General features: G+C 38.7%; 2 protein-coding genes across 6 annotated transcripts; both read right to left on the bottom strand.

The window, feature by feature from the left end:
- Positions 1–32,248: 32,248 nt before the first annotated feature.
- On the bottom strand, positions 32,249–102,903 carry COMMD10 (COMM domain containing 10). Of its 5 annotated transcripts, none has more exons than XR_014174298.1 (8): positions 102,699–102,902; positions 100,572–100,662; positions 98,512–98,622; positions 97,243–97,398; positions 88,986–89,096; positions 86,854–86,975; positions 35,009–35,068; positions 32,249–34,387 (listed from the first exon to the last, which is right to left on the bottom strand). XR_014174298.1 is itself a non-coding variant. In XM_081940665.1 (7 exons), the coding sequence occupies exons 1-7, from the start codon at positions 102,731–102,733 to the stop codon at positions 34,349–34,351; spliced, it is 603 nt and encodes a 200-aa protein (XP_081796791.1). In that variant the 5' UTR covers positions 102,734–102,894; the 3' UTR covers positions 32,249–34,348. The 5 variants fall into 5 exon arrangements, 3 of the variants coding, with proteins under 3 accessions (XP_081796791.1, XP_081796792.1, XP_081796793.1); XR_014174299.1 differs by lacking the exon at positions 86,854–86,975 and adding an exon at positions 40,734–40,870 and having other exon boundaries at positions 102,699–102,899; XM_081940665.1 differs by lacking the exon at positions 86,854–86,975 and having other exon boundaries at positions 102,699–102,894.
- Positions 102,904–111,117: 8,214 nt separating this feature from the next.
- Positions 111,118–125,693, bottom strand: ARL14EPL (ARF like GTPase 14 effector protein like; the record flags this gene model as incomplete). The annotated part of the gene is made up of 3 exons (XM_081943824.1): positions 111,118–111,334; positions 116,145–116,287; positions 125,535–125,693. The coding sequence occupies 3 exons, from the start codon at positions 125,691–125,693 to the stop codon at positions 111,118–111,120; spliced, it is 519 nt and encodes a 172-aa protein (XP_081799950.1).
- Positions 125,694–134,831: the final 9,138 nt, after the last annotated feature.

The following is a 134,831-nucleotide window of genomic DNA, read 5'->3' as shown; positions in this document are numbered from 1 at the left end:
TGAGACATTTGTTAAGTGAGTTTTGCCCCACCTTTCTTGCCACAGTTTTTAAGTTAGTAACCTGGTTCTTAAATGAATCTGGCTTCCCCAGTGACTTTGCTTGTCACAAGGTTGCAAAAGGTGATCACATGACCTTGGGGCACAGCAAAAGTCATAAGTATGAACCAGTTCATAAGTATGAAGCATCTGAATTTTGATCACAGGATCACGGGGATGCTGCAAAGATCGTAGCTGTGAAAAACAGTCATGCCACTTCTTTCAGTACCGTTGTAACTTTGAACATCACCAAATAAACTGTTGTAAATCGAGGATTACTGTAATTAATGAAGGTGAAGTGTGAATTAAATCAGCAGATTTTGTAATGAATCTATTCAAAACAAAATATAAATGTCTAAACCCCAAACTATAGATTAATTTGATTACCTTTACAAACTATAGATTATTTTAAGGTGATATACATTATCAGCTAAATGTACAGTATATTTTCATTGTTCCTTCACATGAACCAAATTCAATAATTTTAGCTAGGTGGCTGAGGACTGAAGAAACCCTGCCTTGCTTTTCCATATGAAGCTTAAGCTTTATAATAGGTGTACGTTTTTCCTAAAGTAGAATATTTCTTCATTAAATAAATCTTAAATTAATTAGGAATCTAATTTACTCTTTTAAAAAACCATACAGAAAGAAAAAATGGGCATCAGCCTTTTATCTCTGATAAATATAGGCAACCTGAGAGGTTCATATGAGCGAGGTACTATCACTGGTCACTCACAGGCAGCTTGTGGTAGGGACATAAATCTTTTTTCTCCAAAGAAAATCCATGTTCTTGGTTTATCATTATTTTAATTCTTCACATTAATGGGCTATTGATCTCGTATATATGAATAAGATCATGGATTTAAGATCTTCTAAATCAAGTATTGACTAAGACACCCAATTATACGTTTCTGTCACAAGCAATTGAGAGTCCAAAATAAAAATGTGTGTGTTCAGTCTTGTGCTAGATCTTCGTGGGCAGATAATGTACTGAGAATCCATCCAAGCTCAATGAACTTAACAACAGCAAATATAAATCCACCACACTGTGGGCTGCTTCATATAGCTTGAAGGCTTCATATAGCTTGAAGGGTTGGGGTGGGCAAAATGAAATGAGAATTCTTAATTCATCCTGATAACTTTTATGTAGCCTTTGTGCCAGCAGTGGGATTCACTTACCTTCCCTACTGGTTCGCAAATGTGAGTGCACACGCCATGTCTGTGCATGCACAGTGCTTGTGCATTACATCGGGGTGGGTGGGCGGAGCCTCCCGCAGCTGCTGCTACCAGTTCTCCCAAACAGGAGAGAACCGGCTGAATACCACGTCTGCTTTGTGTCTTTGAATCACTGTTGACTCTTGGCAACTCCTTGGACTAGTCCCTGCAGTGATCTTGACAAAGTTTTTGAGAAGTGGTTTGCTATTTAGCCTCCTTCCTGGATCTGAGAAAGAGTGGTTTCCCCAAGATCACCAGCTGGCAGAAGATAGTGTCACTATCTCACAGTCTCTCAGTTTCTAGCCTGGTACTTTAGCCACTACACCTAGCTGGCTTAATAACCTTTTGGTGCACCTACATATATAATAAATGTACTAATTGTAGACTAAGGAACGTATATAGTCTGCAGGGTTCGAGGGGTTACTTCTTTTATATTGGTAGTGGTATAACATTTTATATATAGTAGTAGAATAATGCAAAACAATAGTGACCTAGTACATTAAGTGAAGCAGCAATTGTGAATTCCTTGGTGCTTTCTGTACTTAATTGTTTTAGTAGATGTTCACCACAAAACTGGTAAACATCATCAGGGCTAGTGAGTGTGGGATTTGTTCCCTGTTTATATACAGTAGCTTGCTCTGCCAGTATTACTCAGGATCTGATGGACAGATTCAAAGTATGGCAGAGTCTCTCAAAAAATGGCAGGGAATTTCTGGAAATTTGGCATTGAGACAAATCAATCATTAATAGACAGCTAGAGATAAACTACATGTGTACACCATTCAAAAAAAACCCAATAAAAAACTATAGGAAAAAAAAAACAGAGCTCATTCTGTTCAGCAGCCTATACCAGATAAGCAGGAATTAATACCAGACAAACAATCAAGTAGAAAAACAATACGCTAATCAAGGAATTGTTAAGGAGAAAACTGTACCCTACCAATTCTGGGAGGGCAAGGTACTGAAGATAAACAAGGAACATTCACTCACTGGTACTGATGATGTTACCTAACTGGTTAATAATGTAAAAGTACCTAGAAACTATTGAATTGCATACAGACACATAACCAAGGAATACGTTTTATTGAACTTAAATTCACAATGGAAATTAAGCAAGTTTAATTTTTTCAAAAAAAACATTTACACACTAAGAAAAGGAATCAAAAAATTGTATTCAAAGGAAAACATGAAGAAACCTGTGGCCACAATGCTTGTATATATCTGATCCTTCCCTTGAACCATTTTATACAGAAGCAGCAAGCAATTAAGGCATACCCAGATGTCTGCAGATATTAAAAAGTGTAGCTAAATAAGCTATCAAAAATGATTAAATTGCTGCAGATAATAGTTTTGTAAGAGAAAAGCAAATTTGAAATAAAACCTGTTCTTGTCTCCATCTTTCTTGGGCCTCTAGTTCATTTTTTAAAATGTTTTATCAAACATCTTTTACATTTATTTGAATAAGATGCAATGATTGTATAATAGAAATGTGCGAGTTCATTAACTTTTCATAACCCTAGATGTGTCAGTCCATAATATCCATAATCCCAGCAAGCACCATTGATAGTCTTGTATATAGGAGCCCTGATGATGCAGTGGTTAGGATGTAGTATTGCAGGCTAACTCTGCCCACAGCCTGGAGTTTGATCCCGACTGGCTCAAGGTTGACTCAGCTTTCCATCTTTCAGAGATCAGTAAAATGAGGATTCAGATTGTTGGGGACAAGATGTTGACTCTGTAAAAAAGTGCTGTAAAGTGCTATAAGATGGTATACAAGTCTAAGTGCTATTGCTATTGTTGTATCATGAGCAGCAAAAACATTTTCTTAAGAGCCACTTTTATCCTTTAAAGCAACTATCTTTACCAGTTCTAATGAATCTTTTGCAAGCTCAAATAGCAGCTTATTCAGCATGTGCCATTATTATACTTCATCCCTGACCTGAAAAGAAATAAGCAGACCATTAAAAAGCACTAACTGAATCCAAAGGATATGATTAAGTGTTGGTTTCAAATGTTCTAGAAAATGCTGTGCAATAGTTTGCCCTCAGCTCATTTCTACTCACATATAGCCTAGTACGGTCGGCCCGCAGATCAGATGCGTCACTTGCAGGCCACACCCACCCCACCTCCACAAAGGGGGGGAAGCCATTGTGAAACATGACAGCAACGTGATAGCAACGTGACACTGCAAGTTTGACACCAATGACCTAGTACAACACAGCTCCGCAGCACAAATTCCTAAGCACAATCGATGTTGTAGATCCCCGTCTCTTGGTCCAACAACTACATGAAAAAGATGGAAGCCAGAATTCAGATAAGAATTTACAACCTGATTTCAGGTTTTATACAAATCAAGTGGATTAGCTGAGTGGGTAATGATACAGAGTTCCTGAAGCGGAATTGCAATTATGAAAAAAAACAGAGCTTATGCAAATTGCTGAAGGAACATACAGGATACTTAATGGTAGGAACAATTTATAAAGACAAAGGAAATTTCTCTTTTATAACTAGACTAGTAGTCATTGGCTGGATTGCCTTAGGAAACTGGATGTTGCAAATCCTACATATGAAACAAAGATCACAAAAGTAGATTCATGGAAGATACTTCTTAGTTATCTTTTGTTCTAATGACTGAGTGGCTGATCCAATGAATTGGGATCATTGCTAATTTGAATGCTAATTTATCACATTGAATGAGTGATCTAGTACTAATTTATTCAAATGCCAGCTGAAAAGGTTTCTGGTCCACTGGTGATTCCTGGTTTAGGATAATGTCTTGTGCTGAAGAAAATCCCTGTGGCATAATCCAACAGCTGCAGCATGGCACAAGTCCCACTGGTCTTACATCTCTTATATGCATACATACATAATAGCAGACAGGGGGCAGAAAGATGACAAAATTGTTTACTGAAGAGGAACACCGCTATCACCCAGTTTTTATTTCATTGTTTGCTAATTTCCAATTAGTAACATATGTAAAGCAGGCTCCTGCCTAAAGCTTCGCATTCTCTAAGGTTTCCTCGGGAAGTTGAGACCAGGGAGGAAAAAGGAGAGAGAGAATAGGGTGGAGTGATGTTCGTCTTGCTCCTATTTCCCAATTCAATTCAATTACCTTGACTCCCTGCACAAAAGCTAATGCAATGTCAGGAGCTAACTGTGATCAAGAATGACACAAACTGCACTGGCGTCACTAGGCCATAAATACGCCGGCAATGAATTAGGAGAAGTTGAACATTTATTCCCTTCAGCACACAGGCAACGTCTGGGAAACAGCAAGTTCTGAAAGTGCAACTGTTAGGAAAATGAGGCTTTTGAAGGAGACAGAGAATTGTGGCTTAGAGGCTGCCTTTTACAGAGAAAACAGCAGCATGAAAGGCCAGGAGGCCCTGTGGCTGGGGAATGAAGGTGAAAAGGGGATTAATGAGGAAATGTCAATGCCGACCCTGCCATTAGACAGACTGAGGCAACTGCCGCAGGCCATTGACTTTGGGTGTCATGAAAAGGCAGCAAATTGTTGATTATGAATTTATTATAGTTAAAGTAGGCCAACTTTGATGGCAGTTTACTTAAGCTCTGTATTTAACCAATTCAACCAACTGAACTTCTTCTGCTGGAAGGTGAGAAGAGGTGCTTATGAGAATTTATGCCTCAGATACCAAAATACATTAGTTGGGTGTCTGTCCTATGTACTAATGTGGGCAGAGAAGGACAGGGCAAGAAGAATGCCATTTACTGGTGTGCTTCATGCAGTAAATTGTCCTGAGATGGCCCCTGGGAAAATACGTTAAATTGTAGTAGATGATGCAATTGATGGGCAGTCTTGCTTTAATTTTTTTCTGGAAAGAAATTATTTTTGTAGAAAAAAGTAGTATAAAACATAACAGATTTATTTTCAGATGTTTCATTTTCATCTGTGTAAATAGGAGAAGAAAGCTGAAAGAGTGAAGTTTGAGCAGATTGATCTTTTTGGATCAATAATATTGTAAAACAGAAGCTGAGGGTTTACGCCCACACAGGGGGACAGGTGCAGTGAGGTACTTCAGGATTCTGTCTTGGGCCCAATACTCTTGAACATCTTCATAAATGACTAAGAGGAGGGAATAGAAGATGTGCAGATGACACATTTTATTTATTTATTTATTTATTTGATTTGATTTGTCAATTGTTTACAAGATAATAGGTATAAGAATAAACATGAGTATTAATGAAATGGGCACGAATAAGTGGGGATAATAGGACAGGGACAGTAGGCACAATGGAGCACAATTTAGCACAGTAGGCTAAAGAGAGACATGATAGCAGTCTTCCAATACATGAAAGTATGCCACAGGACAGTGTGTGTGGATTTATTCTCCACAACTCCTGAGGGTAAGTTCAAAAACCAATGAGAACATCAGAGAAAGATTCAAACTTGAAATAAGAAGGAATTTTCTGAGTATGAGAGTTTTTAAGAATGTAATTGTCTATCTCCTGAAATCATGAGTGCTCCATCACTGGAGGTTTTCAAGAAAAAAAATATTTCTATTTCTGCTGTGGATCAAGAAATCCTGGGCAGAGGAGTGGACTTGGGTACCTTCCAACCTATGACTAGATAATTCTATGAAATAAAGAAGCTGAAAGCAAAGCACTTTCTCTTGCAACCAATCTAACATCTTCTGTGGATTGATACAAGTTTCAAGAATACAGTGAAGATGTGGATCTTGATACGTCCTGAATAACTTTTTAAAAACTTATCAATAAAGTAGAACCTTTGGTCATGAACACTTCTTACCATGACCAAATCAGGTTCTGACCAAAAAATGCACAATTTTTTTTCACGGTCGTTTTTCCCTCCCACACCATTTTTTTTGTAAGCGCCAAATTTCCAAAATTAGATTTGAGTCACAACCAAATCGGTTTGTGATCAAAGTTATGGAACGAATTATGGTCATGATCAGAGGTTCTACTGTACTGCAAAGTTGGGGAAATCAACATATGGAGATCTTGATTCCATTCTGTCAATGACTTAAAAATATTTAGACAACTCTCTGATACTTAAGATCATGGTGAAGTCCTAGCTAAGACTGACACCAGAAAATTCTTGAAGAATACTTGCCTGATTTCTATCAGACCTTTGTCACAAAATGAAAATGGCATCTAAACTATAATGGAGCCAATGCAAATATGGAAGTCATTGAACTGAGGCAACTTGAATGATTTCTGGTACAACTAACTGACCAGCAATATGATCAACAGCCCATGTCTATGGGGAAGGCAAAGGGGGTGGCCTAGAAACTGGAAAGATATCACCCCAGGGGACTTTTAAAGTAGGAGGAAACCTGGCAGAAGTAACCAGGGGATGTTTCACAGCAAGCTCTATATAGTTCCATTACCAAGGAGATGCATTCTAACATAAGACAATCAAATGCAATACATGCATCAGGTCTCAAAAATGCTCCAGAAAAGTTGTTGTCAACTTCTTCCAGAAGCAGACAATATTAGAGCTAGACAAACCTCCAATGGGAAGCCATTCTAGAGGACTGACCCCATTGTCAAAAAATCAAAAACCTTCTGAGTTTTAACCTCCCAAACATCCCAGAAATTGGGATAACTGCTTTCCCTGGCCTGACTGAAGTAGTTGGGTTATCTCTAGTAGTGACATGTAGTCTTCAAGTAACTTGACACTAGCCCATAAAAAAGTATCAGCTCCTTTGCTCTTACTATTTTGACATTTTTTCTTAGCATTCAACTGGAATCTGCCTTGCTCTAACTTAAATTCATTATTTCATGTCCTGCTTGACCTTCTTCAAGTGTTACTTCCTTTTAATGTTTTAAGAGTGTTATTATATTATCACATTGTCTCTGTCTTCTCAAAGCTAAATATTCCCAACTATTTCAGTTTCTCTTCATAAGACTTTTCCTTTTCCTTTGATCATGTTGCTGCCCTGCTCTGAACTTTTCACAATTTCTCTGAATCCTTTGTAAAGTGTGGTGCCCAGAGAAGCATTCATTTCACAAGGTGGGATAAGGCCACATAATTATTTCCTATAATTTGGAAACTATAATTCAATGGAAAGTATTTTGATATGAACAGATATAGAAATCAGATACATTTGTCAAAATTAATGGGTAACCCAGTGCTAGACCACATTCTATAGCCCCCTGTTAATACAGCATTTATCCCTGGCAGAGATTAATGGTTCTTGGAATAGCACATCTTTTGGTGTTAAATGTTTCAGACAGTTCAACAATGTGCTCGATAAAAAGAAAAAGAAAAAACACTCTGACCCCTTTTTAAAAGAAGTGTGTTTTCTTGCATGATGGCGGCAAAACTTTGCAATTTCAGCAGAGAGGTTTAAGAAAAACTGCAGGAAAGTGTTTTTGCAAATTGAAAATGAGCATTTATAAGTTAAGGCAAAAAAATGTAGTTTAAAAGATTGAGCTAAACAAAGAAGAGGTCAGGGTGGGTGATACATTCTCAATTAAAGCCAATATAATTTACTGAAGGAATCTGGTGTAGGCTTTCACAACTAGTATCTGTTGGGCTGAATTGACAACCAATTTTTTGATGTGTTGTTGACCACCCTGGCTGGCATCTTTAGAAGTAAGATGGTCTGATATATGGACCACAAGCAACTGAGATGGATGTCTGGGCTCCTGCCATCCTCCTGGGATGTCTAGGCAGATAGATGGTCTGATTACTAATTGGTCTTAAACTGAGTTGAGCTGCAATTGGTGTAGGAACCAGCCATCACCAATCTATACTCAGAAAGCAGGCTACCCGGCCTCTGAAGTTGCCAGGAAATCCGAAAGTTTGAAGCCCAACATTGCCCAATAGGGAATCTTATTGCCTTTTAAAAAGGCATACAGAACTAAATCAAGAGTGCAGACCAGATTAAATCCCTTCATTTCTCCCAATGGGCCAGATGAAAGAGAGTAGAATGTAGCCAAAGTAGAGTAACACACATTTTGAGCTTTTTGAATCAGAAGGATTATAGGACATTTGTTTAAAAGACAGGCAAACTGCTTCATGTTTCTTTTCTGCAGGAATATATCACAGGCATTTGTCAATGTTAGATGTAATCAAATCACAACTAGGCAACCAGAGACTCAAGAAGAAATAGTTGATAAGGCATTTTTGCAAAGATTTACACAGAATAAAGTATATGTAATTTGATTGTGGATATACAGGATTAAAGTTGAAGGAATTACTCACTGATGATAAAGTGCCTATTGACTTCTTCTATAATCATGCCCACCTGTTGTCAATTGTGCAAATTTTATAATATACAAGAATCAAACAATGGCTCAGAGTTATCCATCTATGTTTTTCCTCAACCAAAAATCAAGTATTGACAGTAACTTGGACAGTTATCAGTGTAAAAGCTTTATGTTACATCAGACTTTTAAATATATTTTAAATTCATGCAGAATGGTTGAAGAAAGTCTGTCAGAACATTTGTACACTGACTGCTTTGTGTATTTCATTAAATTTTGAAAAGTTATAATACAGTATAAAATATTATACATTCTATTATTATACAGTACAAATACAATAGTCCTCCATTATTTATTTGTTTGTTTGTTTGTTCAATTTCCATTGGCCATCCATCTCAGCTATCACTTGCATTATGGGATGCAAGTGGGATATTAGAAAAGTTTTTTAAAAAATAATAATCAGTGCATATATATTTGAAGTGCATTGTAAGGTAAAGTTAAAGATACATGCTAGTCTTTCCCGACTCTAGGGGGCAGTGCTCATCTCTATTTCAAAGCCAAAGAGCCAGCGCTGTCCGAAGACGTGGTCATGTGGCCGGCATGAATAAACGCCAAAGGTGCACGGAATGCTGTAATGTCCCCACCAAAGATGGTTGCTATTTTTCTACTTGCATTTTTAAAAATATATTTTTATTATTTTTACATTTAAAACAATGCAGTACCGCGAAGTCGAAGTGACCATACATTCACATTATATACAGCTAGTTTCAACCATTAACAATTAGCCTGCTTAATACATTGTCTATCCTTCTGTCCAATCACAATATATACATTTTGTTCCAGTCTTGTTACCTTGTCTTATACCAATCTGTTCCATATTTCAAAATATTCTGATTCCCCTTTATTTTTAAGTTCAAGAGTGAGCCTATCTGCTTCCGCACAGGCCAACACTTTTCTGATTATATCTAGCTCAGATGGTGCGTTTTCTTTTTTCCAATATTGTGCATAAGTTATGCGCGCCGCAGTTAGTACATGTATAATTAGATAAAGTGTATCTTTCTTAAAACCCTCCGGTATTATACCTAGGAGAAAAATTTCTGGTTTAAACAAGATTTGGTCTCCCACCATTTGTTCCAACCATGATTGAATCATTTTCCAATATTTTTTTGCCTCATTGCACGTCCACCACATATGATAAAAAGTGCCTGGTTTTTTACACTTCCAACAATTTGGGGCCAGATTTTTAAACATTTTGGAGAGCCGTGCTGGGGGAGATGCCATCTATAGAACATCTTATAAAGATTTTCTTTATACACCATAGCCATTGTTAGTTTCTGATTAAGTATCCAAAGTTTTTCCCACTTAGCCAATTCCACATTATAACCAAAATTTTTCGCCCAGGCGGCCATAGTTTCTTTGACATGTTCCTCCTCTATCTTATATTCCAACAAAAATCTATACAACACTTTGATCAGCCTGTATCAAAAGTTTATCTAATATTGTGTAATCTTTGGCAATACCTTCCTTCTTCCTATCCTGTGCAGGATAGGGCCTTCTTAGTTCTCTGATTCTCCTCGGTACCTGTTTTAGGACTGTTAGTTGTCATTGATTGTGCATTATCGGATTGTCTCTTGTTCCATTCAGCACCTCATTGCGTATTGATTTTTTAACGAACTTTACATGGACTTCCCTCAGGAGATTGTTCTTTTTTGCGTAGTTTGTCTGGATTCTATATGTCTCATCGATCTCACTTGCCATCTCATCCTTTCCTATTACCAAAGTCTTTGCCATAAGGTCTGCGATCATGTCTGATAAATCCTCGCCTTTTTCTTCATTTACATTCTGAAACTGTAGAAATTGGGCCGCTTTCTCCAATTCTAACGTGAGGACTGTTAACTCAAGTTCTTTGTTTGCCTGGATCACCCTAGAACTCAGCTCCTGCATTTTTCCCTCATTCTCCAACCTTCCTTCTATTACATTTATTCTTTGTTTGTGTTTATTGATCTGTTCCTGGAACTTCTCAAATTTATCATCCATCTTCTGCATTCTCTCCTTTAGTTTTCCAGTATCATTTCTTATTTCTTTAATATCCTTTTTTAGTTCTTCGTGATTTTTAGCCATTGCATCTTGTATAGTCTGTAATATCATCTGAAGCTCCTTAGTTGAATTGGATCTTTCTCTCTGGAGCATATCCTCCGAAGATCTTTGGTTTGAAGGGCTGGCAGCCGCTAGAGACAGCTGGGATGCTGGCTTCCTCCCCGTGACAATTTTTGTTAGATTTGTAGCGCTTGTCATTTTTTGGAAGAATTTGATCCCTAATTTAATTATTTTCCAGAACTCCCACTTTCTTCTCTCTCTCTCGTAACTTTCTCCAGTCTTTCTTTCTTTCTTTCTTTCTTCCTTTCTTCCTTTCTGCCTTCTTTCCTTTCCCTCTCCTCCCTTTCCCTCTCCTTTTCCCTCTTCCTCTACTCAGTAATCAATTCTAAGGAGTATTAAGGGGTGGTATACTCTATATATCAATAGATTCGTATATTATATGAAAACAACTATCATAGGATAGAAAGAGAATAATATATACATACATATATATATATTGGGCTTTTTGGGAGGGAGCCAGGACAGAGTCTGGAGTTACAGGACGATGGCCGGGGGTGGTCCAGAACAGCAGAAGCTACCGGAAGATCGGGCCTTGGAGGCTGGAGTGGTGCCTGGATCAAGCAGGCCTAGGCTAAGAACGCCCCCCCCCCACCCACTGAGGACCCTAGACTTCTGTCCATGAGCTCATGCTCACCGGGGACCATCTTATGCCCACTTGGGACCATATAGGGCTTTCACCCACTTTTGTCATCTTTTGTCATCTTTTATCATCGTTTATCATCGTTTATCATCTTTGCCACCTCTATTCTGCCTGCACCATCTGGACATTTGGACTTCTATCTGCCCCCCCTCTATCCTCATCCAAATACGAACAGGATTCTGCCTCTTACCCCCCCCCTACTGACTTTGTTACCATCTGCAGCACCTTAACCCCACTGGATTTTTATATCAATTTACCTGAGGTCAGAACTGCTCCGCCTGCGGGAGGCCCCTCTCTCGCAGGCTTGGCCCTTGGCTCTTTCAAGGGCCCGCCTCGAGGACGGGTTCGTGGACCCCGAGAGGTGCAGGAACCGGAAGCTAAGGGGATTTTTAGTAAAATGTTTTTTATCTTTTTTAGGGGGTTCCAGGGTGGGGGGGGGCTAATCAAACCGGGAGGAGAGCCAGTGCCGGACAGACAGGTGAGTCCAGGAAGGACGGGGATGCGGTGGAGGGGGGGAATATAAAGGTCACTAAAGCAGAGGGTTGTCCTATTATAACGGTCGCGGGGAGGAGGGGATGCGAGGACAGGATAAGATCCAAAGGTCGGTTGGGAGGCCGCGGCTGCTGGTTACGCCCGGTCGCTTGTACCAACCCCTGCAGTCTAGGTGGACAGGTGCTACAGAGCCAGGGCCTGCGGCTGATGCTTTGCAATGCAAGGTCTGTCACCAACAAGGCCCCCCTCATTAATGAGTTGATCTCAGAGGGGGAGCTAGACCTTGCAGGGATAACGGAGACCTGGTTGGGCCACGAGGGTGGTTTACCCCTCGTGGAAATGTGCCCACCGGGTTTTCGTGCATTTCATCAGCCTCGGGCCCTGGGCAAGGGTGGTGGGGTGGCGGTGGTTATGCGGGAATGTTTAGAGCCGAGGGAGTTCACTGTCCCTCAGATACCCGGGTGTGAGTCCCTTGGTGTGAGTTGGGGCCCAGGGAGGCAGTGGGGCTTGCTGATTGTATACTTGGCTCCTCGCTATGCATCAGCAGCCCTGCCTGAGCTCCTCGAGCTAATCGCAGCGACGGCAGTTGAGACTCCCAGACTTTTGGTCATGGGGGACTTCAACTTGCCGTCAACGGGAGCGGCTTCCGAGGTGGCTCGGGAGTTCATGGCTTCCATGACGGCCATGGACCTGACCCAATTAGTGCAGGGCCCCACTCACGAAGGGGGCCACACACTGGACCTCATTTTTGTATCTGAACAGTGGACGAGTGATCTGGGAATAGGGGATTTAGTTATCACGCCCCTGTCATGGTCAGACCACTCATCCCTCCGGCTGGACTTCCCTGGCGCTATCCCCCACCGCGAGGAGGCGGAACCAGACTCTATAAACTGGTACCGCCCCAGGCACCTGATGGAATCTGACAGATTCCTGACGGAGCTTGGGCCAATACCTGTAGCCTTGTCCCGCTCCCGTTCCGAGGACCTAGTGACTGCCTGGAATAGGGCGACGACTGGGGCCTTGGACCAGGTTGCGCCTTTGCGACCTCTCCTGCGGCATCGACCCACCCGGGCTCCTTGGTTCACTGAGGAGCTTAGGGTGATGAAGCGCCACAGGAGACGTCTAGAGAGCAGGTGGAGGTCCTCACGCTCCGAATCTGACCGAACACAGGTAAGAGCCTATTTGCGGATTTACCTTGTGGCAATAAGAGCGGCCAAACGTAGATATTGTGCTGCTCTTATTGCGTCCGCGGATAACCGCCCTGCCGCCCTGTTTAGGGTGACTCGCTCCCTTTTATCGCAGGGGGCGCGGGAGACACCCTTACAGGGTAGAGCAGAGGAGTTTGGGGAATATCTTCAGGACAAAATCGATCAGATCCGGAGCGGGTGGACCTCCGTCAGTGGACCAGACGAGCCGCCAACAGCGAGTCTTGAGAGACCATTCTGGGAGGAGTTTGACTCTGTTGCCCCCGAGGATTTGGACAGGTTGCGTGGACGGCTGCGACCCACCACTTGTTTAACGGACCCGTGCCCCTCCTGGCTGGTACTGGCAGCCTGGGAGGTGACACGAGGCTGGCTCCTGGGCCTGGTGAGCGCCTCACTGGGTGAGGGATACTTACCAACCGCCTTGAAAGAGGCGGTGGTGAGACCCTTTCTCAAGGGGCCTTCGCTCGACCCAATGGAGCTAGCTAACTATCGTCCAGTCTCCAACCTCCCCTTCTTGGCGAAGGTTGTTGAGAATGTGGTGGCGCAGCAGTTCCCACGACACCTAGACGAATCCGACTATCTAGACCCACGCCAGTCCGGCTTCCGACCCGGGCACAGCACTGAGACAGCCTTGGTCGCGTTGGTTGATGATCTCTGGAGGGCCAGAGATAGGGGTTGCTCCTCTATCCTGGTCCTATTAGACCTCTCGGCGGCTTTTGATACCATTGACCATGGTATCCTATTGCGCCGGTTGGAGGGGATGGGAGTCGGAGGCACCGTTTTGCGGTGGTTCGGCTCCTACCTCTCCGACCGGAAGCAATGTGTGTTGACAGGGGGGCAGAGGTCGTCCCTGAGGCCACTCACTTGTGGGGTGCCGCAGGGGTCGGTCCTCTCGCCTCTCCTGTTCAACGCATATGTGAAGCCGCTGGGTGAGATCATCCGTGGTTTTGGGGTTGAGTACCATCTCTACGCTGATGATACTCAGCTGTATATTTCAACCCCAAACCACCCCAACGAGGCTGTCGAAGTGATGTCCCGGTGTTTGGAAGCCGTCGGGGTCTGGATGGGGGACAACAGACTCAAACTCAACCCCTCCAAGACCGAGTGGCTGTGGTTACCGGCACCTCGGTTCAGCCAGCTGACCCCATCGCTGGCCATAGGGGGCGAACAACTGTCCCCTGTGGAGCGGGCGCGCAATTTGGGCGTCCTCCTTGATGCCCGGCTGTCAATGGAGGACCATGTGGCAGCCGTGGCAAGGGGGGCGTTCCACCAGGTTCGCCTGGTGCGCCAATTGCGCCCCCTATTGGACCGGAGTGCCCTGCGCACGGTCACTCATGCGCTGGTGACGTCTCGCCTGGACTACTGCAATGCCCTCTACATGGGGCTTCCCTTGGGACGCATCCGGAGACTGCAGCTAGTTCAGAACGCAGCCGCGCGGGTTATTATGGGAAGTACACGTTACTCCCACGTAACACCTCTCCTGCGCGAGCTGCACTGGCTACCTGTGGCCTTTCGGGTGCGTTTCAAGGTATTGATCACCATCTTTAAAGCGCTCCATGGCAGAGGACCTAGTTATCTGCAGGATCGCATCCTTCCACATACGTCCCTGCGACCTATCCGCTCACACAGGGAGGGGCTCCTCCTGGTGCCGTCTGCTAGGCAATGCCAGCGGGCGACACCTAGGAGTAGATCCTTCTCTGTGATGGGCCCAACCCTCTGGAATGACCTCCCCCCAGACATTCGAACTACCACCGACCTCCGTTCCTTCCGGCAAAAGTTAAAGACTCACCTGTTTCAATCAGCTGGCCTGGCACTTTCTTAGTTTTACCTCCCAGGGATTTATTTTATTTTAGGGTTTGGGGTTTTAATTGTGATGTTTTTAGGATTAGAATTATTTATTTCTTAGTACAGCCTATCTCCCCTCCAAATGTATCTTAAATGTAGCTTAAATGTATTTAATTTTATGACTGGTTTTATTGTATTGACTGTACACCGCCCCGAGTCCCTTTTTGGGAGAGGGGCGGTCTAAAAATCTAAGAAATAAATAAAGAAATAAATATATATATATATATATATATATATATATATATATATATATATATATATATATATATATGTGTGTGTGTGTGTGTGTGTGTGTGTGTGTGTGTGTGTGTGTGTGTGTGTGTGTGTGTGTGTGTATCACACTTATAATATTCCTCGATTTCTATGAATCTATTATATTAACCTAAGAGTAAATTCTAAGAGTGAATTACTTATAGTTATTGATTATATTGTAAGCAAACCATCTCCTTAATGAATTAATTAATGCTAATGCCAATAATATCAAAACTCTGGTTTCTCTTCAGATCATATAAATATTTTGCCTTTTTTTCCTACTTGCATTTTTAATGTGCTCTCAAACTGCTAGGTTGGCAGAAGCTGGGACAAACAACGGGAGCTCACTCCATTATGCGGCGCTAGGTATTGGAACCGCCAAACTGCTAACCTTTCTGATCAACAAGCTCAGTGTCTTAGCCACTGCATCTCCTGAAGCAGAGGTGAAATTCAGCAGGTTCTGACAGGTTCTGGAGAACCGATAGTAGAAAATTTGAGTAGTTTGAATAACAGGCAAATACCACTTCTGACTGGCCTCAGAGTGGGGTGGGAATGGAGATTTTGTAGTATCCTTCCTCTACCATACCCACCAAGTGATGCCCACAGAACCAGTAGTAAAAAAACTTTGAATTTCACCACTCCCCTGAAGTGTATTGTAGTAAATTTAAAATGCTAATGGGAAGGTGACTGTATTCAATGATGATACAGAATATTAATGTGCTACTATCAATGCCTAAAATTCCTAAATGCGGCTTTATGGTATCAAATCCATCTAAGAGGTTGGGTTTGCCCTGCCACATTTGTTACAGAATAAACTGAAAGGGCATATTAAGAAAATAGCCCTCTCTAGATCTGCCATATGTTTCTTCTTCTCTGTCTTATTCATATTCCTATTTATAAAGCTATATATATTTTGCAGTTCACTTAGTAAAGGTTAATCTCACATTGGAATCAATTATCTTCCATATCATCACAAATGAATATTCAGGAGCCTCACTTTCTTCCATCATTAACTTTTATATACCGGTAGCTGTTTTTCATCTGCCTTCTGAGATCCATATATTACATTATTGAGGAAGAATCATTATTTATGCATATTGTGTTTCCCCGAAAATACGACAGGGTTTTATATTTTTTTGACCCACGAAATATGGCCTTGGTCTTATTAAAGGGGAGGGCTTATTATTTTTTGGTTGCCAGGCGGCTGCTCCCTTGAGACTGGGTTTCCGAAGGGCCGGGCACATGCTCAGGGTCGAATGAGGTGACCAAGCTTGCGAGCAGCCGCCCGGCAACCCCCCTTTCCAGCCGGGTACAGCGCCGCTGACTGACCTAGCAGTACTCGGAAGGCACCAAGCAACGCAAGCCCCTGTTTGCCGCCATCCACCTCCCGCAGCTCGGTGCCTTTGGAATGTCCCTAGGTGAGTGAATGGGGCTCTGCATGGCTGGAGAGGGGGGTTGCGCAGAGGCTTTTCTGCTCCCTGCTCACGCGAAGGGCACTTCCGCTGCTGGTGCCGCCCACCGCCTGGGTTTTTTTTTCAAAGCATGGAGGACGGATGTCGCTCTGGGAGTATGCTCTATAGTTGTGGGCTGCAGATCGTACAACCATAGAGCATACTCCCAGAGCGACATCCGTCCTCCGTGCTTTGAAAAAAAAACCAGGCAGCGGGCGGCACCAGCAGCGGGCGGGGAGCAGAAAAGCCACTGCGTAACCCCCCTCTCCAGCCATGCAGAGCCCCATTCATTTACCTAGGGGCATTCCGAAGGCACCGAGCCACAGGAAGCGGAGGGCGGCGAACAGGCGCTCGCTTTGCTTGGTGCCTTCCGGGTACTGCTAGGTCAGTCAGTGGTGCTATACCCGGCTGGAAAGGGGGGTTGCCGGGCGGCTGCTCGCAAGCTTGGTCACCTCATGGCTGCTGTGTTGCTGCTGTGACAGTGCAACACAGTCATTCGACCCTGTGGCTGTGCCCAGCTCTTCGGGAGCCCGTTTGCAAGAGAGCAGCTGCCCAGCAACCCCCCCTCTTCAGCTGAGCACAGCGCCGCTGACCAACCTAGCAGTACCCCGAAAGCACCAAGCAATGCGAGCGCCTTTGCCCCCACCTTGTTCCCGTGGCTTGGCACCTTTGGAATACCGCTAGGTCGGCGAGCGGTGCTCTGCCTGGGCGGAGGGGGGGGTTGTCCAGGGGGCGTATTTTCCGGGGTGGGCTTATATTTTTGCCCATGCGAAAAATGTGGCAAGGCTTTAGTTTCAGGACAGGTTGTATTTTCGGGGCAACACGGTACTATTTACATTTAGTACCTTTCATGATGGAATTACAGCTTCATTTTTATCCTTATACTCCTTCAAAACAACTTAAGGGAAATAATATTTTCTAATTGCTGGTAATAATATTAGTATTCTCAAATGTAACATGCTTGCAAGCACAATACTTTCTGTGCTATCACTGGGTTAAAAATTAAGAAATCCAACTCAGAATTACTTATTTTCAGTATGCTCACATTAATGGTACAGTAATCCTAAATTAATAAGAATTGGTACTTATTTCTTTCAAACTGGAGGACATGCACATAATTAGGCATATGTAGACATCAAGAAAGCAGAGTGCATATGTTCATCATATTCTTTAGGGATATTTACAGGAGAAACAGATATGCAGTAGATGAAAAGCAGCACAAGTTGAATTTCAGACACAGATTAAAACAACTAAAACACAGATTAATGAATATAATGGAGCTCAAGCTTGATCATATTTTAACTATGTTATTTTTAAGTGCTTTGAATGTTCTTTGGACAGAACAATATGATATGAATGAATATATGAATGGTACTGTTGTGGCCCAGCAGCAGCTGGCTGAGCTGTTGGTGGACTCTGACAGTTCAGACCATTATGGGACTACTCTGAAGGATGAAGAAGACTGAGGGTGTTTGGAGTCAGAGCAGGGACTAGAGAGGCCTGTTGGCCACCAGGTGGCATCTGAGTCAAGGAGCAGTGAGGAGGAACAGAGGGAGGTTGTCCCTGATGTGCGTTTATGTAGAGCTGAGAAGAGAAAGGAACAGCTGTGGAAACGACGTCATAGAAGGAAGTAAGGACAGCTGGCTAAGGGTGCAGCCCCGCCCAAAGAGTTTATAGGTGGAGCGATGGGAGGGGAATCTTTGCAGGAAACAACAGTCCATTTTACTAGCCGTTGAGAAAGCATTCCGTAAGTTTAATCTTGGTTCTTGAAGATAGCTTTCTAGGCTCCTAGCCAAGGGGTGGCTTTATCTATGTAATTAGTCGTGGCAGACAGCCAAGCCTGTGTCTGCATATTCATTGGAATCACGAGACAGAACATGTACTTATATGATTTTATAGTATAAAGATGTGGTATGATTATCCTACATTTTCCCATGTTGGTTTGATTTTCATTTTAAACATCTGAAATAACCAAATGGAAATAGCAGCCCTCTCTAAAGCATACAATACTTTGGCTCTTAGAAACACGTGTCTAAATGCAAGTCCCATTTTGTTGTTGTTGCTGTTTATATGTGATTCCATTTTTTCTATAATAGCTTCAGGAGTAATTTGCCCTTGGCCTCCCTCCCCTCCTCGCTCCAGCTTCTACAAAAAGCTTGGGAAGCATAGAAAGTGTCAGCCAATTGCCTGCATGAAGCTAATAGCTTTTCCTTGTAAACTCTTGAAAAATGAGTGTTCCTCATCTAATTATAAGCATAGAGGTGGCAGGAGGAGTAGGCAATTCTACAGCAACAAAATTAATTACAGCTAATGAAAGCATGTTGAGGCAGATCATATGTCCTTCATTCCATAGTATAATCCACAGTTCCCCACACACTAAGGTACTTGGACCCTGCATAACAGCTGCTTATTTTTTAAAAAATGGGTTGTTTTGCTAAGCTTTATATATCCCTTATATCTCTAAGCTTCATATAGCCCTTATTTTGTCTTCTGTTGAATAGTAGAAAGACAACCATTGTTGGTTTTCAACAAAGCCTTTTTCAAAGACCTTCCATACCTCTTTTTTAAATTAATGTCTCTAAGAGGAAAAAATAATTTTCATAGAAAATAGAGGGGACCAAAGACCCTTAGCGCAGACTTTTCTAGAACCAGCAGTGTCAAAGCAACAATTTTGCCTCATTGCTTTTAAAGTCTGGGTCTCAGCATGTGGAATTTAATTTAAAATGAATCTCTCTCCTGCTGTGTGGATCAGCAGCTTGAAGTTTGGAATGAAGAGATATCATGCTGCTCTGTGGTCATAAGTGGTAAATTTACCTCCGTTTCTATTTCTAGATGAAGAACAGAGCATTGAGGATCTTAACCCAATGAACCATTATAAAGTCTGACTTTTCTGTTTCTGTTTAAACAGTTAATTATATCAAAATGCAGACACATACTGTATGCAAAAAGATAAAACACCAATTAAGCAAGATAAATATTGTGTCTGATTATTTTTGTTGCTTTTGATGTTGATAGAGCTAAAGTGTTATTTTTCAGGAACAAATGGATTTAAAGCTACATGACTGAGTATTTTCCCCATATATGTATCATATTTCCTTATTCCAAAGGAAATAGTCCTTGAATTTATTCCCAGTTGTCCCTCAGGATTATTTCATAGATCAAAATAAAACAAAACTTCTGTTTCAAAACTCTTTAATAGATTATAAGACCTCATGTGCAGAAACCAACATTTGCCAGAGAGAGAATAGAATTGTCTTTTCTAATGTCAACAATTCTAGCATGTAAAAATTTTCTGATGGATGCATGCTGGAAATCCCAATTAATGCTAAACTGTTAATCTTACTATAATTGACTCTATGGTATTGATGTCAGATGAATGCAGACAGATTTAGAGATTATATATTTCTTTGTATGTTCAACTAGTATATACTCAGGTATTTGTTTTCAGTTTCAAATTTTTAGATTGTTGCATGAGGTCAGACAATCTATCCAACTGAAGGTATCAAAATATTTGAGGAAGAAGCAAGTTAAATTAATTTATTGTAATATCAAGCAAACTCACATTGGACTTAAAGGTTAATTTATGATATTAACTGATAGATCTACTGTACCAAAAATGAGAATATAATGTATGTATATTCTCAATAAATATGAAAGTTTTCTTCAGAATGAATAATTTCTTTGTCTTTCTCTTTGAATTCATGAAGTTATTACATAATTAGGTTATACTTTTCATTTTCTATTTAAGGATACAAACACTACAATGCTATTAATACAATGTGCATTCACAAATTTAAAATAAAGATTTGTTGGCATTATTGTTACATTTACAACAATGGCACCCTAGAAGTGCTATGGAATTGTAATTATGAGAAATTCTAACCACTGTATCCAAAGATCATCTGGAAAGCAGCAGACTAAGGAGGTCTCAAGTACGTATGAGTTTTAAAATCATCCAATAGGTTTCCTACAAATATTCAGTAAATCTCTAAAAACAGTAAAAGCTAATGTTCATACTGGGTTAACTATTGTCTACTCTCTGTTGCATACAATCACACTATCTCTATGAATGGCCAGTAAGTCAATGACATCACTGTGTGACTTAAAGAAGAAAAAGAGTGCTTACATGCTAAGTCTTAACAAGTAAGGATATCGTTCTGAACAGCCCTTATTAAGAAGCAGATTTACATCCTCCCCCAAATTCCTCCCCCTCTGTTCCATACTGTAAAAATTCATTTAGAATTCTATCTCAGGTAATCTTCATAGTTCCAAAGAGCAGCTATTATAGGGGGGGGGGGGGGGTTGATATATAAAGATGCTGCTGTTACTGGAATTAAAGCACACCTCTGCTCTGGGAAAACAAGAGATAGCACCTCCTTATATAACAGCCTCATTTTTTTCCCTTCAGTCAGAACTGCTGCTGTTACTGACTTTGGTTTTTAAATAGACTGGTACACTTAGTAAACACAAATAATTAGGGACATAACACTGAATGTTCTTCCTTTTCTTTATCACCAGTTATTTAATAGGTTATTGTAGCAGCATATACTGAGGTTTAAAATGGTAGCGTTTAGGTCATCATTAAACCTCCAGAATCTTAAATATGACTGAAAGATATTAGCACAAGAATTGTAGCTACACAAGAGATGGCTGTGCTGCTTTGGAAAATGATCTCAGGTATGTTTTTGAGAGCTGATGTGCAAGAAAGCACAGGACCTCTCTATTGTTCATTAAAACAGTCTGACTTTTCAAGGTCCATGTGAGCCTGGGGGAAGGGTGGTGGTGGTAAGGTCCTTCTTCTTTTTTTTAAAAAAATGGACATTATATATATAAAATATCTTATATACAAAGAGCCTTCAATTCCAAGGCCTAGAAAAAACATGAAAATTGGTTTAGACTAGGCCTCATTGATGCAGTGAAATATAATCATAGGGCTGATATAAGTCTATTCAGTAAATTTCATTCTTCTAAAATGTTGGTATTTTTTTAATCTGGATAAAGCTTTTGTCTGTTAATTTTATTAAACTTATCAAAGTATAAAATAGGTGTGTAAATTGGGAAGAGAAAGAGTAGGAAAAAAAGTTTAGGGTAAAGAGGAAAAAAAGAAATAAAAGCATTGACTTCTGATTCCTTTTAGCACAATAGAATAAAATAATTACATTGCAGCCTCAACTTTTTAGTTTTACATACTTAATTTGTACTAGCCATTTCTATAATAACAAACTTATCAGAAAAATTGAATGCCAAAGTTTCATTTTTTGTCCATCTCAAGCAGCAAAATCAAGAAGTGCATTCCAAGTAGAAACAAAGTTGGATGTATTCTTTTCTCTGCCATCTCTGCTAGTTCAATCAGTTTTTCTAGCATTCAGCCATTAGATGAAATAGAGTATCTTTGTATTTTTGTACATAAAGCATACTTGCTATTGTCAACAATAGCAAAGTTTCACCTTTTTCTCTAAGTTCTTTATCCATTAAAAGACTAAAAGAAAAGGCTCTGGTTTAATTTTTATATTCACTTTAAGAATCTTATAAAATATTGGTATTTTTTATTTATAATATTAGAAGGTCAAGCCTGATATTAAAAGGGAAGTATATCAACAAAAACCTGGAGTGCTTCAAATTGCCATCCTGATGGCAGGCTTATATTATAAAAAGAATGAACTGTTTAAGCCTAAACGGATTCATCTTTCTGAACAGCACACAGGAATAAGGTTCCCCTGTTTGGTGTTGGTGCAGGTTCTGCAATGAAATACTAGAATAAATCTCTTTAGCAATAGAACAGCAGAAGCAGGTTATTAGAATGCATAAGGAGAAAATGAATTTGCCATTCTCCAAAATGCAATGTCAGCAGCTATGACAACAATATACCAGCAGATGGATCAGAAAGATGCTACAGGTTGCCTTTTATTTGGATCCAGAGTCCAGACTTCTTAGTAACACCAGAGTTTAACTGTAATCAGTAAAAATGTTATTGGTTTTAACTTCATTATTATTCAGGTTCTCTACCTGATCCATTTTATAGATTGTGTCATTGACAAACAGAATACAGGTCAACAAGAAAGCAATATCCGACATCCAAATAACCAAAACAAAATTCAGCACCTATTACAGACTGTTTCACATTCAACATCTTTTTTCTTTCTTACTCTTAAAAAAATAAATATCTAGAGTATCCTTATGTTATCTTAAGCATTTTCCCAATCTGATTTCTCTTCAGTTCATACAATTCTTATATGTGTGTGTGTTGTATTGTGCTGATAAATAAATAAAGGGAGATTAGTATAGATCTATTTCAAGCTATTTAGCTCTCATCAGCTAGCCATACCCTTACTGGGATTCGAACCTGGGCCAGTAAGGGTATGGCTAGCTGATAAGAGCTAAATAGCTTGAAATAGATCTATACTAGTCTCCCTTTATTTATCAGCACAAATACAACACATATATAAAAAGGCAACATTAAAAATATGGTTTTCTGCCTGGATGATCTCCTGCGGTGAGCCGATAGACAGAAAGAGGGAGTAGTGAGTTCCCTCCCATATTTGGGCATACCAGGGGTTGTAACACAAATATATATATCACTGAGAAAACAAATGGAGTAATTCATCTTGAAGAGGTATAATCCTTTTCTTCCTCCACAGGGCCTTGAGAGGTCATCAGAATAAATCAGCTGTTTTGCTTAATTACAAAGGAATGTTCTGCCAGAAGCTAAAGGCACCTGCAGATTTGGTAGCTGTTAAGTCTGCATTATAGTCTTAGAGAAATATTTTAAATGGAGAAATATTATTGTAAAACAGCCTTTGTTATAAAGGTTAAAGCCTTTTTCATCTGGATTTAAAATTATTTGTATAAACAAGTCTAATCATTCTCTTCCTGTTACTTAACAGCCATTACTAGCTAGATATCCTCAGGCCATCTGACCTCATTACACAAAGATCATGAGCTACAACTGGAAGCTTATCTTGGATCTGTGATATCATTTGAATCCCAAATGGTCGTCATTTTGTATTTCCAAAAACTGGATTTTGAAGCTTATAGCATTATTTATTTGTTTGGTGTTTTTTAGAATATTTATATAGCCGCCCATCTAATATCAAACTCTGGGTGTCTCCCAATCAACAAGTAAAACAACGTCAATAATTAAAGAAAACAATACATATATCTATTTAAACCATACACATTAAAAACCTGGCACCAAAGTTAAGCTTCCACGTGCAGTCCTTTGTTAAATTATCTCATCCACCTCACTCTATCATCTGTCTATCTGAGGAAAAGCCAGGTCATTTTAGAAGGCTAGGAGGATAGAGATCAACCAAATTTGAAGGGGAAGGGAGTTCCATAGCAGCTGTCAATGGAAAAAGCACACTTCCTAGATTGCACAAGATGGTGATGTTTAAGGGAAAGGACTAGGAGCACGCCCACCTTATCTGATCTGGTAGAATAGGTAGCTGTCCTTAGGAAGAAGGAGGCCCAAAGATAACTTAGCCCAGTGTCATATTTTAAGCCCCAGAACCTATGCAAAAAAATTATAAGTTCATAGTCAACCAGTTCTTTCCTGCAATTTATTCAAGTCCTGTTTCACACCTACATCCAGGTTTGGCTGCATATAATAAAGTCATCCCCAAAAACTGCAGAAACCTTTCTAAGAAACATATTATCCATTGACCTTTAAAAGGCCACAGAAGCATTTATGGCTTCAAATGGCACTTCTTTTTTCAATGTGAAAGACTCCCCCATCCCCCATAGTAGCCTATAGCCTTTCTACCCCATGAAATCTATATGTTTCAAATTCTGGATTCCACAAATTCCAAATGGCAGCTGCCCCTGATCCATATAGCACAATAAATCTGAAGTCAGCTCCAATTCTGCCCAAGAAGTCACATATGAGAAGGAAAATATGGCAGCATCTCTAGCTTGAACAATTTGCAGGCCAGGACATACAAATTAAATAGGCAGAAGAATTAACTTACGGGGGGGGGGGTGTATGAATTTTTTTTTTAGAGTTGTATTACTTAGACAGGGATGCAATGGCTCAGTGGCTAAGATGCTGAGCTTGTCAATCAGAAAGATCAGTAGTTCAGCGGTTCAAATCCCTAGTGCCGCATAATGGAGTAAGCTCCCATTACTTGCCCCAGCTTCTGCCAACCTAGCAGTGTGAAAGCACGTTAAAAATGCAAGTAGAAAAATAGGAACCACCTTTGGTGGGAAGGTAATAGCGTTTTGTGTGGCTTCGGCATTTAGTCATGCCGGCCACATAACCACGGAGATGTCTTCGGACAACGCTGGCTCTTTGGCTTTGAAACAGAGATGAGCACTGCACCCTAGAGTCGGGAATGACTAGCATATAGGCACGAGGGGAACCTTTACCTTTATCACTTAGACATATTTAATTTGATTAACTCATGCAAATGTTGTGAAGAATGATGCATTATTCCTAGTTTAAGGAGCCCATCCTTCCTTAGACAGAATTTCCTGCATTGAACAGTTACTTCCTGCTCTCAGCTACCCTGAAAAAGGAAAATGAAGGACAACTTAGGAATTCAAATTAATAAGGCTTTTTGCAGGATGAAAGTATAGGCCTGTTTTTAAAAAAACACATTCATATTTTGCTACATTGTGCATTTTGAAAACAAGGAGCTATAGTATCAAATAAAGTAACACAAACAAGGCCTTTATGTGTTGAATTGCTTTTCATATAAAGTGTGAAAAAAAGATAACACAGACTCTCATTCGTTCTTTATAAGGGTGCTTGGAAAGCAGAATACATTGCCAATTGTATCCTATGTGCTATACCCAGAGCTCAGAAATTTTGGGTTTGGTTTTTTTTGTTTCGTTATTAACCACACAACCTTCACCTCTCAACAACACGTTCAGCAAATGTGTGTGTACAATCTGACAATTTTCCCCTTGTATCTTTCCTTTAAACAGTATTGATATTTGATTTTTTAAAAAAACTTATTTGAAATAACGCTGATGGATAAGACAAGGCTCTTTTCCCAGATGCATTTTACAGACTATTGAAGTGAAGTGTTAGAAAGAAAATGAAACACTTTGTCAGTTCAAGAAGTGCTAAACAAACTAGCCCACTAAAAGTGGTGGGGGGAGTGGGGCTAGGGGAAAAAGTGCTTAAGAAAATGGCAAGTCCTTTAAGTAGGGATCTCGGGAGACAAATAAGAGATTAATATGGAGCTGAATCCACTGAGCAATTTTCTCAGGCAATCGAGCAAAATTAATGCTGTTCTTTTGAAAGGCCCATTCAGTTCAAGAGGTGGGCTGATGCAAAATATTCACTAGATTTCATCCACTATATTATAGGCAGCGTAAATTGTTTTCAGAAATCCAGGAAAGTGGGGACATGGTCAGTTCCACTACTGAAAGATATTATTCAGCAGCTTATTATTAGAGTGGTATTATCGCTCTGCCTGCCCTTTTCCCAAGAAGCTCTGTAAATGGCAATCTTGTGCGGAAGATTTCACTCAGAAATATGTTTTCCCCCTTGAAACCATTAAAATTCATAGATGATTAAGGTATTTGAACCAACACTTCACTTATGACAGCTTAGTCTTGACGACAACATTCCCAAACCTTCCTTGCTTTTTCATGTTTTACAGACTTTTAAAATCTACATGAAAGTGGAAAAATTTAATCTTGTGGTACAGTTGTTACAGGTGCATTAAAGGCAGCAACCCTTGGTGAGAGAGGTACATAAGGAGGTCACGGTTTTAGTGACAGAACTACTGACGACAGGAGAAACATCAGTAGAAAATTTCATCTCTCTCAGGATGAGAGATTAACTCATCTCAAATGTTTAAAGCTCAAAATTATTTAACTGGGTGTAATAAGGCGCAGCACCTATTTTCAGTTTTGCTTTCATGCAAAATATATACCATATTTTTTGGAGTATAAGATGCACAGGAGTATAAGACGCACCAAGATTTTGAAGAGGCAAATTAAAAAAAAAAAGTTTTTGCACTCTGCAGACCTCCTAAAAATGCCCCATTTTTCGCAAAAATGGGCCCGTTTTTTGCCAAAAAAGGGCATGCAAATTCTTTAGGAGGCTTGTAGAGTGCTCCTGGGGACTGGGGGTGGGGGCAAAAACAAGCAAAAATTGCCCATTTATAATAAAAAAAAAGACATACATAGCCTTTAGGAGGCTTATAGGGTGCTCTGGGGGCCGGAGGGGCCAAAAATGAACAAAACACAGCCTGTTTTTGCTCATTTTGGCCCTCCCCAGCTCCCAGGAGCACTCTGGAAGACTCTTAAAGGCTATGCATAGCCATTTTTGCAAAGGGAGTGGGGTTTCAGGAGGCCAAAAATGCTGTATTCAGTGTATAAGATGCACTCAGATATTCATCCTTTTTTTAAAAGGGAAAATGGTGCGTCTTATACTCTGAAAAATACGGTATTTCAAAAATCATCCTGTCAATATAATGGATTCCCACCAACATTTAGGGTTGGGGGAATGGAATTGGAACCAGAGAATTGCAAGCAGCCTATAGGCCACTGCTATACATATGTGAATGTAGAATCGCAAATTAATAATTATGAAGGAATAATGTGCTTGTGTAGAAATAACTATCATCTAATATTGAAACTGAGACAAAATTGTGCTATCTAGAGCTTTGCTCACTGGATAGTTTTCAGCACTGTTTGTGAAGAGATCAAGAAATATGAACATATTTAATATGTATTTAATTCTCAGTATGTATATTAAAATTATTCTAGTTCCAGTGTGCACACAAAAAAATCATTTGTAAAAAAATATAACCGTTATGCATGCTTCTGTTTCATCTACAAAATTTTTGAAAAACTAATATTTTGTTGTAAAGTACTGTATGATTAATCTGTTAGAAAACTTGAGGAACTGAATAAACCTGTATTCCCCACAATTTTTACACACACACACACACACACACACACACAGGGTGAGAGTGAGAGTGAGAGTGAGAGTGAGAGAGAGAGAGAGAGAGAGAGAGAGAGAGAGAGAGGTTTTAAAACTAATAGAGGCCACAATTTTAATGAATTAGTAAAACTTAGTACTGATGCAAACCTTTTTTTTTTTTTTGATTGATTGATTTGCTCACTGGGACTTTTTTCTTCCTCCTGATTATATTTCTCAACACTCCCAATGAGCTTCTCTCCATGAAGTTTTATTCCACATTAAGCAGAATTTAATAAATCAAAGATCTCATCACCCAAACGGCAAAATTCTCATTCATGCTTAGTTTCAATTCCATAGGCAGCAGATCAGAGAAAAAGAACTGCAAGCAAAGTAGCCTGTGAGGCCCAAGATACAATATGCCAGCATTTCATGCTTCATTATCCTAAGCTGTTTCCTCTTGGTTCTCATGATCATCAGAACAGGACATCTTATTCCAAAATGATGGGCTTCTGTTCTTTCATTACTGAATCCTCTACTGAAGCATCATATAGCTGCATGTGTTCTTTACCTGCCATTCCCATATCTTGCATTTTCCCAAAGGAACTCAGTGTGACATATATGGGGGACCTACTGTTTTATTCATACCACTCTCCTCTTAAATAAATTAGGCTGAAAGTGATGAAGTTTTGCTTGAGGCTTTTATGTTAGTTTCTTGGTTGAGAAGAATTTAAGCACAAAAGATGTTCTTCAGATAATAAACATCTGCAGCTACGCGTTATTGGAGATAACAATACGGAGAAATAAACAGAGCAAAAAGCTAAGTGCCACCAGTGGCTATAATCTAATAAAAAGATTTAAATGTTTTGCTGCTGGATAAAAAGGCCTATTTAGTTGAACCTGAAAATTAGAATATGTAACAACACAAACAATTGGGAGGCAGGGGAATCTCTAAAAAAAGGGGGACACCCGATTGTTTTAAAATTGGCCCTGAAACCTATTTAAATAGAAATGCCTATTTTGAATTATTAGGTTTCTCATAGGTGAATGCACTTGGGAGAAAAACTCAATCCCTTTTGAGTTTTTTATGCATGTATGTGTTAATTTCACTGACAAATGGTATACTGTGGCCAAACTGTAAGCATTGTTTACAGAAATAGAAGCCAACTGAAGCACAATAAGCAAGGGTCCCAATTTATGTAAAATGGGGTGTGGATTGATGAGAAATTTAATTTGTGGTCTCCTGCTACTATACTGAGAGAATCCTTCCAATTTGATCTGCTTCAGAAGACTTTCCATATGCATGAACAGAATATCCTTTTCCAGAAGATAGCAAGTGGATATGCTGGTCAGTGAAAATGGACTAGGACAGGGGTGTCCAAACTTGGGAACTTTAAGACTTGTGGACTTCAACTCCCAGAATTCTGGGAGTTGAAGTCCACAAGTCTTAAAGTTCCCAAGTTTGGACACCCCTGGACTAGGACTATTAAAACAATCAAAGCCTGCCTCCCCCCTTGCAGATCACACAATCAGCACTTACTTTTTGTTTTTATTTTCAAGTATTTATAGCTTGCTCCAATCCTGATGGATTCCTAGTGGATAGCAAGATGAAGCACACAATACAAAAAAAAAAGAAGGCAAAAAGAGTGAGGTAAAAAGGCTCTAATCACAGCAAAGGATCAAAAACAGGCTTTTAAAAAGCCATATAATAATTGCTGAGTGAATCAAGTATCCTCCAGGTTTTCCCCAGTCAAGCTGATAGTAATAAGAGCAATAATTAAGTGATCACTGTAAAAGTGTAGGTCTAACGTGGCCTTCCAGCAGACAGAAAATTCTTCTTTTCAGAATCCACTCATGCTAAAAACACTTATGCTTAGTCATCTGGTTAAAAGTCAATTTCTTGTGCTTTTAGAGGTCTGCTTCAATAAAACTCCTGAAAAAATATTCTTTTTTCCCCTCATATTTACCAAGTTAATAGTGACATAATGACAAAACACTTTTAGTGAATATTTCAGATAAATTCCAAATGCTCTTCAGATCTCGGGTACACATATTTAGCATCATGAAGAAGAATCCTGTAATATGTTCAATATCATTTTCGTTTTGATGATCAATACAATACAATAGCAGAGTTAGAAGGGACCTTGGAGGTCTTCCAGTCCAACCCCCTGCCTAGGCAGGAAACCTATATCATTTCAGACAAATGGATATCCAATATCTTCTTAAAGACTTCAAGTGTTGGGGCATTCACAACTTCTAGAGGCAAGCTGTTCCACTGATTAATTGTTCTAACTGTCAGGAAATTTCTCCTCAGTTCTAAGTTGCTTCTCTCCTTAGTTCGTTTCCACCCATTGCTTCTTGTCCTCAGGTGCTTTGGAAAATAGTTTGACTCTCTCTTCTTTGTGGCTCAGTTTGCTAAGCTTATAGCTAAGCTTAGCAAAAATAAAAAAATAAAAAAAACAAAAAAACAAAGTATCTAGTATCTTAAGATTTTATATTCAAGCCTGCTTAATGCAAAAATGCTCCCACTTCCCTTTTGACATCTTTCAGCATACATTATCACAAATTCTGGAAATAATTCATATTTTTAAGCTAGGCAGACATTTTGCTTTAGTCACTTCATCAATTCTACAGAACTAAAGAATACAATTATCTGTTGTATTTATTCCATTTTAGTCTTGCTTAAACAAAAGTGGCATTTAGCTCCTTAAAAATTATAGCTGTGCTTTTACCATTAGCATTTCTGTACAGAATTATGTTGTTTCATTTGGCTTGCAGAGACTGGGAACTTATGTCTTGATAAAGAACATGAACAAATTCTTGGCCAGCAAATCCAGTTTTTCTTACCCTGGCAGCAGCTCTCCAAGATTTCAGACCAACCAACAAACCAAATTTAATTGGTTAATAAGCAACATAAAGCAAAAACAACCTGGAAAATTAATAAAATGATGAAAAGCAGAAACACCATATTTTCAGATCTTCAACATCCTCTTGTTAAGTAGATCTTGTTTTCTAGCTACTGGAAATGAACACGATGTGTTTTGCATGAAAATCATGTCGTTGTATTTTTTTTACTAGTTTAATCTAGTGCAGGGTTCTCAACCTCTGGTTTGCAGACCGGGGGGGGGGGGGGGGATATTGTCACAGTGGGTCCATGAAAGCTAGAAATGTTATGATTTAAATCTTGTATGATGTCTTGGGGTCCATGGCCACGGTCAGTGGTCACACAAGGTGTTTAAAGGAGGGTCCATGGTGTACAAAAGCTTGAGAACCACTGACCTAGTAGTTAAGAAACCAGGCTGTAAACCAGGAGACTCTGAATTGCAGGCCTGCCTTAGGCATGAAAGCCAGCTGGGTGACCCATGTGCCAGTCACTCTCTCAGTCCAACCCATCTCACAAGGTTGTTATTGAAGGCCGGGAAAATAGGAGGAAGGAATATTAACTATGTTCGCTTTGAGTTATTTATTAAAAAATAATAGTCAAGAGACAATAAACAAACAAACAAGTTCAGTAAAGATAATTGTGCAACAAAATCTTTATTGACTTGTTTTATTTTAACATTCAAGCAGTATAAATGCTGCAACATAAGGCATCTTCAAAGCACTCCATGGCACATCCCTCTGGAATGACCTTCCCCCGGATATTAGAACAACCATGGACCTCCGCTCCTTCCGTAAGAAGCTAAAAACCCACCTGTTTAATCTAGCTGGCCTGGCCTAATTCCAGCTCTCCCACCTCAGTCTGTATTTTTAAATTTCGCGGGTGGTCTTAGGCTAAGTTTTTAATTTTTATAAATTTGTACAGGGGTTTAAAGTTTAATTCGATTTTAACTATATTTATGATTATTTGTATGGTTTTTAATTTGGTACCTGTACACCGCCCCGAGTCCCTTCGGGGAGAGGGGGCGGTCTAGAAATCAAATCAAATCAAATAAATAAAATAAATAAGAGCCTCTGGAAATCTGAAATTGTTTTCGCCCCTTATTCCTCAGTAACATTATAGTCATGCTAAAGCATGCAATATGGAAGTATTTATTTTTCCCAATCCTCACCATCTAAAATATTTACAACTTAAGTTATTTAAAGACTTCCATCCATACATCCATTGTTTTTTTAAAAAAAAAATATTAACCATGTTAACAGAATTTAGTATGTTGAGTTGCAATACTCTTAAGTATATTAGCCTAAATGTACATGAATTGAAAGTCTTTAATCCTTACTGCTTGGAAATTATATATATGGATAATTTGAAAAGGTAGAGAATTGTATAGCTTTAATAATCTGATAAATTTATCAGTTTATCATAGTCTCCAAGCTAAATGAAACTAGATAAATCAACAACATGTTTTGTGCTTGTTTCCAACTGTGCCTCAAAATTAATTTTTGCTTACTGATTATATATATCCATACTGTCTACAAAATAGGTAGAGCAAAACTGAAGTTTACTCCTAATTGAATGGGGTGAATTTGAAGTGAGTTAAAGAATTTGCACAAATAATTATTTAGACTGGTTTTAATGTAAGAAAAAAGTCCTTCTGCAATGCATGTGTGGATATTTTTCAATCAGAATAGGAAAGTTGCAGAAATATTAATGCAGCATCTTGCAGAAAGTTGCATAGGTGTTAATGTGCCAATCAATAATTGCTTGACTTGAACATTGCAAACTAATTTCTCTCTGAATCATATTTCTAAGTGACATAATCTGATATTATACTTTCCCCCTATAAATACAGCCTCTAAAATACAGCCTGCTCACTCAAGTATCAATTCAGTCACTTCTGCCGAGTTTTGTGCTGCCTCTTTTATGATCTTCCCATATCAAGTGTGTATATACAAACACCTAAGACAGTGGTGGTGAAGAGGTTGCTACTTCATTTTCTTAAGAGTTGGAGACATCATTTTCCTTTGGGTCCACATTGTTAGGCTCCCTCTTCAGACAAGATTCAAGGCCATGATCCAATTTTCCATTCACCATAACAATAACAGGAAGCATGAGATTCACTTACAGAACCACTTATGAGATTCACTTACAGAACCACTTATAATCTCCTTGCAGGGTTGGAAACAGTTGGAAGATTTCTGTTGCAGAAATCATCCACCTTAGTCCATCAATTAGTATCTGTCTGGATGGCCCTCTCTGGAAGGCCACCTGGATGAAAGATCAGAACTGTTTCAAACCTTGGCCTCAGACCCTTCTGAATCCTTTGTCAAGAGAGGAAGGAGACCTGCCCTAAAGTATAATTAAGACATCTGCTTCCTCTACTTGCCTATCCTTCACTACTGTAATGATTGCAAACTTTAAAACAAAGATAGATGTGTCACTCTGAAATCTATGTAGTTTCTCTGTGTTGCTACTATCTCTCCAATGGGCTCTGTCATGTACTGTGATGGCTAAAGAAAAGACCAGAAGAAAATAGCTCACTGCTCTGGAGGAAAAATACTTTTTAGCTTTCATGGCTCCTTGTCCTTGTGCTAGAAGCCTGATCACTGCAGCTGGGAAGCTTCTCCACTGGCTTTGATTGTCCGCTTGTGTGTGTGCCAAAGCTCCTTGTTTACAGGGAGAGCCTTCAATTCCTAGTACAAAGCATTCTGCTGTATTTGTTACCATCACTCTGTCACTGATCTGTAGGGAGTTTCCTCCACATGAAGGCAAAACCCCTACCTTTTGTAACAAAGAGATGAAATTAATCCTTCTCTTGGGTCCATTTTTTACTGGAATGGCATTTTGTTTCTGGCATTGTTCAATTAAGCATCTCTCCAAGTGTACTGTACAACCATAATAAACTATTTGAATTTGTGGGTAAAAAAAAATTAAAAAGCATTTTCCTTTTACTAGTTTAGTTAAGGGATGCATGAATTCTTAGAAAAAAGTGGGTCCCCTAAATGAATACCAGAAAAGTGCTGCTGTGTTCACCTGAGGCCCAATATATTTCCATATTATTTCTGAAACTTGCTCAATCCTATTCTAAGTATGTTATCCCAGATGTACCACAGCAAAGTCAATTAAATATTACACCAAGGACACTTGGTAGAGACTTTTAACCTTCTGCCAGGTTAATTGGCATTGTTAAATGCACTTATTTGTGCACCCAGCAAGCTAGGAAATGTAAAAGATTATCCATAGTTTTTCCAATTAGTAATGTAATGTATGCATTATAATCGGCTTCTTACCATTAAGGTACCCTAAAGAGCACATCAACAATCTGCATCGAAAACCGTTTCCGCCATCATTGCAGCACTCGACCTTGTCCTTGCTGCTTTGGATTTACTAAAAAGGCCCTTGTTTTTTTTATTTTAATTTAATTTTAATTTCTTTCCAGCAGGGAATCTATAAAATCAAACCTTGGTGGTAAAATGTTCATCAAGTAAACAACTGAATTTGTTAAGAAATTCTCATTATTCTCTTTTTGATGCATGAGAAGGCAATTGTCCTTTAAAGCGTTTTAGCATCACTGAAGCATTCAAAAACAAGCAGACCTTGCTATTTGTCATAGTTGGAAAATCTGGCAGCAAATATAAAAGCATTAAGTAATAAACTAAGATAGTCCTAAGTTAGAGTATTTGTACTGTTGTTTTTATAGGTAAGATACATCAGAATTGGAGCCAATGTTTTAGCAATTTAATTATCATTTTTACTGTTTAAGCATACTTTGGATAATGATTACATGCAGTTTATTATGCTACAGTATTACATAAACTGCCATCCACAATGCAAATGCAAAACAAAAACTGCAGACTTCATAATTCAAAAGTCTGCACAATAATATAGTACACTGCTTCACTTAAAGTTGGATACCATGTAGTCAAGTGTAAACAAAACTTTCTTAACAGTTATTTCATTTACCTAATGTGAATGATCAAAGAAACTTAAATCATTTATTGAGAACCATCCGTTTGAGTATTTCAGCAAATATATTCAGCCGTTATATCTTCAATATCAAAACAGTTGGAATGTAATGGAGAAATTAGTCTTCAGATAGTATCACGTCAGTGAATCCAGCTGCATCTGTATTGTTTCTAACTATTTGATCAAAAAAAAAACAGAAAAGGTATTTAGGAACATAAAAATGGAAGAGAAATAATAAAAAATATGTAAATTAAATATAACCACACATTGATAATTCATTAATAAAGCAAAAAACCGAATTTTCCCATTAATAAAGCCAACTGTTTAAAAAAAATGTCCAGTGACCACCTATAAAGTATAGATATATGTTTTCCATTTGGAAACCTATGGGTGAATTCATCACTTGCATAATGTAAATAAATATGTTTTATTGATATATGTTTGCAATTTGGAAACCTACGGATATGAGTGGGTGAATTCATCACCGTATAATGTAAATAAGTATGTTTTATAGATTTAAGCTTTTCAGAATTTCTTGTATTTTTGGTTCTTGTTAGAACTTGCTGGTTCAAGTTATAGCAAATACCACTTTGTTCAAAGCCACTTGAAACAGTAAATGTAAACCCTGTATATACAAGATATAATTCAGAAGAGCTTTGCTTTGGGGAGAGGAAGTCATTGTGTGTTTACAAGCAAGAACAAGTCGGAACTATCGAGTTGATTAAATAAAGTCTTCCTAAAGGAAAGGAAATGTTATCAAACGCTGGAAAAATCTATTAAAACACCAATACAGACCTTGTTATAGAACTCAAACAGTTCTTTATGATTGAATTCCACAAATACTTTCTCCACATTCTGTGAAAGACAAAAAGATGGGTAATAAATTAGTCCACACAATATAGTGCTGTCTATACCTTCAGCCTATGGCAAACCGTTACTGTAATTATGTAATTCCCTTTAAGGGTTAATTTAATCTTCATAGAATGTGTAAAACAGCAACTTTTTTCACTATGTATGTATGTATGTATACATACATACATACATACATACATACATACATACATACATATATATATATATATATATATATATATATATATATATATGTACGTGATTACAAAAAAAAAAAAGGACTCATTCTCATTTTTACCTTTTTCTTTGTAAGTTATCCTCTATGTCGTAACAAAATAAATGGCTGGGGAAAAAATAACTTTATTATCTTTCTTGAGGAACATCTAAATAAAATGATACTTCCATCTCTGCTAGATGTCCTCTGACAATCAGCAAATGTCATTATAACAAGACATTAGAGGCTGTGCATGTGACTGAACTCACTGATTCATTGCGGTGGTATACAAAGATTGACTTAACATTTCTCCTTGATTTAACTGTTAGTATCTTATCATGCTGAACTCTCGGTAGACATTCACCCAGACCTCCAATCCAAAGTTTAACACAAAAAAGTTCTTTAAATCAATTTTTAAATATTAAAGACAAAAGCAGTTCATGATGGGAAACACGGTGGATGAGGCAAATGGTATATAATAACTTTCTACCAATAATCTCTCCTGATTTGCTGGCTAATGGCTACGCAAACACTGTGTTTTGCATTTCTAAATCTGTATTTATTTTATTTTCTATATCCCTTGCCTATGTCATATTTCACTTGAATGTTTCAAAAGTATTAATTTTTCTATGAAAACAGTAATTCTATACTAACTATACAATATTCTTAATAACTGCTCAGGAACATCTAAAGCATTCCTATCTTGTATTCAACAACTCCATCAGTAGGTTAGACAGTAATTTACCTGGAATCGTACAGTAGCCATATGTCTTCTCACTCAGCTCCAACACTCTAACTTTATATAAAGTTAGATCTTCTATTCCTAACGTATTTTTTGTTAGTCAAGTTTTCCTGGCCAAGTAACATTTTGGATATCTATTAATCTTATACTTCTGATATTACTTCAACTTTTTCTATTTTATTTTTCATTTTTTATTTCCTTAAATATGTTCATTTTTCATTTTAATTGTAAGATTTTATGGATTTTTATTTTACTTTGAAGTTTGAGTGTATTAAGGGTCACTTCATTCAATCAGCCTAAAATGTCTATTCACTTATGCTTCATCCCAAGGTTTGTATAAAGATTAGGAACTTAGAACTACACAAAACCCTCAAATTATGGCCAAAATTGGGAGCAGAACTTTTGTTGCTAAGCCAAGATGGTTGTTAAGCAACTTCCACCAAATTTGGCAACCTGCCAGGGTTGTTAATTAAATCTACCTACCCTCATTGACTTTGCTTTTTGGAAGCATCTGGAAAGTCACAAATGATGATCATGTGACGGATGCTGCAACCATCATAAATACATGCTGGTTGCCAAACTCCCAAATTATGTTCAAGTGACTGCAGGAATGCTGCAACCGTTGTTAATGAAGGACCAGTGCAGAGGTGGGTTGCTAATTTTTTTTACTACCAGTTTGGGCGCACACCTGCGTGCGCTCCTGTGCAGATGCGATGCTTTTGCGCCTGCACAGAGGTGGGTGGATGTAGCCTCCCACTGCCAATACTACCAGTTCAGCCAATCCGGGCCGAACTGGCAGCAACTCACCTCTGGACCAGTGGTAAATCACTTTTGTCAGCAGCATCATAACTTTGAACAGTCAGTAAATGAAAGGTCATAAGTTGAGAATACTAAAATATCAAGTCCATTGTGTAGATATGAAAGACTGAAGGATGAAACTAAAGCAATTCCTTTAGTTGGCATTTTGTTCATGGCAAGAAAATAAAATGGATTCTATGGATTCAGTTCTGCCACTAGACTAATGATTTCCAGGTAATGGGATAAGCAAACAAAACATATACTTTGAAATTGATATTAAGAAGCATAAAATCACGGGGAGCAGCACATTCACCTCACTGCCTCCTCCTCTCTTCTACAGAAAAAATGTCCCATTCGAGTAATTAAAGAAAACTTATATCTATATGAGAACTAGCCTTACTATAAAGGAAGGAAACAAAGCATTATGCTCAAAATATAGAAATGCTAGAAAAGAGTTGCAGTCTGTAATGGCTCCTGCTGATCCTCTATATAAAGAACATAAAATGTTTTTTAAAAAGTAAAAAATGTAAAAGGTTCTGATAGCTCACAAAATGAAAATAAGTTAATGCTGGTCTACTATGACATAATAAACTGTTCGTTTATTCCCAAAATAAGTTAACAAGTGCTACTTGCAGGAAAGGGGTATACATTTCTAAAAAAATACTAGTGCAATGCCATAGATTGTCATCTGAGTAAATATTTATCTAATTAAAAAAAAAACTTGAAACCTCCATTTTGGGAAATATTGTATTTATTCACAATAAAAGAGTAACCAGTTTGCTTAACTGTCAATTGAATTTTGGTGCTGGATTAGTATGTGCTCCTAAGCTGCCAAAAGTTGACAGTTTATAAATATAAAATTTTATAAAAGAAAATAACTTAAATCTATACATTTAACAAATGAAAAGAAAAATCTCAGACAAGTCATTTTTATACAACAGAAATACTATTATTTGAATGGTTAACATAAATGTTTGCTTTATATTTCAAATTAAAATTAGGTGGGATCCACTGACAATTAGGAAATTTAAAATTTCTCATACATGCCTCTAAATCTGGCTCATCCAACAGTGAATTGGAGAGAAAATTCTTGGATGAAATTGATTTTCAATATCCATTTCTATTTGGTTTCAGGACTGCTTATGGAACAGAAACCATCCTGAAAGTTGTATGAGGATGACCAGGGCCAGAAGAAAGATGGAGAAGTACCATCCTGTAACTCTTTGTGGATCTCTTTCTATACTATCAAGTAGGTCTCTCTAGGTTAGACTATCAGAGTTGGGATATGAGGGTACAATGTACTACAATGTACTATAATGCTTCCATACTTTCTACTTGGGTGACCATTTCCAAAAGCTGGTGCTGGGAGATTATTCTTCTGCCTCAAAGTTATAGCATTCCTCGGGGCTCCATTTTATTCTCTCTGATGTACATCTCTATAAAGCTGCTGGAGAGGTTATCTGGAAGTGGGCTCAGGTGCCATCAATAGAAGGATGATACCTAGCTCTATATCTCCTCCTAATCCAATACAAGTGAGATGATTGGTGTCCCAAGTCAATGCTTCAACTGGGGAACGGTCTGGATGAGGCTAATAAGCAGAGAGTTAATTTAGACAAGATGGAAATACTGTTGTTAGATAGTATATCCATCCAGCTGAGTGGTGCCCGGCTTGTCACAGAGAGATTTCCAATTATTCTAAAGCAGGGATGTCAAACTGTGGCAGTCCACAGGCCAGATGCGTCCCACGCAGGCCACATCCACACTAGCTCCGCAAAGGGAAAACCGTCACTATATGTCATGTGATGGCAACATGGCATGTGAGTTTGACACCCATGTTCTAAAGGAACAGTTCTATGTTTGAGGTTGCTGTCATAGAATATTAAATGTCTGATTGTGCTGCACCTCTTTACCTTTCTTATACTCCTGTGAAATAGGAAAGTATCTGTCTAAGCCTTTTCTGAATATGATCCGTCTATTGTGCATTAAGTTATACTTCATTCATCAACACTTTAATTATGGAAAAATCAAGATCGTCTTCCTTATTCTCTGCATAAGGACAGTATTTTGTAATTTACAGTGGCTGACAGCCCATTTCCAGATCCAATTCAAAATGCTGGTTTGACCTTTAAAGCCCTAAACAGAAAGAAAGTATCTCTCCCTTGTAGAGTCTTACCTTGTCTCCTTTGGTGGGGACCTAGAGAGCCTCATTAGATGACCTTAAGGTCTAGGTTGATACATACAGGAGAAGATACTCCTTCAGATAACCTGCTTAGCTAGGTTTCATCTAGCGATAATTACCTCAATGATTTCTCTTTTGCATATTACTCATTCATACTGCATACTCAGTTTTCTGAATGACTGATTGATTGACGTTATTTTAAAAAGCACTCGCCTGGGAAGGCTGATTTTGTAGAATAGGTGCAGACTTGAAGCAGAAAAATCTCAGCTGAAATCCCAACTCAGCTATGAAGCTGACGACTTCAGCATCTCTTAGGCGTCCATTTCATCATATGAATTTGGGCAACATGTAGATCTAATTTTTTTCTATTTAGCATTTTGTGAAACCTTCTTATCTACACTACTTCTTCAATTAGTGCCAACTCTTTTTTCCAGTTGGTCCATAGCATACTTTGAAGATAAACAACAATTCAAATTATTATGAGCCAGGACTTCTATCATAATCTCTACAATTACAGGAGAGAGGAGGAGGAGAGGGAGGAGGGAGAGGGGGAAGGGGAGGAGCACCTCTCTGTTTAAATTCAGAAGGAACACAGGGATCAAGTAGCTATTTCAAAGCGTTGAAGAACACATTGCCCTTTTTCCCAATTGTTGTCCATGTGATCATAGATATCTGGGTTAAACTCCTTTGTGTGTCACCAGGTTGAGGATGAAGGTTCGGAGAACCTACACCCAAGCTACAGATATTCACCACCGTTGCAAATCACGCAGGTGTTCCATGACTCCACTGAATGTGTCAAATATCAAAGAAATAATAACCTGGTATGCAGATGTATAAGATTGGGATGCCTAGTAGAATAGTTTCTCTGTTATAAAGGGCATGAACATTGTGCAGAGAGGTCTTGCTATGACTGTCATAAATTGTGAATACCATCATGCAGTCACTTACAGATGGGGTTTCCAAATGGTGACTACTGCACTTTGAAATTAAATCATTCTTTTCATCCAGGCCTTTTTGTGTGAAGTGTAGAAATAAATGTTCTAGTTTTTTTGCCGAACTGAAATGAAACTGGAAAGGAAAGGGTGGAACACAGGGGCGTGGCTTCAGTTTCATCCCAGTCTTCTGGCCAATTGGGCATATCAATACCATCTACTGGAGCCTCATGTCCCTCGCTCCGGAAAAATAAATGTTTTCCTGTTTTCTTTTAATGCAATGTCTGAAAGTAACTGTTTTATTGCTTTCAAATATGATTATAAATTGCCACAAGAGATTTTATGGGAAACTGTACAAAGGTTTGAGTAAATAAATACTTAGGATTTAAGTAAATAAATATTACTGTGTTTTTAAGATTATAATACTACTAGATGGGATCTTATACTGTGAACAGAATACATGAACATTTTACAGATATTTTCAACAAAAGCAAAACAATGAGCCAATTTACTTTCTTTTTTAAACAGGCCCTTCAAATGGCATCATTTTTCTTCCTTTCTTTTTCATATTCTTAGAACACAAAGAACAAATCAGGTTACTACTTACTTTATTTGAATTTGAATAAAAGACTCATTAGTGGCAAAATATAACAATATCATTTAAAAAATCACTAGGAAAAAGCTTAGCTGTGGATATCCTGTAAAATATATTGATTAGAACTGCTTCTGAAACTCATTAAGGCTTGTCATTGTTCTGTAATACTGATTCTTTCAACTAAGTAAAAAAAGTGATTCAAGTATACTTGTATCAGCATTCATCTTCTCCAATGATATGTTACAGATTAAAAACTGAACTTTTTAATGGACTGTATTTTTTCTCTCTCCAAGCATCTTGTATCAAGTATAAAAGCATGGAAATTTAATTGCATTACCTAAAAATCTGAGAGAGAGAAAGGAATCAAACAGCAAACTGCCTACTTCAGCAATGTTCTATTTGTCTGGAACAGTAATATTTTAATTAGAAGAATGAATTAAGGTACCACTTCATCTTTTAAAGGACATTACTGCTTAAACTCTAGAGTAATGAAGGAATTTATAGTAAAAAGGCAAGACAATGCTTTTCAACAATGTTATCATTATATACATTAAACTAAACTCTCTCTCTCTCTCTCCCTCCCTCCCTCCCTCCATCCATTTATATACACACACTATACAGTTTAGTTTAGTTTAGTTTAGTTTAGTTTAGTTTGTTTAGTTTAGTTTAGTTTAAGCAGCTTGGGCCACGTCTCATTTCTTTTATTTCTAACTGGCATGAAATTATAACACTGTATTCCAGAAATTTTTATTTGGGAATTGTGAGTTGTAGGTTGCCCACATCAATAATATTTATCAGTTCTAATATTTCTGTCCATCATGTTGTAAATGCTCTTCAATCTTCAAGTGATATTTTGAAAACTGACTAAAAATATACTGCCTCCCTAAAGTACAATTAGGGGTCCAAGGTTAGCTTACTTTGGAATAGTCATGAACATTCTATGATAATGTCAATTAGGCAAAAAAAAATCAATGCATATCCTATTTCTAAAGCAGGGCATAAAATAAGTGTAGATCAAAATCAATTGAAAGTATGTGACTCAGCTTTAAAATACAGTATTTGCCAAAGCACTGACAGAAATTGATGTAAAATTTGGACTAAAATAGATCAGCTCGCCTCTTTTTGGAAACTGCCAGGAAAGGTATTGCACAATTGCTATATGATACTGGATTTGATCTGCATCCAAGTGGAATCAGAAACTTCCAATGTTATTTCATCATATTTAAGAGACATATCTAGTAGGCTCTTCACTGTTGTGTTTTTTCAGTGTGCTGGACTACTTAAGGTGCCGGACTGGGACTCTATGCTCAACCACAGAAGAACATCGGTGCTTTTAGGGCAGTCATGTTCTCTTAGTTCAAGCCATCTCACAAAACTATTGTTATCTTTCAAGGGGTTAAGAAATAAGATTATTAAAAATTCAGGGAAGAAATACAATTAAGTACATCTGTTTTCTCCTGGCTGAATATAAAGAATAATGGATGGGGAATTTTTTTTTTAGTTATGAGAGTTATGAGGAGAAGAGAGTTTATGTTGTATTTAGAGATGGCAATAAGCTATTTAAATTGCTTTTACTTGCTGGAATGAAGAGGAACTTTCTTTTCTTTTTTTCCTTTCTTTTGTATTTTAATTTTTGTTTTTTTAGTAGTTTGGATTAGTTTTTATTTATTTGTAATTCTTTATTAAAATTATTTGAAAAGAAATCAAAACTGCTGTGGGAGCAGATTCTTTGATGAAAGGTATGAGTCTAACAAATGAAACAGTATAATAAATGTATCATATGGCAGCAAGCCTCCTATGAATTAAATTCAAAATGTTATGACAACATTGTAAATTAGTTGAAAATCAGTGAAAGAAGTATTCACTCAGACAAAATATGCAGTTCTATTTATTTATTCAATTTATATTATTTTAGCTCCAGAAGACAAGAGCAGTTTCCAGTAATCAAAACTCTTTCAAACAGCAGCAGTCAAGACTGCTAGACGCAAACAGGAATTTTAGGAAGTAGCCACTAATAATATGTCACTCAAAAAGACTGCAATAATAAAAGAAGCTAAAGTTTAATTTCCAGGAAAAACATGGGGCAAAGCCGTGCTCAAACAGGAGAACAAAAAATCTACCTAAACAGCGGAGTCTCCTTGGAAACTGTGATGAAGGCAAAGCTAAACTTTGGGACCAATAAATGTCAATTTATGACCTAGAAATATCTAGAGAGCCAAAAATTAAGAAGAAATGCTCCCAAAACTTTGATTGAAGGTGGGAGTACATGACCATCAGTTATATCATGTCAAGCATTGCTGGAGAAGTGAACTGAAGAAATCTCTCTCCTCTGAAGTTAAAAAAAAAAAAAAGTGGTAGGCAAGCTATCATGGTTGTTTATTTTAAGGTATGCTAGTTCAATTCATGGATTCTGTTATTTTTAATGTCTCTGATCTTTGCATCATAAGTTTACTGTCTTTGTGCTAACTTCATTTTTGTATGCTTTGTTGCACCAAAGCTATTTGAACTTCAATCTTTCCCATGTGGGTCTGTGCATAATTTTTCCATAACCTTCTGTGAAGACTTATAGTTGAAGATGATGTTATGATATATAATGCTAAATATAGTATTTCATTCAACTGTATAATTTTTATACAACCTTATAAATTTTCAATTACAAGATTACCATTTCTATTTCACCTTAAGGAAGCAAGTGTTTTGTTCACTGGCCAAATGCCTCAAGCTTACCGGACTCAGGAAGTGATAGCATGAATTATTATTATTGCTGTTGTTAATGATTCACAAATGGATTCCCAATTTACTGGTGAATAATTTGGTCAGACTGTAAACAACCCAAGAGTCTGACCATAGGCAAAGGTAGTGGGATAGTGTTAATGGGAAGTCCCATGTGACCCATCACTAGAAGTTTGGACAAGTCCAGCAGGGACCAAAGGACATGGTTGAAAGAAGCCCTTGCTAACCAGTTTTTCACAGTGTTTGGTTCTGGTTCCAGATTCTTCCTTATCTTCCCATATTGTACGAGCAAGGTCAGCAAACACTCACCTATGCTGATTGTCAGCTCTGGCAATGAAAAGCCTCTGAACAATCTAAGTTTCCTTCTTTGAAGGAAGAAGAGGAAGCAATTCCCACAGTCTCTTGCATCTGCTCCATTGTTCTACAACAGCTTTGTTAAAAATAGATCAAATATGGAAACAGGCATGTGATGCATATGTTATTGCATTTACCATCTTTGTTCAGTGGCTGCTATGAAGTTGGCATAAACTCATCTACTCACTGTTACAGAGTTATCTACTCAAATAACATTGCATTTACTCAAAGAAATGGAACTTCATTTACAGGTTCAGAATAACTGCATCATTTTTTAAAGGCACTAACCTATCTTCTCTATTGAAAGACTAATAAATGTGAATTGATGAAGTCTTAAGCACTGGTTGCAGCAAGATCTATGAAACTAAATGGGACTTGACATGAAAAAAACAGAAAGTCCAAAGAAGAAAACATAGATGACAAACTAAACTCTGGCATCAGCAACTGTGTCTCCTGAGTCATTTCTAGTAAATCATGGAATATGACATACATCTTAGGTTAAGGAACTAATGGAATCCTTGAAAGTCTTAAGTGCAAAGCTAATGAGCAAGTGTGCCATGAAGTCTGCAAATGGAATTAGAAAGGCTATCACTGGAATGATAATTTAGCTGCAATGTTCACACCAAGAAATGGGAAAAGCTGCAAAGGCTGTTTGTATCTACTAAAATTAGAAAACCCTTCTATTGAATATTATTTATGTTAAGCATTCAAAAAATACATCATAGTCTACCAAGTCTTTTAAAGAAGTATAGAGCTAAAATTAAAATAATATAGTACAATCAAGTAATCACAGGTTAAAAGCCAAAGTAAAATATTATTTAAAAACCAGACAGAATTATGCTTATATTCAGAAACTAAATAGCTCTGGCTAGTATTTGGACAGAATAGATAGACTGGGTAGAATTTATGGTAAATGTGGTACATGGATTAAAAATATTTAATCTAAGCCAATATTGAACCTCAACGTAGCTTTTTATTTTTGCTATAACTATCACAATAAGGTTTATAGAAAAGGAAAAAAGTACTGTAATTTTATTATAAATAAAAAGTGAGCAAAGAAGTTTTCTTAATTACATTGATGACATTATTTTGACATCATGCTAATGTGATACAGCTAGCCTAATGCTACAAGTGTTAATAACACCTGATACTGGAACAAATGCTATGACAGTTTGCTATGCATGTGTTATTTTGTTGCGTCCTAAAATAAATAAAAAACAAAATGTTGTTAAAAAAACCCAAAGAGAAAATAAGTGTTATCCCTAATCATCAAATGGCTTATGTTTTTTACAGTTCAAGTAATTACGTTTCAGGATAAAAATTATTAAATCTGTTTTCCTGTTTTATCAGTATGGAACACCAGGTATAAAACACATTTTTAAAAGCACATGTGGCACAACATTTAATGCAGATGAAGGCTCACAGAATGTTTCATATAGCAAATTCAAAATTCAAAATATTTTTAAAGCAGAATCTACAGTCATATTTGAATTTTTTTCTTTCCTTTTCAGAAATGGAGTCAAATCAGCAAACCCATCTGTCCATTCTAAGAAAGTTAATTTCAGTGACTAAGTATCAATTCCTCTAAATAAAAATAAGAAAACTGGCATTTCATGCAATACATATATCTAGTTCTTGGAAACAAGATGTTAGCTTTATTCTATAAGCTTTATTAAAGTATATGTTAGGCATAAATGATTTCAAATTAATTTTTTAATCAAACACTTACGGTACTTCGTAGTCAATATATATTTTAAACAAAATGGGCCAGTAACCGACAACATATATTAAAAATAATGTTAATACTCTGTGTAGAAGATATTGCAAACTTATAAAACAAAAGGGCTGCCAATCGTTTTCTTCAAACTGTCTGAATCTTCCTCAGATGAACTCAGCTCAAATTATTATTTCAAATTAATTGTGATTATACTACTATTATTCTATACATTGATGCTATAATACATCAAAGGTCTTCCTAGCAATAGGGGAAAATAAAAAGATACTAAAAATACTGTATTATTTTCTTGGGCATTTAAATCATAAGCAGCAATTGCCATGAAATATGCAACACCACAAATATCTGATGAGTATTCTAGTCTTCAAAGAAAAGGAAGGCAAGCATTAATGACCAAAGAACAAAAGGGAGAAGAAAAGACAACCCAAAAGCCAGTGGGGAAAACCTGTATTAAGCAGAATGACTTAATGGTTTCAGAGCAATCAATCTGCAGTATGCTCTTTAAAAAGGTGCCTATGTCAAATGGGTTGGACCTCATTAACATTTTTCTTTCTTCACTAGCACTTTAAATTTCAACAAGTAGTAATGACATACCCTGTTAAAAATACAAGAAAGATTCTAGAGCCTTTTGAGTGTTTAGTGCTAAAGTAACATCTCTTTTAAGTCAATGTTATTTTTCAATGACTTCACGAACCTATCTGTATAGCTTCCTTAGTAGCCATACAAAAATGGTTTGCTAATGTCTTCTCTTGGCATTTTTTAAAACTTTCTAAACTAATTTCTAATCTGAAAACTGCAGTTCCTATCCAAATGCTAACTACAGGCAGTCCTTGCTTAATGACCATACGTTCAGTGACCACTTGCAATTACAACAACACTGAATAAGTGGTATTTGCAACCAGTATTCAGAGTTGCAGCTGTTGCAATGTTCCTACATCCACGTGATTGGCCAATTAGAGGCTGCAGCATCTCTCACACATGTGATCACTATCTTTCTACTTGCAAAATCAATAGGAAAGCTGGAAGGGGCTCACAGGTGATGACCACATGACATCGTGCTTAATGTGCATGGTTAACTTAACAATAGCAACAAGAAGTGCTGGAAATGTTATCACCAAGCAACATGGTCATGTGTGTCACACTTAACAATCATGTCATTTAGTGTCGGAACTTCCAGTTCCAATTGTTAAGTAATAATTACCTGTATGTACAGCCCTGTTTGGTTTTCAAGATCAGTAAAGACTGACCAGCTGCATTTCTACTTTATTTCAAGGCATCATTCAAAGTATTAGCCGTGCTAACTATAAAATCCTAGACCAATGTTTTTCAAACTTTGCCATTTTAAAATGTGTGTACTTTCACTCCCAGAATTCCCCAGCCAACATGCTGGAAGATTCTGGGAGTTGAAAGTGCTCTAGATAGATTGATGCCAAACTTTTATGAATTGTCTTTTCCTACACAAGAGGTTATCAATACACTTTATTTTGTCCTTCAGAGACTATGTTCTGTATCTTACTGCCCTTCCATGCACAACTAATGGGAATGAAAAACAGAAACTAATCAGTTATGTCAGAATTGCAAAAGTTCCCCCTTTAGGCCTTTTTGCCTTTGGAAGAATAGTAAATATGTTTTTTCTCCAAGAATTTGGATTGTTATAACAATATTTCTTTTCTCTGCTGCCTTGATGGTTTTAATATGGAGACAATTTTAATTCTCCCTTTTTACATTGTTCAGTAAACACGTTTTTAAACATTCCAAACTTCCTAAAGGGGTTTCACAACCGAAGGGTAAAATGGAAATCTCTAAACAAAATAAACATTAAATACATTAAAATTCATTAAAGAAAGGAGGAATAGTGGAAGATCTCTGAAAAGACTATATCATGTTTAACACAATTTTGAATTCAGAAAAGACATTCTGAGCCCTCCCCTTTCACGACTGAACTCAAGAGGTTAAAAAAACTTTCCTTTGAGGTTGATTTAGTGAAGGAATTTGGCTTCATGCTCCTCTTTAAAAGGCAATCTCTTATACAAATATTTATACAGACATCCAAGCATTAAATCTATGCCAATAGTCAACTATACAAAGTGTATGCATTTATTATTCAGCCCTTACTCCTTTAACACATACAAAACAGAAAACTAGGATAAAATGAACTTCCCTTTGAATATGTGATAAATCACTTGCTGCTCAAAATACATAATTGGCTTCCACATCTGAGGAGACATACAAGTGCTTCAGATGGCCCAATAAATCATAATATATCATGACAAGAAATGAACCAGAGTATTTCACAGGCTTCTCTGCATATTCTCTTGTTTTTAGATGCAGCCCTGAGATCGCTTCTGGTTTTGATTGTTATTTGATTGAACTTTACAATATACTTAATCTTAACTAAGATTTATCTCTAATAAGGCAATTTCAGACTATAAATCTAAACTAATACAGTAAAAATATATCCAGTATAATTGTGCAATGCACTACTTCTTCCAACTGAGAGTTTTTTTTTTAATGACCAAAAATTCTATGAAATGTTTGCTGGGTTGATTTCTCTAATATCTAACAGGCATTTAATGAAATGCATCTGGCTTTACCGCAAAGTTTACTCTTACATCTGCCTCCTTCTCCCCACTGTATTCTGTGAAAATAACAGCAGTTTAGTACTATAATCAAAATACTGCCACACAAGTAACTATAAAAATAATACACACTGTTTGTTGATGAAAATGGCATTTACTTGCCACTATTTCATCTATTAGGATTTGTGATAAGAATAGTGATACCAAAATCCTGTACCAACAGAAATGCAAAGGCATTTTAAAAAGGTCAGGTAAAATGTGAGCAATTGCTGAAGACATTTTTTTCTTCTAAACATCCTTGAAAGCCTTTCACAGGTCTACAATGTTAGCTTTTATAACAAGAACTTCTCCCAGAGATAACAGGGGGAAAAAGTTTTAAATAAATCTTTGGAGGAGTGCCTCCTAACACCACCCCCCCCAGTATAATACATAAAATCAGTATGTAGAACAATATTTATCCACAGATAAATTATGTTTACTTTTCATAAATAAAAAGCTTGAGTGTTGTTGTTGTATTACTAAGGAAATACTGGGAAAAAGTAACTATACATCACAGTGGTGGGTTTCAAAAATTTTTAGAACCTCTTCTGTAGGTGCGGCCTGCTTTGTGGGAGTGGCTTGCTGGCCATGTGACTGGGTGGGAGTGGCTTGCCAGCCATGTGACTGGGTGGGCATGGGCAACTTGTAAAATGTGGTGAAACTCACTTAACAACACTCTTATTTAGCAACCAAAATGTTGGCTCAGAAATTCTGGCATTTGAAGCACGCAAGTCTTAAAGCTGTCAAGTTACAAGACCCTTGCACCCCTAACCCTTTAGAAAAAAAAACCCGAGGGGTGTTCAAACTTGACAGCTTTAAGACTTGTGGACTTCAACTCCCAGAATTCCTCCTCTCGCTTTTCATCTTGATGATGTGCGGACGGGCGGGAGGAGGGAGCTGGAACCGGTTCTAAACGGCACTGTAGATTTGTGGAACCTTTTCTATAGAAGAGGTTAGAACTGGCAGGAACCCACCCCTGATACATCATCAAAAAAGGAAAGGAGAGGAGATCACTTCTGGTTCCCGTAGGCGACGGACATCTTGTCCGCCGCTCGTCTTCTCGGTGGGCTCCGTTCAGGAGCACAGGGGACCTTGGAGGGGTCTCCTGCTGCAGGGTGGCTTGCCAGAACCCTCCAGACTCGGCGGCAGCCGGTGGGGGTGTTTCCAGCTTCTCCCCAGGAGCCGGGGGCGAAAAGGGGGGGCATGTTTGCCCTTTCGCCAAATGGGCTCCGGGAGGAATGAGTCAAGCAGAGGAAGAATAGCCGAAATGTTGGTGGTGGAGGATCCTTCCTAATCTCCTTAATTATCGTTAACGGATAAGCAGCAGACTATTGTAAGTTTGTGTTCAATCTATTTAAACCGAAGATTAGAGGGCTGTGTTTTTTTTCTTTTTACCCCCCCTCCCTCGGACAAAGCGGCATTTAAACTATCTCTCTCTACATCGGAATGAAGAGAGAACAAAGGCTGACTTGCCACTTGAATTAACTGTGTGAGAAAGATCAAAATCACAGTTGCAAGAGGGGATTGCTGAGCTGTTTTCTTAAAGAATGGAAACTTTTGCTCTTCTCCCTATTAAAGGAGGAGTCAAGATGGCTTCCCCCCCCGTCTTCGTTTTTGTACTTATAAATGAAGTCTGCCTTTTGAAACTACCTTTGGGGGGGGGGAATCTCTGGTATTGTCTTAAAACCTCCCCTGAAGGTGCTCTGGACTTCTCCTATTGCGTGGTCTTCCTGGATTTTGATTATTTGACTTTCTCCTTTTTGGTATATCTCTGTGCTTTGGAACAGTAAAGGAGAACTAACTTCTCACTTTCGGATTTGCCAGCCACCTTGGATCGGCCCGGCTGCATGCTCCACTGACGCCATTTTCTTTGTAAAAGACTTATCATCTCTGAATTCAGAGATGGAACCTAAAAAGCCACCAACGGGCAAGTCATTCTCGGCTCCTGCCTCTGCAACCTCCAGTCCAAGCATGCAGCAGACCAAAATTACCTCATTGTTACAAAAAGAAGGGGCTGGAGAGAGCTCAAAAGAATTATCTGTCAACCAAATGTTTCAGGAAATTATGAGGGGTCAAAACGAGCTGAAGAAGGAGGTGGCAGATCTCAAAGACGAACTCAGAGGGGTACAACATCATATTACGGAAAATAAACAGAGAATTGTGGTGTTGGAGGAGGGGACAGCTGGGCTGGAAAAGAAGGTTAAGGCAGTCCGGAAGGGAAATTTAGAATTGGATAACTTTATGGCAAAAATAGAACTTGAAAGAATGTCCTTTTTTCTCAGATTCCAGAACCTACCAGAAACAGAGAATGAAAATGATAAAGATATTATGAGTACAATTTTAGCAGAATATATCAAGACAAATAAAGAACAGTTGTGGTGGGATATGGATCTGGTCTATAGGATTAATTCAGCATATGCTAGAACCCATAACGTTCCAAGGGAGGTACATGTTAAATTTCTTAGAAGGACCACGAGGGATGAGGTGCTAGGGGCCCAAAGGGAGGGACCATTAAAATATTAAGATAAAGAAATTACCATTCTTAAGCAAATTCCGAAAAATAGAGAAAGAAGGAGAAAGTATTCCTCCTTATCAAAGAAATTATACAATAAAGGAGTTTGGTTCAGATGGTTATTGACAGAGGGAATGCTGATTTTCTGAGAGGGAAACAGAATTAGAATTAACACAGTGGAAGAGGCTGAAGCTTTCACTAAAAAACATTTTTCTCTCCTAGAGGATGAAAATAAGGGAGGTGGTGAAAAATGTAGCAATGTACAAGATATGGGGGAGGGGGTGTGTGGCTCTATCTGGGGGCAGGGAGGAGGGAGCAATATCGAAAAGGCTCAGATCACAAAAATAAATGTATTTGAAATATTATTGTAATTCTTGGTATACTAGAAAGTGACAAAGAACGAGATGATTGAACACGATTGATATAATGTAAGAATTCTGTTTATGCTTATCTTTTAAACGTTGTTTACAAAACTGAAAAAATTGTGAGATTTGGAGGGATTTCTACCACTAGCACGGGAGCTGCCAAAATTTTCTATGTACCTTTGTACCCTTTCCCCATAAATGTTTTTAAAAACCAATAAAATCTTTAATATTAAAAAAAATAGGAAAATGAGAGTGTTCTTTAAATGACATACTATAATTGTAGTCTGTATGTTTTGGAATCACTGGGCATATGTGGACTCATAACAGTGATGGGTTGCAGGCGGTACGCCCCAGTACAGGCACACCGGAGCCTGCTCGGAGCACCGGATATAGGTACGGTACGGTGCTCCAGAGAGCCCGCCCACCTGAGCTCCTTACCGGTCTTTTAAGTCTTCGGTGCTTCCGCGCACAGCGCCTGCACGACACCGCTGAGCTGCTGGAGCGTTGCAGAGGCACATAGAAAATGTAAGACACATGCGTGCACTGCGTGTGTGTGCATGCGTGCACTGCATGTGTGTGCATGCGTGCATTGTGCGCGTGTGCATGAGCACTGCACGTGTCCATGTGGACACTCGTCCTGTTTCAGCCGGTACGGTTGGCACGGGATCCAGAACCCACCACTGACTCATAAGATCATGCCAGAGACTCTCACAAAATGGCTGCTATAAAGCTAGGCTGCAAACCTCCATTTACAAGAAAGTGAACTGTTGAGGAATGTTTTCATTCTCCTCTTCTAGTCTGAAGGATGCTTCTTATCATCCTCAGCTTATCTTTGCCTCTTTTCTTAGCAGGTGAATAAACTTTCAAGACAACAACAACACTCACATCCAACCTAGGCCACTACTTTTAGGCCACCACTTTTATTTTCTAAGATTTCTGAAATGATTTCAGGGAGCCATTCCCGCAAATAATAATAATACTAGAAGCTGGGATTTTGTTTTCAATATGCCAACTCTGCAATTAAAATGAAAATAATCTAAATAAAATTAATATGTGCAGCAAAGGACCTGGCAAAGGCAGATATCACATTACGGAACTAACTACTAAAGTTATTATACTAATACTAACCACTCAAATCTTTATTTCCAATTTTGCATCTAGCTTTGTTATTTCATTACAGATATTTCTCGACTTACGACCACAATTGAACCCAAAATGTACGTTGCTAATGAGAGAGTTAAGTTAATTTTGCCCCATTTTACGACCGTTCTTGCCCCAGGTGTTAAATAAATCACTGCAGTTGTTAAGTTAATAACATGATTGTTAAGTGAATCAGGCTTTCCCACTGACTTTTCCTGTCAGAAGGTCTCAAAAGGTGACCATATGACCCCGGGACACTGCAATCATCATAAATATGAACCAGTTGCCAAGCATCTGAATTTTGATCACGTGACCACGGGGATGCTGCAATGGTTGTACGTGTGAAAAACTGTTGCAAGTCACTTTTTTCAGGGCCAACATGAACAGTTAAGTAAATGAACTGTTGTAAATCGAGGACTATGTGTATTACAAAGAAACATGATGGTCATTCAACCAGAAAGCACATCTAAATTCCTTCTCCAAGAAAATTTCTCCACCTATTTTCCAATCTTTAGTAAACATTCTACAAGAATATAGACATTTTATCTATTTACATTGTTGCTGTTGTTGTTGTTTTGCCAAGTATATATAACTTCCAACTGTTTTCTCCAGCTTCCTGCCAAACATGGCTATCTTGATCCTAAATGTGTCAATTTTTAAGAGCCATCCATACCCTCAGTTGCATCATAATTACTTTTCTAACAAATTATTGTCCCTCTTAGCTAACAAGTATACATCACCTATACATAAAAGTGTGTGTATTCACATTCCTAAACACACAGGAAGCATGCAGTCATTATGCATGCGTGTCTCAATTTCAATCAGGGTTCCCCCTCCCCCTTTTGTTTTATGATTAGAAGCATTTAAAAATAGAGTGTCTAGATCAGTGAGAGCTAACCTTTTCAGCACCGAGTGCCGACAGCGTGCACACATACACCCACAATGCAATGCGTGTGCGACCCCTGTGCACTCACACCTGTGCATGTGAGTGTAACCCCATGCCCACCCCGTGAATGCGAGTGTGCCCTCCGCATGTGCCCTGTGCATGACCCCTGCACATGCCCTGGCCCCCATGCACGCACCTGCGCCTGCCCACACGCTCCCTGTGCCCCCGTGCAGGCAAACGCATCTCCCGCATGTACCCCGCCCATGTGCTTGCGCGGCAGAGACCCAAAAACTAGTTGGCCGGCAGGAGGTAGAGCTGAGCTGGGGCGACGGCTTTCATGCCCACAGGGAGGGCTCTCCATGCCACCTGTGGTACCTGTGCCAGAGGCTCGCCATCACGGGTGCAGATGTTCTGAAAAACAACTTCCATCATTTCCAGCCAGCTTCCTAGACAACTGCAACCACATATTTCATCTTAAGGTTCATATCAAGTAATTATAGTGTATGTGTAGATAAGCCTTGAGTGACAAAGCAGAGGAAAAAAAGAAGAAAAAGTGTACGTGTTGCTTTCCCCATTGACTTTGCTTGTCAGAAGGCCACAAAAGGGGATCACATGACCCCGGAATAACGGAACTATCATATATATGAGTCAATTGCCAAACATCTAAATTTTGTTCACGTGACCATGGGAATGCTGCAATGGTTGTAAGTGTGAAAAATGGTCATAAGTCACTTTTTTCAATGCTGTTGTAACTTCAAACAGTCACTAAATGAGCTGTTGTAAGTCAAGGACTAACTTTTGACTTTGGAAATGGCTTTGATTTAAATTTAGCATCAAGCATGACCAAAAAGGAACAATGCAAAACCTGACCTTGGCTAAACAGTGCATCATCTACCTATGTTATATTATTCTACTATCAGTTCCAGCATAATAGCCATCTCTCCCTGCAAAGTATTTCATATAAAGACTCTTTCAGCATCTGCTAGTATTTCCAGTTGCTAAAATGACTCTATACTATTAAAATTACACCCATACATTAACTTAAATTTCTAGAGGGAACCACACAGAGTTAAAAACCCTAGCCCACTGTGGGCTGGGAAGAAAAAGTGCCACAATATAAGCAATAGTGCTTTTAAGTAGGTAACCTATATCACGATCTCATACAGAGAACTGGACAAATGCACATTATATTTTAACACATCAGCTGAGACTAACAATATGCGGAACAGTACAGTTAAAAATCTCCCAATAATTTAAGTCTTCCTCTGTTGTACTTTTATAGCATATTGAAGGATTTTCTTTTTAAAAAAATCCCAGTTGAACAGGTGGAAAGAATGTTTAAGAAGTTTTAATAATGCTTTTAAATCATTATAATTCATGTCTTAGAATAAAAAAGATAAAAGTATAAAAGATGAACTAATTATTTAGTATGGATACATAAGTTAATGGCACAAAGGAACATACCTAGAATTTCATTCGCACAGCAAGAGCTTACATTCACTAATATGTCTTAGGAAGCACTCCTACAGTTAATTCTTTTATTTTCCACACAGGACTCCATCATTATGAATATAGGACCACAGTTTGAAGCTGAATGAACTCTTGAATAGATTTCAAATCAGCTAAACAATAATTACCTACTGCTCTGATATTGAGGTTTCTGCTGGTAGGTTTATAAAATGTAAAAACTGGAATTAATAACTTGGAATAGCAACTTTAAAACAAATCGGACTAACTTTGCCTATAAAAGCCTGAGATCAAACTCAACTATTTCTTATGTATTATGTTAGCACCCATGTTTGTAAATGCACATACAAAATTACACAAGTGTACACACTACACTAACCTTTTCAACAAACACAGGCAGTTTTGCCAAGCAGAGTAGTCAATAACTTAGAGATCAAAAGTTGGTAATGCCTAAGACATGGTTTTTTTGAGGAATATCATGTGGCTCCCACTTGACAAAGCAGAAGACAAAAAAAAAACCTGAATCAAATAAGGAGCAGCTTTACATACAAGCTGCTGCTGGAAAACAATACTGTCTCTCATACTGTCCTTCTCCATACTAATCTTCCATCTGCTATTGTAAAGAAATGGCCTTCAAGATGGAGAAGGGATGCAACTGAAAGGGGGACCTTGGAGAAAATAATATACTGTTTTAAGGAATCAGGAAGCATGGGGGAAAGAAACAAATTCTGCTGCGGATTTTTTAACAACTACAGAGAAGAAACCATAAACAAGGAAGTTGGAGAGCTGCACATGGCCCTGTGTATGAATTGGTGCTTCAGACAGTCCACTTATATCTTCTTTCATAATCCCCTGTCCTATTTTCACGAGGCTGCTGCTGAGAAAAGGAGGCAAATAAGCTCTAATTCAGTTCATAGTTCTAAATCTCAGTTGATAGATCTTTGGGAACAATTTTAAAAAAGGTAATATATGTTTTAAATAGTAAAAGCAAGGAGGAAAACGATTTGAAATAACTTGCTTCAGGTTTAATAATTTACCTTTAAAAATAAAGTGCAACGATGTAACTATAGTTTATGTTTTATAGTATTCATGAGAAGCTTTATCACTGGGAACTGAATTGAGGTCAAATGTCCAGATGAACATTTTGCTTGTATGTATGTATGTATATTTCAGTTAAATGGTTCTTAGTTTCTGTATGGACATGTCTCAGTAGGGGTTGGGGGGGGGGGCAAAAATCTAGCACTGGTTTGCATCTTCTTCCACGATTATATTTTTAAAAAAAATTCCTACAGCTTTGGAAGTTCTTGGTTGTCTAACAAAAAGGGTAATAATGAGGTCTGACTTTGTTACCTTTCTCAGATTAACCAGGGTCAGTTAGAAATCTTTGGTTTTCCTGAATCCACATATTTCAGAATAGCATTTTTATGTGGTGCTGCATCTTTGCACTATGCTTATTATATTTATAAACTCATAAAAATCACTGAAACCAATAAGTCTAACTTTCCTTTTCACAAGCAACAGTATTTGTAACAAAAACAGAAAGACACCCAGTTTGGTATAGTGGTTAAGGCACCAGGCTGGAAACCTGGAGACTGTGATGGCTAACTTTGGGCCAGTCACTCTCTATCAGTTCCAGAGAAGGAGTCAATAGTAAATCAGTTCCATAAAGTTTGCTGAGAAAGTTGCAGGGACTTGACCAGGAATCAACAATGACTTAAAGGCACAAAAAATAAAACACACACACATACACACACACACAAAATGGGGGGTGGGGGTGGGGGGAGGGGAGAAGGCAGAAAAAGAGAAAATATATAACAAATTCAAATTTCAAAAGCTTTTAAGGGACTGAAAATATTGGACTTTGCTTCCTCTCAAAAGTTTCCATCTCAGCGAGTCATTGTAATTTTAAGAAGTTATGCCTAAAGCTTCTTTCCTCCTCCATTCTGGTTATCTTTTGATTTGATAATTCACATATTAAATCTTCTGGCAAGAAATACTCTAACATGAGACACTCTAAGCTGAAAAGCAGGATAAATATGTGTTCAATAAACAATTGCAGATGGCACAGAAGTCTGCTGGAAGTGTCCTTGAAAAGTTAGTTTATTTTGACCACTTTCATAGTTTTTTGGGGGGGGAGGGGGGAATCCCATCTGCTTATGGAACTGGATGCTAACTTTTCTAACAAACAGACCATCATTGTAAGAAAGTTCCTTTGTTTGTTTGTTTGTGAGGGAGGGAGGGGGGTAATTGCACTAATAGTTCAATACAGGCAGTCCTTGATTTACTGCCACAGTTGGGACTGGAATTTCTCAAGCTGATATGGTCATAAAGCAAGTACATCTGATTTCATGACCATTTTTACTTCAATTGTTAAATGACTCCAGCTTCCCTACTTGACTTTCCTTGTGGGAATACATCTGGGAAGGTCACAAATCATCACATGACCACAAGATGCAGCAACTATCAGAAATGCAACTTTATGACCCTTATCAAGGCAGGCATCGATAAGTGTCCTTTACTGCTCTGATTAAAGGGCACAACAAATGGCCCTATAATGGCCGATAAGGCTCCACTCCACACAACCCTGAAGGCAGCCACCTCCAGTCTCCCAAACAAAAGTCAGTAAGGCATAAAAAAAAGTCCAAATGGAAGGGGCAAATTCATGGGGCAAGGTGCAGAGTCAAGGGCAAGGCAAGTCCACGAAGCCAAAGGCAAGTCCATGAGGCAAAGCCAGTCCACAAAGAAAAAGGCAAGTGCACATGGCAAAGCAAGTCTGTGAGGCAAAAAACAGATCCATGAAGAAAAAGATAGTCCGCAAAGTAAAGGCAAGGCCAGAGGCAGGAACACATTCAAAGCCAGAGTAGTCTAAGCCAAAAAATTATTCCTGACAAAGACAAACTCCCCACCACCAGCTTCTTCTTAAGTCAATCCAAACCAGGTGGTCTTTGTGAGGAGGGGCAGAGTGACCTTTTCCTCAAAACCCTCCTTTGAGCTTGCCTCTATTCCACTCTCCATGTCCTTGGATGAAGTGGGGGAGGCAGCTGTTCCTCACCAGAGGGGATCTGCTATCTATCAGCACTGTTGCCTGTATGCAGCCTATCCTCCCCTGTATCTGTGAAGGCAGGCAGCTCTCTACTCAGCCGACCACCTCCCCCAATGCCTGGGACAGCATCTTCCTCAGCCCCTGGCCTCTCTAAACATTCCAAGGGAGTCCATCCCTGTCCAATGGACTTGGCTTCAATTCCTCCTCCTCCAAACTGGGTTCCGATGCAGCATGACATACGAGCTGGTTGCCAAGTGTGCCCACAGGTATGGTGCAATGATCATAATAAGGAGGGGTCATAAGTCACTTTTTCCAAAGCCATTGTAATTTTGAACTATTGTTAAATAAAGTGTTGCAAGTCAAGGACTACAGGTGAAACTCGGAAAATTAGAATATCGTGCAAAAGTTCATTTATTTCAGTAATGCAACTTAAAAGGTGAAACTAACATATGAGATAGACTCATTACATGCAAAGCAAGATCGTTCAAGCCGTGACTTGTCATAATTGTGATGATTATGGCTTACAGCTCATGAAAACTCCAAATCCACAATCTCAGAAAATTAGAATATTGTGAAAAGGTGTAATATTCTAGGCTCAAAGTGTCCCACTCTAAGCAACTAATTAAACCATAACGCCTGCAAAGGGTTCCTGAGCCTTTACATGGTCTTTCAGTCTGGTTCAGTAGGAATGACCATCATGGGAAAGACTGCTGACCTGACAGTTGTGCAGAAAACCACCATTGACACCCTCAATAACGAGGGAAAGCCTCAAAAAGGAATTGCAAAAGAAGTTGGATGTTCCCAAAGTTCTGTATCAAAACACATTAATAGAAAGTTATGTGGAAGGGAAAAGTGTGAAAGAAAAAGATGCACAAGCAGCAGGGATGACCGCAGCCTGGAGAGGATTGTCAGGAAAAGGCCATTCAAAAGTGTTGGGGACTTACACAAGGAGTGGACTGAGGATGGAGTCAGTGCATCAAGAGCCACCACATACAGACAGATCCTGGACATGGGCTTCAAATGTCGCATTCCTCTTGTCAAGCTGCTCCTGAACAACAAACGTCAGAAGCGCCTTACCTGGGCTAAAGAAAAACAGACCTGGTCTGTTGCTCAGTGGTCCAAAGTCCTCTTTTCCAATGAGAACAACTTTTGCATCTCATTTGGAAACCAAGGACCCAGAGTATGAAGAAAGAATGGAGAGCACACACTGCAAGATATGCTTGAAGTCCAGTGTGAAGTTTCCACAGTCTGTTTTGATTTGGGGAGCCATGTCATCTGCTGGTGTTGGTCCACTGTGCTTCATTAAGTTCAGGGTCAACGCAGCCATCTACCAGGAGATTTTGGAGCACTTCGTGCTTCCTTCCACAGACGAGCTTTATGGGGATGCTGACTTCATTTTCTAGCAGGATTTGGCACCTGCCCACACTGCCAAAAGCACCAAAACCTGGTTGTGCTTGATTGGCCAGCAAACGTGCCTGAGCTGAACCCCATAGAGAATCTATGGGGCATTGCCAAGTGAAAGATGAGAGACATGAGACCGAACAATGCAGAAGAGCTGAAGGCCGCTATTGAAGCATCCTGGTCTTCCATAACACCTCAGCAGTGCCACGGCTGATAGCTTCCATGCCATGCTGCATTGAGGCAGTAATTGCTGCAAAAGGGGCCCAAACCAAGTACTGAGTACATATGCATGCTTATATTTTTCAGAGGTCCGATATTGTTCTATGTACAATCCTTGTTTTATTGATTGCATGTAATATTCTAATTTTCTGAGATTGTGGATTTGGGGTTTTCATGAGCTGTAAGCCATAATCATCACAATTATGATAAATCATGGCTTGAACTATCTTGCTTTGCATGTAATGAGTCTATCTCATATATTAGTTTCACCTTTTAAGTTGCATTACTGAAATAAATAAACTTTTGCACGATATTCTAATTTTTCGAGTTTCACCTGTACTTGTATATTTTTTTCTGCTGACAGGCATAGCTGTGGACTGTTATCAGCCTTTCTCTCAAAAGGTTTTTTTTTTAAAAAAGTAGACATTAAACATTTAATACTCCACATGTAAATACCTTCTCTCTATGCCTTCAGAAAAGTACAGAATGGAAGCAATATAATATTTGTTTTTACAAAATAATGTTGACAAGAGTTGTGACATTTCTCCCTCAGTTCCTTAAGCAAATGTTATCTTTCTCTTCAATTTTTATACTATTTAGTGAGCTATTTCAAGGTACCGATATTAGTAAATTTAGCTGATCAGATTTAATTGATTTAATTAGAACATTAAATAAGCCATACACACATTGAAATGTTTTATGTACATACGTTTAATACAATGCCCCTTTTGAACTACCACTAACTGTAAAGGAACAGTGCCATGGGTTCTTCAAAAATGGTTGCATAAAATAGTATCAAACAAATGTAGCACAAAGCTAGATTGTAGACCAACTGTAGTTAAGTAAGTCTATGCTGTCCAACATTATTAAAAATCAAGTGATACTAGGCTCATCATGGTATTATTAACGTGCTTGTCATTATTAGAATTTCAGTGTGACAGATACATTTGTTTAGTATTCTGCTTTTATTAAGTCAAGGCAGCAAACATATTCCACACATCTTCCTCCTCCTATTTTCCAACAACAATAATCTTGTGAGGGAGGTTGGGCTGAGAGAGAGTGACAGGAATCACTCAACTGATTCTCATGGCTAAGGCAAATCTTGAACTCACACTCTTCTGCTTCCCAGCCTTAACCCAGCCTTAACCATTAGCCCAAACTGGCTCTTATCAAATCAGGTCATCTTTTCTCTCTTTCTCTAGGGCCTAGGAAGCATGGCCTGAAAAAAAGGAGATTTAAAAATGTATGCCAAGTTGCTGTATAGCTTAAAGACATGCTTTTCCTGTTTTCATAGATTTGTCAATTAGAAGTCACCCAACCAAGAAATAAGTACAAAGTATAGTTATCGCTAGCTGCTCAGCAGGATGCAGCATTCTTAAACTTTCCATTGCAGATTCCTTAATGTTTAAGAGATATTGAAGAATATCTGCAATAATATTTGTAAAAACATTTTTACTTAGATGCGAAACACACATGGGGGACATTTTTTTATTTATTACTGTTTTATTACAGATTTATCAGTTCCTTTCTTTGCCAGTGTGGCATAATTTCCTCTAAGGTTATAAACAGATATGTATTTTAAAAATGAGTTTGAACTCTTTGGACCTGAGGAAATGGGCATGGAGCTTGTGACTGTGAGGTTGGCCCCCCTGCTTAAATCCATGCTCCTTCTGGCTGGTGAAGGCTTCCTGTGTGGTTGGTTTTTGACAATGGTAAATTCTTCTTAAAGAGAGGGACTAGTTCCGTTTCCCCTTAAAGAGGTGTTGGTCAGCCTTCTCTTCAAGAAGCCATTATTAGACCAACCACAAGACTCCATCTGCCAGACAATTTTTGTACAGTATCCAACATTCCCATTTTAGGGACGCTTGTGGAGGAGGTGATTATGCAACAGTTTCAAATGATCCTGATTGAAATAGACCTTTTCAGGCCTGGGTATGGGACTAAAACAACATTGGTCACACTTTTAGATTATTTTTGACAGGAATAGGATGGAGGTACAGATAGTCTTTGTTCAACAGCCACTCATTCAGCAACTGTTCAAAAGTTAGGAAGGTGCCGAACATGAGGTACTTAAGACCATTTCTCAAAGTTCTAGCCATCTCAACATCTCCATATCCATGTGATTGTGATCCGGGTCTTGGCAATCAGGTTGCACTTATAATGAATGCAACATCCTGTGCTTACATGATCGCCATTCGCAACATTTCCTGCTAGTTTCCCACAAGCAAACTCAGTGGGGAAGTTGACAGGGAAAGTTGCAAGTCACCTTGATAAGTCACTTGCAGTCTTCTCCACATTTCAACAACCACCCCACGCCTGCTGCACTCCTTTCCACCTCGCAGGCCCCATGCGGATTCTCCTCTAGCCAGTAGCAACCATCCCCAGCCCTGGCCCACTTGCAGCAAATGGGGAAATAGGAATGGATAAATCTCAAATGTCACTATCCTACAGAGATTATCTCCTCTTTTAAAGTTATATTCCTGATAGCCTAGCAACTTAAAATATGTGGGAAGGTCATTTTAATCTATTTGTCATTTTTTCAAAATGCTAGTTGATTAGGAATAATTAAAACTGCATTTAGGAATGACTGGACTCTAGATGCATGATTGAGTTTAGCAACAGAGTATTTGATATAGCCTAGATCCTCATCGTGTGTGTGTGTGTGTGTGTGTGTGCGTGCATGCTCGCGTGTGTGTCAGAGGTGGTATTCAGCAGCTCCTGACCAGTTCTGGAAAACTGATAGTGGAAATTTTGAGTAGTTCTGAGAACCAGTACATACCACCTCTGACTGGCCTCGCCTCCATCTATTCTCTGCCTCCCGAGTCCCAGCTGATCGGGAGGAAATGGGGATTTTGCAGCATCCTTCCCCTGCCACGTCCACCAAGCCCTGCCCACAGAACCAGTAGTAAAAATATTGAATCCCATCGGTGGTATATATGTGTATGTGTATATATGTATATGTATAGTGTTTGTATGCACGTATTGTATATGTATATGATGCTGATCTAGGACATATCAGATATATATATATATATACAGTGAGGCAAAAAAGTATTTAGTCAGCCACCAATTGTGCAAGTTCTCCCACTTAAAAAGATGAGAGAGGCCTGTAATTGGCATCATAGGTAGACCTCAACTGTGAGAGACAAAATGTAAAAAAAAAGACCAAACAATCACATTGGCTGATTTGGAAATAATTTATTTGCAAATTATGGTGGAAAATAAGTATTTGGTCAATATCAAAAGTTCATCTCAATACTTCGTTATATATCCTTTGTTGGCAATGACAGAGGTCAAACATTTCCTGTAAGTCTTCACAAGGTTGGCACACACTGTTGCTGATATGTTGGCCCATTCCTCCATGTAGATCTCCTCTAGAGCAGGGATGTTTGGGGGCTGTCGCTGGGCAACACGGACTTTCAACTCCCTCCAAAGGTTTTCTATGGGGTTGAGATCTGGAGACTGGCTAGGCCACTCCAGGACCTTGAAATGCTTCTTACGAAACCACTCCTTCGTTGCCCGGGTGGTATTTTTGGGATCATTATCATGTTGACAGACCCAGCCACTTTTCATCTTCAATGCCCTTGCTGATGGAAGGAGGTTTGCACTCAAAATCTCACGATACATGGCCCCATTCATTCTGTCTTGTACATGGATCAGTCGTCCTGGTCCCTTTGCAGAGAAACAGCCCCAAAGCATGATGTTGCCACCCCCATGCTTCACAGTAGGTATGGTGTTCTTTGGATGCAACTCAGCATTCTCTCTCCTCCAAACACGACGAGTTGTGTTTCTACCAAACGGTTCTATTTTGGTTTCATCTGACCATATGACATTCTCCCAATCCTCTTCTGGATCGTCCAAATGCTCTCTAGCAAACTTCAGATGGGCCTGGATATGTACTGGCTTAAGCAGAGGGACACGTCTGGCACTGCAGGATCTGAGTCCCTGGCGACGTAGTGCGTTACTGATGGTAGCCTTTGTTACGTTGGTCCCAGCTCTCTGCAGGTCATTCACTAGGTCCCCCCGTGTGGTCCTGGGATTTTTGCTCACCGTTCTTGTGATCATTTTGACCCCATGGGGTGAGAGCCCCAGATCAAGGGAGATTATCAGTGGTCTTGTATGTCTTCCATTTTCTAATTATTGCTCCCACAGTTGATTTGTTCACACCAAGCTGCTTGCCTATTGCAGATTCAGTCTTCCCAGCCTAGTGCAGGTCTACAATTTTGTTTCTGGTGTCCTTTGACAGCTCTTTGGTCTTCACCATAGTGGAGTTTGGAGTGTGACTGTTTGAGGTTGTGGACAGGTGTCTTTTATACTGATAACAAATTCAAATAGGTGCCATTGATACAGGTAATGAGTGCAGGACAGAGGAGCCTCTTAAAGAAGAAGGTACAGGTCTGTGAGAGCCAGAAGTCTTGCTTGTTTGTAGGTGACCAAATACTTATTTTCCACCATAATTTGCAAATAAATTCTTTCCAAATCAGCCAATGTGATTGTTTGGTGTTTTTTTTTACATTTTGTCTCTCATAGTTGAGGTCTACCTATGATGCCAATTACAGGCCTCTCTCATCTTTTTAAGTGGGAGAACTTGCACAATTGGTGGCTGACTAAATACTTTTTTGCCCCACTGTATATACATGCACACACGCACACTCAATGGCATTTCCCAACTTTGTTTCAGGAGCATAAACCACTGTGCTTACATGTTTTTCTTTGTAATAATTTGGATAAATCTCGGTGAGTGAACAGTAGTTAACCTAACAATAGAGAATGAATTTCCTGGTTCCTAGCCTAAGAATTTAACAGTATAGCACACAGGTACAGTAAATTCATTTAGGTCCACAGTATAAAAAGAAACAACATATTTTGATTTTCCTTAAGCCTAATATTTCACATTGAAGCTTGCATTACAATATACTAAGTTAGAAATGTTAGGGGGCTAATAATTTTGAATTATAACTTTTATTTTATTAAGCATTTACTTAGCCTTAATGGCTTTCACTTCAGCAAAGGGCAGCACCCAGCTAATTTTGGTGGATCTCTGGGCCAAGAAGAATCAGCTCAGGTTAGGATTTGAATGTGAGTGCTAAGGTAATTGGTTGAACTAGAAAACCCCAAAAAAGTCACCAAAGAGAATAACAATCATTTCTGACAGGTTGTCAAAAACCTGCATTGAGGTAATCATCATGACTCAAGCTCAACTCAACAGCTTCTTTATCTTACTGAAGCTTGCTTGGGCTCCTGTGTATTGCTATTATACTGTATCTTCTTAGCCTTCAAGTTTCAAAATATTATAGGCACCACACATACCAACATATGGCATCATGAATTTATTTCAGCTGAAACTAATTCTTTGGTTCCAAAACATTTTCCTTGTTTTCTTTAAGAAAAAGTTAGAAATGTAATTATTTGACAGCAAAGATCAACAATTCTTTTAAGATAAAATAAGCTCTATTTTATTCTACATAATAGCAAAGATCTAATTACTGTGTTTCCCTGAAATTATGGTATGTCCTGAAAATATAAGCCATGCCCCCCAAATAAGCCCCTTGGACAATCCCCCCTCCAGCCAGGCAGAGCGCCACTCATCAATCTAGCGGTATCCCGAAGGTGCCAAGCCACAGGAATCGGGGGCGAAGGCGCTCGTGTTGCTTGGCGCCTTCAGGATACCGCTAGGTTGGTGAGTGGCACTGTGCCCAGGTAGACGGGGGGGTTGCCGGGTGGCTGGTCTCTTGCCACTGCCACTGCCGACCCACAAACATAGAGAGCACTCCCAGAGCAGCCACTGCCAGAAGACTCAGCAGCCAATCTCCGGAGTTTAGAAGCCGGAGAAGAAGCCATGTTGGGATGGCAGCAGCGGCAGTGCCATGAACCTGCAGGGAGAGCAGGGCCAGGGCATGGTGAGGCTGGGAGGCGCATGAGCAGGGAGCAGAACAGGGACTCGCACAATCCCCCTCTCCAGGCATGCAGAGCTCCATTCACTAACCTAGGGCTTTTCCGAAGGTGCCAAGCCGCGGGGGCCGGGGGCGGGAAACAGACACTCCTGCGGCTTGGTGCGTTCATGAGCATGGTCACCTCATGGCTGCTATATTGTGCTGCTGCAACAGCGCAACACAGCTATTCGCCCCTGAGGCTGTGCCTGGCTCTTCGGGAGCCCAATCGCAAGAGAGCAGCCACCCAATAACCCCAAAACAATAAGTCCTCCTCCAATAATAAAGCCCAAGCCATATTTTTTTTTGGGGGGGGGGGGTCAAAAGAAAATAAGAACCCGTCTTATTTTGGGGGAAACACGGTACCTATCCAAATACTTCCATGGGCCCAAAACTGTTTAGTAAATAGCTGTCCCTCATCTCAGATTGCAAAAAAAAAAAAGAAATTGCGTGAAATGAAAACAAAAAGGACAATTTGGGGCAGGGGGAAGATCTGCTTTTCAAATCCCACTGGATGAGAATATGTACAGTGTTTTTTGCACTGTGCCCAAAGCGGCATTAAAATAATGCTTTGTATATACTGTTTTACAGCTATCATTATTCCAACAGCTATGTGCTTATTTTACTACATAACAGTCAATAAAATGTTTATCTGTCTATTCAGCAAAGTATAAAAAACTTGGAAATACATAAAATACTCAGTTATCCAAAATTATAAAATACACCACTATTATCTGATCTTTTGCACATGCTGTTGAAAAGATAGCTTTTCTAAAGTAGGAATTTTAAAACATTAGGAGGCAAAATTCTTTATTTTTTTGGCTTAGCGTGATATACTGATCCAGCCCTGCAGTCTGTAATTTAAAGTAAATTATAGCTTAATTTTATGCAGACCATGCAACTATGACTTGTTCAGCAAACCATATTTAAAATAAATCATGGCTTGGTATAATGCGTGAACCTAGCCAAACTAATCGCTTGATAGGCACTCCATTCTAAATTATGGGTAAGTAGGGATTTTTAAAGAAGACTAATTAAAAATGGAGACAATCCAAGAACACAGATGTAACACTTTTGCATCTCTCATGCATTTATTCCAATCAGGCATATTTAGAAAGCTGTTCTCAAGAGACTTGTTTTACATTGTAATGGCTCCTTAATATAGAAATACATTAAGCCTTCGATTGGTAATAGGTTGTTTTGCATAAACATTAACAAAATACATAGCCATATATATCTTGCGCTATATGGTACCCAATCTGTTACACAGCATCTCTGGTGGAACACGCTATTTTTGCTTGAGTTTCTGCTAAAAGAATCTTTGTCTTCATAAGCATCTAATCAAGACGTCTGGGAGCTACAAGATTCTGCTATGAATGAACAGGCCTGAATACCAAGTTAGAAAGAGAAAAGGGGTAATAATCAAATTTATTCAAACGTCATTGCTCTGTGTTTTGTTATCATTTTTTTGTCCTGAATCATTTAAAAAATGTTTGTAATTGAGAAAATCTTACTCCCACAATCAGTAGCATAGTATCCAGGAGAATATACATTTCTTAATTATTTTGTTTCACCACCCAATAAAGAGAAGATGGTGCCAATAAAGACTTAAAGAGCCAAGGGGTCAGAAATAGGAATTGATGGCTTCCCTTAACAAACTGGTGGAAGTTACAGTGGGATTCTCCTAACATTTACAACATTTAACTTACACAATAATTTTTATATTTTAAATATAAAGTATAGCTATATAATAAATATTTAATTATTTATTTTATAATTTATAAAATATTTTATAAATAAAATTTTATTTCATAAAGATGTATATAAAATGTAAACATACAGTATTTAATATTTATGTTATAATTATTTATTAAAAATAAAATAATGCTTAACTTATAAAGTAACAAAGTGGCAGGGGAAGAAGTCAAATAAAATAAAAAACATGCTCTCATCTTCCCAAAACAAATGTGTTAGCAGTGATTCCTTTCCCTATCACGTTCTTTACATTGGATTATTGCAACTTAATCAAAACAGGTGCTGTGCAAATATTACAAACTTCAAATCTTGGATTTCAAATTTTGTTACCTATAACTAAGACGAAATACGGTACAGCAATATTATGGAAAAAGGAGTAGTTTTGTTTGAACAATTCCTAGATTCTCAGTTTAGATACCTAAAAGCTGGTTAAAATGTTTATCAAAAACCTGAACAGCGCATGTTTTTAATACTAGTGAATGCTAAAATACTATCTACAATGCCAAATTATGGACCTAGTCCAAAATTCTAAATAGAAAACCATAGTCTATTCATAGAAAACTATAGACATCTATGAATTTGGTGTCAGCCTTTCTCTGGTACTTTCCTCTTTCTGATCCTTTCATGGATTCAATCAAAGAATCTGAAAGAGGGACCTTGGATTCATAACTAAGCAGAATTTTCTTTCAGCTCGCCTCCTGCAAGCTTAGTAAGTAAAGGATATATGCAAATGAAATTATTGCCAACCTGAATCATACATTTTATACTTAAAGCAATGTATTTTCTAAATAGCAACATTTTTTCTTTACTAGAAATACTTTGTTATTTTTTCCAAATAAATATGTATGAAGGAGAGATGGAGTTCAAGTATCAAGTGTTTGTTTATAAAACTTATGCCCAAGATTTGATTAGATATGTGCATATTGAAATAAAGCCAAGCTTTTTTACATTATGACAAGGATAAACATGGCACAAATTCAGAGATGACAGTGTGAAACTGGTTAGACTTTATACAGGAAGAATTCAAAAACAAAAACAAAACCCTTAAATATTGAGTTGCATTTAATAAATCAGTAAGAATTATGATAAACCTACCTGGAGACCTTTGAAAATTTAGTTACCTTTTTAAAAAGACAAGACACCCCTTTTCTTCCAGTATTCATAATTATGAAGTTTCTGAATACAAGTAAGTAGGCAATGAAGTAAACTTCTAGATTATTTAATACAATCATTCATTCATCCATCATTAAAAACCAATGGAATAAAAAAATATTTAGCCATGTTACCTATAAAAGCTTTTAGAGTACCTCACAAATTTATGCATAGATGGCTCTTTCAAGTGACATTTAACTTATTTTTCTGCCTTACTGACATTTATTGAATGACCTACTTTGGCTGAAATTATTAGAGTGAAAAACTATCTTCAGTATTATAAATAATGTTGACCAGACATAATGTCTTATTTGAGCAATATGAAAGTACTGATGTCCCTGGTTGGGGAAGGTTAGTTGTTCCAACATGACTCTCAGAAATTGGCAGTGATGAGCAATTCAATTAGAAAAGGTTCAGAAGGACATTTTAAAACAAAACTGAAAAGCCAAAGTTGTAAAATCTCTACCATTATAAATCAGACACTGAAATATATCCTTACATAATGACCAATATGATGCTGACTTAACATGCTAACTCATTTGATACCGAAGAAAAGCTTTAGCTTATTTTTTTAAACGTTCACTTTTCTTCGAAAGTTCAAGGTTGTATACATGAATGGCACTCTTTCTCCTTTCATAGCAGCTGTTTGAGATAGTTGAAACTGAGAAATAGAGGTCAGCTGCTTCCTGGCCCAGTTAAGTTTTTTAATTTGCATCTTTCCTTCTCTATTTCAATACCCTGACTGAGCTTTTCCCATCTGCATACCTTGCAGATATGTACACTTTGTCCCAGAATGACCCAATTGTTTCTGAAGAATTCTGGATCCCATATATTGCAAAAATCCATTTATCTAAATGTGGGGAAATATTTTGGAGAATTCCTCTAATCACTGCACAAATCTAACTGTGGTTCTAATTTACAAAGAATTCCACACATCCTTATAATGTTGTTTTTCACAGTGCTTGTTACCGAAATAATATACATAATTGTATGTATTTTTAATTTACATTTTTAATTTTATTTTTTTTCTTACAAACAAGGCACAATTCCTTTATTTGCGCAATCATTTCCTTCACCCTGTTATAAAGCAATACAAATTTAATGCAACACAGTACAGGAATTCAATAAACATCATGGAGACTATCTGCATGGTTCCTAGGAGTCAACAATGATTTGTTAGCACAATCACTCACTGGAAGAGAGAATAATGTTTTATAGGTAAAAACCAACACTTTTAATTTTGCTCCAAAGTGGCAACCAATCAAATACCCATAATATTGATGTAGCACTGCTGCAGTACTGCTTTAATAGCTCTTGCCTGCCAAAATACAGAATTGAATTTGCACCAATTAAAGATTTTAAGTAGTTTTCAAAGACAAGTCCAGAAAAAAGAGGGGAACATTGATGTTGACCAATTTTAAAGTAAGAAGGGATAAGTAATAGTACTAACAAGTCTAGTTTAGAAAGCTGAAGTCTTCTTTTAAAAGGAGTATTTAAAAAAAAATGTATTATCAAGGTAATTAACATAAAGCCACAAACATACAACTTTGTTAATAAATTAGGCTATGATTCATCTTTAAGCACATTCTTATGACAATTGCCCTGTATCATGTCTAATACAGGGTAATTGACAAAAGCATTAAAGTTCCTACTGACATACTATAGAATTGAAAACAACTCTTTTCTTGGCTATTAACATTGAAATCTATAGGCTTAGTTTTATATTAACTGAAATGAAAGAATAATTTTTACAAAAGTGTCAATTTAATAGCACAGCAACATGTATTCTCTAAAAAGCAATAGGTGTTAAGTGCTGGAGGACAGAGTTGGCATCCTGTCCTGATGGTTAATGTTTCTCGAGATTTATATAAGATCATTGCATCTCTCACGAATCTGAATAACGAATCTCTCACGAATCTGAAAATAACAGCTCCCAAAAGAAACCAGCATGGCTGCATAAAGAACTATCTGACAAACTGAAAGACAAAAAAGTTAAGTATAAAAAGTGGAAGGAGGGGGACATAACTAAGGCAGAATATCAGCAAATAGCCCGAGCCTGTAAAGATGAAGTGAGGAAAACTAAGGCTCACAATGAAGAAAGGCTTGCCACAAAAGTAAAAATTAACAAAAAAAGCTTCTTCCAACATGTTAAAAACAAGAAAAAAAGTTAAGGAAACAATTGGTCCATTGCTAGGAGAAAGTGGCAAGAAGGTGACAAGCAACAGGGAGAAAGCAGAACTATTTAACTCATGTTTTGCATCTGTCTTTACACAAAGGGATAAAACAGTCCAACCTATCAAAAGCAGCACCACAAAAATCAGATTAGGAACACAAATTGAAATAGGGAAGAAAATGGTAAGTGAGCACCTGTCTACCCTAGACGAGTTCAAATCACCAGGACCGGATGGATTACACCCCAGGGTTCTGAAGGAACTAGCAGACGAGATCTCAGAACCACTGAATTATATCTTTCAGAGATCATGGAACACCGGGGAACTACCAGAGGACTGGAAAAGAGCTGATGTGGTTCCCATCTTCAAAAAAGGGAAAAAATTAGATCCAGAAAACTACAGACCTATCAGCCTAACCTCAATACCAGGAAAGATTCTGGAAAAAATAATCAAGCAACGAATTTGCGAACACCTAGAAGCAAACAAAGTAATAGCCAAAAGCCAACATGGATTTGTCAAAAACAGATCATTCCAGACTAATCTTATTGCATTCTTTGATAATGTGACAAAATTAGTGGACCAGAGGAATGCCGTTGATATAGTTTACTTGGACTTCAGTAAGGCTTTTGATAAGGTAGACCATAACCTACTACTAGATAAAGTAGAAGAATGTGGGTTAGACAGCATCACCACCAGATGGATTCGTAACTGGCTGACCAACCGCACTCAACGTGTAGTTCTCAATGGAACTGCATCTACATGGAGGGAAGTATGCAGTGGAGTACCCCAAGGCTCTGTTTTAGGCCCAGTACTCTTCAACATCTTCATCAATGATTTGGATGAGGGAATAAATGGGGAACTCATCAAATTTGCAGATGATACCAAGCTGGCAGGAATAGCCAACACTCCAGAAGATAGGCTTAAGATACAGAAGGATCTTGACAAACTTGAACATTGGGCACTATCTAATAAAATGAAATTCAATGGTGAAAAGAGTAAGGTTCTACATTTAGGCAACAAAAATGGAATGCACAGGTACAGTATAGGTGATACCTTGCTCAGTAGTAGTAACTGTGAAAGGGATCTTGGAGTCCTAGTGGACAACCATTTAAATATGAGCCAGCAGTGTGCAGCAGCTGCCAAAAAAGCCAACACAGTTCTAGGCTGCATCAACAGAGGGATAGAATCAAGATCACGTGAAGTGTTAATACCACTTTATAATGCCTTGGTAAGGCCACACTTGGAATACTGCATTCAGTTCTGGTCGCCACGATGTAAAAAAGATGTGGAGACTCTAGAAAGAGTGCAGAGAAGAGCAACGAAGATGATTAGGGGACTGGAGACTAAAACGTATGAAGAACGGTTGCAGGAACTGGGTATGTTTAGCTTAAGAGAAAGGACTAGGGGAGACATGATAGCATTGTTCCAATATCTCAGAGGTTGCCACAAAGAAGAGGGAGTCAAACTATTCTCCAAAGCACCTGAGGGTAGAACAAGAAGCAATGGGTGGAAACTAATCAAGGAGAGAAGCAACTTAGAACTGAGGAGAAATTTCCTGACAGTGAGAACAATTAATCAGTGGAACAGCTTGCCTCCAGAAGTTGTGAATGCCCCAACACTGGATGTCTTTAAGAAGATGTTGGATAGCTATTTGTCTGAAACGGTATAGGGTTTCCTGCCTAGGCAGGGGGTTGGACTAGAAGACCTCCAAGGTCCCTTCCAACTCTACTATTGTATTATTGAATGTTGTCAACAAAATTGGGCATCTTAACAAATTCTTTAAATAGGAAGAAACTTAGTTTAGCAATGGAATAATAATTACTGAAATGTAATCCCTTTTTAATCATGGAATTGAAGTAAAAATTGATTTTTAATAGAGTTGACTCATCATCATCATCATCATCATTATCATTATTATTACCCTCATTTTATCCAGTTCAAGATTTAAAGCTGAACATGTAAATGATGTTCAGGTCATGTAAACAAGCCATCTGTTTTTTACATGAAGTCTCTGTCATCTTTGGTTTCTGGAAATGAGTTAGCCCACAGATCCTGAAGATCAATTTGCACATGATCCAACTTGCAGTACTATTAATATTAATGATTAATACTAATAAAAAAATATTGATCACATCGTTGCTCCTAAAATAATGTGGACTGAAAAGACAGAAGAGAATACACTTATTAAAACAAATTGTCAATGATTAATTAAATACATGGGGCTGTTCTTAAAATGTTGGCCTAGGATTGGGAAGATGCAAACTGGGTTCGAATTTCATTCATGGAAGATCACTGGATAAAATTGGCCAGTCACTATCTCCTAACCTAACCTACATTTATAGGCTTTTGTTGTGGAAAATACTAGACAAACGCTATTTGAACGCTATGTAATAGAACTATGAAAAGAATCCAAAAAGGTGCTTCACAAAGCTTGTTAGCACAAGTGAATCCAGAGACATTAAAGCAACTATATCCTTTGGAATGCTTGGGTGACTGCTTCAAGCCTATCCCTGGCTGTCCTTATATTAGCAACATGTTGGGATTGTCAGAATTGAAATGGTTGCGTATGTGTGCACCAACTGTCAACAACGGCCTTAGAACCAGCCACAGAAAAAAAATCAAAGAATGCAGCTACTTTAATGCCTCAAGGAAAAAGATTTTACTTGTGGTAATTTATTTACATTCCTGGAAAAAAAGTTGATATACGTACCTATTGAATAATTAATAAAAGAGAACAATATTAAAAATTAAACCTGTCCTTGAATAAACAAATCAGTATTAAATTAAACATTGAAGGCAAAACAATTATTTTATGAGTTTGGGATTTAGGGGAACTAAAACATCACTGGGTATAATTTTCTATTCAGAGATCAGCCACATACTCCTCAATTTGTAATCTATCTCAGATTTCCACAGATACAATTCAGTCTGAAAAGTCACAGCTGATAAGACCAAGATCAGTTGTTTTTAATGGAGAGTTTAATTAAGAAGCCAAGTACTGATCTAATAAAAGTCTATGATTACAATATATAATGCTTAAAAAATGCTTAAAATGCCTTCTTAAAGTTTCAAAATCATATCTCGGGGATAGCTTTTTTAAAAATTCCTTTTGAATTAGAATCTGAAACCACAGTTAAGAGACGATGATAAAGAAATAGAAAGATATCTTCTTCCCTTTAAAAAAAGGCTTGTTTAGCTTACAATCAAAGCTAATTAAAGCTACTCTTTACATTTTAAAAAGCCCCGATGGAATTTATCCTCTTAGTACATTTTTTTACCTGGGTGGCCATTATGTCATCACTTAAATGCTTTACAAAAGGGCCTTATTTACTTCAAGCAGTGCAGAACAAGTTCCCATGAATGTGAATGGGCAAGGAAGTGTTTAGGGAGGAAAAACTGCTTCAAAAGAATAAACATTGCTACAATGGCCCACTATTCCAACAGGATACAAACTTCATCTGAGCACATAATTCAACATAATTCTGCTTTGTTTACATAGCAATTTTATGTCCAATACTGTAATAAATGTTGCGATCATAATGCAGTTATAATAATAAGATATTTCATAGCAGGATTATCACTCGTAAATGACTTTTCAGTTGGGATTTTTGTATGAATAGGCTGGCATCCAAGGTCTTCCCCCTGGATGATCATGGTTTCATATGATACTATTTAGACACAACTGAGAAAGGACCGCTGGCCTAATTATCACATAAAATGATTTTGAAACATTCAGAAGGCTTGTCCACGTTTGTTCATTTATTTCTAATCCCATCAACAACCCCAGAGAGCAAAATGATGAAACCCAATCTCTTTCTCTCTCTGTCCCCCAATATATTTCAAAATACTTGTCCCCATTGTTTAGTCACAACTGAATAGATAGTTCTCAAAAAATAACCAGTCACAATATCTATTCAAAGTTATGATAGACCCCAGCCTCCAAAAGTTACACACAATCCTATTTCAAATTTACAGCAGCTGCAACCTCTTCGTGGTCATTCATCTTTATGACCAAATATAGGGACACTGCAAGGCCATCCCCTCCACTCTCCCCTCCACACACACCCAGGTCTTATTCCTGTTTACTACCCCACCTCTACCATCGATTGTGCCACTCTGCCCCTCAGTATATGTGAGCTCCTGAGTTTTATCCCAGAATGGGCATCATTTTCCAAGCAGCGGCAATGGGGCTAGCAGCTAGCTTCATAAAGAAAGAAAAATGCTGCCCCACTTTTCTAAGATTCATCTGTGGATGGCACTGCAAAGCCTGATAGTTTTAAAATGTTTCAGCTTGTCTTTTGTGGGTTAAAGCAGGGATGTCAAACTGGCGGCCTGTGGGCCAGATGCGTAACACGTAGGCCACGCCCACCCAAGCTCCACAAAGGCAAAAAATGTTGTGATACATCATGTGACATCAAAGTGACGCAGTGAGTTTGACACCCATGGGTTAAAGCCATTAAGCACAATTCACAATTTTAAGGAGTTCAGCTTTAATGGAAATAGTCATTTTACTGAAAGTAGCCACGCCCAGAGAAGAATTTGCACAGAAGAAAAAGAATGCTAATTTTTGCTTTTTGAATTGAGGCTTCTCTGCAGTTTTGGGAGGCTGTGCAGGGGAACATATATATATAACTTCACACAGTTCACCATGCTTTCTCGCCTACCATGTGCCTACAAAATGTATATTTTCCCCCATAGACATTGTTGCAAAATCTCAACCTACCTTAATAAATTATTTCCATGTCCTTTACTATTTTATCCTCTGAATTAATTAGAGTGGATTGAGTTGGGTTGCCCACATTCTTCTTATCCTGTAACATGTTTTTCTCCTATTTCTACAAGAATAGCAACAAAGATGATTAGGGGACTGGAGACTAAAACATATGAAGAACGGTTGCAGGAACTGGGTATGTTTAGCTTAAGAGAAAGAAGGACTAGGGGAGACATGATAGCATTATTCCAATATCTCAGAGGTTGCCACAAAGAAGAGGGAGTCAAACTATTCTCCAAAGCACCTGAGGGTAGAACAAGAAGCAATGGGTGGAAACTAATCAAGGAGAGAAGCAATTTAGAACTGAGGAGGAATTTCCTGACAGTGAGAACAATTAATCAGTGGAACAGCTTGCCTCCAGAAGTTGTGAATGCCCCAACACTGGAAGTCTTTAAGAAGATGTTGGATAGCTATTTGTCTGAAACGGTATAGGGTTTCCTGCCTAGGCAGGGGGTTGGACTAGAAGACCTCCAAGGTCCCTTCCAACTCTACTATTGTATTGTATTGTATTGTATTAATACTATTCTTCGGAAAGTTTTAAACAAGATCAACTTTAATTTTCATGCCATTCACATATGAGCTAAACCAAAAGAGAATGCCCTAATAGTGAAGTTTTAACCTTTTCTGTTTAAACTATTATGTGACACACATTATAGTTTTCCACTCTACGTTGATATTTTATTTTCTTATTTCCCAAGTTAAACATCATGCTGTTTAGATTACCTGTCCTGCTGATGAAAAATGTAAGAACTTGCTGCTTTGGAAAATGTGGTTATGCATGAGGATATATTAGTCCATATTAATCAGTTTGAAAAAGAAAACAGAAGTTCATGTAAATGCTATCTGCTGCAGATTGGAAAAAATTTATCGCTGTTGACATGAGTATAATATATTCATCTACGACCTGTACACAGATCGTGAGTCTTGAAGCTAGAACATCTACCTAAAGAAAAAGCTAGGTTAGTTAATTGGTAAGTGAAATAGAAAAGTTCTGAAATGGTACAAGAAATAAGAGGGTTTCTAGAGATGTATAAATTCTAGATTACAAAAACTATATTCTTCATATATGTGGACTTTATTCAGAATGCAAAGTGTTTCACCTGGTACTCCAGCAACCATTTTAAGGTTTGATATTTGTGACAGAAATTCTCAAACTGCTCTAGCAACTACTGAGAAATCATTTTGTTGTTTACTTTATCACTATAAATCACAATGCAATATAAATTGTTGAGATTTGAAATTGCATTATTAAGAATTAGAGTTTTTTTTAAAAAATACACATCATATTAAATCTACCATGAGAAGTGTCTGCAGTTTCTTTGTTCTTTGAGAAGAAATTATGATAAATGTTGGCCTGAAATGAATAAACTTTGATGCAACTAGATAGAGTGAGTGAGTGAGTGTGTGTGTGTGTGTGTGTGTTTTGGTAGAGAAACAAGAAATAGTTACTGTGTTATTGATATAGCACTTTGATGATATCCAGATAGAATATCTGAATAATTAAAACAACAAATTGTTTTCATTAGAAACATAAGATTAATAGAACATTTTACACATATTTCTGCAAAAATCAATGCTCATTGCAGTTAATGAGGTTTTCTTCTCGTTAAGTATATCATATATTGAACCATTAAACAACTCTTAAAATTCTGTATATACATTTCTTTTTCTTATAACATTCTCCTATTATACACAAAAAGTATTATTTCAAAGAAAATGCCTACGATTGGCAATAATTATATGCTTGCTTGTGAGGCAATGAATTCTTTTGCATGAATTATAGGATTTCATTTGAAAAGAAACCCATGCTAGATTTCTGTTATTCTTAAATTTTAGTTTTCAAACTAGCATGATAATGTTAATAAGAAAAATCTGTTAATTTATCTGGAATAAGACTTTCAATTGAACAGAAAAATAAACAATTTGAAACAAAAAGAATGAAATATTCTAAACAGGGCCATAACATATTACATGTGTGTTTGCGTACTTTTTAAAGTTAATGTGATGTATAAATCCCACTTCTTTCTTGGGGTGGAGTCAGATATAATGCTAAGCTAAGCATAAACAAATCATTTGGTGGCTTAGGGTTATCCATATCAAGCTCACAAAGATCATGTAACAACAATTAGAGAAAAGCAGAACAAATACATAGTTACTGTTCTGAGATCTGCATATTCCAGGACAAAAGACCAAATATTTTGTTTGTTCCAAATTTATCATTTTCTCCAACAAATCGAATAGCTGGTTGCTGCAATATGGGATTGGCTCATTTTATCGAACTGTTATACTTTTGTTCTAATTACTCTGGTCTTATACTTTAGTTTTCTTCATTAGTCAGAAATCAACTACCATGTTTCCCCCCAAATAAAACCTGGTCTTATTTTCTTTTGGGCCCTAAAATAATATTTGGGGGAGGGATGTCTTTTTTTACACATGCAGCTGCACAGAGCATCCAGCAGGCCGGTGCCATCACCACAGGATGAAGCAGGAGGCAGTGGGGATGGTGCTATGCCACGGTCACTGCATGCTCCAACCCTCGCTGTCCTACATCGTCTTCCAGCCCTCGTCTAGCTTTGCCCATCCCTGTTTATTCGCTGCTGCAGTGAGAAAGAGGCAAGAAACTCATTCAAGGGTTATGGTTAGGGTTAGGGTTCTAAGACTCTGTCCATTGCTGTGCCAAAATGCCAACTCAACAAGAGGGGATTGATTTTTCTGCAGATGGTTTCAGGAGGGTGCGCTGAATCCACTTAGAACAGCAAATTGCTGCAGTGCTGCCACTGAACGATCAGGTAAGGAATACACGCCTCTGCCCCATACCTCGCCTGATTATTCAGTGGCAACGCTGCAGCAATTTGCTGACCTGAATAAACCCCCTCTCCTTGTTGGCATTTTGGCACAGCGAATGGAACCTTGGAGTCTTGAGTGTGTTTCTTGCCTCTTTTCCACTGCAGGAGTAGCAGAGCCATCCTGGCCAGCTAGGCACCAAAGAGTGTTGTGGGGCCAGCTAGGCACCACAACCACAGCAGAGTCTGTATGCACACTTGCTATTTGTTCATCCTGGATCATCCTTGCTCTCCATTGCAGCTGATCTGAGGCACGAAGGCTGATGCCTTTTGGGCACCTGCCTCCCTCTATCTCCTATTGCAACCTGGTGGGGGGATGACCTGCCTCGCAGCCTACGCCTCTTCCCAGTTGTCCAGCCGTGGCCATGCCAGCTTTCCCCTTCTAAAGATGAAGCAATCCGGCATGGGGGAGGAAGGCTGCTGGATGTGCCACATGGCCATTTGCCTTATAATGGTTGTGGCTGCAGGCAAAAAAAAACATATGGTGGGTGGGCTCTTAACTAGGGCTTATTTTTTGCCTATATTAGGCATAGACTTAAAAATCAGGCAAGGGCTTATTTTTGGGATAGGTTTTATTTTCAGAAAAACATGGTATAAGCTCTAATGATTGCCACTATACATTTCTGTAGCACTTGAATCTAAAGCCTTACAAATGCGTTAAAATATTTTAAGATATAAAACATGGGGAAAATGTTCTTTGCAAAAGTGACAAGAAAGTGTAATGGAAAAAAATGAAATTATTGTACTTATTTGAAGTTAATATATTCGTTCTGATAACTCTTAATGGATTTTTGCTGAATAACACTGAATGATGAGCCTCTCTTATTTGCTAATAGATAAAAGATGAGATATAGAATGAAAAGATTTCTGGCTGAAATATTAGAGAAGGTGTTAAGTTACTGAAACTGTTTGTACTTGTCTTGATGAAAAGGGAAGTCTTTTCTTTCAAAAAATTTCTTTAATATATTTTCCCTCTTTCCCTTTTTATTTTTCTCTCTGTATTTTTAATTTTCCTTACTTTTATATATTTATCATTTTGTATTAATTTTATACCTTTGTATTTTTAAACTTGAAAGAAAAAGTATTATAAAAATAGAACCTCTAAATATTGAAATAATTAAATAAGGCCATCCAATCAGAACTTCAGCCTTTCCAAAGTACTGTAACTACTTTTAAAAGTAAAGCAACTAAAAATAAAATAGTATCTTTACTGTCTTAAATAAGATCAATAAAGAAGATGTTGTCAGGTATGGCACCCTTACAGAGAAAAATTGCCTTTTGACATATATATCTTTTATTTCTCATTGGGACCATAAGCCTTCCCTATTGTATTCACAAGCACAAGGGAGTTGGCCCTGAACCTAAGCTATACAAGGCTTTCTAGATCAAAAATACAAAGACTCACTAAACTTCTCAGTAACTTGACACAAAGATGATTAAAAAGGAGTTACAAACTTAGGAAAAGGTACGAGAGAGGTATTGGGAGAAAAGCAAAAGATCTTGTAAGTTTTTTGGCTAATTGCTTAAAACAAAAGAAATATAGGGCAATGATATTAGAGGTGAAAAATGAAATATATAAATATGTAATTTTCATTTAAAATATCATTGGCATGTTTCTTATCAAATTCAGCTAGTGTTTAATCTTCTAAATCATTACTACTATATTTCAGTTTTTTGGCTATTTAAAAATGAAATATTTATCAGTAGAGAAAATGACAATAAATTTATAGCAATCTCCCACCAAAAGGAGGGCCACATTCTCATTGATTGTACAATGTGTTTTAAAGGTAAGCTATTTGAGCAAAATATAAATTTTAATTTCTGGTAAATATGATTATTTAGATTTTATCAGGCAATAACTTAAAAAAAAAGAACCGACCAAACATACTGCTTCTTTGTATTTACACTGTAATATTACCTGATTTTATTTGATTTTATTTTAATCAAAACCATCCAGAAGACTATATAACGTAATTAGCTGATCTTTAATGAGTTGTTCATTCTCCATTGCAATGCTCTCTCTAGTAACATATTGTTACTCTCTTTATCATCCAAATAAAGGATTCTTGTACTAATTCCACTGAAATAAATCAAATTACTTAGCATAATGGATTTAACCTTCTGGCACATATTATCAAGTACAAAAAGGCAGTCAGATCAATGGGATCCATGAGATGGGGCTTGTGATGTGACTATTATTGTCTTCAGCTGCCTCTGGATGTGTATTCATTATTATTTTGGTTGCTTTATTGAGTTTTTAATTTTGACTAGCCACCCAGAGTCAGTATTGATTACAATTAACTACTATAATATCTCAGCACACAAAAGTTATGCCAACGTGTTTACGACAGAGATATTGGGAGAAAAGCAAAAGACCTTGTAAGTTTTGGGGCTAATTGCTTAAAGCAAAAGAAATATAGGGCAATGATTCAATTATTAGAGGTGAAAAATGAAATATATAAAACTTCAATGAAATAATAAACTCTCTATTTTCAAATTTTATTCAGAATTATAAGCCAGAGAATGTATCAAATGAAGCTATACAGGACTTTGAAATTTTTGACTAAAACTTGAGTTTTTAACTTCAACTAACCGTCCAGGGTCACTTAACACCCAGAGTTAAGAGATGGACAGCCGTAACTAGAGCACATCTCTTTTGTGGCACATATTTACTGCTTTTCACATTTTCTGAAGAACTGAAGTGATCCCATTAGAAGAGATTATCTGTAGCTCAGGAATGAACTGTGGAGGTCTTGATGGTCTCTGAGCTTGAATGTTTGCTTGCAGACATTTTATTACCAATTAGGCACAGTAGTTGCTGTGTACTGACGTTACCTAGTTGAGTAATGAAACATCTACAGAACCCAACAGAAATGAAATGAGGTTAAGAAGGGAAAAACCTGTACTTCAATGATAAATTTAAATTTGGTCATGATTTACATTTAAAAGCATGTTTTCATTGTTCAATATGGTTGAAATGCAAAAATACCATGATATCAGGGCTTTGGAATCAATGAAGGAATAACATCACTGTTAGACACCCACTATCACTGCGGCATTACAGCATGGTCTAACAATTGTTATACAGATTTTTCAGTTATCTTGAAACTCTTTTGACCTTGAAACATTTCCAAAGTAATACAAATAGGACAAACTGCCTCATTCTCAAATTTTCATTTCAAACTAAAAAATAGTATTCTGTAATTCAAAATGTATATACATTGTTTGCACGTCTATTACCAAATTATTCCAAAGTTATCTAAAATAGAATTTTGTTTCATAACATAAAAATTATGTTAATAAAGTCGTGCCCATTTACTTTAAATTTGACACAGAGAGATTCCAAGTAAACATATCTATAATTGAACTGGAAGTTAACAACAATACTTTTATATTAAAAATAAAGAAATATAAAAAAAACCTAGAAGCTATGTAGATGAAAACAACAATCCTGAACACAGAAAACTGATTATTTATTCTTTTATTTATTTGTTCCACATCCTGACTTTCTGAAACCTTATAGTGACCTAGTTTGTCTTCTGTTTAAAATTCTTCCCACAAATAAAGACTCCTGTAATATCACTATTTAATACAACTTTCAGAAAACTAAATTATATTTTGTCATTAAGATGATTTCATGGAAGCATCTTGGGGAAAGGTAGATTAAATACAAAATAGAACATTTTATCATGTTTATTTCTACCAGAAGGTATTAGATCTGAATTTATCAAAATTGCTATTCATCATTTCATCAGTGCTAGTTTTACAGTTAATTTTTACATGGATTCTGGCCTTGTGACACAAATATAATAATACTGACAATATTAAGCTCCAGATAAGTAGGAACAAACTCCTGGAGAGGATCATGTTGGCAAAGAACTACAGTCCAATATATATCTGATTGTATTATTGTATTAGTGCTAATCAGCTAAACCAGTTCTTTCATAACTGCCGCTCAATCCATCAATTTCTGTTTTTTTCAACAAAAAAAACCCTTGATCATTATTTTCCACTAGTAGAGTATATCAAAACGTAGAAAATTCCCACATCACAGTAAGTGTTATTATTTCTATTTTCAACCAATCCCATTTTAAATAAAAAGGCCAATTTTAGGAGTTTAACTATTGGTCAGTTTGGTGTAATGGTGAAAGCATCAAAGTAGAAACCAAGGAAACTATGTGTTCTAGTCCTGCCTTAGATACAAAGCCAGTAGGATGACCTAGGCCAATCACTCTCTCACCTCTAAGAAGCAGGAAATGGTAAAGCACTTCCAAAATCTTGCCAAGCCCTCCCCCCCACCACCCAGAGCAAAGGGAATCAACACTCCCATAGTTACTTTCTGCTTCTTGTATAAAAAGTGGAAGGAGGGGGACATAACTAAGGCAGAATATCAGCAAATAGCCCGAGCCTGTAAAGATGAAGTGAGGAAAGCTAAGGCTCACAATGAAGAAAGGCTTGCCACAAAAGTAAAAATTAACAAAAAAAGCTTCTTCCAACATGTTAAAAACAAGAAAAAAGTTAAGGAAACAATTGGTCCATTGCTAGGAGAAAGTGGCAAGAAGGTGACAAGCAACAGGGAGAAAGCAGAACTATTTAACTCATGTTTTGCATCTGTCTTTACACAAAGGGATAAAACAGTCCAACCTATCAAAAGCAGCACCACAAAATTAGGAACACAAATTGAAATAGGGAAGAAAATGGTAAGTGAGCACCTGTCTACCCTAGATGAGTTCAAATCACCAGGACCGGATGGATTACACCCCAGAGTTCTGAAGGAACTAGCAGACGAGATCTCAGAACCACTGAATTATATCTTTCAGAGATCCTGGAACACCGGGGAACTACCAGAGGACTGGAAAAGAGCTGATGTGGTTCCCATCTTCAAAAAAGGGAAAAAATTAGATCCAGGAAACTACAGACCTATCAGCCTAACCTCAATACCAGGAAAGATTCTGGAAAAAATAATCAAGCAACGAATTTGCGAACACCTAGAAGCAAACAAAGTAATAGCCAAAAGCCAACATGGATTTGTCAAAAACAGATCATGCCAGACTAATCTTATTGCATTCTTTGATAATGTGACAAAATTAGTGGACCAGAGGAATGCCGTTGTTATAGTTTACTTGGACTTCAGTAAGGCTTTTGATAAGGTAGACCATAACCTACTACTAGATAAAGTAGAAGAATGTGGGTTAGACAGCATCACCACCAGATGGATTGGTAACTGGCTGACCAACCGCACTCAACGTGTAGTTCTCAATGGAACTGCATCTACATGGAGGGAAGTATGCAGTGGAGTACCCCAAGGCTCTGTTTTAGGCCCAGTACTCTTCAACATCTTCATCAATGATTTGGATGAGGGAATAAATGGGGAACTCATCAAATTTGCAGATGATACCAAGCTGGCAGGAATAGCCAACACTCCAGAAGATAGGCTTAAGATACAGAAGGATCTTGACAAACTTGAACATTGGGCACTATCTAATAAAGTGAAATTCAATGGTGAAAAGAGTAAGGTTCTACATTTAGGCAACAAAAACGGAATGCACAGGTACAGTATAGGTGATACCTTACTCATTAGTAGTAACTGTGAAAGGGATCTTGGAGTCCTAGTGGACAACCATTTAAATATGAGCCAGCAGTGTGCAGCAGCTGCCAAAAAAGCCAACACAGTTCTAGGCTGCATCAACAGAGGGATAGAATCAAGATCACGTAAAGTGTTAATACCACTTTATAATGCCTTGGTAAGGCCACACTTGGAATACTGCATTCAGTTCTGGTCGCCACGATGTAAAAAAGATGTGGAGACTCTAGAAAGAGTGCAGAGAAGAGCAGCAAAGATGATTAGGGGACTGGAGACTAAAACATATGAAGAACGGTTGCAGGAACTGGGTATGTTTAGCTTAAGAGAAAGAAGGACTAGGGGAGACATGATAGCATTATTCCAATATCTCAGAGGTTGCCACAAAGAAGAGGGAGTCAAACTATTCTCCAAAGCACCTGAGGGTAGAACAAGAAGCAATGGGTGGAAACTAATCAAGGAGAGAAGCAACTTAGAACTGAGGAGAAATTTCCTGACAGTGAGAACAATTAATCAGTGGAACAGCTTGCCTCCAGAAGTTGTGAATGCCCCAACACTGGAAGTCTTTAAGAAGATGTTGGATAGCTATTTGTCTGAAACGGTATAGGGTTTCCTGCCTAGGCAGGGGGTTGGACTAGAAGACCTCCAAGGTCCCTTCCAACTCTACTATTGTATTGTATATTGCTTTTGTGGTCATACTGTGAAGTGGAACACCATGAGAGACAAACCACCATGGAGTTAGTTTCCTCATTTGGATCCCTATTAATAATTATTACCAATAGAGTCATGATAGATTGTCACACAACTATTCAAATTCACCTTTTCTAAACAGGAAGATTATTGACAGGGGGGCCATGAAGGGCCAATGCTGAATTTTAGAATAGTATTATTATTATATACTTTATTCATTAAACATGAAACTCAGCCAACTGAACATTCAAAAATGCATTACAAATACCAGTGACTGGTGCCAACGGTTGATACGGTTTGCTGCCAGCGTCCTAGATATCAACCAAGTACCTTCTTAAAATATAAGATGTTCCAAGTAGCGCAGTTTTTTGCAGTTCAGCTGATGTTATTGCAGGAAGCTGCAAGTTGTTGATGTATCTTGTAAAATTCTTCGACATGGTGCCAAGTGCCCCAATAACAATGGGTATCATTGTTACATGCTTTATCCATAGCCATGTAGTTTCGATGGCCAGGTCGCTATATTTTCTTATTTTTTCTAGTTCTTTTTCTTCTACTGGCGTCTCCAGGAACAGCGATATCAATAAACTGTACACTTCGGCCCTCTACAACCGTGATATCTGGCGTGTTGTGCTCCAAATGACGATCCGTTTGTATTCGGAAGCCCTTCACCTTCTCATTTTCGATAACTTTTTCCACTTTATGTTCCCATGACTTTCTGGATACAGGTAAATCATATTTTTACATAATGACCAGTGGATTAATTTAGCAATTCGATCATGTCTAGCTTTGTAATCAGTTTGTGCAATTTTGCTGCATTCACATATTAAATGTGAAACAGTTTCAACTTTGTTATTGCAAAGTCCGCAGTTTGGGTTGTCAGTGGATTTTTGTATCTTCACTTTCATGGCATTAGTTTGTAGTGCTTGTTCTTGAGCAGCCAGTATTAAACCTTCCATTTCTTTCTTGATAGTTCCCATCTTAAGTCATGTCCATGTCAAGTTGTCATCACATTTTCTTTCAATGTTTTTCAAGTGCTGTCCATGCAAAGCTTTGGTTTTCCATCTATTTAATCTGTCATCCAGCTGGTTTTCCTTATATTCTGCCTTTGTTTCTGTTGTTTTTATGCCGTTCTCCGTTTTCACAGCCTGCAGCAATTTTTCTGTACTTTGGCTCACATAAAACTTCATTTTTCTTCTACAGTTTGATGGATTTGCAATAGCCCCCTGCCCCTTATTTTTCTTGGCAGGTGCAACCTGTCGATGTCACTTCGTGGATGTAAAGCGTGGTATATATTCAAAAGTTTGTGTGTTTTCATATATAAACACTGTGAACTACAACCATCACATCCCAAAAATGCTGCTCCATTGATGGGATTTAACAAAATGCTACTCACAAACATTTTCAAAAATGTTTATTTTCAAAGGATCGAAGTATTTTAGGATGAGCAATAGCTTATCCCTCCTAACCTGGAAACATGGAGGCCAAAAGGGCATAGTACAAAGATTTAGAGTACTCACTGTCTTTGCCTGATGCACAATCCTTCCTTTCATTCTCATCCAGCAATAATAATCTAAAATGGTTTTATTAGGTTACCTATGACAGTTTTTTTAAAAGAAGAAATATAAGCTAATAAAAACATTTATAAATTTGCAATCTCTTGATATTCCTTCAGAGAGTTAATTCCTTTTACAAATATAATTCACACACTAAAATGCTTTTGCCTTTCAGACATTAATTTTAAATATCTCTTGAAGTATTTATTAGATTTCAAATACAAATAAAAATTGAACCAATATTTACTATTTTAATTTCATGTAAACTAAGGACATTAGATCTGAATAGTATCAACTGTTCTATTGTATGCAGATTACAAAAGTAAACACAGTTTCCCTCAGCTACTTAAATCCACAGCTGAGTCAATATTATTGGGGGAGGAACACACCCACAACAACAAAGAAACTTTAAAGAGCTCTATCGCCCTCTAGTGAGCCAACGCAATGAATTTAGGTCAAGGAGTATTGAAACAAAAGTTACTGTTAGTTAACCCATGCCTTTTAGAATTCATAATATATCCTTGAGCTAGAATTAATCTTAATTAGAGAAAGGTAAAGGTATTTAAGAACATATGAAAACAAGTTGTGTATGGTCCATAAAAGCAAGAATAAAATCAAAGAAAGAATTTATTTCCAAAGGGAATAATCTCTTTATTCCAAAAAGCAACCTACTTTTACAAAAAGCTTTCTACTGTGCAATTTTATTCCAGTTCGCCTTCTTATAATTTAAGATGCAAATTAACATGAATTGCTACTAGCATTTGCAAACAAAATGCTTGCAGTAAGTGACACCCTTAGGGAAAGGGAAGATTTATCAATGCTGATAAATCCACTTATTTAGGATGTTTATACTTTAATTTTCAATACAAAGTACCTCATCATTTCTAAAAAATTGGTATTTGCAGAGTTCCTTTAAAGTAGCCAATATGTGAGTTCAAAACGAAGCACTTCTATTTGCTTATCATCAGCATCTGTGTCAATAAAGCATAGATCAAATAAACAAATTCGCAGCCTATAATATAAAGACCATCTTTTGGTCCAAGGATGCATAATGGAGAAATCTGCTTAGGGTTCTTTGGAGACCAAAATTGCTACCACTGTCCATTTATCTTAAGATTTTGCCTGGAGATATTTCCATAGTACAAGTTAATAAAAACAAAATCTTTTCCCCTGAATACAATATCTCCATTTGCACAATTTCTCTACCACCTCAGACTCTTGTTTCTGGAAGTATAAATCAATCTCAACAAACACGCCCAAAATCAAATTATTTATTTAATCAATCAATCACAATAACAAATAAAGCTATCCACCTTCACTATTAGACCTTCAGTCGAGAGTTTAGGATATGCACTAACAGCTGTTCCTGTGATTGATTGATTTCTATATGTATCATTAATCTTTAGTACCTGCACCGTTGCATCATGCCATTGGTTATCAGATTCTTAGTCCACAGATGTTTCTTAATCCACAGATGTTTTTGGTGTTCAAGTTACAATGGTAGCCACATATAATTGCAATTTCTTCCAACCTATGAGGAAAAACCCTACAATATAGTAAGAAGGCACATGTAGAGCTGTTCTTTGTAATTTCCAATAAGCTCCATAACACAATTGTTCATTTCTTCAAATAGCTAAATGGTATAGGGACCATTACGCCATCGATCCACTATTGGCACAAGTTTCTGTCTGCCACAGGCATAATTTAAATGCCTTCACTTACAAAGCTTTTAAAAATTTGGACTACATGTAAACCCTTTGATACTGAGTCACTTCTAAATTCTTCGATTACCTTTAAGACCAACTGCAGGCATACCCTTATTATAATAGTCAGATTCTCGATTTAGCTGTGCGCCAAGTTCAAATAGGTAAATATGGAGCAGGTGTTCTTGCTGATTCCTCTACATCAGCTAATTCTGCCAACTGCCAGGAGTTCGATTTTGACTAGTTCAAGGTTGACCCATCCTTCCGAGGTCAGTAAAATGAGGACCCAGATTGTTGGGGGAAATATGCTGACTCTGTAAACCACTTAGACAACTGTAAAGACTTTGAAGTGATATGTAAGTCTAAATGCCATTGCTTATTGCTACATCTGCAATTTTTTTTTGCATAAACATCAAAGTTTAAATCAAATTACTTTCCTAAAGCACTGAATTCTCAACTCAACACTCAATAGGGTGGAACAGTACAAAATAATCTTCATTATGTTATATAATTTTACTAATATTCTAAACAATTGTTGCCTGCTCTTAAAAAAGAGGGGAGAAAATTGGGGGAAATTGTACAATGAAATCCATCTTTACAATGACAAGATTAATTGTGGGCACTTTTCATACATCACTGTTTCCATCTCCAATCTGTCAAAAAATATGAAGCTGATCCACAATCATCCTCAGTTCTGCTGACCTCATATCACCCAAAACGCAAAAGAGAATATGATGAGCTTATCAACACTCACATGCTAATAAGTGAGTGCAAATAAATGTTACTCTACCCACAATGTTTCATCCCTACTGTACACAAAAGGCAAATCAATTCCTAGCAGTATATAAGGTTTTCATTATATATTTTTCTAATAGTTTGGGGAGGGAAAGTTAGCAGAAGGGAAAGGGAAGTTTTAAAATTTTCCAGTCGGGATTTCATTGTATTTAAAAATTCCAAAGGGTTATGAAAGTAAAATAAAGCATGTCAGCAATTTCATTAACAAATATAATCAAACTTGTAACACCGTATGGTGGCATCCCAGACGGGCATGCATATAAATTCCTCAGTACAGTATTACAAGTTACTAAGGTGGCCAAACAATGGATAACAGACCAGTTTCAGGAAAAAGACACTGAATTTCAGTGTGGTGAGGAGTTAAAAGGAGGAGGGGATCAAATGAGTAGCGTAAGTCCAAGGACAAGGAGACAAAATTAGGGGAAAGTTCTACCAATGAGAAAAAAGACCAGCCAAAATTGTGCAAAGAAAGAAACACTTCAAAAGAAAACACCACCTTTGATATAATTTCCAATGAACCAGAAATAAATCATCATAGCTTCCCAAAATGAACCAACACTCTAAGATTAGACCAAAATAGTGTAAATCTTTTGTTTAGAAGTATCCTCAGCTGTCTATCATTCAATGCCCCATTTAAATTTACATCTTGTTTCTAATACCTGAAGTATAAAGGCTGACTTAGTGTTGCCCTCAACCGCCTCTAGCTGAGAAACACACACTATACTGAGAAAGGGTTGATGGGTAAGCAAAGGTTGCAGATGGCCACAGACTGGCTGATGAAAACACCTCCCAAATCCCAAATGTACGTTGTGTAGAGATGCACATCTTGCATGCTGATTGCTTGATCCAATTTCCTGTTCTGGGCTATGCCCCTTGGCCAGAATGTTAAAATTCAGAGACTCATGAATGCAACAACTAAGCAACCATCTACAAACAACAGACACATATGTTCCCTCAGGTGCAGTGCTCGATCCTTAATTCATTCATTATCTGCAAAGCTGCTAGAACACAACTGGGGAAAAAACGTGACAAAGAGCTCTTACCTTCGAATCTTCGCTGCTTACTCCAAGTTCTAATACAGCTTGAGGAGATTTCTGTTTTGCCTGCATGGACTGACCCATCTGAAGGTTAAGTTGCCATCCAACTGTCTCAAGCTACAAAACATATATCATATTATTACTTTGGTAAATAAAGTATGGCAGTATTAACACTGCTTAGGAACAATTGTCAGCCAATATGAAGCACACAGACTGAAAGAAAAAGAATTCTACCATCTTTCTTCATTTCTCTACATCATCCGCCAGGGTACTTTTACAATTAGGTTAAAGAATAAATATTACTTATGGTTGTGATAACAACCCCAGAATTAAGTAAACTACAATTCTTACTGTTATTAAAACCCACAAACCACAAATATTTCTTAAAATCCAGTTACCACTGATATTAACTCCCAAGGCCATAAAATGTGACTAGAGTGAAGCTATTGCTGAATAAAGAAAGATCTTATTAAATCAGTAGATTTTGTTCTTCAACAGTGCTCCTGTTCCTTGCCGATTTGTGACAGTATTAAATAAATAGAAAGGGCTGTGATTTCTTAGCCCTAAAACAGAGTTGTACCTTTGTATTATGCAGATTATGTTGAAATATTTTTAAAAGTATTTTTAGAAGCTAACATCTCAAAAACATTCATTACTATTGTATGATCTGAATCACTTCTGATAAACTGATTTTTTTAAAAAAAAATACAAGAATACACAATTTATAATAAACAGGAAAGAAAGACATGTTATAAACTAACGCTAAAATCAACAGCTGTGAAAAGCCTAGTGAAAGAAATGCATCTTGACATATCTTCAAAAGGCAGAGCAAAAGCTTATGAAAATCTTAGGAGTAATACAGAAGAAGACATTTTCCTAACCATTTTGCATTACAGAAGGGACAGTACAACTTCATATTAGGACAGGCAGTCAGTTGAACCCGAAGACTTTAAAAGTTAATATCAACATCTGCTATCATGCCTAGAACAAGTTTCCAACAAGTCTTTCCAGATGAGCAAAACATACAGCGCATTTTACATCAATTGGCCTTTCCATATGTTTTTAAAGAGTATCAATACATAGAATATAACATGTAACCATGGCATGGATAAATGTGCTGATCCATAGAATGGGCCAAAGGATCAGACACAACTGAATGGCTGATAATGATGAGGCAGACCAGAAAATTTCCCACAGTCAAAACTTTGGATATTTCTTTTTAAAATGGTTATTCTAAAATTTTGAGAAGTCCAGATTTTAGATCTCTCCCTCTTTAATGTACAACCCAAATATTTGGCTAGACTATGGCTGAGATGAATAAATCAATTGGAATCATATCCATTTGCACAGAAAAAAAAACATTCTATCTTCTAGGAGATCTAATACCATGTTTGACAGTATTGTTTACGTCCTTAACATAGGATAGCAAAAAACTAGGTGATAAGGTTTCCAAAGACCCAGATGAGCAATTCCATCAGTTTTGCATAGCAACTGAACAGCATAATGGATAAGAGAGCACAGTCTAACATCAGAGAATATTTCACTTTACCAGCTTCTGCACAAATAATCTTCACAATCAGAAAATCCTGCATCAGGTTTTTTTTAAAAAAATGTTAAATTTTGTGCAATATTGAAAAGCAAGTTATTTCTATTTTTTTCATATATTTTTCAACATATTTCTAATGCTGCATTTACATTTCTCAGTGAATTACTAATGCAGTCTTATACCTGTTGATATAAAAATTTAAAATATCATTTTAATCCATAGCTAAATAGGTACTGATGGCAGACAGTATATAATTTGCACAAGCTAAAATACATTAATTTGCTTATAGCCATACTGGAACATAACTTTCCAAGCTATCTGCTTAATCCATGTCATGCTGAAATAGTTTGCTATTAAGAAATATTTCCCTCACCGCTGAATATTCTTTATGATAGCTTATTTCATCACTTCTTTTAGCTGAGAATAATATACAACATTTATATTTAATTCATACTGAACTGAAAAAGTACTGCAACAATTACATAACTGATTAAGCAGTCAAAGGAAAGGCAGAAATCCTTTTCAGAAATTTAAGTCTTACTTTTTAATGCTTGCTTCCCACACATCCCAAACTCCTGCACCCGGGTTTTGGAACTAAGCTATGCTTTCAGAATCTTTGATTAATGAACCCTTTGCAGCCTGAGGTTGCAGAATGGGTTATCTATTTATTTTATTGAAGGGAAAATTGGATATAATAGACCAATTCAGACCACTTAAGGTACATGATATATGGCCACAGTAAAATTGGACAAGGGTCTAGTAAAAAAACATGCAAAGAATTAAACCTCCCAAATAAGAAGTGTTTTCTTAGATAACAATCATATATTGACATATGCACTAACTACTTATCAGAATCAAGTTTGAAAGGTAAGTTTTTTTAGAAATGCATTATTTCTCCTTCTAAGTATAATTACAAAACATCAATTGCTTTCCAGAAATGAGTACTTAATAATGACGTAGGCAGAGTTTAACTTTAAGAAGCATATGTTTTTCCTCCTTTAAAGAATCTGCATACTGCACCACTGGGTAAAAATAGCAATGTGCATACACTTAGAATGTCTTTATTTATTGTTTAGTTATTTCTGAAAATCTAAGTGGTGTGCTAATGCATAAAGTATTAGACCATAAAGTGTACTTGATCCAGAATCCTTTGAAAGGATGTACATATGCAGGTATGTATGCAGGTATCTGTCTGTCTGTTTATGTATCTATGAATGTATGTACTATGAACAATGCTCCACAAGAAATAAATGAGAACGTAGCATAGAACCTTAGTATCTGAGGGATTATGAAACATATTGTCACTTATAAACTTGTGGATAGTCATAAAAATAAATGATAGCAAAACAAACATCAGTTCTCCCAAGCCCTAACATTTTAATTGTTCTGATATTTTCTTATATTTAGCAAAAATGGCTTGCCTCTATCAAAAACAAATTAAGCAATATAGTACAGTAGGATGAACTATAAATCAGGAAGTTCAAATCTTGTCTCTCTGAAAAACTTTCTATAAGGCTTTAAGTAAACTTGATAACTTCAGGATCATCTTATAGAATATGCAGATCATATCCAATTCCAATTTTAAAATAATAAAAATCAGCTTTAAACATTGAGTTAAAAAGTAATGTTTTATGAAAGCTGTAGAATCTATGTTTTCTGACTACTTATTTTTCTGGGCCAAATGATTTAACGGCATGATTAATTGGCAAGATTAGCCTCATTTGGAAATGATACATTATATTCTGTCTGTGCAACTAAATGTGTAACTAACAAAAAAAAAACCTGAGCAGTATACGTAGCATCACTATTGTTTATTCAATATACCATAATGGAAATAAATAATCTGCATTAGTCTAACAGCCGGTACACTTCTCATAACAATTCATGCCTTGAAGAAAACTCAGAACTAAATCAAGACACATGCAGATAGAGAACAAAAAATATTAAAAATAATTGTGGCAAGGATAAGGATAAAAAATATATATAAGGCAGAGACACACATACAAAAAAGCAAAACAAAAAAACAAACCCCACCCCAAAAACCCAACAGCAGAACAAACCACTGTACAAGACATAGTGCTGATAAAATTAAACAAGCAATTACTTTAAATTACTGGAGGACCCATCTTACCATTCAAGCCCTATACTCTTCTTAGATTGGCCTAAATAGTAGTCCTTTGGTTATGACCCTAGCTGGGATCAGAATTTTAAGCAAGCAGTTGTTAAGCAAAACATGTGACCATACTGCTTAGCGATGGCAGTCCCAGAAATTTAGATTGCAGTTATTAGGCCAGGAACACATGGTCATTAGGTTAGGGACCCATGTTTTTTCTGCCCTGCATGAACTGCTTCTGCTTCAACTCCCCCCTTGTGCCTATCTCGCATTTCTGTTTTGGCAGTATTCCACCACCCAACCCTGCTGCCGCCACCACAGCCCCCAACTGAAAGTCATCTTCTTCCTTCTTCAGGCAACTATCAAGGGACCATCCCTGCAATATGTGCAGCAAGTACAACAGAGCCTCACCTGCTGAACAGGCGAAGGCTTTGTAGGAGAATGGCTGGGTCAAGTGAACAGATGGCCTCTGGATAACCTCTGTTGGCTCTATCTTTTGCTGAACCCCCTTTGCTCTGGATAGCCTTCGCTCTATATTGCCTCTGTTGGCGCTCCATCCTTTGCCAACAGCCCCCACCACCCAAGGCCAGTTCTCCAGAAGCACTTCCAAAATAAACCACAGAGCACACATTGCACCTCCAAAAACACTTATCCCTCCACTTTATCCAATTCTGCGGTCAGACTCTTGGAGAACACCAGACATGATGAGCATGCTGCACCTCAACATCCCATTGTGCTCTCCATGGCCTGTGTGCTATCGCTTCTGGCCAGGTCCAGCAAATTGCTTTTAGCAGACAAGGTTCCCCACCCCCATCATCTCACCAAGTTCACCAAACAGTCCTTGAATTGCATCTTTAGCCAATGCCCAGAACACAGGCCCACAGGAAAGGGAAGAAGACAGCAAAAATTAACTGGTGGCTGCCACGGCAGGAGGAGGTAGTGGAGTGCAGGGTGCCAGAAAGCCAGAGATGGGGAAAAGATAGGTGGGCAAGGGGAGTTTAAGTAGAGGCAGTTTGCACAGAGCAGGAGAACATGGCTGCGGCATACTGTGACTGGTAATGAATAATGAGGTCTGGTCAAAAAACAGCTAAATCACATGACTATGAGGATGCTGTAATGGCCAGAACATCAAAGACCCACCATGGTACTCATTCAGCTCCATCAATTTCAGTCACTGAACATAGGACAGTAATCCAAGGGACTCTATAAAATTAGAAGTACTGAGAGTCTTCAAAGCTTGAAATCACCTACAAATTGCTTCAACTCGAAGTCACATGATTACATTTGATATCTCAAATCAATTTAAGGGAATACTTTGATCCAATTATTCCTTTGAAGCTCCATGAAGCCCTAAAAGATCGTCGCCATGAAACATTACATCATGAATATCTATTTAAGGCTGGTAGCTCCTGAAAGATCACATTGCCAGGGAAGAAGGGGGGGGGGGACGGGGACGAAAAGTCAGACCAGAAATGTTCTGACTCCAGTAAACATCCTGCCTTCTCAAGACAAAGATGCCTCCCAAAAGGAATAATGTTACATTGTACCTGTATAATTTCTGAAAAATGTAAAATACTTAGTTTATTAAGAATGGCCCTTAAATCTTCAGTGAGTATGAATAACTCTTATGTCCCTAAATTAACAAATTAATGTACTGAGCACTATTTATTGTTATACTCACTTGCACAAAATCAAACCTACTGGCATTTCCTTTTTTGATGGAAGATTCGTTCTCAGATAATAAGTTCACTACTTCTCTGCTAAGTTTACTATTTATCTATGCTTTTCTTTTTTGTCTACGAGAGATTCTCAATAATTCTGCTCATGGTTGTCCCAAAGGTGCTTTTCAAAAAGCAACTGGACTTTGGTTTTTTTTTTTCTTTCAATAAGCTTTCACTTCCCATCCAAGAAGCTTCTTCAGTTCTTCTCTTTTTTATATTTCTCAGAAGAATCAAGATAGGGTTATTTATGACACAATATTTGAAACTTTTACTATGTTAAGCAGAAAGCAGTTCAATAAATTCAGCCTCATATATTTGGAAGGTGAAATAATATATCAGTCATATATTTTATGCTATCACTAAAAAGTTCTGCATTTTATCTAAGCAAGCACAACTATTTTTTCAGAATTGGTGGTGTCAAAAAATAAATAAATTCTCCCAGCCTTTGGACCATACAGTATATCTAAAGCTCACTTCATGACCACAGTTGGAACTGGCAATGCTATCATAAAGTGAAAACCATGTACTACGACAGACCTATATCACTTCCTATTTGGTCATTAAGTGACAGAGAACTCATGACTGTGACTTGCAATTGTTCTTTGGACACAAAGCTGTGATGTTTATCCTTGTTACTTTGAACGGGCACTAAACAGGCACTCGGTAAGCAAGAACTAACTCCTATGTCTTAATACCTGGCTGCTTATATATAAATCCAGCAAGGGGAAAGGGTGGAAATATGCCCTATTAAGATTTTTAAAATCAACAGAATTCAAAATATTACATATTTACTTTGGAGATTTTTATTCAGTGTGATGAGAAGATTCTTGCCAGTAGAAAAAAAAGGAAATTATAAGTTAAATCTATCTTTTACAACAAATAAATAATTTGCTTTAGAAAAGGGCTTCCTAATGCAGTATTTTACAACCCTGAAGTGAAACAACCACTAGCAAAAGTTGTTTATGGCACAATAATAATTAGAGTATCTCATAATACATTATGAGTCAGCCCATTCTAGTCCCACATGATGTCACTTCTGCACTTAAATAAAATGGCAAAAAGAAAAAACTTTACTTGTTAGATCTTGGCTCATATCAGGAGCTATTTCTAGTAGTTCTGACACTCCTGACATTAACAGTGCTCTAATTAAGGTGTCAATATGAAGATTATTGTCCTGGATTTCTTCCAATTAATTTCAAGACACCTATTAACATGACTTCCAGAATTCTCTCTACTAGACAAGAAATATTAAAAATGTTATATATTGCAGCCACAAACACAAAAATTACTAACAGAACACCGCTATCCATTCTCTCCCACCCTCTTCAAAGATACAAACTGCAAGAATGCTCAGTGCTCAGATTACCAAATAAGAAAAAGCAAAGCTCCAAGATCCTTAATATTGTATGATGGATTCATTCACAGTATCTTCCAATCTGGAAAAAGATTTAGCAGAAGCTATGCAAGCAATTGTTCTTCCTTGCAGCAATCTTTCCACACAATTTTCTACAGCTGGGTTTCCAGCCATGACTTTGGTAGGATGCCTTTATTACTTCTTCACACTTCATGCTTCATGCCTTCACCTGCCAGCTACTGAGCATAATTCCTTTGGATCAGAGTTTTTAAACTTGACAATTTTAAGATGTGTGGACTTCAATAATTCCCCAGCAACTATGTGGAAGTCTATACATCTTAAAGTTGCCAAACTGAAAAACACTGCTGTACATATTTTAGATACTTCCACTTCCAAAAACCTCAGCCAGTGTGAGCCTCATGGGAGCTCAGGTCCAACAAATACAGGGAATACCAAAATACAGAAGGGTACAGTATATAAGTATGCATTACATGGAAAGACAGTGATTAGGTACCTTCCATTTGCTCCCACCTTTCCAACTCAGCTCATTTACCATCCTAATTACACTTTAACTGCAGCAGAGTTTCTTTTTTTATAACGTAAGCTTTTTAACTGAGTACATTCTAATTTCTGCCACCTCTTTAATGTATTCTTCTCATGTGCACACTTTTTAAATGCACATAAAAAACCTAAACCTTCAAACAGTAACAACCAATTAAAATAAGATAAGGCACAATGGAGAATAAGGTCCTCAGCAATAAAAGAGAAACCATTCACCCGTTCACACTGCACAGCATGTCTCACTCTAATTGTATATCTCACTTCCCACTTTTAAAGCAAATAATAGTTCATCAGGGTGCATTCAAACAGAGTTTACTTTTTCGTATCAAAGAAAGTTGATTTTTCATTATATATGGTCCAAACTTTGATTTAAACAAATTCTGGGAAATTTTTAAACCCAGTTTCAAGCCACAGTTTGCCTTAAGCATTGAGCATGTCAGACCAATGGAAAAACTAAGCTAAATAATGATTTAGCATTATATCCAAATCCACAGTTTGTGAAGTATATCCTCTGTGAGATGTTCAACCAGTAACTAAGCTGTTCAAAACAATGTGCAAAAACCATCCTTTTACAGAAATTGTTTCAATGTCTTACTTGATTAATATAAGGTTATATTTATATTAGGAGAGGATGCAATAGAAAAATCTGCTATAAATAAAATAATGGGAACCTCTTCAATATCACAAATATTGTTCACAATTGTTTCTTTTAAGCATAATATGAATTTAAAATTCATAAAGCTGATTTATGGGCAATGTATGCATATCCATAGACATTTTTATGTTGCTTGGCTCTTATTAATAAAATACAGGCTTTATTTTTCAACAGAAAATTTTGGTACATATAGTTATTGGCGGAAATGATGCTCACTTGCTACAACTCTGCCCAACCTTGTCTGTGCTTAGAAAAAACTCGTATCTATTTTCCTGATTATTTAATGTATTGCACAAATTTCAATCATAATTACCTTATGGGGTGATAAAATTCTTTGTCTAAACTTTTCCACAATTTCTGGACCTGCAACTGTCCACGTGGTAACAAATACTTCTATTTTATCATGACTCAAGCTAGAATGCTGCAGCTGCTGTTGCAAAACGGTGTGTTTCAGGTTGTGATATATGGCCTGTAAAGAAAAAGATATCCAATGTATTGTATATACTTTTATCAATGTTATTTTAAATGACAATTATGAAGAACCCAGGGAATACCGAACAAGTGTTATCTACTGTGCATATGTGATCTAGGATTTCCAGTAACAATAGAAACATAGGATTGAAAATGGAAATTGTTCATTAATAAAATAACCATAAAATAATATCCCTGAAACAGAAGTTAGTTTAAAAAAAAAAAGAAAACTGATTCTCTGAGGACAAAATGATTTGTATATCATATATAATCACAGATGGCGCAGTAGTTAGAATGCAGTATGGTAAGCTACTTCAATTGCCTTCCGGTTGCCTACAATTTGGCAGTTCGAATCTCAACAGACGCAAGGTTGACTCAGCCTTCCATTCTTCTGAGGTGGGTAAAATGAGGACCCAGATTGTTGGGGGCAATATGCTGACTGTAAACCACTTAGAGAGGGCTGTAAAGCACTATGAAGCAGTATGTAAGTCAAAATGGTATTGCTGTATGTAGCAGTCTGAAAATTATTGAAAATTATTATTACAAAAACATGACATATAAAACCAAGGATTATGTGACTTGTACACTATATCTATGATCTATATTAAACCATGCTTTAAGACACCACATTATACGTTTGCTTTATATCTTAAGCCTTAAAAATAATTGAAACAATAGTGGGTGGATTCACACATTTAATGACTTTTCTCTGCTTCTGGCTTATCATGTTGCATGAATTCAGCTAATCATGGCTAGCCTAACACATACAGAATTATGTCAGAAATTTAAGAAACAAGAAGTTTGTGTTCTTGCATAGCTATGAATTTCAACCATATATCATCTTAATATACAGTTCAATCCAAATCATATTTTCTTAGAAGTTCAATTGTCAGCAATACACTTCTCTATATAATAAAGTTTAGGATTGCAGCAATAATTCTTTAATGCATAGTGACAATCTCTACTTTTTTCCAAGGCATCAAGATATCCATTAAAAAATAACTAGCCATTTGGAAGACTATCTTTTAAAATAAAACTTTGAAAAATCTTTTTCTCTATATCGTTAAATATTTACAAACATATCAAAATTATAACATTAAAAAGTGAATACCTGTTCCAAAATGAATGTTATGGTTTCAAGTACAAGATGAAGGTCTTGTTTTTCTATTGAGAATGCAGCTTGAAGTTTTTCTTCCTCTTCTTCTGTGAAAGTACTCTCTGTCTGAAATTTGTAAAAACTCCCAGTTTAATTTTTTTAAATAAGGAAATTATTTAAACGATTGCACCATGCCCCTTTCCCTACCTGCTGCTCGAGATAAACATGAAAATAATTTTAAAAAACAATCAAATGCAAACTTAAATACAAAGTCAAAGAGTTTACCTGAAAATATAAATAAATTTCCTTAGCTATCAATTTTTCTTTCAAAGACACTAGGGGGAAAAGGTTTGTTCTCTAAAGTTCATAAATAAATAGAGAAACCCAAGGAGAACAGAATGCTTTACACGAATTTCATTTGTGCCGATTAGACTCTTTGTAGATAAGGAAGCCTCCCAATTTATCTTCTATAATATCTAACTTCCTTGATTAAAATATTGTTGACTATATTGTATTCTTTATTTATATGTGTTTTCTGCAGCCTTCTGAGCCACTTATGATCATGATAGCTAAACACTGCTAAAAGTGACATTCAAATGTGAAAAATCAAAAAATGCAATATAAAATAAAGAAACAAAACTTACTGCTGACACTGAAAAAATCTGCCTTTTCATTTTTTTCAAACAATTATTTTATTACATTAGGAGATATATCTTACATTAGGAGATATATCATTATGAGATATATCAGGAATACAACTCATAGCTGAATACAATAGGGTTTTTTGCAATGTAAACTAAAAATTGCTAATATTATGACGATTTAGATAAGGCCTTAAAAAGCTTCACAAAGAATGTTAAATGCAGCTCTTGGGTACCCAAAAGGAGGACCTCTTTCAGTTTAATTGTCTCCAGATAGATCACAGCTATCATGTCAGAGTTTTGGCAGTGTGACTATTATTATGAGATAATTCCACGAGTAAAACACAGCACACAGAGCTTTTAGATAACTAATAGTGGTTTATATACAAAATATATAGACATAAACATGGATATAAATAATCCCTTACCACTCAGCTACGAACACTAGGAGAGAAATGAAACACACGATGAGAGAGAAATGCCCTTTAATGACCACCTGTATATATAGACTTGTGTGGACCTCCCTTCAGTCTTAAGAGGGTTATACCATAGCTGCAATGAATCATCCTCAATGCATCAGCCTTGCCTTACATTGCATCAGATTACTGATTACAGCTTACAACCTTTCATCAGGTGGCAGCTATTAAATCCTTATTACCTGAGATATCATTTTTTAGTTTTAGAACTAGTGTACCATACTATGGAATGTATGAATGGCATGGGTTGATGAAATACCTATCTCTTATCTCCAGCCAATTCAATCTGGAAGGGTTAGTGCATTTGTGGGAACCATCAATTAAACAAAGCCACGTATCATGACCCTGGAAACATACTGTACCTTTTCTGTAGCAGCACCTGCCCTCTAGAATGAGGTTCCTTCAAGATGCCAACAGCCTCCACCTTGCTGAGCTTTTGAATGACCTGGAAGACCTGACTCTTCACCCAGGCCTTAGACAAAGATGGCCAAAGGCTTCCCTTTAATTCTTTTCCTTTGTTCCCATCTGATCTTGTCATTCTACCATCTTTACCCTTCTTCTTTTTCTTGCTTTTAATATGTTAAACAATTTATAAATTGTCCAGTCACTGAAAGTCAGGCAGGATATAATTAAATTATTAGTCTCCCTAATGACTCAACTACTATTTAATGAGAGTGAAGTTGACTTGATGTTTGAACAAGGTTCTTTTCATTTTTATCCTATTTTAATGAAAAATAGATTAAAAGAATGTCAACCCTACTCTGAAACAGAATTCATTGTTATAATAATTTTACAGCATCATACCCTTATCAGAGAATCCTCCAAAGCTATAAACTATGCCCAGAATGTATTGGCCCGCATGGCTACTTATAGGATTCTGGCAACTGAAGTTCATATATTTGAAAGCTGCCCAGATAATATTGAATGATTTGGGGTCATTTTCACTTTCTATACCAACCTTTATGTGAAGCTTCTGAAGAATGCGGGAGAGAAGGCGGGAGAATCTGCCTGTATCCAGAGCATTGATCAAGGTCACAGCTTTTTGAACTCTTAAAAAAAAGGAATGAAAAAATTAAAAGCGCCACATTAAAGAGCCACTTTTTTAGATAGGTAGCAATCTAAAATAACATTTTGAATTTATCTCCTTCTCAGCTGTTACCAAGTTGTCAAATAGCAATTTAATATTAAATGAAGCAAGTTGACTCATTTTAAGGCAATCTGAAATTCTCCAGCCAGTCTCCAGGAAACAGAAGTCAAGTGATTCCAACCACCCTTATTGGTCTTGCAAAAAAAAAACCCACCCAAGGGCAACGACTTATTTTATTTTAACTAAATTCAGGTTTAAATTCTAATTCAGGTTTGGCCAGGAGACGGCGCTGTATATGGAGGTCTCACACATCACCGACAATTTGGTCCAGAAGGACATCATCTAAATCTCTGAAATTACAATGTAAAGCAGCAGCCCTTAAAGCAGCCACATACTCATTAATTGTTTTTCCCTCACGCTGGCTTCTCCTATGAAAAACATGTCGGCGACCTGTGTGGGATGGTGTTGGAGTGTAATGATTCCTTAGTTTTGCCATTAACACATCCCATGAAACAGTGTGTACGGATTGGGGAGCCACTAGCGTCCCCGCAATATTAAACATCTCCATGCCACACAAATTTAGAAAATATGACTTTTTTCGGTTTTCAGATAGCCCGGTGTAGTCGTTGGCTTCTAAACAACATTCAAATCGGGAAATATATGAGTCCCAGGTCTCTGTAGCCCCATTAAAAACTGCTAGGGTATTCATTGAAGCCATTCTGAGGTAACTTGTTGGCTCAGTTGATAATCAGACCGCAGTCCTCGTAGGTTTTGTGACTTCACTCAACCTTTCGTCGAGTGATTCCTCTGAGGGAATTCAGTTCTCGTGACTCAGCTTTGTGATAGTGACTGTTAACAGCTCTACCTGGACTCCGCCTTAGCATCCCACCCTCGTCGCCAATGTTCTAGCGAGGGAGAATGCGGACGGACAAATGGAGGCGAGCCAGGACTTCAAAATGCTAACAGTTTTAATGCTAACAGGTTGCCAAACGCGGCACTTCACAATACACGCGTCTCAGCTAACTGGCAACGCTCAGCCCTGTTTGACAGCTCTTTATGTATGCCGGTTGTCAAACAGGTAACCAATCAGGAGCAAGGACAGCGCCCCCTAGTCAACGGACCAGAGGGAAAACTATAGAACATAGCACAAATCTCTTTAGAAGTAAGTCTGATGGAGCTCAGCAGAGCCAACTGCTAAGCCAGTGTTTCTCAACCTTAGTAACAGCTGGTAAATAGACTATCTATGTCGAAATTGAACAGCCCCTTTCTCAGTGGAGGGGGATGGATACATCATTTATCTCCAGTTTGCAACACTGTCCTTTCAACAGTTCCAGGAAGGCTCCACCCCCATTTGCGCTACTTAGGTATCCCTGGACACATAAACTTTCAGATGGCCTCAACAACTCGCTAAAAGAATGTGAATGACCAGTTTCTGCAAGAAGTATAAATCCTTCTATTCTCCACTATCCAGTCAGAGCTGAAGAAGCTTCTTGGATGAGAAGCGAAAAATCTTCCACGAAAAAACAAAGTCCAGTTGTCTCTTGGGAAAAAAAGCATCTTTGGGACAACCATGACTGAGAATCTCCATAGACATTTAAACCTTAGCGACTGTGAAGCTCTGCAGACTTCGAGTACCACAAGTCTGGGATTTAAAGTCCACATATTTCAAAGTTGCAAAAGCTGAAAAGCACTGCGCTCAGAAAATAAGGCCAGGAAGCCCCTTCTTAGAAAGTCAGGAATGATTTTGCGTGGGTGGCCCTTGGCTCCTTATTGCCCCTTTGCAGCTTCGGCTGCTGCAGCATTTTCGCTTTGCTCCTTGGTCCAAGCGTTAACATTGAAAGAGAAGCTCTCCCCCTCCCCTCCCGTCTGCATTTTAGCCTGCATCGCTTTTTTGCATTATTTTTAAAGGACGTCTCCTTTAATAGCATACAACCGGCATGATATTAACCCGCAAGAGGGTATGCAAGAAGGGAAACACCAAAACAGTCTCGCCCTTACCTTTCGGTATCAGGAATAATCATGGGCGCTGCCATTTTGAACGCCGTCAATCATACCATCTCCTTTCCCTGGAAAGCCAATCAGCGGCTCAAAAAGCTTGGTCCCGGAAAAGCTACTCCCAGCGGCACGAGTCAAGCAAGTCCCGCCTTTCGGTTGCTAAGCCTTCTCCGGGTATTTATCGCCAGGGAGCGCCAGGAAGGAGTGCATAGCGTGGAGGTGGTGCTGCCGCCGGCGGCGAGTAGTACGCGGCGGAGCATGCACGTAGAAGCGCTGCATCTTTCAAACTCTTGTCTGTCGTTCCATTGGTTGAGTATCATAATCCTGGGTTAGTGTTTATGCATTAGTGTTCATGCATTTCCGAGGTACGCGACTGCTCACTCATACTTTAGTGCAGGGGTCTCCAACCTTGGCCACTTTAAGACTTGTGGACTTCAACTCCCAGCAAAGCTGGCTGAGGAATTCTGGGAGTTGAAGTCCACAAGTCTTAAAGTGGCCAAGGTTGGAGACCCCTGCTTTAAGAGTCATACAGAACGTGACACTTTTTGGCAGGAATATTCACAGCAAAGCTGTGAATATTTGGACATGCCCTGCAGTGGCGCCCCTGCCCATCTTCAGATGCTGGAGCAGGTCAGAAACTGCAAAAAATACTTGGTTTTTGCTTCTTACAAAAATTAATTGTAATTACCAATTGCTAATAAGCAGATTGTTGCTGAACTCTTTCTTTGTCAAAAAGGAATGATTAAAATGGATTTTATCTTGTATACGTGTGTGCTGTGAACAAGGTTTCGCATTTTGGGCTAAGGAACAATAAGCACTGTCCTAGGTGTCCATGCCACCCCCCCCCCCCTTCAAAGGACAAAGCATTCTAAAAATGAAATATTCACATTGGCAAGAAGTGATGCCATCAGATTGGCCTAGAGCAGGGGTGTCCAAACTTGGGAACTTTAAGACTTGTGGACTTCAATGCCTAGAGGCATTATAAACCTTTGAATCAGCACTGATTGTGAATCAAGTTTTATTCACTAACTTAACAATGAACTGTAGTCCAATACCCTGCACATTGGCATAAAATATGTCATCTCCATTTTTGCCCCCATCCTGCCTCTATTTCTTTTTTCCAGACTGCCAAGCACTGGTCTTTTTCTCTAAGTACAAAGTTCTCCTTGACTGAGCTAAAGTGCTGTGCTATATTTTTGAATCTACAGAAAACTATGCCAACATAACATATATTTTTTGTTACCACAGGTTTCTATGGGATTTCCAGACAGGAAGTTGTAAATGATGCTTATATAAATTTGCACAGCACTTAAGGAAGGGAATTCTCAATCCTCCAGCCTTCTTTTTCTCTCACGGCCCAAGTGTCATTAGCTGACAGGAAACATCCACTAATCACTCTCCTTAATATAGAGTCCTTTGCACAAGGGGGAGAAGCAGATTTAGCTACCTGTCAAACTCATGAGTTTGACAAATGCAAGTGTTTTGTAAAGGTGTATTTAAAAGGCATTCGACACAAGGCTACAGCTGTTCCAGAATATGGCTGACACCATAAACATCAGCTGGTAATCAGGCTCCCTTTGAACATACCTCTGCAAAGCACTTGTGCAAAGAGAGCAAGTTTTGATATTCAGTTTGTATAACTCTGTACAATTCACAAATGTTAAATCATGAAAAAGTGATGGCTCAAGCCTTACAGCTTCAAAGACATGAAACTCAAGGGAAAGAGATGGGCAGAGAAAGAGGGAAAATAGTTCTTGTATCCATTTTTCAAAGTGCCTTTATGATTATAAACTAGGGTCAAAACTGTTCACATTGTTTGTTCTCTTTTCTCTGCACATCTCTTTCTCTTGAGTTCTGTGTCTTTAATACTGAAAGCCTTGGGCAACCTCTTTCTCTTTTTTTCCTTTGCTTCCACTATTTAGCTGAATGGCTGAAATATTATACCTGCCCAAGAAAAGCATTAAACTCCGACTGTCACTCTATTTGTGGCTATTCAGTAATAAATAATTCCAGATAAAATTTATCTGATAATTTCAGATTAATGGCAGGTCAGTGTCGAAGTCTTCAATCTTAATTCTAAAATTAAAACACCCCACGAACAGCAGAAAGCATTATGGCTAAAAGACCACCATTTGGTCTCACATTCTTTAATACAGGTAGTCCTCAATTTATGACAAGTGAGCTCAAAATTTCTTTTGGTAAGCAAGACAAGCAAGTTTTGCCCCATTTTACAATCTTTTTCACCACAGTTAGGTGAACCAGTTGTTAGTAATGGTTGCTAAGTGAATCCAGTTTCCCTCTTGACTTTGCTTATCAGAAAGTTGCAAAAATTATGAGCCCAGGATAAATATGAGCCAGTTGCCAAGCATTCAAACTTTGGTCATGGGATCATGGGGATGTTACAATGGTTGTGTGAAAAACAGCCGTACGTCACTTATTTCAGTCGATTGTAACTTTGAAAAGAATGGTTGTAAGTTGAGAGCTACCTGTAACATAATTTTTAATTTTTTTACAATAATTTTTGTATTATGCCATTCAGGGCATTGTACAACTAAAACAAGGGTATCAAACTCAAGGCCCGTGGGCCAGATCCAGCCCGCGGGGTGCTTAGATCTGGCCTGTGGGGCCACCCTGGAAAGAGTGAAGAACCGGCCCGTGGTGCCTCTGCCAACAAAAACAGAGCTCCATTTTCGTTGGCAGAGGGTTGCAGGAGGCCGTTGCAGCTGAAAACGGAATTCAGGAGCCCATTTTTTCTGGTAGAGCGCTGAGGCCACTTCAGGCGCCCCCGCCCCGAGTGACGTCGAGCTGGCCATGTCCATCTTGGCCACACCCACCCCAGGCCCCCAAGGTCAAACACAACCCCGATGCTGCCTTCAATGAAATCGAGTTTGACACCCCTGAACTAATACATAACAGAAGCTAGACCTACTTCTGCAGACAACATAGTCTATAATATGAAAGTGCATTCACATGGACAAAATCGTGTTCCATAAAGTGCTCACTAATGTGATTCATAGATGTTGCAAATTGTTGTTGCTAAGTGAAACATTTTAGTGAATTTTGCCCTATTTTATAGCATTTTGTGCCACAGTTGTTAAGTCAATCACCATAGTGGTTAAGTTAGTTACATGATTGTTAAGTGAATCTGGCTTCCCCATTGACTTTGCTTGTCATAAGGTCGCAAAAGGGGATGACATGATCCCAAGGCACTGCATGATCCAGGTCATAAATACATGCCAGTTGCCAAGCATCTGCATTTTGATCACATGATTATTGGGGATGCTGCAGGAGTGGTGTGGTGGCCTAGAGCTGGGGCTTTCACCTCACAATCAGGGGCTGTGAGTTCGATCCTCGGTAGAGGCAGATATTTCTCTCTCAGCACAATGAGAATGTATCTGCTGAACAAAACTCCACATTGGTGACAGGAAGGGCATCCAGCCATTAAACACTGGGGTGGCAGTGGCGAATTGTAAATTGTAAATTTCCGGACTGCAGCCTCGATCCCGGCCTCAGGCGGCACCGCGCCATGCTCAATAGTCGCAACTCAGCTGCCTGACGCCTTTCCCCTCCTTTGTCTCCCAGCCGGGGCGGCCCGCCGCCAAGTTGCGACTATTGCCGCCGCTGCTGCCGCTGTTTAAACCAAGGAATCGTCGCTTGTTCTACCTACAGAAGGTCCAGCATAGAAGCAAAGCCGAAAGAGATCCTTGCGAGGCTCTGCAGGCTTCCTCAGAGTAAGGAAGGCAACAGCTCCCCTCACCCCCCAGAAAGCAGCGGGGCTTGTCGCGATGAAAAAGGCAGCCCTGATGCCGAGGAGAGCCTTGCAAGGAGGCGGAAAGGAAAAGCCCGAAAAGGCACCAAAAGAAGCGGGGGGAGCTTCGCCCGCCTGGTGGGCAGCCATCGAGGCATTTTCAAAGGCGGCACCTGGGAGAGATGAGGCGGCGCTCCGGCGGGCGGCGGAGGCGGCTCCAGGACGCGTCTTTCAGCCGGGCCCCGTGTGTGTGCGCGCCTGTTGCCAGCGTTCGGCGGCAGCAGCGGCGGCAATAGTCGCAACTCGGGGCGGGCCGCCCCGGCTGGGAGACAAAGGAGGGGAAGGGCGGCAGGCAGCTGAGTTGCAACTATTGCCGCCGCTGCTGCCGCCGAACGCTGGCAACAGGCGCGCACAGGCTGCCTACCAGGCGGGCGAAGCTCCCCCCGCTTCTTTTGGTGCCTTTTCGGGCTTTTCCTTTCCGCCTCCTTGCAAGGCTCTCCTCGGCATCAGGGCTGCCTTTTTCATCACGACGAGCCCCGCTGCTTTCTGGGGGGTGCGGGGAGCTGTTGCCTTCCTTACTCCGAGGAAGCCTGCAGAGCCTCGCAAGTATCTCTTTCGGCTTCGCTTCTATGCTGGACCTTTAGCCTGCTCTTCCTCTTCTCTATACAGCAATCGCCTACTCATTACAATGCCTCCCGCGAATTTGGTCTTATTTTGTCTTGACTAGAGCAAAAGCTGGCGCGCCTCCGCCCCCTTCCTGCCCCGCCGGCGGCAATAGTCATTACTATTACAATGCTTGGTGTGAAACAAAATTTTATACCGATTTTTAATCGAAAATTAGGGGGTGCGCGTTATACACGTGTGCGCGTTATACTCGAATAAATACGGTAGGTGTTTTATTTTGAAAGAAAATGAGTTTTCCACAATCTCTTAAACTGATAGCATTTATTTCTATAACTGATTTTGTTATGAGAAGATTGTTTCATTTAATTACAGATAAATAAATGACAATACAGTGTTTAAGCTGTACTTGTTTTTTCCCAGTGTAAGAAGTATAGGCTTGCTATAGTTTATAGAAACCGTCGGCAACTTTGCTCAAAGATTTCACTATTTTCTTTGATGGCTTCCATCTGTATAGATGATAAACACAGAAGACATCAATTTTCAGTATAGACAATAATCTCTTTGGATAAAAGATGCTTACACTATTTTTTTATTCATGGGGGGCGGATAATTCATTTTGTAAACTCGCTGGAGATGAGGAGTTCAGGCAGGATACACTCCGGAATCCTTGGTGCTCTTTGGGCTCAACTGTTTGCCTGCAGACATTTCATTACCCAGCTAAGTGGCATCATCAGTGCTAGTGAGTGAAGAATTTGTTCTCTGTTTACATATAGTAGCTTGCCCTGCCAGTGTTAGAGAAGGTGTAACTTTCTCCTTGGTATTACCTTCATTAGAGTGTTGTTTTCTGCTTGATGGTTTGTCTGATGTTAATCTCTGCTGATTTGGGTGTCATTAGCCATATCATTTGAGCTATTTTCCATCCAGTTGACCAGCATTTAGAACGTGGACAAGTTATGATTTCATAGGCATAACTTTTTTTCTTTTTTCTGAGCAGCACCAGGGAGTGATTGTATAATGCACACATAAACAAATTCAGGAAATAATGAGCAACTGAGGTCCCCTTTTTTCAATTTACTCAGCTGGTTTTAAATTCTTTATTCTTGGCTGATTCTACTGAACCAAAAGGGTTTAAACCGCACATCCCCTTCTACGTGACCCTAGCGGTGGAGGAATATTCAGTCAATTCCATAGAGTCTAGATAAGCCTGGAGGTACTCCAAATGTTTTACAGCTGTAACGTCCAGGATTTCCCAGTAAGCTTAGTCTCTGAAATTAGTCTTCCCAAAACATCTAGAAGCTACCAAAGTGAAGAAGGCTTATGTTAACATTTTCTAATTAAAGAAACTCACAAGCCAATAACCTAAGATGAAATTCTAATACCCATTTGCTAAAGATCATGGCAGCTTTGGTTCAGTGGAAGAGGGAGAAAAATAGTATATGAAAAATTCTTCATTTTTTTTTCTTTTACCTATCATTTCCTTCCATCCCTACTGTAGGAAGTTATCACCCACCCCTCTCCTAGAAAAGCGAAATATCCTAGGAAATATTGAAAAGGCAGAATATTATATTTCCCTGTATAAGTAATGGAGAAACATATTTTTAGGGAGGAAACAGACCAGTGGTGGGTTTCAAAAATTTTAGAACTTCTTCTGTAGGTGTGGCCTGTTTGTGGGAGTGGCTTGCTGGCCATGTGACCGGGTGGAAGTGGCTTGCCGGTCATGCGACTGGGTGGGAGTGGCTTTCCAACCATGTGACTGGGTGGGTGTGGCCAACTTGTAAAATGTGATGAAACTCACTTAACAATGCTCTTGCTTAGCAACCAAAATGTTGGCTCAGGAACTCTGGCATTTGAAGCGTCCAAGTCTTAAAGCTGTCAAGTTACAAGACCCTTGCACCCCTAACCCTTTAGAAAAAAATCAAGGAGTGTTCAAACTTGACAGCTTTAAGACTTGTGGACTTCAATTCCCAGAATTCCTCCTCCAGTCATGTTGGCTCAGGAACTCTGGCATTGAAGTGTGCAAGTCTTAAAACTGTCAAGTTACAAGACCCTTGCACTCCTAACCCTTTAGAAAAAAAATCCAGGGGTGTTCAAACTTGACAGTTTTAAGACTTGTGGACTTCAACTCCCAGAATTCCTCCTCTTGCTCTTCATCTTGATGATGTGCGGACGGACGGGAGGAGGGAGCTGGAACCAGTTCTAAACGGCACTGTAGATTTGTGGAACCTCTTCTATAGAAGAAGTTAGAACTGGCAGGAACCCACCCCTGAAACAGACTCACTCTTAATAGCCCCCACTTTCCTTAATGGCCCATTAAAATGCCCAAGCCAGACTATTCTACATAAATAAAGAGTTCTCCCCTTCAGCTCCAGGGTGATGGGATTAAGGCATGATAGTATTAGCCTTCCACAGAAATTTACCACATGGCATCTGGAAACTCAAACTTGGCCCCATGGGAGTCTGACAACCAATCAGAATACATTTCTTATACAGGAACAGGAAACAGAGAGATGGGGCAGAACAGAAAGTATAAATCCAGGAACTTTTAGCTCTTGGGCACTTCTCTTCTTCTCCATCCAACCTTGAAGCATGTGATCACCTTTTCTGTTCAGGACTCAAGCCATGTGGTCCTGTCCACCATTAAAACCATCTTTCCAAGCAGCCTCCATGTCTTCAGTGTCTTTTTCCCCACTTGGAGCCGAACCCAGAAGGACATTTCTTCCAACACTACCATGCAAAACTTCTCTTAATCACATGTGTTCCAAGATCTTCAAAACCATCCACTTCATGCACTTCAAGTGTGCTATATAAAGTACATGGGGGAGGCACTGATTTGTAATGGAGAAACAAAGATGGACAAATATGAGCCAGCAGTGTGCAGCAGCTGCCAAAAAAGCCAACACAGTTCTAGGCTGCATCAACAGAGGGATAGAATCAAGATCATGTGAAGTGTTAATACCACTTTATAATGCCTTGGTAAGGCCACACTTGGAATACTGCATTCAGTTCTAGTCGCCACGATGTAAAAAAGATGTGGAGACTCTAGAAAGAGTGCAGAGAAGAGCAACAAAGATGATTAGGGGACTGGAGACTAAAACACATGAAGAACGGTTGCAGGAACTGGGTATGTTTAGCTTAAGAGAAAGAAGGACTAGGGGAGACATGATAGCATTGTTCCAATATCTCAGAGGTTGCCACAAAGAAGAGGGAGTCAAACTATTCTCCAAGGCACCTGAGGATAGAACAAGAAGCAATGGGTGGAAACTAATCAAGGAGAGAAGCAACTTAGAACTGAGGAGAAATTTCCTGACAGTTAGAACAATTAATCAGTGGAACAGCTTGCCTCCAGAAGTTGTGAATGCCCCAACACTGGAAGTCTTTAAGAAGATGTTGGATAGCCATTTGTCTGAAATGGTATAGGGTTTCCTGCCTAGGCAGGGGGTTGGACTAGAAGACCTCCCTTCCAACTCTACTATTGTATTGTATTGTAAACATGAAGAACCTTTTGTCCAATTCTGTCCAGATTCTCCTGATGCTTTCATTATCAAACTATCTTCTCCCTTTCCTGCAATCATGGTTCTGTTATGCTATTTTTCCCTCAAGACATATACTTTTCCAAGTTTCCTTATGTCATTTAAGCTATTTATTTTCCTTCCATCAAACAGTATGGCAACACTGCAGTTTCCTAAAGAGAAAGAGCCACAAATGTTCTTTGGAAGGACAGATACTGAAGCTGAAGCTCAAATACTTTGGCAGCTAATGAAACAGGGGGACTTGTTGGAAAAGACCCCGATGCTAGGAAAAGTGGAGGACAAAAGGAGATGAGCAGCAGAGGATGAGATAGTTAGATAGTGTCATCAACACAATGAACATGAATTTGGGCAAATTCCGGGAAACAGTAGAAGAGAGTAGCATGTAGTCAATAGAGTTGCGAAGAATCAGACATGACTTAGTGACTAATCCACAATAACAACACTGTCTTTATTTGTTAAATAAAAATACACTTTTTCTTTACAAAGGGGAGAAAAATAATATCAGGAAACATAATTTGATCTAGTTGTTTCGAAATGGAAATCGGATGGTTTGGCCAGCCTCCACCTGAATTTGCTCATACACCCATTTCCGGTTGCAGCGACATTCTGCCCCACACTTGGTTGAATTACACTTAGGACAAGGGTAAAAGCAGCCCAGGCAGTTCTTCTCTAGACAATCACACAAATCTGTTTTATTGGAAATCAGATGACCGTGTTTGTCATATTTCTTCACAGTCCTATAAAAATAGCAGGCAGAGGAACCTTGTTAGATTGTTAGAATATGAAGCAAAAAAAGAAAAATGCACTGTAAAGCAAAAAAAAAAAAAAAAGATCTCCAGAATTCCCCTCTGATACTATTTTAATGTACAAATAAAGAACACTTTAATCTTTGCCTCAGAATGAAATGCAGCATTACCAGAGACCTATTTAAAAGAAGTGGAAGAAAATTGCTTTGACAGATGGTTCCTCAGGACTGCTTAGCATGGGATTTTTTTTTAACTCAGGTAAACTATAAATGGCAGCCGTGGGGTGCCAGATTGTGTCCTGTTAGGATATGCACTTTTTTTTAATATATGAAAGCGATATTCCCAGTGGAAAAGAGAAATATTAGGATTCTGATCAGCTACGTAAGTCTTAAAAGCAGGGCATGCAGAGCAGCAAATTAAATTCCAATTAAACAGAGGACTGCCAGATTGCTAATGTGGAAAACAGCCAGCCACATAGACTTGATAGCGAATTTAATACTCATGCAAACTAACTAGAAATAAAAAACTGACATGTGGCTATATTTCTTGGAGGCTGATATACAGTATGTCTGTATGTGTGTGTAGGCACATGTGGTCCGTTTCCCTGCCTTCCTGAGTCAACATGAAGGGGACCACGGAGCGTGCTCCGCCGGCTCGCGCTCCATGGTCCCCTTCATGTTGACTCAGGAAGGTGGGGAATGGGGCCATGTGTGCAGATATTTGCAATTTAATTAGTGAAACATATCCCATTCCCCGCCTTCCTGATGCCGTCACCAGCCTCACCAGCCATAAACCTCACCGCACGTCACTGGTATGCAGTGGTGGGTTTCAAATTTTTTTAGAACCTATTCCATAGGTGTGGCCTATTTTGTGGGCGTGGCTTAGCGGTCATGTGACCGGGTGGGAGTGACCAACTTGTAAATGTGGTGAAACTCAATTAACAATGCTCTTGCTTAGGAACCAAAATTTTGGTCTCAATTGTGATCATAAGTTCTCTTCCTTTTTCTTTCTTTCTTTTTCTTTCTTCTTTCCTTCTTCCTTTCTTTCTTGTGTCTCTCTCTCCCTCTTTCTTTCTTCCTTCCTTCTTCTTTCTTTCTTGTGTCTCTCTCCCCCACTTACTTTCTTTCTTCATTCCTTCTTGTGCCTCTCTTTCCCTCTTTCTTTCTTTCCTTCCTTTCTCTTCCTCTGTCTTCCTTCCTTCTTTCTTTCTTTCTTTCTTTCTTTCTTTCTTTCGTCTCTCTCCCCCACTTATTTCCTCCCTCCTCCCTTCCTTCCCTCCATCCTTCTTGTGTCTCTCTCTCCAACGTTCTTTCTTTCTCTTTCCTTCTTTTTCTTTCTCTCTTTCTCTTTCTATCTTTGTCTCTCTCTCTCTTTCTCTCTCTCTCCCTTCCTTCCTTTCTCTCTTACTCTTTCTTTCTCACTCCCCCCCCACACACACATACCTTCCAGTTGGCGAAAATTTCTGTTTTGCCAGCTGGGAGGCTGGCAAAGAAGCCTCGTTTTGCCTGCCGCCCGTGGCACTTCACTTGCTGCAACTCGGACAATGGGGAGGTGGGAGTAGCGCTGTCTGGGTTTGAGGAACGGATGTTCCTTCTGCTCAGCTTACGCACATGAAAGACCCCCGCAGTTCCACATCCACAGCTGATCCCTTCTTGGTCAAAAGGGTGCCTTTTCGGTCCCAGCTGGGCGTCTGGAAGAGAGTGGCCGAAGTGGCTTCTCTCTCCTCCTCCTGCAGCCGAAGGAAAAGCCCCGGGGAGACGGGCTCTGCGCGCTGCAGCCCGGCAGAGCAGTGTGTGGAGCCCGTCTCCCCGGGGCTTTTCCTTCGGCTGGTAGGAGGAGGAGAGAGACGGACTCCACGCGCTGCTCTGCAAGGCTGTCGCAGCCGATCCTCCGCTGACCCCTAAAGAAGAAGTGGTGGTGGATCCTCTTCTTTAGGGGTCAGCGGAAGATCGGCTGCGACAGCCCGGCAGAGCAGCGCGTGGAGCCCATCTCCCCGGGGCTTTTCCTTCGGCTGGTAGGAGGAGGAGAGAGACGGACTCCGCGCGCTGCTCTGCAAGGCTGTCGCAGCCGATCCTCCGCTGACCCCTAAAGAAGAAGCGGTGGTGGATCCTCTTCTTTAGGGGTCAGCGGAAGATCGGCTGCGACAGCCCGGCAGAGCAGCGCGTGGAGCCCGTCTCCCCGGGGCTTTTCCTTCGGCTGGTAGGAGGAGGAGAGAGACGGACTCCGCGCGCTGCTCTGCAAGGCTGTCGCAGCCGATCCTCCGCTGACCCCTAAAGAAGAAGCGGTGGTGGATCCTCTTCTTTAGGGGTCAGCGGAAGATCGGCTGCGACAGCCCGGCAGAGCAGCGCGTGGAGCCCGTCTCCCCGGGGCTTTTCCTTCGGCTGGTAGGAGGAGGAGAGAGACGGACTCCGCGCGCTGCTCTGCAAGGCTGTCGCAGCCGATCCTCCGCTGACCCCTAAAGAAGAAGCGGTGGTGGATCCTCTTCTTTAGGGGTCAGCGGAGGATCGGCTGCGACAGCCTTGCAGAGCAGCGCGTGGAGCTCGTCTCCCCGGGGCTTTTCCTTCGGCTGGTAGAAGGAGGAGGAGAGAGACGGACTCCGCGCGCTGCTCTGCAAGGCTGTCGCAGCCGATCCTCCGCTGACCCCTAAAGAAGAAGCGGTGGTGGATCCTCTTCTTTAGGGGTCAGCGGAGGATCGGCTGCGACAGCCTTGCAGAGCAGCGCGTGGAGCCCGTCTCCCCGGGGCTTTTCCTTCGGCTGGTAGAAGGAGGAGGAGAGAGATGGACTCCGCGCGCTGCTCTGCAAGGCTGTCGCAGCCGATCCTCCGCTGACCCCTAAAGAAGAGGATCCAAGCAGGGGTGATGGTAGCTCCGAGCCTTCTCGCCTTCAGACAGAGCTGATTCTGCACCTTCTACGTTGTCCTGGGCATGCGCCCACCAGCTTGCCTGTCTTGTCTTACACAAGTTGGCCAGCTGAAGCCTCCCGCCTTTCCTGAGCAGCTGGCAGCTGCAAGAGGCGCGAAGGGGAGGCAGGTGGGGTTTGCAACCCGAAGGCTGGCATTTCGTCTCTGCAGCGTGAACCAGCTTGGGTGCGACTGGAGAAGCTTCCTCAGTGGAGCTCTTGAAAGGGACGCAGGCTGCCACCGCTCCACTGAAGACATTTCTGAGAAGAGAAACTTCTCCGGTCGCGCCCGAGCTGGTGGAGCACAGGCAAGCGCCGTCCCGTGAAAGGGGCGGGGCAGGAAACTTACTTCTGGGTTCATTGGCCAACCGGATCGCGCGATCCGGTGCGATCCGGCAGAAACCCACCACTGCTGGTATGTATGCATGTATGTATGTATATGTGTGTATGTGTGCATGCATGTATGTAGTTCTTGATTGATGACTGGTCCTTTAACAACCATTCAAACGTATGACAGGCCCAAAATGGGTGTCAGAGAGTAAAGCACTTCTGGCCATCATAAAATGTCATTCCACCTCCTTCATCCCACCCCACCCCCAATATCACATGACCACATTTTTAACACTGGGCAACTAGCTCCCAGCATCCTGTGATCACTTGGCCATGATTTGTATCCTTTTTTCTGGTTTCTGGCAAAAAAGCACTCATTCAGAAGAATGGGTTCTCATTTATAAGCATGGCGTTTACTTAATAAACACAGTTTCATTTAACAACCACTGCAAAAAAATATTGGGTCTTTTCCCGTGTAAGATTGAGATTGTCTTGGCAACGTTTCAGCAAGATCTCACTTGCCATCTTCAGGCTTTGGGCTTAAAATGCGAACGGAGCTGGTTCGCATTTTAAGCCCAAAGCCTGAAGATGGCAAGTGAGATCTTGCTGAAACGTTGCCAAGACAATCTCAATCTTACACGGGAAAAGACCCGAATACAACAAAACCAGCATATATATGTGTGTGTGTGTGTGTGTGTATGTATATTAGTGTGTGCACATGCGCATGAGAGTGTGTGTATACACAAACACAAATGCACATGTGTGTGTGAAAAAATATAGGCTATTGCTTCTCCTTGTCAAAATAATGTAATTCCTATTCTGATATTTTTTTTACAGTGGATTATTTTTTGTGTTCATCCACTTATTAGGGTTCTGAAACCTTTTAAGATTTGCATTTAGATGCAAAACTACATAGAACTATCAATCAACATACTGAATATCACTACACTGCTGGATGTTCTTTCTGTAGTTTCTTAGAAACACTAAATAAAATGCATGAGGACTAGAAAAAAGATTTATATGTAGCACTTGAAATAACACTCCTAATTTATTCTTGCCCCTTAAATGTTCTAATGAGGGACTAGAATTTAGAAGAAACATTCTGGAATTTAGAAGAGACATTCTGAATTTGAAATAACATTTCAGCCTTGAAATTTCAAAGCCAGAAAACTTTGCACATCAATGTTAATTGTATTTCATTTAATATTTTGTGCGTGTGTATATGTGTTTGCACAATACATTAAATTTAAACCAATATTTGTATTTGTCTTGGCTCCACCCACTTGTAGTATGATACACACTATTCTCTATGACCAAATGAAGCCTTCAGTCCAAAATCAATTGTACACCCTTAATCTTCTAAATGACCTATAATTTAATTCTGAGCAGATTTATTCTTAAATGGTAATTATGAATAGATTCCCCCTCCCTCCCCGCTAACTGAAGTAGACATTTCAAGAAGGCATCCATTAGTCTGGAGCCTTAAGCATCTAATGGTGATTAAACAACCCTGTACATTTCTATTTCTAAAGCTAATTTAAAATATAGGAAGAACTTGAATACATCATCTTACTTCTTTGTCGTATTAAAACAATCCTGGTTTATCATTGACATACAGACTTTCTTTTGTTGTTCCCGAGTTTCTGGGTTGAAATCTGCTAGCAGAGGTCCTGGATTTTGAAATGCCAAGCATTTTAGCTGTCGTTCAATTTGTTGCTGTCAACAAACACACTAGTGGTTATGATAAAATGTTCACAGTTACATTTAGGAATTCAGTATTACCGTATTTTTCAGAGTATAAGACCCACCGGAGTATAAGACGCAAAAGATTTTGAAAAGGCAAATAAAAAAAAAAGTTTTTGCACTCTACAGACCTCTCAAAAAACGGCCCGTTTTTCATGAAAACAGGCCTGTTTTATTTTACAGTGGATTACTGTCAAAAAAGGCCAGGCATAGTCTTTAGGAGGCTTGTAGAGTGCTCCTGGGGCCTGGAGGACAAAATGGCCCCTCCTAAAGGATATGCATGGCCATTTTTGCAAAGGGGACAGGGTTTCGGGAGGCCAAAAATGCTGTATTCAGTGTATAAGATGCACCCAGATTTTCACCCTCTTTTTGAGGGAAAAAGGTGCGTCTTATACTCCCAAAAATACAGTAAATGAAAACAGAAAATTTTAAAAAACCCTCCAGCAATTAAATTGCTAATGAGCACTCTTTTTCACAGTAATTCCTGTTAAAACATAGAATCAAATTCCCTTTTAATTAATATACTGCTTAAAGATTTAAAAACCCATAAAATTCTATCCGATCTGTAGTTTTGAATTGTACTTGATCTATCTTGGTAAATCTGTTTTGGTGAAACCATCACTATTAATCTCCAGTCTACCTCAAATCAAAAAACGTACTTTTGGATTCTAGATAATCTATTCAGCATGGATTACAGATCCTTCATTAGATGAATTTAGAGGAATAGACAAATTATGTCAAAATCAATTTACCTGACCTGCTAAAAAGGCAGAAAAAACTCAACTCTTATTATTTTATTTGTAAAATAGCATATTTCAGCATAAGCTATCCGTTTAGTCCAGCGATCCCCAACCTTTGCAGCTTGGCATCTCAGGGCGGGCAGGAGAGGAACCGGGCCATGTGAATGAGCAAGTTTTGCTGCATGTGCATGCTGGCTTGCCACTCATGAGGCCTAGTTGCAAATAGGCCATGGCCTGGTAGAGGGCCACGGTCTGGGCAGGTTTGTGATCCCCGATTTAGTCCATTTGAATTATATCACATTGAAGTAAGGTGAGGGATTCTAGTAACTGGCTAAGGCTGCTGCTAGCATGTCCCTCTGTGGTTCTGCCACTGATTAGCAGGATTCTCTTACTGTGCCTGTAGTAGAAAAAATAAACCTAACTAACAAAATGAAGACTTTATCTCCACACCACATCCTTTTGCATATGACCAAGGTAAAACCCAGTTCCTCTTTTTACATAATCTGATCAGAGTTGAATTGACTCCCCAGGGCCTTGGCAAATCCCCTCCCCACTTCCATCGAGACCAAAGAATAGAAGCATCCCCACCAGGGGTGGGTTTTTGCCAGTTCTAACCTCTTCTATAGAAGAGGTTCCACAAATCTACAGTGCCGTTTAAAACCGGTTCTGTTAGATACTTGCTCTAACTACAGTGGTTTCCATCAAGATGCTCTGTTCCGGCAGGAACAGAAGTTTAATCCTATTGGTTGAAGGGTCTGACAGCTCCCTATAAAAGGGCTGCTGTCAGACTCAACCTTCACTGTATTGTTCTCACTTGTTGTACTTAATAAAGAGCTGTTGTTACTATTAAGCCTGTGTGTGCCTATCCATTACTCAATCTAACACTGGCGATAAAGGTGGGATTGGAAGGCAACTAGGTGAACGAAAAAGAGTGCAGCAATCCAGCAAGTACATCCAGCCCGGAGCTCAGTGCGGCTTCGAGCAGCCATTTTTGAGCGGCAAACTCAAAACGCCCTCTGAACACAAAATGGCCATGCACGCCCCACTAACTCTGTATAACCCAGTCACCGAGCACTGGGACTCATACATGCTACGATTTGACTGCTTCGTCGAGGCAAACGACCTCATGGGCCTTTCTGAAGGCTGCAAGAATAATAATAATAATAATAATAATAATAATAATAATAATAATAATAATAATAATAATAATAATAATAATAATAATAATAAAAAATATTTATTTCTTAGCCGCACCCTCTCCCGAAGGACTCGGGGCGGCATGTTCCTTGGGTACTGTGGCCGGGAAGTGTTCGAGATGGTGAAAGACCACTCTGAGCCGACACCGCTACAATCAGTCACCTGGTCCGTACTTCAGCAGCAACATTTTGGTTGCTAAGCAAGAGCGTTGTTAAGTGTGTTTCACCACATTTTACAAGTTGCCCATGCCCACCCAGTCACATGGCTGGCAAGCCACTCCTACCCAGTCACATGGCTGGCAAGCCACTCCCACAAAGCAGGCCACACCTACAGAAGAGGTTCTAAAAAAATTTGAAACCCACCACTGATCCCCACCCATTCACAGTATAGCACAAGAGCAACAGGAAGTTGTGACCTAGTTGTGATCTTATCAGCTAATGACCTCAAAATTTCATCTCTTTCACAATGAACATCCCCAGCTCTGCTGCCTTCCTAAAAATTCCACTCTGCCTGACGATAGAATTCCCCACAGAAACAGGTACAAAGGCCTGCCGAGTTTCTCCAACTTACAAGCAACTTAGATCCCTAGGATTTCTTGCCTTGTAGCCTCCACTTCTATTAAAGACTGCTTTTCCATTGATCAGGGACACTTTGGGGGGGGTCAGGGACACCCCTCCCCTAAAAAATGCATCCAATGATCATTGCAATCACTATGGTTCTTCTCAGTGTTTTACTCCTTACTTTGGCAAAGTTCCACAACAGTGCCAAACAAACACCCATCTCTCACAAACAACAGATTTTTCCAATTTCACTTCCCAATCCTTGGGTGACAGGAGAAGAAGAGAACAAAGGGGAAGTGTTGATTTAAGTTGGGTTGCCTCTATAGTCAAGTTTACTGTGACTCAGTAGCAAGGTAGGGAATGTTATTGTCCTTACCAATTCAAGGTAATGATTGATGGGTTCACCAGTTTAATTTTCATCCCTGTCAATTAAAAAATACAACTTCCAATTGTTCTCAATACTGTATGGCAAGATAAGGCTAAAGACTGTGGACAGTCCCTCCTATTGGCCAAATTTTGAAAGTACTGTATTCATTTATTTCCTATGGGGCTATCAATCTCCTTCCTATGTTTCTTTAAAAAGTCCAAATGTCTTCTGGGAGGTGGATTGTTTCTGTGTCAAAAACAGACCAATAAAGGGCTTTGCAGAACAGACGTCTCATCTGTATTGCAAACCAAGCATGAGTGACCATAGGGAACAACATCCAATGACAGGCTAAAAAGAGGGGAAGTTCACAGCAGACTTCAGCAGTTGAACAGAGCCCTCCCCCTGACCATTTAGTTGCCAGGCTCATTTCTGAGGGACTGTAGATCAGGGGTCTCCAACCTTAGCAACTTTAAGGCTTGTGGACTTCAACTGCCAGAATTCATCAGCCAGACTTGTGTTGGGAGAAAAGACAAAGCATCACTTCGACAGCAGAACAACCAAAAACAACTTTAAGCTGCTCCTGCAGAAAACTGGGGATGAAGCAAGCAATGTTACAATTATATGACCCTTAGAATTGATTGTCTTTGTTGTGAAATCCGAAGATCAACACCTGTCCTTGGAATTTATATAAGATAGACATTTCAGAAACTTTACAGGTAATAGTTCACAGTGTGTCCTAACATATATATTCTGGTTTACTAAAAACTGAGGGGTTATTTTTGTCACAAAGTTTGGTTTTATTGTTTTGTGTCCAATTAATATAGTACCAATAAAACCAAACTTCAGGAGAAAAATATCACAGTTTCTAGCAAACCAGTGATGGCACAAGGCAGGGGTGTCAAACTTGCATGTGCCACAGCATCGTCACATGATGTATCATGACTTTTTTCCCCTTCGCTAAACCGGGCGTGGGTGTGGCCAGCACGTGACGCATCCAGTCTGCGGGCTGTGAGTTTGACAGCCCTGGCACAAGGGATCTGCCATCCACTCCAGCCCAAGGCCTGTAGGAAGAACCAGGTATTATTGACTCATTTAAATAAGGTCAGGGTAGGGGCAGTGGGGATTTTGTTCTAGAAGGCAGACACCACAGGAGAGGAGGCCTGCTTCTCTACCTGGCATGTCTAATTGTCCTGCTGTGGCTAAATATTTGCTATCTAATTACTTAGAGAAAATGTCCATGGTCTGATACCTGAGCAGGTTTATACAGCACGTAGGAGATCAAACTGAATCACAGTTATTCAGGCCTTGGGACACATTTACCTCTACGTGTTTGAGACTTCAAAAACAAACCAGAAATAAAATGAAGTGTGCCTCAGGCAATTTATGCACCCAGCATTGCATGATTGCAGCAATAAACTTCAAAGCATTCTGGCAGAAGTTTTTCTACACTCACGTATTAGTCTAATACATAGCATTACTCAAACGTAGAGTGCTTATTGTCTCCTGGTAAAAATGAAGTCTGACTAGAGCCATTATTATTCTACCTACCAGGTAAGGGCTGAATGCTCTGCTCTTAGAACTTATATAGGAAGACATTTCAGAAACTTTACAAGTAGTACTGCACATGGGGTGCTAATCTATAATTGTAACGGTATGTGGGAATGACCTTGGGAAAAGGGGTGAAGCAATGTTGCCTAGGAAATAATCAGATAACAAAGGGCATAGCCTGCAGCTGCATAGTGGCCAGAAAAGGAAATTTGGAAAGGAACCTCCTTAACCTCTCAGGCTATAAAAGAAACGGCAGGAGGTTTGTATCAGCAGGCTTACAAGACTTGGTTAATGTACCTTTACAATGGAATTAGCTTATCTGTTTGTGCTTTCTGTCTGGCCTACCTGGGAAAGCTGACAATAATATGAATTGCTTGTGTGGGGCTTAATATGATGACAGAACTCAATTATTACGATCGAGTGGCAAAGTGTTCTGTATGGAATAATGGTTAACCAACAAATTTTAAAGCTGGGGAAAAACTAGCGGGGTTTGCTATGGATTGATATGCATAATAAACAGAGGGATTTTTTCCCTACCTCTGTATTTTGTTTGGAATGTTATGTTTTATCTGTGGCACTTAAGCAACTCTTGCTAATTCTCTGTTAGTTGTATTCCAGACAAACACAGCTTGTAAACATGATCCTAGTTATCTTGTCATGTTGCCTACCTTGTTAATAAATCATTGGGATAGTAAGATCATGCAACCCATAAGTAAATTGTGCATTTATCTAACATTAGATGGGATATCTTAGAAAAATAGAGGCAACTTGTCTTTGTTAAATAGCGAGACTGAGTAAATGTGTATACTACACCTTACTATGTTTTCCTCCAACCATGCTCATTTGGAGTATAAATATATTAATGCCTTCTAGTAATTATTCAATTTTCAAGGTAACTTGCTTTAAAAGTTACAGCTCTTACAGATCAAGTCATTTGTATAAATCAAAGTTACAGGGATATTATGGCTGTTTCAAGGAAATTGTGCAGGTGCCAGGAGAACATCAATCCCATTCTGTCCAGCTTTCTGAATAGGAGGTACCATTTGGAGATATGGGGGCATTGGATGACATTTTGTGGGGAAAGAAATGCTGTCTGAATTTTTGTCAACTGTCAATGGTTTAAGAGAAATGAAAGAGAGACTCAAGAGTAGTAGATTATTTAGGTGGTCACCATAAGCATATCAGGAGCTAGTAGATGCTAAAGTAAGGGTATTAACAGAGGGGATGCCATAGAATGCTTTAACCCAGTGTTTCTCAACCGTGTATCTTAGTTGCCAAAGTTGATGAACATTGCTTTAATTAGATTTTGGAAGTGGCATAGGAAAAAGTGCATGATTTGGTGGCAAGGTGGTGTCAGCTGTGACATGTAGTATATGTAGTACCCAGGCCATTACCTGGGTATGCAAACATCTCAATAAGTACTGTTGGACCAAAGGTGGCTGTGACTTGGGCTCTCTGGGAATTTACTGGGTACATACCAATATTGGTCTGTTTGTCTGCCTGCCTGCCTGTTTGTCTAGCTTGGGATTTCTGCCTCATCCTGCTATTTGCTCAAATGGTTTATGCTGCACCAGTTTAAAGTGCTGCCCAGCTGGATTTTGCCTGCAGGGGGAAAGCTAGTAAAGAGAAAGCAGAACAGAAGGCTGAGCATCAGGGAAAAGAAAAGCTAAAACAAAAATAACCTGAACAGGATCAGCCACAAAAACCCCAGACGTAGGAGCCAGAAGCTACTTTCTTTCTGGATTTATTTGCATGCATTTGGAATGGTGCAAACAGTAGCTTCCCAGTCAAAGGTTTTCAAAATACTCCTATAAATTAAAGCTACTAAGTGCTCAGGAAATGGCACTCTCATTTTATGAATGTTATAGGCTGGACAAAATAATTACATGGGCCTTGAATGGAGAACAAGATAAGAATGAGATTATTTGGGTCATTCTAAGACACTCTTGGGGGGTGGGGAGTAGACAAAAGAAAAAGAAATACTGTTTGTCTTTGTCTTGCACTATAGTCAGCCAATAGACCAGAAGGACTAAAAGAAATTTATGTCATTCCATGGATGGGGCTGAATCAAGATGTATGCAGAGAGAAGAATTGTATTAACTTATCTCACGTCAATATGACATATCTACTGCAAAAGGCTGCTTTTCAATACCATTTGAAATTGGTAGCAGATGCATAAAAGAAAATTGTGGTGCTGCTGCTGAAGACACAGGAGCAAAAGTTAAGGATAAATTAGGAGATTGCGATGTTGAATGGTACTCTAGTTCATATTTGCATTACCGTCCCCAAATAGTGTTTTGTTGTTGTTGTTGTTGTTGTTGTTTTGTTGCTTTTTATTTTTCTAACTGCACGAAGGAAGGTGGGGTGGTCTCTATTTTTCTGACTTTTATTTTAGATCTTTTGTGAGTTGCATGTATGCTAAAAGATATTTAAAAAATAGGAAAAAGACCTTGACCACCAGAAAGGAGATATAGATACCATGCTTTGGTAAGACTTAAATTCTGCAGCTCTCACTTAGCGACTCAGTATTGTAGGCTATAGAAATGGAGCTAAAAGTTAGTATCATAAATGATTTATACACCACAGTCTCAGCCCAGTTTGTGAACATTTGGGCACTCTCTTTGTTTTCTTGCACCAATCATTGCAGAATCATATGAACGCCCTGATGAATGCACACACAAAGGAAGTCTGAAATGAAGCATATGCTCTGGTGCAATCTTATCTGAATGAACAAGCATTAGTTCTAAGAATTTGGGTAAATTATTTGTGGGCTGGGCAATGGAAGCACTTTGTATGAAATTATGCAGCCAATGCCCCACAACTATTCAAAAAGAAGAGCAACCAGGATGGTTAGGGGACTGGAGAATAAAACATATCGAGAACAGTTACAGGAATTGGACATGGCTAGTCTAGTGAAGAGAAGGACCAGGGGAGACATGATAGCAGTGTTCCAATATTTGTGGGGCTGCCACGGAGAGGAGGGGGTCAAGCTATTTTCCAAGGCACCTGAAGGCCAGACAAAAAACAATGGATGGAAACTGATCTAGGAGAGATTCAATCTAGAAATAAGGAGAAGTTTTCTGACAGTGAGAACAATCAGCCAATGGAACAGTTTGCCTTTGGAAGTTGTGGGAGCTTCATCACTGGAGGCTTTCAAGAAGAGATTGGACTGCTATTTGTCGGAAATGGTGTAGGGTCTCCTGCTTGAGAAGGGGGTTGGATTGATGACCTACTAGGTCCCTTCCAACTCTGTTAATCTAATCTAAAGTTTCTCCTGGGTGCATACTAGAAGGAAGGCAGGGATATTTGGATAGTTGAATATGAGGAATGTGGCAGATTATCAACATTGGTTCAAGTTTAGTAAGACCTGATGATAGATAGGCCAAGATTGTAGGACTTGTTTAGGCAATTGTTAGCACAGGCGAACTAAAGAACAGACTGAATACAAATTATAAACCTGAAAAGAGCAAATAGATCAGAGAAGGGAACCAAAGCAAAAGGTTTCCAGGAGCTCTTGAAAGTGGGGGAAGAGGCCTTATCAGGCTGAAACCAGCAGCACTATGTACATTTCTTCCCAGGTGGGCTGGAAAGATTAATCATTCAATTACTGAGCTTAACTTGGAAAATGTTTCTAAAAGGTGACCATGCAGAATTTGGCTGAATTATGTATCATAATTAAGTATTAAAATGTCTATGGGCAATTCAACCAATACAGTTGCTGGAGCCTGGGTTTCTTCCTTCATGTTGCTACTTGTAACCTGCTCTTACATTTGGCAGGGGGAGTGTCCTTGGATCCCATATCTCTGGTAAAGTTTTTTATATTTGAAAATATTTACGTCAGTTTCTATACCAGAGATGGGTTCCTACCGGTTCATACTGGTTCAGCCAAGTAGTAACTGGGACTGCCATGCCCCCAAACTGGTTCTATTGGCAGCATCATCTTGGTTTTTGCTTCTGCAAATGCACAGAAGCATTTTTTTACTATTGTGCATGTGCATGCAGCGCACATCAAGTTCATGCACATACGAAGCGCATCCCTGAGCGAACCAGCAGTAGCAGAAGCCGGAACCCACCCCTGTTCTGTACCATATTATTTTTGCTTCCAATTGTAACTTTTGCTTTGCATCGTGGTTTAAATAAAACATTTGAAATCTGCCTTGAGATGTTTTTGAGTATTTTCCTGTGGATCACTGAGCTAATAAGCCAACTGTGATTTATCAAATAAATGATGGTCAAGTTCATAGTTTAGAGTAATGTGTAAATGTATAAAAGTGTAATTTGCTGCATTAAATCATGGTTGCTTTAAATGATGGATTGCTGAATACACCACAGTGGTGAGATGCACATAAAGCATTAAACCATAAGCAAAAGCTTGTAAATCTTTGTAAATAGTTGGGTTCAAATATTATGTTAAGTGAAAAAGAAACCACTTTCGGGCTTAGCATTAGGCAGAATATAGACAGTATCCATCAACACGAGCTGCCCCTTTTTGTCAGAAAGGGATCCATGACAAGAACCCACAACGTTTAAGCAGATTCCTAGATTATATTCTGTGTTCTCATTTAAGTCCTCTGATTTATTAAATAAATCCTTTGTTTGAATCGGATACACTTCTAATTTTAGGGTTACCTTAGGCATCCAATATATTTATATCAATACGAAATTCCAAGAAAAGAAATGTCTAGATATTCATAACAGAAAAGGATAACATATGAATCAAAAGCAAGACCTAAATTTTTATCTTTAAAAGTGAATTATAAAACATTTTCTGAAAGTTATAAATACTTTGGAGAATTCTGAAGTTGTACCTGTTGCTTTTGCTCCAAGGTCATCTCCTTAGTGCATATGCTGCTTCCGCCTGCCAATTCCCCTGCTGCAGACGGGCCCCCTGAAGGACAGGGGCCTTCCGAGCAATCACCCATTTTTAAAAGTATGCAAAAACCTGCAATGAGAAATCCACAACTCATGGACGTAGAACTTTGTCAGGGAAAATGCCAGGGTCTTGGACTGTTGAATTAAACACCATGATACTATCCATAGATGAAGCACTCACCCAGTTTCAGTCCCCAAACTTTAGCTTGGTTTTAAGGCAGAGGTGTGACTCTCTGACCTTAGAGCAGTTGTTACATTCTAAAGCATTCTGCTACAGTGTGGCCAGTAGCTGGGATGACTGGAATTGTAGTCTAATAATAACTGGTACAGGTAGTCCTCGATTTACGACTGCAATTGAGAGCAAAATTTCTGTTGCTAAGCGAGCTATTTGTTACGTGAATTTTTCCCCATTTCATGACCTTTCTTGCTACAGTTGTTGAGTGAAATCACTGCACCTGTTACATTAGTAACACAGTTGATAAAGGAATCTGGCTTCCCCGTTGACTTTGCTTATCAGAAGGTCACAAAAGGTGATTTACATGACCCCAGGACATTGCAACTGTCATAAGCATGAGCTCAGTTGCCAAGCGTCTGAATTTTGATCTTGTGATCACAGGGATGCTGCAACAGTTGTAAGTATGAAAAACGGTCATAACTCCCTTTTTTCAGTGCTGTTGTAACTTTGAACAGTCATTAAACAAACTGTTGTCAGTCGAGGACTACCTGTATACCAACAGTTCCTCACCCCTTTCTTTAATAGAATCTGCTGTCTTTATACATTTTTAAAAGATTCCTTGGCTTTCTATTTTAGACAGCAATGCAAAGCTCTTCACCAATACTTTTGCCCAAGAACCACACATTTTGAGATTCAGCTTTGTCCGCTGGCATTTGTTAGGATTTTTTTTTTACTGTTGTATAGCTATAGTATACTGTTGTATTTTGCTGTTATTATTCTTTATCCCATTTAGGCTCCTTGAATGTAAAACATGACTGGGAATATGCACATGTACATTGATTTGGAAAGAAAGAAATGAAGACATTATACAGCAGAATAAAATGCCCCACGATTACATTTACACACAAGTAGCTTTAAATGTATTATCCCATAAAATACAAGTTTAATTGGCCATTTTAATAAGTGCTGTATTTACATTATAAAACTTCCTACAGAACTGTTTGGTAATTAATCCATATTTAAAAATATCCTGACAGTTGTTCCACTGAGACAGCAGCAAACAGATACTAAAGAGAGGAAGCCCAAAGCTAAAGATATTTATTTTCAACTATACATACATACAAATACATTATTAGTCTGATGTTAGCCTACACCACTGTTGTTCAAGCTTCGCAGTTTGAAGATGTGTGGACTTCAACTTCAAGTTATGCTGGCTGTGGAGTTCTGGGAGTTGAAGTCCACACATCTTCAAACTGGCAAGATTGAGAAACACCAGCCTACATTATACAAAATAATTCTGCTAATAACAAGAATGATAAAACACAGCAACCACAATTAAGGTTGGAAAAGGGTTAAACAGTTTTGGAACTGGTTAATTTACTACGGTAATATCAAATATTTTTTTGAACAATCCTATATTAAAGGGGAAAATACCATTGCACTGATCTTATTTATAGAAAGACTCCAGGTGACAGCGAAGCTACCACTCCTGAACTCCAACACCATCCTGTGACATGTGCAACTGAGGCTTGATTTTAAAAAAGACAGGTGTCAAATTTGAAACTGAAATGTGCATATAAATTAAAGGCCAGGACTATTCACAGCCAGGGGGCATATGTCAAAAAGTCAAAAGAACTGGGGCAACCATAAGATCTTGTTCAGATGCTTCATTCCGGTTACAGCCTCAATCTTTGGCTTGCTTATTTATGTTAACAAATGGGCAAGGCTGCCCTCCTTCTCTCCTCTACCTTATAATTACATTGGTTAATTTTATAAATAGAATGCCTTACTTTACAGGCAACAAATATTGATCCATAGTTCTTAATTCAATTATTTTGTTATTTTGATCTGCCCTATTCTGTTTTAAAATATAGTTTCTGGACAGTGTACATCAATGGTGGGTTTCAAAATTTTTTAGAACCTCTTCTGTAGGTGTGGCCTGCTTTGTGGGAGTGGCTTGCCGGCCATGTGACCAGGTGGGAATGGCTTGCCGGCCATGTAACTGGGTGGGCGTGGCTAACTTGTAAAAGGTGGTGAAACTCACTTAACAATGCTCTTGCTTAGCAACCGAAATGTTGGCTCAGAAACTCTGGCATTGAAGTGTGCAAGTCTTAAAGCTGTCAAGTTACAAGACCCTTGCACCCCTAACTCTTTAGGAAAAAACCCCCAGGGGTGTTCTGGACTTCAACTCCAGAATCATACTCTCGCTCTTCATCTTGATGATGTGCGGATGGGCGGGGAGAGGGAGCTGGAACCGGTTCTAAATGGCACTGTAGATTTGTGGAATGTCTTCTATAGAAGAGATTAGAACTGGCAGGAACAAACCTTTGGTGTACATGTATCAACTATATGTGTGTGTGTGTGTGTGTGTGTGTGTGTCTGTGTGTGTCTGTGTGTGTCTGTGTGTGTGTGTGTTGTATTTGTGCTGATAAATAAATAAAGGGAGACTAGTATAGATCTATTTCAAGCTATTTAGCTCTGATCAGCTAGCCATACCCTTACTGGGATTTGAACATAACCTGGGCATACCAGGGGTTGTAATACAAATACATGTGTGTGTGTGTATACACACACACACATACATACGTATATATATATATATATATATATATATATATATATATATATATATATATATGTGTGTGTGTGTGTGTGTGTGTGTGTGTGTGTGTGTGTGTGTGTGTGTGTATTTGTGCTGATAAATAAATAAAGGGAGACTAGTATAGATCTATTTCAAGCTATTTAGGTCTCATCAGCTAGCCATACCCTTACTGGAAATCGAACCAGGGCTGTATTGCATATTAGGCTGATGTAATTGCCACTAAGCCACAGGCTTTCTTCCTTATCAGCTAGGCCAGGGAAATAGGTATGTATTTGTGTTACAATCCCTGGTATGCCCAAATATGGGAGGAAGCTCACTACTCCCCCTTTATTTATTTATCAGCACAAATGCAACACAAATATAAAAAGGCAACATTAAAAATAAAAATATGGTTTTCTGCCTGGATGGTCCTCTGTAATGAGCCGAAGGACAGAAAGGGGGAGTAGTGAGCTCCCTCCCATATTTGGGCATACCAGGGATTGTAACACAAATACATACATACATACATACATACATACATACATACATACATACATACATACATACATAATGCTGCTTGCCTATCAAAGTGACTCTGGGTGGCTTACAATGGTATAAAATCATAAATATAAAAAGATTCAAACCATTAAAATTAAGATAAATAAATAAAATTAATATTAAATAAAGGTTAAAAACCAAGAGCATGGATTTATGGGGCTGGGTTTTATTTCTCACTCAAACAATCAGCAGAGGGAGAATGTATGTTTGTGTGTGTTCACGCATGTATATCTATGCACGCACGTGTACATTTCTCTCTCCCCCTCCTTTTTGGAGAAAGAGAGGGAATCTTCCAGATTGGTTTCATAAAATGTTTGACTTTACATTTTTTCAGTCTATTTTTTCTTTTGGTTGATTTCTCTTAAGCTTCAGGATTTCTTTCTGTTGAGAAAATGAACATATTGCCACCAGGACAGAGGTGGGTTGCTCCCGGTTCGGCCCAGATCAGCCAAACCAGTAGTAACAGTGGCAGGAGGCTCCGCCCACCCACCAGATGCTTCTCCACATGTGCAGAAGTGTTGCATGCAAGTGCGCCCAAAACAGTAAAAAAATTAACAAAAATTGGCACCAGGAGCTGTGGTAGAATGCAGTATTACAGGCTAATTCGCTGTTTGCTGCCAGGAGTTTGATTCTGAGCGGCTCAAGGTTGACTCAGACTTCCATCCTTCTGAAATCAGTAAAATGAGGAGCCAGATTGTTGGGGGCAATATGCTGACTCTGTAAACTGCTTAGAGAGGGCTGTAAAGCACTAGGAAGCGGTATACACCATGTTTGCCCGAAAATAAGACAGAGTCTTATTTTCTTTTGACCCCCCGAAATAAGCACTTGGCCTTATTTTCGGGGAGGGCTTATTATTTTTAAGGTGAGCTTGGTCACCTCATGGCTGTGGCTGTGTTGCAATATTTTTGGGAAGGGCTTATTTTCAGGAGAGGGCTTATTTCAGCGCATGCGCTCAAAAGCCCGATTGGGCTTATTATCCGGGGAGGTCTTATTTTCAGGGAAACAGAGTAAGTGCTATTGCTATTAATTGTAGGTGATGATTTTGAGCCTAAGATTTATGTATCCACTGAAAGACCAGCAAACCCCATTCTCCCTGAGGCACTCCAAGGCAAACAGCGTTTTATTTTTAAGTGATAGAAAAACCAATTGATCTCTGTACCCTATGCAGGTAGCCACTTACTGATTGTAACAAAAATACACACAAACATGAAAGCTCTGGCTTTAGTGGAATAAATTGTTTCTCCGCAAATTGCTGTGGACAAAGGTCCTACCTTGAAAAAAAAGGCTCAGGAATATTTTTGAAATAGCAATTTGTTACCTTTTAACAGTGCTCCAAAATCTGTTGAGCGAAAGTAGGTTTTTCCTTTCTATCAGCAGGACTAACCTCAGGAACCACTCCCGATTTTGTGGAACTTGCTATGACTTCTCTCGCTTTTTTTAAAAAATGAAGCCTTATTTCTTCGGCAGCACTACACGTGTAAGGAAATACAGACTGGAATGGTGTTGCATTTCCATACACATTTCATCAACTATCACCAAAAGGAATTTCACAAACATAAACAAATAAAAAATCCTCACATTAGTTCTGCGGGGGGTGGGTGGGGAACCATTCAGCATTTTCAATTGGAAGTGCAGCAAATAGTAAAAGCAATCCACCGTTAGGTGTCAGTGTTGTTCTATGGAGTTGAACCCCACCACAGTTTGCCAATTTTTTTACATGTTTCATTTTGCATGGACTAAATGATTGGGTTCCCATTAGTCTACCACTTGGAGTTGAAAGGGTTTGAAACCACCAGATAACCCCAGATATGTGTATTAGAGTAGGACTTCAGGCAAAATATCCCAGGAGAAAGTAACAGCAAATCATTTTGTATTACTGACAGGAGAATCCCCTGACTTGTTTGTTGAATACATCATCCTCATCTACAGAGTTGTTCCATTCACATTGTAGAAGAGGATCGTTTGCTGTCCTGCTTTTCATTTCAGCTACGTAGAAATTGGTTGCATGTGTTTAGTTAGGAGGTCCGCAGTTCCAGCTTTAAGTTCCTTAATAACCCTTGGTTGGAAGCCATTGGGATCTAGTGATTTATTTATGATGTTCAAGATTTGATGAATTGAGCTAACTTGCTTCTAATACATATAATCATATTGATTGCCGATGTATCAAAACAACTTCTTCCCAACATGGATTAATGAATCTAAAGCAATCTGCCCAGACAGTTGCCTTCCCAAAATGTGAAAAGCAGACAGTCACGCTGGCTACAAATTTTTAGAGCTGTAACCCAACACATCTGGAAAGCACATTAGGAAACAGTGATTTAAAGCAAGCTGGTAACTGTGTACAGCTATTTTATTGTAATAATACAAATTATTATGTTTCCAGAAATCCACTAAAACTCAAAAACAAACATCCGCCATAATTCCTAGGTATTGGCTAGCAACAAGATTAGCATTCAAGACATGGACTCTGAAATGTGTGTGTGACTTAAAAAAAAAAAAGATTGCAATTTCAATTACATGGTCACAGACATCATTTTGCTTTTTGTGATCTCCCCATCTTGAAACATATCAAGATATTCATTGCAAAATGGGATAACTTATTTATTATTCCATTAACCTATTATTCTTTGAAATTAGTCTGGTCATTACGTATATATAATGTTATTGTTATATTTGCATTTAAAATATTGCATATGTGACTGTCAGTATTACAGCCATATGCAGCATCTGTATTTATATTTATCCTTAGATGATTTGTTACTAGTCTTTATTTCAGAGATAAAGGATTTGGCTGCGTTTTAATTTACATGGCTTTAATGACATATTTTGTGATAAGTTGCTGATTGGAAAAATAAAACTCTCTTCATTGTGATTGAAGTCAGGAAATACAGTTTCTGTGGTTGGAGTAATTTGGTTAACATTTCATCTCCTATTCCCCAAAGACTGAAACCAGCAGGCAATGTCCCTAAAGCATCAGGCTTCTAGCAACGCTAGACAAATAAATCTAGTTTGACTGCAATTTCTTTCCATATTTTACAACATATGCAAGTATTCAGATCAGAATCATGTTCACATGAAATAGCCACTAATGTTATTTCATAGAGCAGCTGTTTCAAAAGAAGATTGCATCAAATACCAGTAGTTTCAAATATTTACAATAAAATCTTTTGGATAGTGAGCTAATCCATCTTAAAATTGTTAGAATTTTGTGGTTTACTGTAAAAATTAAAAATTAAAATTGAACTTCCATGTAATATATAGAAAACTGAGATGTTTTTAATATCATCTTTTCAGCCTTTATAAAAAAATAAACATTGTTTCTTAAATTATTTTTCACATATTCCACAATGACTATTCTATTGTATAATAGTTTTGGACAAAGAATGCATTAAAACTACACCAATGTTAGAATTAAAAATATTTCTTATGCATAAACTACAGTGTCTATTTTTCAGCTAATTATTTTCTGTTTACCTGCTCTACAGAGGAAAATGCACAATAGTTAATATAAATAGGCATGAAATAAATGTTGAATTCCATGAATTCAATGACAGATAGTAAATGACCATTACTAAAATTAGCATCATCTTACAGGACTCTTTTTGAGGTGTAAAATTAAGAATCAAAATGCTGATTCACATTTTCCCCCAAAAAATTTACAACGAATGAAACACCACTTTAATGTTCTCTTTCAGATAATTATTGATCAAGTTAGCAATTCTTATTATGTCAAGATTCTTTTTTCAAAACTTACCTAACAAGATTGTTAAAGTGCAATAAACAATCTGACAGAGAGTTTCTGTTAGAGGTAGACACGGCATAAATTCAACTGTTAGTAGTGGTACATGTCTGAAATCCTGCTAATTGTCTCTCAGTAGCAATGCTACTTGTTTGCTCACAAATGTAATTGGGCACAATGGGCAATGTGACTGCGCTAATTAGTGCACCTTCTAGTGCACCTGAGTCACATTTAACCAGGGATTCTGCAGGCAACATGAGAAGAACAGCATCGCTTCATTAAAAAAACAAACCTTTAAAATCAAGAATTGCAGTTTTACAATGTTCAAGTTTTTATCATTACCATACATTCATCCAGAAGATGAATGATAAGACTTTTAGCACTAGGATTTAAGTTTTTTATTTGATTTTCTGATCCAGATGATTTTTTTCTGATATACCTTGGTAGATGATGCACAACACAATCAAAGCCATCAATTGAATTAAATATTTAAACTTGCAGGAGGGGGGGAACCAAAGATATGGTTAGCTTTACCTTCCTTATAATTCCAAGACATTCTTATAATAATGGAGAGTTTGTATATTTTTGAGAAACTCCTGAAAAATAAGATTGAGTCTTCACTGGCATATTGCAATGCATTGGGGGAGGGGGGGCTGCAGCTGGTGTGACAAGGGTTGGTACATTCCAAATGACTCTCTGATCTTCAGCCTAACTAATTTTGCTCTGATTGATGAAGTTGCTTGGATGAGCAACAAAAGGTCTCAGATTAACAAAGTTTGGTCCAGTTGCCATGGTTCAACCTTTAGACACATTATAAAATAGACTTTTGTAACTTGGCTATCTTCTACCCTGTTTCCCTGAAAATAAGACCTCCCCGGATAATAAGCCCAATCAGGCTTTAGAGTGCATGCGCTCAAATAAGCCCTCCCCCCAAAATAAGCCTCAAAAATATTACAACACAGCAGCAGCCATGAGGTGACCACGCTCGCCACCTCCTCCACCTCAAAAATAATAAGACCTCCCCAAAAATAAGGCCAAGCACTTATTTTGAGGGTCAAAAGAAGATAAGGCCCTGTCTTATTTTTGGAGAAACACGGTAGGGAAGTGCTCGGCTTTTTATTTGTTTATTTGTAAAGTTAATCCATATTTACAAACAAATATCCTGAACAGTGATGTCTCAAGTTTAAAATTCTTTAATAAGCATAAAAAACAAATATCTTCACATTTTGCATTTTGACTGAAATGGCTACTGCCAGCCATTAACTAATTCTAATTGGCTTATTTTTAATGGATATTTTAGTGGTGGCAGAAAAGAAAAGGAACACAATGGTCACTTATCCACTTGATTTTTTTTAAATCTAGTACAATCAAAATATTTTTTTTAAATCAAAATAATTTAAGCAGGTTATTCTCTTCACTAAAGGCAAGCAATTGGAATTTGATTTTGTCCAGCTTTTTCTTCCAGCTGTTGAAGAACTATAACTCTAAGTATCCCTAAATACTGGCCAGACAACCAGAACGTCCTAGGAACTAAGCTTCATTTCAACATTTCAGGTTCCCACCTTCTATCTAGTGGAATTTCAGTAGATTAATGAATTTCTCACTTAAGTCTTCAGAGAAGAAAAACACACCCTATGTACAGTGCACTCCTAGATCTACCAACTTCAAAGTAAATTATACCCAAAGAATATAATTGGGTATATTATCGCATACACATTAGATGCTGAGCTTGTCGATCAGAAAGGCTGGCAGTTCGGCGGTTCAAATCCCTAGCACCATGTTAACAGAGTGAGCTCCTGTTACTTGTCCCAAATTCTGCCAACCTAGTAGTTCGAAAGCATGTAAAAATGCAAGTAGAAAAATAAGGACCACCTTTGGTGGGAAGGTAACAGCATTCCATGTCCCTTTGGTGTTTAGTTATGCTGGCCAAATGACCACGGAGATGTCTTCGGACAACGCTGGTTTTGAAACAGAGATGAGCACCACCCCCTAGAGTCAGGAACAACTAGCACATATGTGTGAGGGAATTACCTTTGCACATACTTAGATTTGCAGGCTGTGCATGCTTATTTGAGAAAAAAGCTCACTGACTACAATTGTATTTATGTCTAACTAACCATTCAGAGACTTGGATGAAGAGAGTTAAACTCACACAGTTTTTCTTGGCACACGTAGTCTGG

The sequence above is a fragment of the Natrix helvetica genome, assembly GCF_964273705.1.
Source record: "Natrix helvetica genome assembly, chromosome: 2".
NCBI lineage: Eukaryota > Metazoa > Chordata > Lepidosauria > Squamata > Natricidae > Natrix > Natrix helvetica.
This window is presented reverse-complemented; position numbering and strand designations above follow the sequence as displayed.

Excerpts from the sequence above, each read along its gene's own strand:
- COMMD10 (XM_081940665.1), bottom strand. The coding sequence starts at position 102,733 with ATGGCAGCGCCCATGATTATTCCTGATACCGAAAG. Across the intron at positions 89,097-97,242 it reads GAATTTTATCACCCCATAAG|CTTGAGACAGTTGGATGGCA; the intron begins GTAATTATGATT and ends TATGTTTTGTAG. Across the intron at positions 34,388-35,008 it reads TGTTTGAGTTCTATAACAAG|TTAGAAACAATACAGATGCA; the intron begins GTCTGTATTGGT and ends TTGATCAAATAG.